Below are 142,166 nucleotides of genomic sequence, written 5' to 3'. Positions count from 1 at the left end.
GGGGTTCGTTTCTTCCCATGCTCCCTCTTGCCACTGTTCAAAGCAGTCCAGATTTCAGCCGCTCCGTCGTGTGAGGGTGTGAGCAGAGGTCCTGAGCACGGGTGGGATCTGCTCTGGGGCTTGAACTCGGGACCAGGGCACTCTCTTGGCGTTTTCATTCACGGCTGGCATTCTACCACTTAAGCCACACCTCCATTCCAGCTTTTTCCTGGTTAATTGGAGATAAGACTCTCATGGATTTAGTTCCACCCATGATCCTCAACTCTCTGCCTCCTAAGTAGCTACGGTTGAAGGCGTGAGTCACTCATGCTGAACTGGGTGCTTGTTTGTGCTGCCCGTGTCCGTCGTGTGGTGTCTGTCCCTGGGCTGGACGCTCTTCGTAGTCTTGTGCAGATCCCCGTTGTGTTCCATTAGCAGGAGGTAGGATGAGAGGCAGCGGCTGTTGATGAGAGCGTCACGCGAGCCGGCCTGTCCGGCCGTCCGTGTCGCGAGCCGGTCTGCACGTCTGCTCGGCCCAGGTCTCCTCCAGCCCCCACAGCCACCGCCGTCCAGAGCGCCACGCAGCACACCGCCAGGTGAGCGAGAACCTCCTGGATGCCACGTGTGAACCCTGGACGGGACATGTTCTTTCTGATTAGGCGAACTGAGTGCTCTAATGATGGTCAACATAAAACACGCCGCCCTGACACCGTGAGGCTCGCGCCTTCGCTTTCTTCCTCCCCGCCCCCCGTTCGTCCCCCCGGGGCTGGCCGTGAGTGTCTGTGAGCACGCCCCCCGGTTCTTTCCCCCGGGGCTGGCCGTGAGTGTCTGCCCCATACACACTGGGCAGGTGCGCAGCTGGGGGAGAGTCAGGAGCTCACAGGAAGCAGCACAGGGGCCAGCTCCTCTCCAGTTTAACAACACCATATTGGGGGGTGCAGAAATGGAGGGAGACGAAGGGTGAGCAGCAGTGGCATCACTAGACACCATGTTGAAAGTGAACTATGACCCTCGTGGTGGGGACGGCAGGGGGAAACGGAGAGAGCGAGGGAAGGGATGACATTGTCCAAAAGGAAATGAGCCCACTGCCTGCTTGTGGAACCGTGACCCCTTCCACATCACCTTTACAATAATAATACGTTTTTTAAAAAAAGAAAAGCCGTGCAGTCCGGCTCTGATGTGCAGGAGGTGAGGACTGCTCCCTCTTATTTTAAGGCTGGAACATGTTCTTTCCTGATAGCTAAAAAGCTAGAGTGTGGATGGGCCCTGGTGGCTCACGCCTGTAATCCTAGCTACTCAGGAGGCTGAGAGCTGAGGATCACGGTTCAAAGCCAGGCCGGGCAGCAAAGTCAGTGAGACTCTCACCTCCAATCAACCACCAGAAAACTGAAAGTGGCGCTGTGTCTCAAGTGGTAGAGAGCTAGCCTTGAGCTGAAGAGCTGAGGGACAGCGCCCAGGCCCAGAGTTCAAGACCTATAACTGACAAGAAAAAAAAAAGCCAGAGTTTGGATGGTGGCTCAGCTTCCACACCTGTGGCATGAGACTAAGAATGGTTATAAGGACGTAACGCTTAGAAATCGCTAGAAATAGGGCGGGCACATCACAGCCCATTCATGTAACCTGTTATCACGCCTTGGGGAATGTCTATCACAGTGACAAGACAATGACGTTATGCCATTTTGTCCTCTAGGTTCAGGCCATCAAACCAGATGCAGGTAAAAGTCACCCTCTTTCTCTTTTTCATTCTTTCTTGTTTTTTCTGTGTTTGTTCCTAGGCTTGAACTCAGGGCCTCTTGTTCTTGTGTAGAGTTTTCATTCAGGGCTAAAGCTCTACCGCTTGAGCCACACCTCCACTTTGAGCTTTTTGTTGGTTAATTAGAGATAAATGTCTGTGAGTCCCTTTCTGCCTAGGCTGACTTTGAGCCTTGATTCTCAGATCTCAGCCTCATTTGTAGCTAGGATTACAATGTGAGCCACTGGCACCTGACCACCAAGTCCTCTTGTTATTTTAGTTATTAAATACTTTGTCCTAAGAACCAACATGAAATGCCTTGGGCTAATCTAACTGTGGAGGCTGAATGAACTTGATTTTTTTTTACGAGTATTGCTACTTCAGTAAGTCCCTTCTAAAGGAATTTTCAGATCCCCAAAGAGAAAGAACTACAGCATTGGTTATAGGGTGGAAAACTGCTCACAGCCCAACCAAGTGTGCAACAGTCTAAGAATGGGTCAAGCAATATCACGACTATCATGTAACCGTTCAGAAGGGTGCTTTCGAAGAATGTTTAATGTCTAGGAACTGCTCACGAACCAAAAGTAAGCAGACAAATAGGCTTCAAAATTGTGTGGACAATGGAATCACATTTGGTAACTGTTGTAAGCACATGTTAGAGAAACAAAATTATCTAGAGAAATACACTACAATGTAGTGATGGGAGCTGGGCTCTGGTGGCGCGCTCCTGGACCCCTAACTACTTAGGAGGCTGCGACCCCAGGACGATGGTTACGAGACAGCCAGGTCAGGAAAGCCCATGAGACCCTTATTTTCAGTTAACCACCAAAAGTCCAGACGTGGAGCTGTGGCTCAAGTGGTACAGTGCCGGCCTTGAGCAGAAAAAGATGAGGGCGAACACTCAGGCCCTGAGTTCACACCCCAGTATGAACACCAAAAATAAACAAATATATACATACACACACACATATATACACATATATACAATACACACACACATACACACACACACACATACAATACACATGTGTGCTGGCAGTGCAGAGGCTCTGGGGCTGGAATGACCTCATACAGGGTTTTTGTTTCATCTCCTTTTTTGTGACTTATATCTTATAGAAACTCTTACATTGGGGAAAGATTAAATCATAAAATCAAACCACAAAGAAACAGCCTTTCGGAAGACGACTTCTCAGGCTCCTACTTTTGTTTCGAGTGGAAGAAGATCCTGTGGAGCAAAGGCAGGTGCTGCCTCGCTCGAATTTATCTCGGCTCTTGGAAGAAAAGCTCTGAGAAAGCTCTCAGCTGAAGACTGCAGACAGACAGACAGACGGGCGGGGCAGGGCCAGAGAAGAGCCTGGCAAGGTCTTCTTCAAGGTGCTAAGACACAAGTCACCAGTGACCAATCACAGCCATCCCTTTTCCCCTCACTGAGGAGAAACATCCTTGGACCACAGCAATATGGAAGAAAGCCACCTACCAGCGGTGGTTTAAAAGAAGAACAAAAGAAGAAAAAGACAGTACCAACTGGACACCAGACAAGTCTAAATAGACAAAAAAAAAAAAATCCTCAAGTTCCTACACCTCTGCACACATAACCTTGCCAACGGACTTCCTCTTCCAATTTTTACACCTAAGCAAAGATTACTAAGAATTTAAAATGAGCCAGGTGCCAGTGCTCACGCTTGTAATCCTAGCTGCTCAGGAGGCTGAGATCTGAGGATTGAGGTTACAAACCAGCCTGGTCAGGAAAGACAGTGAGACTTTTGTTGTTGTTGTTGTTGTTGGTCGTAGGGCTTGACCTCTGGGCCAGGACGCTGTTCCTGAGCACTTCAGCTCAAGGCTAGCACTTTACCACTTGAGCCACAGCACCACTTCTGGTTTTCTAGTGGTTTATTGGAGATAAGAGTCTCACAGACTTTTCCTGCCCATGCTGGCTTTGAACCGCAATCCTCAGATCTCAGCCTCCTGAGTAGCTAGGATTACAGGTGTGAGCCACCGGTGCCTGGCGACAGTGAGACTCTTATCTCCAATAAACTATGAAAAATCCAGAAGTGGAGCTGTGGCTTGAGTGATAGAGCACTAGCCTTGATCAAAAAAGCTTAGGGATAGAACCTAGGCCCTAAGTTCAAGCCCCAGGACTGGCACAAGGAAGAAAAGAGAAGAGGAGAGGAAAGGAGAAGAGAGGAGAGGAGGGGAGGGGAAGAGAGGGGAGGGGAGGGGAGGGAGAGAAGAAAGAAGGAAGGAAGGAAGGAAGAGAGGGAGGGAGGGAGGGAGAGGGAGGGAGAGAAAGAAAGAGAGAGAAAAAAAGAAAGAGAAAGAGAGAGAAACTCTAAAATGAGCAAGGGCTGCTAGCTCATGCCTGTCATCTTCGAAGGCTGAGATCTCAGACTCATGGTTCAAAGCCAGCCCAAGCAGAAAATCTGTGAGATTCTTATCTCCAATTAACAAGCAATAAAACAAAAATGGAACTGTGGCCCATGCGGTAGAATGCTGGTCTTTAATGAAGAAGCCGAAGGAGAGCTCCCTGACCCCACGTTCAAGCCTCAGAACCAGCACATGTGCATGTGCACGCACACACGCATGCACGCACACACACACGGAACAGAGAGTGTGGGAGGTAGAGGTGTCTCGGGATGGCCGTGTCCGTACACGCCCCGCCCCGTCCCCCCACCCCCGCGGGGGTCTCGGACCCGTCCGCCCTGCACCTCCACAACAGGGGGTCTTGCAGACGCTACACTTTCCCAAGAGTAATAAAATGAGGATTATTTATGACACGGGGGTGAATTAATAATATTGTTCAAGGACCCGAAGGATTTATGTAGAGGAGCTGCTGTTTTAGTAACTGACTCCTTTTGGATGACGTCCAAGATAAATCAGACTTGTCTGGCTCGCCCGAGCCCTTCCACCTCTTGCAGTTTCTCTTGGCAAATAATCTCAAATTTACTAGAAGACGACGGTCAAGGAGCTGACCTTCCTGACTGTTTCATCTAACGTGGTTCCCACCGCTAAAGCTGTCTCCTTCCTCCCTCGTGTTCCTCCAAATCACACGGGCGGAGCTGAAGAAGGCAGCTCTCCATCTCAGCCTGGGGAATGGAGACAGTTCTCACACACACACACACACACACACACACACACACAATTTGCGATCTTTCATCAGTGCTGAGACAGGATTTTACCTGCTGTCATGGCGTGAAATGGATGCAGCCACCCATGTGTCATCTGGAATAGTGACCTGACACGGTGCCATCCAAGAAATGTTTTCTAAATTGAGGAGAACTAGCCGGGCGCTGGTAGCTCTCACCTGTAATCCTAGCTACCCAAGGGGTTGAGATCTAGAGGATCAAAGTTTGAAGCTAATCCAGGCAGGATTAACCAGCAGAAAGCCAGGCTGCAAGTATGGCTCAAGGGGCAGAACACCACTTAAGCAAGCATGAAGACCTGACCTGGGTTAAATCCTGATGCTGCAAATAAAAAAGAAGGGAAACTGAGGCTCAGAGATGTTGATCTTGTTATAGTCACACAGCATCACTACAAGGGACAGAATTCGGTCAAAAATGCCTAGCGTTTGTGCCGTACACACACACTGCTCAGCTGGCATCTGTCCAGTGGTAATGACTAATACTAGTGGGTGTCTATTGAGTGCTTACTGTATACCAGGCATTATGCATGTACGTATGTTGTATGCATTAGCAAATATCCTCTTCAAGACCACAGTATGCATCTGACTCTATAAATATTTGCATTCAATCTAGTATTTATTTGTCATGCAGAGATTAAATCCATAGCCTCATGCATTATTTGCATTTTAAAATATGGCAACTGCTGTTGAGAGAAATTAAGACAGTTGCTCAAGGTCCCTCTGCTCTAAGTAGCAAAGCTAGCATTTGATGCAGAGCTCTAGCCAAGAATGGCGGCTCACCCCATAATGAAACAGAAGGAAGAGTCCAGCCCGTGAGGTATAGCACAACCCCATCTGACTGCTAAGAACTTAAAATGAGCCAGGGCCAGGGCTCACGCCTATAGTCCTAGCTGCTCAGCAGCTTGAGATCAGAGGGTCTAGGTTCAAAGCAGACGAGGCAGGAAGGTCCATGAGACTCTTATCTCCAAATAACCACCAAAAAGCTGAAAGTGGAGGTGTGACTTGGGTGGTAGAGCGCCAGCCTTGTTTGAAAACACTAAGGCCCAGAGTTCAAGCCCCCTTGGGAGTACCAAAAAGAAAAAAGAAAAACAAAAGATAAAAACCTGACTCAAGGGTTTGGATGGATGAGGTGGATGAAGAGATGAGAGATCAATGTCAGCGTGATCAAGGTGCGTTATACTGATAAAATGACACACTGAGTTAGAACCCTACAACTACTTAAAGGTAATTTTTAAAGCAAAAACACACAACAACAACAACAAAAGAAAACCACAATGGGGACCTGGTGGCTCACGCCCAGCTGCTCAGGAGGCTCTGAGAACCCAGGTTTGAAGCAGCCCAGGAAGGAAAAGTCTGTGAGACGCTTGTCTCCAATTAACCAGCAAAAAGCTGGAAGTGGAACGGTGGCTCAAGTGGAAGAGTTCTAGCAAAACATTGCTCATGGACAGCACCTGAGCCCTGAGTTCAAGACCAGCACAAAAAAATAAAAAGATGAAAAACATTCTTTGTGTCAGAGCCACATTAAAAAAGAAAAGCAAAGACAGGGTGGATGTGGCGGTCAGTCCCGGTTTGCCAGCCCTGGTTTTACGAGGCCCATCTTCCTCTTAGGTTCTTTGTGTCACTGGGGACAGGGACAGGGCTGGGGCTGTCTCCTGCACCTTACTGTCCTCTCCTCGGAAGCCACACAAGTTTGTCATCACCCTCTGCTCATGGCTGCTTCCAGAGGAACCCCCTCCAACCCTACAGCCTGTCTAACCAGTCAGAGGAAAGTCATGGTCTGCTGTCCCCGCAGGAAATGGCCCTAAGATGACAGAACCGGTCAGAACTAGATGACAGCCCCTTGACTGGCGCTTAGGCCCCAGGGCCCCGTGAAAGGAACTTTCCCTAAAACCCTAAAACCGCCACAAGGCTGGCTACCCTGATGCTTCCACCAGAGGGAACATCACAGAAGAAAACTTCTAGAAAGGTAGTGAAAGCCATTGCTAAGAGTCAGAGGCCAAGAAAGGAGTCCTGGAGCTGGAGATGGAATGCCAGTCTCAAACCGGAGGCCAAGGCCACACAGGGTAGAGAACTGGTTTGCCCTTGTGCCCCAGGCCACTGGGTGGGAACTTAGGCCCAGACCTCGACCGAAGTCTGAAAAGCCCCCAGCTAGGGAAGCCTGGAAATGATCACCGCTGCTCATCCTGACTCACCACATCCTGTGCTCCTGGCGCTCCCTTGCCCGGTTGTTTAAATAATGCAGTATCTTATTTAACTCTTTCAACACCCTGGTGTAAGAGACAAATAAAGCATCTCCGTGGCTTTGCTTTTTAATGAGTGCTTATTGAGACGGGGCTGTAGCTCAGACTGGGACACCTGCACAAAGCCCTGGGTTTCATGACCAGCAACGCACATACCTGCAGGCATTTTTTTCAATATTATTAAGCAGCTCTTCTGTGGCAGACGGTTGGGTTAGAGGCTGAGGATTTAGACAGAGTTTGTACAGGTGTTGACAACTGTTTTCTGTAAAACACTAAAGAATATATATTTCAGGTTGTGTTTGAGCCATGAAGTCTTTGCTGTCATTTCTGAACTCTGCCACTGTCCCACAAAAGGAGCCATAGAAGATATGGGGGATGGGGGGACCACAAACAACTGGGTGCAAGGTAGGTGCCAGTGTAGCCCTACTCAGAAAGCTGACATCCGAGAATCAGGGTCCCAAGCTAACTGGCCAGAGAAGTCTGTGAGACTCATCTCTAATTAACCAGCAAAAAGCTGGAAGCAGAGCTATGGCTCAAGCAGGAGAGTGCTAGCCTTGAACAAAAAAGCTACGGGACGGTACCCAGGCCTGAGCTCAAGCCCTGCCTAGACAAAAAGAAAAGAAAGGCTTAGCCACGTTCCAATAAAACTTTATTCACAAAAGCAGGTGTCAAGCCAAAGCTGGGTGTAGTGTGCCGAACGTTCTAGTACAAGGGACAAGCATGAGTACAGTTACACAAGTAACCATCATGAAGTTAAAGTTCTTGATTTCTAAAAAAGTTGTCACTGGAGAGGTTGGGGTTTTTGTTGTCGCTGTGGGTTGTTTGTTGTACTGTTACTGGGGCTTGAACTCAGGACCTTGCATTCTAACTCAGCTTCCTTGCTCACAGCTGGCATTCTGCCACTTGAGCCATGCTTCCAGCCCAGTTTTTGCTTGTTTGTTAATTGGAAATAAAGCCCCTTGGACTTGTCTTTCGGGGCTGGCTTTGAACTCTCAGCCTCCTCCCTAGCTAGACTTACAGGTGTGAACCACTAGTCCAGCATCTTCTGTCTTTATTTTGGTTTTATGTTTGCTTATTATCTTTACACAATTCCTTCTATGAAAGTCTCAGCTATTCAATTAGATGAAAAGGAAAAGGAATTTTTATCCGCCGCTGGGCTGGAAGGCTGGCAAGGGCACTGGCTCAGTGGGCAGCAGAGCAGACGTGGCGGGGAAAGCCACGGAGAAGGGTGTACAGGAGGGCCAGCCGTGTCTCCCTTCTCTTCCTCAGAGACGCCATCGTACATGGACTCTTCGTGAGTTTTTCTATTGCCTGGCATGGTGGTGCTTCCTGTAATCATTCGGGAGGCAGAGGCAGGAGAATTGTAGATCTGAGGCCTCAAATCCAACAAACAACAATAACAACTAAACAAATCAAGTAAACAAGCTGTGTGTGTGTGCGTGTGTTGCGTGAGTGTGTGCACACACACGCGAGCACATGTGCATACATGTGCCAGTACTAGGGCTTGAACTCAGATCCTGGGCCGTATCCCTGAGCTTTTGTTTGCTCAAGATTATTGCTCTGGGGCTGGGAAGGTGGCTCAGTGGTAGAGTGCTTGCCCAGCATGCATGAAGCCCTGGGTTCAATTCCTCAGTACCACAGACACAGAAAAAGCCAGAAGTGGAGCTGTGGCTCAAGTGGTAGAGTGCTAGCCTTGAGCAAAAGCAGCTCAGGGACAGTGCCCAGGCCCCGAGTTCAAGCCCCAGGACTGACCAAAAAAAAAAACAAAGATGATTGCTCTACCATTGGAGCCACAGGTCCACCCACTTCTGGCAAATAAGAGATAAGAGCCTCGTGGATTTCCCTGCCCAAGCTGCTTTCAAACTGCAATCCTTAGATCGCAACCTCTTGAGTAGCTAGGATTACACATGTGAGCGACCATAACTAGCATGTGTGCACGTGCATGCGTGCGTGTGCGCGCGCGCACACACACACACACACACACACACACGAAAGAAGGAAAACATCCAGAGTGTCTCGTAGGCCTTTCAGCTCTAGCAAGCCAGCCCAGGCCTCTTTTCCACGTCTGGAGTACTATGCTCTTCTTCAGCGCTCACAAGATTCCCCTCATCCACAGCCCACGTCCACTGTTAGTGGCCACCGGACTCTCTGCAACTGAGCTCTGGGATAAAGAGCTCCTCTGGGCATGTGTTCCGAATGGAGGTGGTTTCGCCCAAGTCCCCCCAAGTCCCCTACGTCTGTCCGCTGGTGTGTGGGCCCGCGGCTGCTCTCAGGACGGAGGCCTCTCCAGGGAACCTGCCAGCAACGCAGATTCTCCAGGACTCCTCCCAGGTCTGACTCTGAAATTCCCTGGGAGTGATCTGCCTTCTGGGCTGAACGGGTGCCCGGTGGCTCTGAGGTGTCCAAGGGAAGGTTTGAGGGATACCGCCTCCAGGAGGGAGCGTTCGTCCTCGAACCCTTGTGACGCCCATGCTGCGCACCGGCCCTGTGATCCCGGCACTTGAGGCTGAAGCAGAAGGACCCAGAGCAGGAGGACGGAGACCAGTGGGGTCCCTCAGCCTGGCCTACATAGTGAGACTCCGCCTCAGCAAATGGAAGAGCTAGCCACCGTGTGTGTTGGTTCCCTGAGGATGGCGGCGGGTTATTTTCAATCTGAACAAGAAAGAGTTGTCAGTAGCTGGGCGGGCCCAGCCGTGGACTGAATGCCTGGTGTGTGCGGTGTCCAGCCGTGGAGTGAATGCCTGGTGTGTGCGGTGTCCAGCCGTGGACTGAATGCCTGGCGTGTGCGGGGCTTGGCCGTGGACTGAATGCAGGCGTGTGCGGGGCCCAGCGTGGAGTGAATGCAGGCGTGTGCGAGGCCTGGCTGTGGAGTGAATGCAGGCGTGTGCGGGGCTTGGCTGTGGAATGAATGCCTGGCGTGTGCAGTGTCCAGCCGTGGAGTGAATGCAGGCGTGTGCGGGGCCTGGCCATGGAGTGAATGCAGGCGTGTGCGGGGCTTGGCTGTGGAGTGAATGCAGGCGTGTGCGAGGCCTGGCTGTGGAGTGAATGCAGGCGTGTGCGGGGCTTGGCTGTGGAGTGAATGCCTGGCGTGTGCAGTGTCCAGCCGTGGAGTGAATGCAGGCGTGTGCGGGGCTTGGCCGTGGACTGAATGCAGGCGTGTGCGGGGCCTGGCCATGGAGTGAATGCAGGCGTGTGCGGGGCTTGGCCGTGGACTGAATGCAGGCGTGTGCGGTGTCCAGCGTGGAGTGAATGCAGGCGTGTGCGGGGCCTGGCCGTGGAGTGAATGCAGGCGTGTGCGGGGCCTGGCCGTGGAGTGAATGCCTGGCGTGTGCGGGGCTTGGCCGTGGACTGAATGCAGGCGTGTGCGGGGCTTGGCCGTGGACTGAATGCAGGCGTGTGCGGGGCTTGGCCGTGGACTGAATGCAGGCGTGTGCGGGGCTTGGCCGTGGACTGAATGCAGGCGTGTGCGGGGCTTGGCCGTGGAGTGAATGCAGGCGTGTGCGGGGCCTGGCCGTGGAGTGAATGCAGGCGTGTGCGGTGTCCAGCCATGGACTGAATGCCTGGTGTGTGCGGTGTCCAGCGTGGAGTGAATGCAGGCGTGTGCGGGGCCCTGGGTTCGATGCCCAGTACCGCAAAGGGAGGGGTGGGGCAGGGGAGAGGCTGCTGAGGAAGGCACCGGTTCGGTGTTAATGAGCGATTGTCCAACAGGATACTTTCAGACGAGATCGGGTGTGTTCAGGGTGGTATGGCCGTAGACAACAGGATACTTTCAAATCGGCGACTGTTCCAAAACAAAATAAGGATATGCTGCGCACAGATTTACAGACGAGACTGTCTCTGTCTGGCTCAGTCCGGCGGCGTGGGAGGGAGGCCCAGCAGGGTCTCCACCTGTGGGATACAGCAGTCACATCTTAGGAAAGAAATCCCGCTTCAGGGCGGCATTGTTGTAGGAGCTGTGGCCTCCCCAGCACAAGGAAGTCCATTCCCTTCCTAAGGCAAGTCTGTGGCAATCTACACTCATAAACAGAGATGGCCAAGACCTTTCCAGAAAGGTAATTGTTTGTTTTGAGGTCATAAAAATGAATCCTTACTTTGTTTTCAAAGGAACACGCTCTTCTCTTCAGTGCAATCCACACAGACTGCATGACAACTAGGTGAGGTCCTGAGATTGGAGAGATAAAACTTCATTTGTTGACTTTGGGCCTAGAGCTGAAACAATGGGACAAAAGAGCAAATTGTTGGAATGAGCCTATAAAACACAGTCATATTAGTCATGAACACAGAGGAAAATGGGAGCGGCTTAATGAGATACATTACATCAAGTCACCACATTAGGGATTAAAATATTCTGAAGAAGAAAATACTGAAAGGATCCAAAAGAAAGGATAAAGAGAAGAATGGTAACTTCAGATGGAGGAAACAATGGGTCTCTCTCTATCTGCCTTTCAGAGCACGCCAAGCCAACGGTAACGCCCAGAACATCCCACTTTCCACCCCCCCCCCCCAAAAAAAGTCCTAGGCTCCAGTCAGGACACACAGACATGAACACGTTCTGACCCGATTCTCTCCAGTTCCTGTTCCCCTCCTGCCAATTGTGAAGCAACATATTTTGGACTAAAAGCCAATGCAACTTTTTCTTTCTTTTGTTTTCCTTTTTTTTTTTTTAAACTACATTTGCATTCAGAGAGTTGTTGGCCTAAGTTCAGGTCTAAGTGACCTGAAGGCTGCTCTCAAGCTGGGAAAAAACCACGATCAGTGTATGTCACTCATCCTAGCTACTCGAGATGGTGGCTTGAAGCTGGCCTCACAGAAAAGCCTGTGAGACTCTCGTCTGCAACTAACTACCAAAAAAGCTGGAAGTGGAGCTGTGATTCAAGGGTAGAGCGCTCACCTTGAAGAGAAAAAAATAAAAAACTAAGGGACAATGCCAGCCCAGGACAGACACACAAACGTAGAGACTGCCCAGCCTGTCTTCCTGCCAGACAAGGAAAGGCATTTCAACAGCACGTACAGCCACAGGCTGCATCATTCCAACCGACAGTGCTGCTAGTCTGGAGTCTTTAGAGAGGTTTCTCTAGTTGTACCCAGTGGACATCGAGCCTGGTACTGCTGGCTCACATCTTAGCTACTCAGGAGGCTAAGCCCTGAGGATGGAAGTTTGAGGCTAGCCCAGATAATCCTTGAGACTCTTATCTCCAATTAACCAGTAAAAGCTGGAAGCGGAGTGTAGCTCAAATGGTAAAACTCTAGCCTTGAATGAAAAAGCCAAGTGAGAACAAGAAGCCCTGAGTTCAAGGCCCAATAAAGGCACACAAAAATCAAACACCAAACACACACACACACACACACACACACACATTTAAAATGGTAAAGAAACTATATTTTTCAAAATTTAGAATGAGAAAATGCTCACTGGCCCATACTTCCAAACACTTCTTAGCAGTGGAGATGAGCACAAAAACCAGGGCTCATTTCCTTCCTTCCTTCCTTCCTTCCTTCCTTCCTTCCTTCCTTCCTTCCTTCCTTCCTTCCTTCCTTCTTTCCTTCCCTCCTTCCTTCCCTCCTTCCCCCTCCCTCCTTCCCTCCCGTCTTTTGTTTTCTAGTACTTGGACTTGAATACAGGGCTTTGAGGTCTCCCTTACCTTTTTCACTCAGGGCTGGTGCTCTATCACTTGAGCCACACCTCCACTTCTGGGTCTTGGGTGGTTAATAGTTAAGGCTAGGAGTTTTCTGGAAGTTCTGTCCAGGGATTGGCTTTGATTCAGGACCCTCAGATCTTGCCTCTTGAGTAGCTAGGATTATAAGAGTGAGCCACTGGTGCCTGGTTCAGATTGGGAGTGTCCCTACCATTTCCATTCAGCTGTTTCTGCGCCTGTTCGTGGTGCAGAACATGATGCATGAGATTGATGTAGAGACTGCTCACCTCTTTTCAGCTGAGAATCACCGGGAGAATGGGACTCAGGGCCAGTCCGTCCTCACAGACCCTTTGGCATCATTTTACTTCCACCAGCTGGCCGTCTCCTAACGTTTCCACTACCTCCTGGCACAGTACTGCCCGCTGGAGGTACTGCCTGACCTGGAAGGCCCTCCACAGCCATGCTCACAGCCCTCATGGCTGGACCAGCTACATTCTAACTTCTGAGAGAGACGTTAGTATGGCTGGTGATGCCTTCCATACCTAGAAGAAGGAAATTGCATTTTTGGTAGGGCTAAATAAACAGATGGATTGTGCCTTGAAGATTTGATTTTTATTGACCCAGACTTTGCTCTGGAAAATAGGAATGTAGAGCAGCTAAAGCGGTGTGGTTCTGCTGCCGATTTATTGTGTGGCCAGTACGAGGGCTTGAGCTCAGGTGGTTATGTGGAGATAGGAGTTGCAGTTTAGCCTGTCTGGACAGTCTCAGATCTCAGCCTCCCGAGTAGCTGGGATTAAGGCTGTGAGGTTCCAGCGTAGAGCAGCTAGAGCTGGAGTACGTGACTAGAGACTCGGACCAGTACCCCAGGAGAACACATTCTAGAAGGACAGGAGAGGCCTGTTCTTGGAGCTCTATGAACAGAGCACTAGTCTTAGACTAATTAGACTTACGGCAGGGAGGCACCAAAACTCGAAGGGGCGCTGGAGGCAGCAGGAGGCTCCTCCCCCAACGTGGACGGAGTTTGTACTGGCTGACAGTTATGAACTAAGTAACTGAGCACGGGTGGCTTACCTCTGTAATCCCAGTTACTCAGGAGGCTTTGATCTAAAGATCAAGATTTGAAGCCAGGCTAGGCAGACAAATCCTAGAGACTCTTATCTCCAGCTAACCAGCAAAAAGCCAAAAGCAGAGGTATGGCTCAAATGGTAGAGCACCAGCCTTGAACCAAAAAAAAAAAAGCTAAACAAAGACAAAAACGGTGCACATTTTCTCTCATGTGCAGAAGCTAGGTCTAATATACTAGAACCTGATACATTATCCAGGACTTGAAGCATTCACACACAGTGAGACCAAAAGAGGACACTCTTAGGAGAGGCACACACAGGCACGATGCCTATGTGCATCTGATCATATCAAATAAAGTTACCGAAATGAAAAAAATAAAAGTTAAGCAAGAGTGTGAGGCCCTGAGTTCAAAGCCCCAGCGCCGGACAAAACAAGAACAGCCGCTAAGGAGCATCAAGTCCTTGTACTTCCTTCCTTCCCCTTCACTTGCCTTCTGCCCCAGGAGCTGGACACAGCCTGTAGCATGAAGCTTGGATTTGTTTCCTCTTCCCTGAAAGGCCTGCAGTGGGGAGGAGCCAGGGAGGTAAAGCGTCTGCACGTTCCCGTGTCAATGAACTTCTAGGTCTTATTTTACCTCTTCAGTCTGTCAGGGCTAGGGGCCATCCCAGGACGAGCGCTCCGAGGTGTTCGCAGGATATCTACTTGGAGTTTAGGGCCTGGAACAAAGAACCTGGGTGGAGGCCCTGGAAGAATGAGAAAGAAGTAGAAGAGACTGAAGTGGCAGGAGGGTCCGGGCTGGGGAGCAGGCCTGTGCGGGAGAGCGCCAAGGGCCCGCGGCCCGTGCTGAGACTCCCCGGAGGCCGGCCTCCTCTCTCAGCGTGGCCTGCGTGGCGGCAGTGTTGCGTGGCAGGTGGTGGTATGATAATGTTCGCAGCTGCGCATACCCACTTTCACAATGCATTGTTATAGTGATATGAACAGTACAGCAGGACATAAACACAAGACCTTAATTAGGGGCTTACAGAAAAAGGTTATTGAAGATCAGGCAAGTGCAGTGCTGCACACATGCCTTTTTGGAGTGGTTTTTTGTTTGTTTTTTTTTTTGAGTCCTCCTTTTGGGGAGGCCTTCTCTTTCATAAGATGGGGTTTTGTGTGTGGTTTTGCTTTTTTGTGTGTGTGCTAGTCTTGAGGCTTGAACTCAGGGCCTGGGCATTGTCCCTGAGCTGTTTAGCTCAAGGCTAGCGCTCTGTTGCCTGAGACACCGCTCCACTTCCAGCTACTTTTGGTTCACTGGAGATAAGAGTCTCTTCAACTTTTCCTGCCTGGGCTGGCTTCACAGATCTCAGTCCCCAGAATAGATAGGATGATAGGGCTGAGCTCCTGTGCTTGACTCTCTAGCTGGTTTGAAAGCAAGGTCACCCTGGGGGAGGGGTCAGAGTGAATCCAGCCCTGGGTCTTGAGCAATAGGAGCAGATCCAGGCTTGGCCTCTGGAAATAGGTCTCTGCCTCTCTGTCATCTCTACCCTACTTTCCTGCACTGGAGCTGCACTCCCAGACACACATTTAATGTCTTATAAATCAGAGTGTTTCACAGGCTTAAAAAAAAAACCAAAAAACTATGATTTGAGTAGATAAGGTTAACGCTTCCTTGCAGAAAGAGCAAATCTAAAGAGAAAAAAAATCCCCTTTCTCTTTTTTCCTCTCTCGCCTCATAAGGGAAGATTTTTGTATGTCATTTCTTTTCAACTGTTCTAAAGGAAACCCAACTTCCAAGGAAAGTTGTCAAATGAAGAAAGACACAGAGAAGAAGTTCTAGAAGGCCTCTTGGTAGACAGAGAATTGTTGAATTAAAGGATAATTGAGTTTGATTTCTTTCTACATCACAGCAAACCACAGCTATTAGGATTCTTATTTAACCAAGACCCGCCAATTCTCAGGAAGTCTTATTTGGAGATCTGAGAGCCCTCAGCCACCACTAATAAAACAGGTGTGAAAGCAGAGCATCCAGAGGGAAGGAACGCTCCTGTGCAAAGTAACTGTAGTCAGGTCAGAGTTGGTAAGAGTCCAGCTGGTGTCTAGTCGACTTCCTAACTTCTGGATGTGTTTCTCAAGGGCTTCCCAAGGCACCGCTTCATATTTAGGAGGTGAGATGGCGCGACCCTCACAGAGAGCATGTTTGAGACCTCACTCCCTTAACCTCTCGCTGGCTAGCCGTGTGAGCTTTTTCCGGTGGTATTATCTAAACAGGCAACTCAGGCAACTGTAGCCACCTACAACACTTTTATAGGTCGTTCATTAGTTGTGCTCATTGCGTTCCCACTCAAAAGCCTTGAAGTTGGCCTTCCTGGTTCCACAAAGCTACATGTGCTGGTGCTGTTTTTCACAAGGATGACACAGTCCACACCTGGTGTGACCAGAGGTCACTCAAAGTCCCAGACTCCTGCCTTGCCCTGAGATGTGCAGACCCTCCCCCAGGAACGCCACACATCGGCCTTAGGCTCCGGAGCATGAGGCCATGTCTGGCCTCGAGTCCCACGGAGAGCACTTTCAAGACCTGTTCCCCAGCTTGGGCCGACATGGAGTTGGGCCTTCAAGGTACCTCAGGGACAAACTACAAATAAGAGAGGAAAAGGAAGCCCAGGGTCACAGAGCAAGCAGCGGTGCTCAGCATTTGACTGTCATCTCAGCAGCTTCACGCGAGACATACTGCTATTTATCCTCATTTCACACACGAGGAAGTCATGGAGGGCTGACCGTCATCGCTCGGGAGGGATTCCATTTCCGGAAGACTGATCATAAACTTGGTGCTTTTCTGTGTTGCTTTGCTCTGCTACACACTCAAGACCTGGGTGTGGGTGGACAGGGAGGGAAGCTGCTGCATGGGAGACCACAAGGCCCTGAGACAGAGAAGAGGTAGCAGAGGAGGAAGCAACCGAAAAGGGAGGAGGTGAGAGTTTAGGATCATATGGGTTTGGAATTGAACAATAACTTCAGGAAGGAAGGAGGGAAGGAAGGAAGGAGGGAAGGAAGGAAGGAAGTTAGGAAGGAGGGAAGGAAGGCAGGAAGAAAAAAGGGAGGGATTAGGACCTCCCCTTTGAAAACACTATAAAGAAAAGTCTGACATTTGCTCTGAAGCTAGTGACCAAAATTGAGTTGTTGCTTTGGGGTACATGGTCTTTCCATAAATGGAATGGTTAATAATCAAACTGAAGGCAGGGATGTAGCTCAGTGGTACAATTAGAATTAGCTGGAATTACTCCTCAACATCTCAAAAAAATACAAAACATACAAAATAATATTTAAAAAACTAAATTAAAAGGATTAGCCAGGAATCAGGGACACATGTCTCTATTCCAGCCTCTCAGAAAGCTCTGATCTGGAGGGTGGAAGTTTGAAGCCAGCCTGGGCAGGAAAATCCACAAGGCTCCATCTCCAATTAGCCGGCAAAATGCAAGCTGGAGGGTGGCTCGAGTGGTAGAATTCCAGGCACAATGAGCGAGCAAGCCAAGTGAATGAAACTCTGAGCTCAGGCTCTGGTACCAGGACAATAAAATACAACAGAAAAATTCTATAGCATAACCTAAAGCAAGGGCCGTGTGTGTGTGTGTGTGTGTGTGTGTGTGTGTGTGTGTGTGTGTGTGTGTGTGTGTGTGTGTGTGTGTGTGTGTGTGTAGCTTTTTCTGCTCCAGACTGGTGCCCAACCACTTGAGCACGGCTCTGTGTCCAGCCTTTCTGCTGGTTTTCTGGCAGTGAGAGTCTCATAGACTTTCCCCACTCGGCTGGTTTTGAGCCACAGTCCTCAGATCTCAGCTTCCTGAGTAGCTAGGATGATTACAACATGAGCTGCCAGTGCAAGTTACGTGGCATGTGTTAGAATTTTTTCTTTTTTAAGAATCCTATTTACTTTTTAGCTTATCATTTTTTTTTTGAATTTTCAGAAGTTTAAGCTGTGCACTGACACCCAGTATCTCCAAGCCAGGCAAATATAATCTTCAGAAATTTCCCAGGAGTTCCCATAAGACAGTATCTCCATAGAAATGCTAATTGGAGAAAACCACTTTTCTTAAGAAAGGTATTATTGCTTGAGGCAGGCTGTTTACATTAATCAACATTTCTCTAATACTTGTCAGTGTTTTGTAACACTTTTTCAAGTGCCAATTGTAGCTTGCCAGTTCTTGTGAAGTGTGGAGGCTGCAAATAGAGGAAACCAGAATGGTAACTCTCTTCCCTTGGGGCTATTTCTGTCACCGGTGCAGCGTACATTCTCTTTATCATTTTCAGTTTACATAATCATTAGTTATGTGGATGGTAGCTAGAAATATCAGATGGACTGACAAATCTGCCTATGAGAAGCCCAGGTTTGCCTGTGTACTTTTGGTGTGTGTGTGCCCATCCTGGGTTTGAACTCAGGGCCTGGGCACTGTCTCTGAGCTGCTCTTGCTCAAGGCTAGCGCTCTACCACTTGAGCCACAGCGCCTCTTCTGGCCTTTCCTGTGTATGTGGTGCTGAGGAATCAAACGCAGGGCTTCATGCACACTGGGCAAGCACTCTACCACTGAGCCACACTGAGCCACTAGAAGCTATTTACCTCAGTCCCAGACATTTTTCACTGAATTTCCCTACCAAAACCAAAAGTAAACTAAACAACTATGATTAAAGAAAAAAAAAAAAAGATAGATGGGGCATTTCAATTGTATTATCTTGGGTCACACACACAATGTCACCTTTATTTATTAACACCTTTATTATTTATTTATCATCTTTACATATTATCAACACTATTCTCTCTCTCTCTCTCTCTCTCTCTCTCTCTCTCTCTCTCTCTCTCTCTCTCTCTCTCTCTCTCTCTCTCTCTCTCTCTCTCTCTCTCTCTTTTGGTTGGTCGTGGGGCTTGAACTCTGGGCCTGGGCGCTGTCCCTCAGCTCTTCAGCTCAAGGCTAGTGCTCTACCACTTGAGCCACAGCTACACTTCTGGTTTTCTGGCGGTTGATTGGATTTTCCTGCCTAGGCTGGCTGTGAACCACGATCTTCAGATCTCAGCCTCCTGATAGCTAGGATGACAGGCTGGACCCACCGGCACCCGGCTAGTCCCACCTTTAACCTCTTTATTTATTAGCCCATCATACAGTATATGCATGCAGGTTCTGAGTCACAGATTCAAGTGCAGATCAAAAATATTCAGAAGCCAGACACGGTGGTGGCTCACCCCTGTCATCCTAGCTACTCAGGAGGCTGAGATCTGAGGATCATGGTTCAAAGCCAGCCCTGGCAAGAAAGTCCATGAGACTTTTTTTTTTTTTTGCTGGTCCTGGGGCTTAAACTCGGGGCCTGGGCACTGTCCTTGAGCTTCTCTGTGCTCAAGGCTAGCGCTCTACCACTTGAGCCACAGCACCACTTCCACCTTTTTCTGTGTATATGGAACTGAGGAATCAAACCCAGGGCTTCATGCATTCAAGGCGAGCTCTCTGCGGCTGAGCCACCTTCCCAGTGTCCCCCGCCACCCCCCTCCCCCGTGACAATCTTATCACCAATTAACCACCAGAAAACCAAAAGTGGCACCGTTGCTCAAAGTGGTAGAGCACTAGCCAAGTGTAAATAAATTTAAAAAAGCTTAGGGACAATATTCAGGCCCTGAGTACAAGCCCCATGACTATCAAAAAAATAAAATAAAATAAAATAACAAACTGGAACAAAAACCCACCCCAAACAGGCTGAGTGTCAGTTGCTCAGGCCTCTGGTCTGATAAAGACCAGCTGAGATGTGGAAAAGGGTTGCTTCCATGCCAGCTGTGATGGGAAAGCCCAGCAGACCCCATTTCTAATTCACAGGCAAAAACTGGGCTGGAGGTGTGGGTCAAGTGGTAGAATAGCAGCCCAACAAACACAAAGCCCTGAATTCACACCTTGGTTAAAACAAAACAAAAGGAACTGCATTTTTACCAAAATTTAGACTTCCAGTTGCCACTGTTGCTTAAATCACAGTTTCTTACATGGCAATCACATGGTACTAGGTATCCGAGCAAGGACTGAAGACTGGGCCCCATCTACAGGACGATTGCATGGGAAATGGGGAAATATGCCATTCTGCGTAACAGACTTGACCATCCATGGATTTTGTTACTTGTTTAGGGGAAAAGCAGGCCTCTGATTCTGGGTTAGACATTAAGATTAATGCTCTTCTTGTGTGCCGGTCCTGAGGTCTGAACTTGGCTTGGGCTCTGTCCCTGAGCATTTTTGCTGGAGGTTTGCCCTCTACCATTTGAACCACAGCTCCACTTCTGGCATTTATGGTGCCTAATTGGACTCTGAAGCTCACGGGCTTTCCTGCCTGGGCTGGCTTTGAACAGTGATCCTCAGACAGCCTCTTGGTTAGCTAAGACTACAGGTGTGAGCCACCCAGGCCCAGCCCTCGTTTCCTTTTTAAGATTAATTCTTAAATTTTGCCACACAGTGCAATAATCTCTTTCAGCATCATATTTCTAAATGGTACAACAATTTAAAAATCCATCTAATAATTTATAAGTTTCATGGGCTTAAGGGCTAAACAAACTAGCAGAACAAGTCTTCATAGGAGAAATAGAAATAAAAATTTATTTGCGACTGCCTTGCTGTTAACACACAAACATTTTGGCTGTTTATTTTATAGAGGATTTTCTAGTGATTCGGAGCTTTATGGTCCACAAAAAGATGCATTAGAGGATTGTTAATGTAATGCTTTAATCTATTTAAAGATTTCCATTTTAAGCTAATTGATAACTAATGGACATTTAGGAAAAAGCAAACTGAAATAAATGGCAAAATAAAAATACTCCAATCCAGATCTAAAGCCGCAAACATGATTAAAAAGAAATCTTTTTCCATGATCAGGAAAAGCCCCATTCTTCATCATTTGTTCATACCTTAAAACAAAAAAATAACTAGAGAAGTGGAGCTGTGACTCAAAGTGGTAGGCCGTTTTCCTTGAACAAAAAGAGCCCAGGGACAGCTTCCAGACCCTGAATTCAAGCACCACAACTGACCACAAAACCCATAACCCAATAACCCAATAACCCAATAACCCCAATAACCCAACCAAACTAGGTACATGTCAATTTGTAAACTATTTAAATGGATGCTATTTATCATATTAAAAATGTAGACAATGAACGTTGAATTGTTTCTCTAGATATCTCAATGTGAAAAGTTTTCAATAGTAGCTACTCAGGAGGTTGAGATAGGAGCATGGTGGTTTGAAGCCAGCCTTGGCAGGAAAGTCTGTGACACTCGTATTTCCAATTAAATCACAGAAAAAGCCAGAAGTGGTGTTGTGGCTAACGTGATAGAATGAGAGCCTTGAACAAAAGAAGCTCATGGTCAGCGTCAGGCTCAGAGTTCAAGCCTCAGAAGGGCAAAAACAAAACAAAACAAAAAAACAGAATAATAAAAAAGAAAAAATGAATAGCTGCAGACTCTATCCCTCAATTTGGCAAATGTCAACACTGACAACTTTGCTTTCTCTTTTTCTTCCTATACATAGCTTTTATTTGTAGTTACAGACGTCCATCCAAAGTTGCATGCCTTACTGTTCATCTTATAATAATAGCCGTCTACACAAGCACAATATTTTCACTTAACAAAGGGATTGTAATTCCCTATTACCCAATACCCAGTCCACATGAAAACTGCCTATAATAGACACCACAGCTTCTTCTTTCTTTTTTTAGATCCAGGAGCCAACAAGATTCACAAATTACATTTTCATTGTGTGTGTGTGTGTGTGTGTGTGTGTGTGTGTGTGTGTGTGTTCTGTCATCTCAGGATGATGGCTCTGTTTCTGGCGGTGTTTGGGATCAAACTCCATGACAATCCAGCTGACACTCTTTTGGGTATATGTGCCAGTCTTGGGGCTTGAATTCAGGGCGTGGGCTGATGTCCCTGAGGTCACTTATTGGAGGTAAGAATCTTCAGGAACTTTAACCTCAATACTCAAATCTCAGCCCCCTGAGTAGCTAGGATTACAGGCCTAAACCATCAGTACCTGACCCTTTCTAAACAGTCCAGGAAAATGGTCCTGTGTGATGCTCTAATGTTCTGCATTTCTGTCATATAATCTGTTCACCCAGGCCTTTTGCCTTTGGAAACATGGCAGTGTATGGAAAATATATTTGCCTGCTAGAGCTTTTCCCATTCCTAGACCACAGCGGCCTTCCACACTGGGAAGGGATGAGTCCCAGACTTACCCCTGCAAGGCCTCGCTACTTGCAGGAAGAAGCCGTATTTAAATGATAATGGCCAAGCTTTTAGAGTCCTAAGATAAGCATCTTAATGTATGTTAATTTTCTAGTAATCTATCCTACTCACTTGGGAAGAACTTTTTATCTTTTGTTTACCAAATGCTCTTCCACTTCAGTTCTTCGCTCAATTGAAGGAATTGCAAAAAACCTTTATCGGTGTTTGCAATGAATTAAATATTCAAGGATGGAACTTTGGGGAGGTGAGAGTTCAGGGCTAGGATGCTAACTTCTTTGCTACCCACAATTTGAATTACAATTTGAACTCCAGGGAGTATTTGATTAGGTCTTAAAATACTCACTTCACTTTCCCAGGGTATTTCGCTGGGTTGATGCAGTAACGGTGCAACTATTTCAGAGAATCTAATCCAGTATCGATTTGGTTGGTGTGAAAACCCCCACATTAATCAGACTACATTCACAGGTACGCACCCCAGAGTGCGTCCACACCTATCAGATGTAAGGGAATATTAATATGCAAGCGAGACATGGCGCAATGGCATTTCCCTGATTACTGATAAACACATGCTATTTTGGGCTGGTAGCTCTAGAAGTAAGACTTGTGTAAACAAAAGTTTAGCCCTGGCAGAGATGGTGTAGGGTAGGTCACAGACACAGTCAAGTTTTTTTTTTAATTAAACAAACAATTCCCCCCTTCCCCATCCCAGGAAGCTGGCTGAGCTCATTTGCCTAGTGCCTCAGACAGTTTATTTGAATACCAAGTGAAAGATTAATCTCCAACAAGTTTTGGGGGCTTTAACAGGGTAAACAAATGGACAGGCGGTGAAAGTAAACATTGTTATTTCCTCCCAAGCTCCTTTCCAGTCTCCAGATTCCTCTCCTTTGGCCTTTCTCTGCCTCCAGTCTTCTTCCCAGGCCTGGTGCCTGGTACCCTGGAAGAGTACTGAAATTGCAAAAGAGACATTTTTAATTATAAGTACCACAGTAATGAATTCAAGTACACTCGTTTATCATAAAGGGCTTTCCCATCTGTCTCTAAAGTATACTTAAAAATGCTGTGTATTTGGTAACATTAGCACCAAGCATCTTCCACATGTTAATGTTTAGCGTTGTAGATGTTTGCTCTGCACCACAGCCCCAAGACAGCTTAGCGGTCCTTCCAGAAAGCGCACATTGATCTCTGCGTTTGGGAGCACCTGTGTGGTCTCCTCCTGATTTATCTGTACTCCAGTCTTCTCGGGGATCTGTCAGTCCCCTGGCAAAGGTAGATTAGGGCCTGGGGACTGGGTGGGCATCTCACCACCCTGCCAGACAAGAGAAAACAAAGTCCCCAAGTCCCACAAGTTCTCCTGGCCACTGTACAAATGGTTCTTGAGCATGGAGAGTTTCCAAAGGCCCTAATTAGCAACGCACAGCAAACATTTCTTTGCATTAGCTAATGATCCGGCTACACTTGTAAGCAAACAGAACCAACATATCTAATCAATGCTGAAAAACCAACCAAATGCCTATTACACATCTGGATGTAATTTTCTCGTTAGAACAAAGTGGAAACATACGCAGGTTCCTCTGATCTGTGTCTTAACAAAGAAATTGTTGATAAAAAAAAGGGGGGGTGTATCGGTCAGTCAAAGTGTCATTTTGATAAAGTCTGCTAGTTTCTCTTCAAATGCTCCCAGTTTAATTTAGTTGTTTTCCTGCAATCTCTAATTTGACCAGCTTGTGTGAAACCACAAGAGATTCTTTGGAGGTGATTTTATTTGAGGTTTTTACTGCTGTCTAGGTCTGCTACTGATTTTTTTTCCTTCTGCCTTCTCCTCTCCAGCTCCGAGCCTAACCTGCCCCTTTTTGATAATGGCGTGAAGGCAGGGGAGGAAAAAGCTACACGGTAATGCTGAGAAAAAAAAATTGCTTCTGGGTCCTAAATTCTTAAGTTTATGACAATGCTCAGTTTTAAACAAAAAAAGTCAAACGGGGAAATACATGATAATAACTTCCAGAAAGAAAAATAACAGAAGTAGTTTTTTTTTAAATGGCCACAATTATGGATTTCAAATACAAAGCCATAGCTCTCAAGGATATTGTTATTCTTATGCCCAGCCTTCACAGACTTTGCTCCTGATGCCTAGCACCAACACTGTGTAACATTTAATTTTCTTTTTGTGAATGTGTGCTGGTACTGGGATTGAACTCAAGCTTCATGCTCTCCTTTTGCTCAGGGCTGACCCTCTACCCATTGAGCCACACCTCCACATCCAGCCTTTTGCTAGTTAATTGGAGATGAAAGTCTCCTGGATTTGTCTACCCTGGCTGGCTTTGAACCTAGATTCTCAGATTTAGTTTCCATAATTAGCTATGCGAGTGGCGCTGTGGCTCAAGTGGTAGAGCGCTAGCCTTGAGCTGAAGAGCTGAGGGACAGCGCCCAGGCCTAGAGTTCAAGCCCCACGACCAACAAAAAACAAAAACAAAAACAATTAGCTATGCTATGAGAATTGAGACGAGAATTGGAAATCAGCAACAAACAAACAGCTGTATATACATGTCTGCATCAACATAAAGCAAACCTCTGACATACTTGTTTCTTCTGCAGGGGATAAAAACAATATGTACTGGCCGTAATCCTAACTACTCAGGAAGCTGAGACCTGAGGATCATGGTTCAAAGGCAGCCATGGCTGAAAAGTCTCCATGAGACTCTTATCTCCAATTAACCACTCAAAAATCAGAAATGACACTGTGGTTCCAGGTGGTAGAGCACTAGCCTTCAGCCTAAGAGCTCAGGGACAGCACCCAGGCCCCAAGTTCAAGCCCCATGATAGGCAAAAAAAAAAAAAAAAAAAAAGAAAGAAAGAAAAGAGTAACTACTGTTATTTGTAAACTATTTCCTGTAGAAGCAGCACATTATTATATTATTTCATATAAACATCACTGACATATGAACACATGAAAGGTAAAGAAGATTGTCCTTAAAGTTTAGGGGAACAATATTAAGGATTTCATGAGTAAGCTAAATTTTTAAATTTTCTTTCAAATATGCTGTAGGCAAGTTACACACATATTATTTATTTAAACAGAAGATTTAAGCACCATCAAGTGTAATGCAATTTGATGAGTTTTTAGCATTATTATTATTATTATCATTATTTGCCAGTCTCAGTGATTCAACTCAGGGCCTGGGAGCTGTCCCTGAGCTGCTTTCCCCCCCCCCCCCCCCCCCCGAGCTTCTTGTTCAAGGCTAGCGCTCTGCCACTTGAGCCACAGCGCCACATCTGGCTTTTTCTGTGTATGTGGTACTGAGGAATCAAACCCAGGGTTTCATGCATGCTAGGCAAGCACTCTACCACTGAGCCACCTTCCCAGTCCCTAAAGTCTTCCAATTTTAAGGTCATTATTGTGTCTTTTCTCCACCCGTCCCTACATTAGAAGGAAATCAGAAGGTCTGGCCTGGTTTCAAATTCTACCGATAAAATATTTAAAAGCTCATTTCCAGTTTTTACTCCTACCAAATATGGAAAATGTGGCAAGCAGCCGTAGTTTCTGTAAACAGTTATTAGAAAATATTTAAAGTCAGTGTGGTGGAATTGATCGTGAAGGAAGTTAACGTAGCAGTACTTTTTTGCTCTTGTCCCAAATACACATGGTTGACTTTTTTTTTTAATATTATTTTATTTTATTTGAGAACATACTGTACAGAGGGGCTACAATTACATGGGCAGGATAATGCATACATTTCTTACCAAGCATTGCAGCCTCCTCCTTTGTTATGGTTGACTTTTTGTTTCGTGACCAGTCAGTCCAGACACACCCACTGGTAATGCTAAAGGAGAGCAGGAGAAGTCTCAGTTTGTGCGATGCATAGTTGCAGCTGCCAAGCGTTGCCTACCTTGTCTTAGAGGTGATCATGGGATGGACGGGCCACAGCCCGGCCGGTGACACAATCCCTGGAAGATCACTCACTTCAAGACCACGGATCCATAATATGACGGGTGGCTCACCCCGTAATCCTAGCAGCTCAGGAGACTGAGGTTTGAAGCCAGCTCCAGCCGAACATTCTGTGAAACATTATTTTGCATTGGTCCAGCGTTTTGAGCTCAGGCCCCTGGGCACTGTCCCTGAGCTTTCCTAGGCTACTTCTGGCTTTTTTTTTTTTTTTTTTCTTGGTAGCTCATTGGAGATAAGTTGCATGGACTTTCTTGCCTGGGCTGGCTTCCAACCATGATCTTCAGATCTCAGCATCCTGAGAAGCAAGGATTATAGGAATGAGCCACTTGGCATGTCTCTGAAACTCTTATCTCCAATTAACCACCAAGAAGGTGGTTAATTGTAGAGCGCGATCCTTCAGTAAAAAATGTAAGGGTCAGTGCTCAGACCCCGAGTTCTCCCTCACTCCTATCCAGATGTGACGCAGGCAAGCGCTAGGCTCCCCTAAGGTTAACCAAGGACTCTTCTTTATTTTAATGGGAACACCCCACACCTGCCATGCTGGACTCCAGAACTTACCATGGCCTCCAAATGGGCTAAAACCGGTTTTACTTTTCATTTATAATTGATACGGGGGGTGGATGCAATCACAGAGGAGTCAATATCATACATATTTAAAACCAAACTCCAACAGCAAAACGTATTATCTAAAATGTTTTTTTTTAATATTTCAAAGAAAAAGATCTCTGTAAAAGCAACTTTTCAGTAACACGCACGTCTGTTTACACAAGCTCTCTCCCATAAGTCTCTTGAAGGTATAACAATGAGACTGAGAGCCGTGTTACACGCCAAAAACTTGTTCATTAGGTTCCAGCATGAAAATGTGTGTTTGGGCCAGGGGCTGATGCCTGTAATCCTAGCAGCTCCTGGGCCTGAGATCTGAGGATGGCAGGAAAGTCTCTGTGACCCTTAACTTCAATGAACCACCAAAAGAGCAGGAAGCACCCTATGGCTTGAGTGGCTCACATTCTAGCCTTGGGGCGGGAGTGGGGGGGACAGGGCCCAGGCCCCGAGTTCAAGTCCCGGTAAACACACACACACGTTAGATGTGCCTTTTGAACAAAGTCATCACCATCTGTGTTAAAATGGTATGGTTCACCCACACACTTGGAGACAAAAATCAGGTATTCCTTCTGGAAGCCTGTCTCAAGTCCTATCAAACTAGGATCTTGGTCTTGTGGCCAGCCCTTTTCCAGGATTCACCCCACCCTGCCACCCCTCGCTGGCCCAGCGTGCCCCCAGAGGGGCGGACAGGTTTTTAAGTCCCATGGTTTGTGCCCTTGTTTCAATGAGTCTCTTTGTTCTTAGGCTTGAGGCAGGGCCTGGTCTTCTGTTGGTGGAGGGGGGCCTGGTCTTCTGTTGGTGGAGGGGGGCCTGGTCTTCTGTTGGTGGTCTTCTGTTGGTGGAGGGGGGCCTGGTCTTCTGTTGGTGGAGGGGGGCCTGGTCTTCTGTTGGTGGAGGGGGGCCTGGTCTTCTGTGGATGGAGGGGGGCCTGGTCTTCTGTGGACGGAGGGGGGCCTGGTCTTCTGCAGGCTGAGGCCCCCTAAGTCCTCCTGCTCTCTCCCCTGCCTGGGACGAGGACCGGGCGCTGCCCAGCCAAGGGTGGGGAGTCGGGGTTTCCTGGGTCTGGGGAGCCTTTCCCATCCGCAGCTTGGGTTCCCTGAGACCGCAGCTCAGGGCAAATGGGGGACACGAAGACCCTGACTGACTTAGGTGTACAGCCTGCCTTTCTGAGGAGCAGCCCCAGCAGGTCCCCCAGACCATGGGCCCCACCCTGAGACCACGGCCCCCACCCCCATACCATGGGCTCCCCAGACCATGGGCCCCCTCCACTCCCAGACCATGACCCCCACCCCCAGACCACGCCCCCCAGACCATGGCCCCCACCCCAGACCAAGGCCCCCCCCAGACCATGGGCTCCCCCTAGACCATGGGGTTTCCCCCCAGACCATAGGCCCCCCCAGACCATGGGTCCCCCCCAGACCATGGCCCCGACCCCCGATCATGGGGCCCCCCCAGACCAACGCCCCCCCAGACCATGGCCCCCCCAGACCATGGCCCCCCCAGACCATGCCCCTTCGAGACCATGGGCCCCCCCAGACCAAGGCCCTCCCCAGACCATGGCCCCTTCGAGACCATGGCCCCCCGAGACCATGGCCCCCCCAGACCATGACCCCCCCAGACCATGGCCCCTTCGAGACCATGGGCCCCCGAGACCATGGCCCCCCGAGACCATGGCCCCCCCAGACCAAGGCCCTCCCCAGATCATGGCCCCTTCGAGACCATGGCCCCCCAGACCATGGGCCCCCCCCCCGCCAGGCCAAGGCCCCCGCCCCGCCGCGCAGCCGGAGCCGGCCCGAGCCGGAGGACTCCTCGGTGGAAGGGAAACGCGCGGAGCGGCGAGATCCGCGCCAGCCCAGCCCGCGGCCCCGCCCGCCCGCCCGCGCACGCGCGCTCCCCGCCGCCCCACGTTACTTTGATTGACGGCGCGGCCCCGCCGCTCTCCGTCCCGCCGACCTTCCCCCTCCCCCGCCCCGCCCCCGCCCGCCCGTCCCGCGCCCCGCCGCTTCCCATTGGCCGGCCCCGCCGTCCTCCGCGCTCCTCCGGAGACCGGTGTTGGCCCGGCCCGGGAGGACGCGGCTGGCGGGGGCGGGGCGGGGGGGCGGGGGCGACGGCGGAGAGGGCGCGAGCGGGTGGGCGGGGCGCGGAGGGGGCGGGCCCTCCGGCGGCACGCCGCGATAGGCTCCGGGCGGATTCACGTCAGCGCCCCACGTTGGGCTGGGCGCACGCGATTGGTCGAGGCCGCCGCCCCCGCCCGCCCCTCCGCCCGCCCCCGCCCGCGGGCCCGCGGCCCCCACCCGCGCGGGGCTGGGCGGGGCCGGCGCGGGGAGCTCGGGAGTGTGAAACCGCGTGTTAATGTAACCGGCGCGAGAGGCGCGGGCGGCGGCGGCGGCGGCGGCGGCGGCGGGAGCGGCGGCGGCGGAGCGCGGCGGCGGGCACCCCGCACCCCGATTGCGCCTCCTCCTCCTCCGTCGCGCGGGCGCGGGACCTCGGACGCCCCGCCGCCGCGACCGCGCGGGACTCGTCCGCCGACTTCGCGGGCCGCGGACGCAGGCCGAGCGGCGGGCGCGCCCGGGGCCCCCGCGCGGACCGCGGCGCCCGGGCCGCGGGAGAACTTGGCGGCGGGGCCGGCGCTCCCGGGCCGGGAGGCCGCGCCGGCGGCGTGCGGGGCGCCGCGCGGGGCCAGGGCCCGATGCGCCCCGGGGCCGGGCGCCGGCGGCCGGCTCCCGCGGGGCCGCGCGGCGGGGAGTAGCCCGCGGCGTCCCGGAGGCGGCGCCCCCCGCGCGGCGCCCGCCCGCTCTCCGCGCCGGGCCGGGCTCGGCTGCGCCGGGCGCGGGGCTTCTGATCCCGACTCGGACCCGGCGCCCCCGCGGCCCCGACGCCGCCGTCGCGGGGCGGAAGCGGGAGCCCCGGGCGCCCGGGACGCCGCGCCCCGCGAGGCCCGGCCGGCCCCGCACACGTAGGCTGAGGCGGCGGGGCCCCGCGCGCCCCGCGATGCGGGCCTGAGGGCGGGAGCCGGAGCGCGCGCCCCCGGCCGCCCCGCGCCGCCCGCCGCCGCCGCCGCCGCCGCCCCCTCGGCGGGGGCGAAGTTGGAGATTGAGCGCAGCGTGGAGTGGGGCGGGGGCCGGGCCGCGGCGGCCGCCGGAGCGATGTTCCCGCAGAGCCGGCACCCGGTAAGCGGCGGCGGGCGGGGGTCACCGGGCGGGGTCACCGGGCCGGGCCCTTCCTGCGGGGCGGCCGGACGGGGCGGCCGCGGGCCCGCAGCCCGAGCCGAGCGGCCCCGCTTTGTCCCGCCGCCCCGGTCCCCCCGTGACGTCGCGCCCCGCGTGTCCCCCGCCCGCAGACGCCGCACCAGGCCGCGGGGCAGCCGTTCAAGTTCACCATCCCGGAGTCGCTGGACCGCATCAAGGAGGAGTTCCAGTTCCTGCAGGCGCAGTACCACAGGTGCGTGCGCGGGGCCCGGCACCCCGACACCCGCACCCCGAGCCCGGCACCCAGACACCCGCACCCCCAGCCCGGCACCCCGACACCCGCACCCCGACACCCGCACCCCGAGCCCGGCACCCCGACACCCGCACCCCGACACCCGCACCCCGAGCCCGGCACCCCGACACCCACACCCCGACACCCGCACCCCGACACCCGCACCCCGAGCCCGACACCCAGACACCCGCACCCCGACACCCGCACCCCGAGCCCGGCACCCCGACACCCGCACCCCGACACCCGCACCCCGAGCCCGGCACCCCGACACCCACACCCCGACACCCGCACCCCGACACCCGCACCCCGAGCCCGACACCCAGACACCCGCACCCCGACACCCGCACCCCCAGCCCGGCACCCCGACACCCGCACCCCGACACCCGCACCCCGAGCCCGACACCCGCACCCCGAGCCCGACACCCGCACCCCGACACCCGCACCCCGACGCCCGCACCCCGACGCCCGCACCCCGAGCCCGGCACCCCGACACCCACACCCCGACACCCGCACCCCGACACCCGCACCCCGAGCCCGACACCCAGACACCCGCACCCCGACACCCGCACCCCCAGCCCGGCACCCCGACACCCGCACCCCGACACCCGCACCCCGAGCCCGACACCCGCACCCCGAGCCCGACACCCGCACCCCGACACCCGCACCCCGACGCCCGCACCCCGACGCCCGCACCCCGACGCCCGCACCCCGACACCCGCACCCAGACATCCTGAGCCCAGCACCCTGACACCCCGATACCCCGACACCCAGAGCCGGGCACCCCTACATCCGCACCCCGGCACCCCGCACCCTGAGCTCGGCACCCTGACACTCCGGCACCGCGACACCCCGAGCACGGTACCCACACCCCGATACCCACACCCCGAGCCCGACACCCGCACCCCGACAACCCGCACCCCCAGCCCGACACCCACACCCCGACACCAGCACCCCGAGCCAGGCACCCCAACACCCCGACCCCGACCCTCCGAACCCCGACCTAGACACCCCGACATCCCGAACCCCGGACACCCCGACATCCCGAACCCCGGACACCCCGGCCCCGGACACCCCGGCCCGGCCCCCCCGGCCCGGACATCCCGGCCCGGCCCCGGCCCCGGCGCTGCACTTGGCCCGCGCGTCCAGGCGGTGGCGTGCGGAGCCGCGGCCCGCGCTCCCCGAGCCCCTCGGCGCCTCCATTGTCTCCCCTCCGGCCGCCGCCGGGGCCGCGCTCGGGAGCCGCCCGGCCCCGCATAGCGGGCATCTCTGCGGGCCCGGAAGCAGGCCGAGCCCGGTCGATGCCAGGCACCGAGCGGGGGTTCGGGAACCAAAGCCGTGTTGAAACCCGCTGTTTGCCGGCGAAGAAGCCGGGGTTGTCCGAGACAAAGTCCATCCCAGCCCCCGGCCCGGAGGGGATGGACGGGGCCGGGTGCTGCGCAGGGCGCGCTTGGGGACCCAGCCCGTGTGCGTGTGTGTGTGTGTGTGTGTGTGTGTGTGTGTGTGCGTGCGTGCGTGTGTGTGTGTGTGTGTGTGTGTGTGGTCTCAGCTGTGAGCACCCCACCTCGGAAGGCCCTCAAGTGGGAGCTGTCCCGGTGCCCCATCAGGGCTAGCCAGGGCCTCCCGCCAGCCCGCTCCCCGCCCAGCCCGCCCAGCCCGCACCTCCTGACGGGTCTCCCTGTCCCGGCTTGGTCGTTGGACCCTTTGTCTGCGTGTAGCTCGAGGCACGCCGGCACACGCCACATTCACCGAGCCGGAGAACTTCAGCCCACTTCATCGCAGCAGCTCCTTGACGTATTTTGGCAGGGATTTAGAAACCAAAGGCCTTTGAAAGGGACCAGCCAGCGCTGAAGTCACTTTATGGGTCACATTTTCAAAGCCAGACGGCTAAAGTTGGCACATATGGTCCAACCTATCCTGGAAATGAAAGACCATAGAAAGACCAGATTCTGGTGCAGTCCAGAGAATCTGATGCTGATGCCAGGAAATAGGGGGCAGACAAACCTGAGGAGCAATCTGTCTTGAAGGATGGTTTTGTTTTAGTTGTTTTAATTCTTCCAGTCTTACCAGGTGTGCACCACGGTGGACAGGAGCTGTCGCTGAGGGGAAGGAGACGCTGCACTGTGTGCTTTATTTTTATTTTTACTTTTTCCTCCTCTATTAAACACCAGAACAAAGCTTCTGGGCGTTTACCTAGGTAGTTCATGGCTTTTCCAAATTGGTCTTTGTTTTTACTTGAAGTGCAAATATGTGAGGCAGATGTTAAAACAAGTGACCACAAATGTGTACCCTAAGTTGCCTGCTTTGTTTCTTTTTTAGCCTTAAATTGGAATGTGAAAAACTGGCCAGTGAAAAGACGGAAATGCAGAGGCACTACGTGATGGTGAGCATCCCAGATCGAACTTTGTTTCCTTTCCATAAGATGTTAGCAAATATGTGCTCTGAGCAGAGACATGAGAGTTGATGAAATGCTTAGTTCTTTTTTTCTCTTTGCAGTATTATGAAATGTCATACGGATTAAACATTGAAATGCACAAACAGGTAAGCTTTAGTTAAATCTCAAGCTGCAGTGAGAAGCTAGTTCATATGATGCTACAGTTCTGACTTTGTCCTCAGTAGCCGTGGGCTTGTCTGCTATTTTCCTGCCTCCCTGGGAGTTGGTGGTAGGTTATTCTGTAGTAAAGATTGCTTCTTGACAGTTAACGTGGCGCTTAAGTGACTAGGTAAGAGGTGCTTTGAAAATGCAAACCTGCCTGTTCATAGGCAGGTAATTATCAGAGCCTCAGAGGTTTACTTTCCCACCTGGATAGATTTATTTACCTTATTCAAAGATCTGGGCTCTCTTACAGAGTTAAGTGATATTTTTGTGCAGTTTGTGGAAGGAAGTGGGGTCGGGGGTGGTGGGCAAGAAGAACAGCAGTTAGGAGTTTCTCTAATCAGATTAAACAAGGCATATGACTAAGTGTGGAATATTCTTTGTAGACTGTGCTTTGGGGCTGCGTGAAGAGACACTCAGGATTACTGGCTTATTAGCACACATCCTTTGGAAAAAATGCTTGTTTGATGCGGGTTTGGAGGTGCAGGAAAAAAGCCTTCTTTCCAGCCTCAGCATATGTTGGGAGTTGCTTCAGTCCTAGTGGTTTTAAAAGCACGAGAAGATTAGTGGCTGGAAAGCTGGAGCTATGACTATGAGTTTGCAAGTTCCCATAAAATTCACACTTATGGCCACTATAATGGTGTATAAAAAGAGTATTGAGCTGGAACAAGGCACTGAGGACCTCATAAGAGAAGAAAAGCTAAATGATTGCTCAGCCCAGAGGACCCTCGATTGAGTAGTCATTGTCTGCCAAAGAAAGCATTAATGGCAGGGTGTGAGTATTCTGGAGATATGCTGACATTCACTTTTTCATCAAGACGCTGGTACAATAAGTCTTTTAGAAATCGATTGCCTCTTAAAAAATTATCATCAGATGAAGTTGCACAGTTGGACACATTTCAAAGTGCAACAATACAATTCTTACTTGATGTATATGTGCTATTTCATCTCAAACCCTTGTTTCATTAAATTAAAGAGCATTGCTGACGGCCGGGGCACGGTGGAGAAATTGATTAGTTCAGCCTTCAGATCTTCCTTATATTCAAAGACTTTCATTAAGCAAGTGTGTTTCAGAGTTGAATTCTGCTTTTGTAACTCTGCACTCTTTGATTTTTAATTCATCATAGGTTTCATAATGTTATCGTGTACATGAGATCAGTTCTCAGATAGGTGTTTGGAGAAAGAGCTAAGATCAGGGCCTTTCACTGGTAATGTAATTAGGCCTTTTAAAAAAGTGCTGATTTTACTCTGATTTGCTGTTGGTAGCATCTTTAAATTGAGGTTGTTTTGTTTCAGTGGTTTCTACCTTACTGGGGGGGGGCGAGCAGTTATAATTTGTTGAGTAAATGGGTCAGCAGATCTATGGCTAACTGTGGTCATTTAAATTAATTATGCAAGTAGGTTTGGCTGAGAAGATTGATTCCCCTCCCCCACCCCACGAGGTGGTGGTGGTGGTGGTGGTGGTGGTGGTGGTGATGGTGATGATGATGATGGTGGTGGTGGTGGTGGTGGTGGTGATGGCGATGATGGATGGTGGTGGTGATGGTGATGGCGGCGGCGGTGGTGATTGTGGTGGTGGTGATGGCGGTGGTGGTGATGATGGTGGTGATGGTGGTGGTGATGGTGGCAGTGGTGTGGTGTGGTGGTGATGATGGTGGTGGTGATGGTGATGGTGATGGTGGTGGTGGTGGTGGTGATGGTGGCAGTGGTGTGATATGGTGGTGATGGTGGTGGTGATGGTGGTGGTGATGGTGGTGGTGATGATGGTGGTGGTGATGGTGGTGGTGATGGTGGCAGTGGTGTGGTGTGGTGGTGATGATGGTGGTGGTGATGGTGGTGGTGATGGTGGTGATGGTGTGGTGTGGTGGTGATAGTGATGGTGGTGATGGTGGTGGTGTGGTGGTGATGGTGATGGTGGTGATGATGGTGGTGGTGATGGTGATGGTGATGATGGTGGTGATGGTGGTGGTGGTGGTGGTGATGGTGATGGTGGTGATGGTGGTGGTAGTGATGGTGGTGGTAGTGATGGTGGTGGTAGTGGTGGTGATGGTGGTGGTGGTGATGATGGTGGTGATGGTGGTGGTGATGATGGTGATGGTGGTGGTGGTGTGGTGGTGGTGATGGTGGTGGTGGTGATGATGGTGGTGATGGTGGTGGTGGTGATGATGGTGGTGATGGTGGTGGTGGTGTGGTGGTGGTGGTGGTGATGGTGGTGGTGGTGATGGTGGTGGTGTGGTGGTGGTGTGGTGATGTGGTGGTGGTGGTGGTGGTGGTGGTGGTGGTGGTGGTGGTGATGATGATGGTGGTGGTGGTGGTGGTGGTGGTGGTGGTGGTGGTGGTGGTGGTGATGGTGGTGGTGATGGTGGTGGTGGTGGTAGTGATGGTGGTGCTGGTGGGTTTTTCTTTTTTAATCTTACCTTGAAGGGCCTTTTTTTTCTCTTAAATAGTAAGTATTTAGAAAGAGTAAAAGGAGACTGAGTTTTTTCGTAAGCCCATAAACTCCAAGGATTTAATAACCTCATTGAGTCTTTTTCAGGGAACACCCCTTTATGCTGTTGTGTACTGGTGCTGGCTTTATAGGGGAGGGGCGAGATAAAAGAGGTGTGTAATTCTTCTGGGTTCCTGTAGGGCACATGGTGGGCAGACCTTTTCTTTATCATGTAGGAAGAAGGGAGAAGGGGCAGGGAGGGTCAGAAGCCCCGTGGAGTGAAAATAGTTTCCTAATGAGTTCCTGTACTGTGTTGGGCATTTGTTGGTTATATACTGTCTGTCTGTGAGCCTCTGTGCTAATAATATGCTGTGTATAATTGGCCTAGTAATTTGAAAAACGTGAAAAGCTGAGAGACCCCATGTTCATGGGAGGGTATGAAGCCCCTGAAATTCAGTTTATACTGTCAGTGCTGACAGACCCTTCAGTAGAGTGGTGTGCAAAGGCGTGCTGTAATTCCATTTAAAGTGGTCTTCCATTTGAAAAACATCCTTCTGAATGTCACCCATTAATAATAAGTTCTGAGGAGGCATTTGGTGCTGCTGGTAATCATAATTCTTATTAAAACTGGTGACGTCTGGCCCCCAGGGGGTAGCCAGGCTCAAATGGATGCTTTTTGCTGCCTGATCACCAGCATGGCCTAAGTGCTCATTATATTGTAGAGAGGGCCTTTGGAGCTCTTATTAGACCTGACAGGAATGTTCTCTAGGGGGAAACTGGGCATTAGTGAGACTCCTGACAGGCTGAAATTATTCCTGCTTTACGGCTCATAACCAAATGCTAGCCAGCCATCATCAGGGGACACAAAAAATTGTCATTTCTGACAACATCTTTGTTATTGAAAAAAAATGGCAGCGATGGGGAGGTGATCCTCTGAGCGCTCTTTCATGCTCTTAAGATTTGTCTCTCCCTTCCCACCTTCAGTGGGCTTGTCAGAAGGAGAGAGTGTGAAGAGTGCAGTGTCAGATCGCACCACCGGCTCTTCCGTCTGGAAGTTTTAAAGTAGAAGTGTGTCCGAATGAAGAATGGCGTGGCTGTGGTTTCCCATGTTAGAGTTAGCATGGGGCCTGTGGTCCCAGTTCTGTTGTGTCAACACCTGATAAGACCTTCCCCTGTGCTTCCTCTGCTGGGCTGGGGCTAGTTACTGAAAAGGCAGCTGCGTGCAGCATTGCCACAGTAGTGCAAGGTAGATCCTTCCTCTCCATCTCTATCTGAGTAGCTGGTAAACCCGGCTACTCTAAGCCAGGGAGATGTGGAAATGCCTCAGGCCCCTGGAGCCCGGGCCCATGAAGAGCTAACCATCTGCTTGTTCCAGGGCCCAGCCTCCGTTGGAGGGCAGTTGCTTTTCTGTGGCTTTTGTATTTCCTTTGCGATTCCTGCGAACAGCATGTACTGCAAGCATGCATACCCAGGTCGCATGTACCCCCCTTGTGTATATTTTCTGCATGTAGAGCAGACCAGGCTATCAGCTAGGGGTAGGGCGCACGCCTCTAATCCCAACCACACAGGAGGATGGCAGATAATGAAATCAGCCTGGACAATAGAACCACCTCTCAAAAAGCCAAACCACAATTGGACCTGGGTAGTGATGGCTGCTGCCTGCAACCCAGCTGCTCAGGAGTCGGAGGATTGCTGGTAAAGCCAGCCCTGGCAGCACGGTTCCAGCTTAGTCACAGATGCAGGAGTACTTGCCCGGTGTCTCGGCTGTGTGAGAAGGCTGAGACATGAGGATGTGGTTCTAGAAAAGCCTGGATAAACGTTCAAAGGTGCCACCACACATGGAGCATGCTGCTCTTCCCTTTGAGCTATTTCAGCTATGTTGGGAAACATAAGATCTCAGTCCAGGCCTGCCCTAGCCAAAATGAGACTCTTATCTCAAAGATAGCCAGGGCAGAAAGGACTGGAGGTGTGTGCAAACCCCGATTTAAAATTAGTACCACCAGAAAAAAAATTAAAAAATGGGCTGGGAATGTGGTTTAGTGGTAGAGTACTCACCTACCATGCATGAAGCCCTGGGTTCGGTTCCTCAGTACCACATAAACAGAAAATGCTGGGAATGGGGCTACGGCTCAAGTGGTAGAGTGCTAACCTTGAGCAGAAGCTCAGGGACGGGCTGGGAAGGTGGCTCAGTGGTAGAGTGCTTGCCTTACATGCATGAGGCCCTGGGTTCTATTCCTCAGCACCACATAAGCAGAAAAAGCTGGAAGTGGCACTTGTGGCTCAAGTGATAGAGCACTAGCCTTGAGCCGAAGAGCTGAGGGACAGCGCCCAGGCCCAGAGTTTAGGCCCCAGGACTGGAAAAAAAAATACAAAGCCAATTTTCAGTGATCCTCATCATCTGTGGCACCTGTTTTTTCAGTAGTGCTGTCTCTTCACGATTTCCATCGGCAACCTGCCGTGTACTTGACGGGAGTCTTAGTCTACCCTGGCTGTGGTCAGCGTCTGATGCCTGGTCCATAATTTTGATCTGTGTTTAAAGTTTTCTCTTTGGAAAATAAGTTATTCTGTAGTGTGTAGAGTTGGTGTGTGTGTGAAGTATTTAAGTGGAACTGTGTTAGGGATTACGATGAGAGTTAATTCCTAAGATGTGACATTACTTCTTATCTGTGTGTTTAACTCTGCCTTTTTTTGTTTGGTTATTTTTGTTTTTAGTGTGTTTTGTCTCCGGGTTTCTCTGCTGGAGCTTCTAGGGTGAGGCAGGGTGGAGAGTTCAGATCACCACACATCTGCCAGGCATTTGATCTACCACTCGCTCACATCTCTAGGCTTGTATTTTTTTCTTTTTCCCCTAAGTCAAAAATCTCGGACCATAAAACGAGCTGGAGTATTGGCCAGCGTTGATCCTGTAATAATGGAGGGTGCTGACAGCAAGATTGGAGTGGCCCCCAGCTTGTTTTCACTGGACAGGCTTGTCCTTTGCAGCCGTAAATTCAGAGAGGTTAAGACCCTGGTGTATTTAAAGCCCAGACTCTGAGGTACAAGGTTGGCCTGCAGGGTTGTTTTGTTTTTTAAACCAGCAAGCAGAGCTGCTTTCCCACCACGTAACGGGCCTGGTCTCCAGCCAGCGCGCTCAGCCGCTGTGGGTTCCCGTCCAGGGCAGCCTTGGGGTCAGGAGGAGGAGGCCTCGGAGAGCTTAGACACTGTGTCCGTGATTTTCTCTTTTTCTTTTTGGTGGTATTGATACTGAGACGCGCGGCCTCAAGCTTGGGCGGCAGGTGCCCTGCCTCTAAGCCACACCTCCAGCCCAGCCCACTTTGCTTTGGCTCTTTTTGGAATGGGGTCTGATGGATTACTGGCTGCCGTGGACTCAGTCCTCCTGTTTCAGTAACTAGTGTGGCAGACCACCATAGCTGTGGGGTGCGTCCCCAGATCCTCCACATTGGTGCCCCCCAAGTAGCCGGGATTGTGGGTGTGGGCTGCTGTGCCCAGCCACAATTATTAATCACTTGTTAATATTTTTTTGTGCTGTGCTAGGCTCCTGGGTGCTGCCCTTGAGCTTTTTTAAAAGTTCAAGGCTGAGGATGTTTTCCCACTGTTTTGTCAGGAAACAGAACATTTGTTTCTTTCCATGAATGTTTAAATCATTTAGAGTGGTAGTTGAAAACTAAAGATGAATCTAGTTACTGGTTCACAGAACCAGTTTACATTTGTGATCTGAGTCTTTGCTCTTTGATTATCGAATATTTAGGGGTTTTCAGAAATGGATTAAGTAGGAGGAAACAGTTTGTTGGTGCCACTAGACGTTATCAGACTCTTTCCCTACTTTCACTAACCACAGTGCCTTCCGTTGTCCCACACATGGATTTTTCACAGCTAAAATCATTAATGTAGGATAATTAAAATTACCCCCCCCCCCCCGTGCCCCACCGCCTTTTTCTCTTTTAGGTAAGATCTCACCATGTTTCCTCTGGCCTCAGCCTCCCAGATTCTAGGATGCAAGGTGTGTACTACCATGGCTGGCTGTAGTGCTGTGTATATGTGTGTATGGGCCATTCCTGGGGCTTGAACTCAGGGCCTGTGCATTGTCCCTGAGATTCTTTTTGCTCAAGGCTTAGTGCTCTACCACTTGTGCTACAGCACTGTTGCCAGTTTATTTTGAGTAGTTTATGGAGACTCCTGCTTGGGCTGGCTTTGAACTGCGATTCTCAGATCTCACTCTTGAGTAGCTAGGATTACAGTCTTGAGCCACCAGCACCTAGCTATAGTGCTTCTTCATTACATTTTATTTAGTTAGCTGCTTTTCATAAGGTAAGGGCCTTTGCATCTTCAAACTATCCCTCACCTAGAGTTTTGGAGAATTCTGCAGTAGCAAGTGAAGCACAGGATGGTGCTGTGAGTATCATATGTAGTTGATGTGTCATAGTGCTGGGGGCATGGCATCGGCCAGGCCGGCATTCTACCTCCTGTCACCTGATGCCTTTCTTCCCCTCCAGTCCTGAGTTTGAATTCAAGATCTCACGCTGACCAGGCAGTTACTCTGCCCCTTGAGCCATGCCCTGAGCCAGTGAGAGAAGAGATAGAGAGACAGACAGGGACAGAGACACGCATGCATGCATATATGTAGGTAGATATGGTGATGAGAGGTAGAAATTTTCTATATTTTCCAAAACATGGTTTGATGTGTACCAGAGAAACAAAAAACAGCTCTTCAACATAAACTAGGAGATTGCTATATTCATTTGGCTTAAGAAAAAAAAGATTGCTAAAGTCACATTTTCAGAGTTGTGCAGTGTGTAGACAGTGCAGTCACCAGGTGTGTTTGGCAGTGTTACTCTATCATTTTATCAAATCCTCTGTGTTTTTCATTGATTAATTGAAAAAAATTGAGTTTCTTTCTTTAGACCTGCTTTGGAAGCACTGACATTACAGGTGTGAGCACTCCCCTTAGAGCAGTGTGACATTACAGGTGTGAGCACTCCCCCTAGAGCAGTGTGACATTACAGGTGTGAGCACTCCCCTTAGAGCAGTGTGACGTTACAGGTGTGAGCACTCCCTTAGTGCAGTGTGACATTACAGGTGTGAGCACTCCCCTTAGAGCAGTGTGACGTTACAGGTGTGAGCACTCCCCTTAGAGCAGTGTGACGTTACAGGTGTGAGCACTCCCCTTAGAGCAGTGTGACGTTACAGGTGTGAGCACCCCCTTAATGCAGTGTGAAATCACAGGTGTGAGCACTCCCCTTAGAGCAGTGTGACGTTACAGGTGTGAGCACTCCCCTTAGAGCAGTGTGACGTTACAGGTGTGAGCACCCCCTTAGTGCAGTGTGACATTACAGGTGTGAGCACTCCCCCTAGAGCAGCGTGACATTACAGGTGTGAGCACTCCCCTTAGAGCAGTGTGACATTACAGGTGTGAGCACCCCCTTAGTGCAGTGTGACATTACAGGTGTGAGCACTCCCCTTAGAGCAGTGTGACGTTACAGGTGTGAGCACTCCCCTTAGAGCAGTGTGACGTTACAGGTGTGAGCACTCCCCTTAGAGCAGTGTGACGTTACAGGTGTGAGCACCCCCTTAATGCAGTGTGAAATCACAGGTGTGAGCACTCCCCTTAGAGCAGTGTGACGTTACAGGTGTGAGCACTCCCCTTAGAGCAGTGTGACGTTACAGGTGTGAGCACACTCCCCTTAGAGCAGTGTGACGTTACAGGTGTGAGCACCCCCTTAATGCAGTGTGAAATCACAGGTGTGAGCACTCCCTCCCCTTAGCGCTCTCACAGCAGGTGGAAGCACAATGTGCTTGGTATTTTTGCAGTATTATATGTGTGCGCACACATTCATACATACCTACATAGAGATGTATACTGAGGTGTCACCTTTCTTACCACACAACACTGTAGCAGAACGCAGATGGGTACAGGTTCATTTTGGTCCACTGAATTCAGTAGACTTTCATTTGCAGGTAGAAAAGCTATTCTCTGTGGGGCATGGCGGGGAGGGGTGCAGGGAAGGAGACTGTGGGTGTCCAGCCTGCTGAGCATCCCTCACATCTTTCCTTGGTGTGCGGGAGGTACCAACCAAGCACTCATTATCCATTGGTGAGGCGGATGAGTCTGTGAGAACTGCTCGTCCCCGGTTAAGTTGCTGGGATACATGTGGTATTAGACGGGTCCAGAGCAGGCCCTCCCACTATCCGTCCTGCCAGGAGTCTGAGCGCAAATCACCAAGGCGCCTGCTTGCCTACTTTTCCTTGGTATGGTAGCGGGCTGTGGCTACCATTGGCCAGGTGCTCGGTGGCGTCCTTGGCTTCCGTGTCTCCCCTGGTCGTACCTCTCGGGGGAGGCTCCCTGCAGGCATTGCCGCCCTCCTGCCTGCTTGTAAGATTGTGCGCGCAGGACACACTCAGGGGCTTGGGGCTGTGGCATCTGCTCTCTCCCCCTCTCTGTCTGACCCTGAGTTATTTCTCCTCCACTCTTACTTGGCACTGCCCATTTCTCTGCCCTGCAATCCTGCCAGATGGGGTCTTCAGGCTGGAAGTACATTGCGTGTTTTCAAGTTCCACTGTAAAAGTCCAAGCCTTTCTGTCACACTTTGTGTCTCCTCAGAGTCCCTCAGGGACCAGTTTAGACACACTGCCTGCTGCTGCAAGGCTCTGAGAGTGGCTGGTAGTGCCTGGTACTGCATGTTTGCTGTCATTGTTAGAAGGTTTCTTCAGGCCTGGCCTTCCCTTCCCTCCCCTCCCCTCCCCTCCCCTCCCCTCCTTTTCCCCTCCCCTCCCCCTCCCTTCCCATCCCCTCTCCTCCCTTCCTTTTTTTTTTTTTTTTTTTAAAACTGTCACTACATTGCTTCTTTTGGAAGCTTGAGTATGAACTGTGTGTCTGGTCTACCTTTCCAGTGAGCTGTATGTAAGTAGAGGTGAATTACTTGTATGTGAACAACACACATTACAGATGTATCTATATTTTTTGTGTGTGAGTGTGTATGTATTATGTGAGTGTAGCTACTATTGCAACTATTCTGGGTCTCTCACATGTGAAAACTTTTGTATTAAAAGTGTGTGCGTGTGTGTGTGTGTGTGTGTGTGTGTGTGTGTATTTGATGGTACTTGGGCTTCCCGTTGGCTAGGCAGGTGCTCTGCTTACCACTGAGCCATGTCAGTCTTCTCTTTTTTCTTCTTTTAGTTTTTATCTGGATGGGGTCTCCTGCTTCTGGCGTGGGGCCAGCTCACGTCACCTCTTTCACTTCTTGCAATACCTGGGATTGCAGGTGTGAGCCGCTAGGCCAGCTTGTTTGTTGAGTGGAAGTCTTGTGAACTTTCTGTCCTGGGTGGCCCCAAACTGCAGTCCTTCTGATCTCTGCCTTCAGAGAAGCTGGAATTACAGGCATGCCCTACCACACTGACCCAACTGTGTACATTTTTTTATATACAAACACACAAGGTAGCCCTGCCCACTGATGTAGGTAATTGGTGTACATCTCAGGATTCTTCAGCCAGTCCATGGAGCTTAGATTAAAAACTTGAAACGAGTTCTCATACACTGCAGGTCCTTATGCTAACATTAAAAATGAAAGCTGTTTAGCCAGTTCCAATAGTCTTGCCCACCCACTTACTCTGTTGTTTCTTTTGGAACAAATGATTTACAACTAGACTACCCACTGAGGCTTGTTAATGAGGAGCATAATTAAGGTGATATATTTGGGTTTATACTCATAGAGAACAGAAGCAGCATGCTTCGGAGGCCTGGGCGCTGCTGTGAACCCAGCACAGCACACGCTGCCGTGGTGGGAATGGAGCATCGCTGGTCGCTTAGATGACCACAGCTGTCCAGAGACTGGGTACACTCTTGCGGAAGCAACCTGGACGTAGTCACGCTTTCTCTTACTAATAGTGATCATAAGCATTGATTACTTGTAAATCTTCATGTCCTCCTCCCACCATCCCCAACAGCTCATCAGGAAAATGTCAAAGACACAGAAATGGAGAGGGAAGTCCACCGAAGACTTCCATCTGTACCCACCTCACACCCCCTGCATGGTGGCTGGAGCCCGGCCTGGCCAGCTCCTATCAGGAGAGGCTCCCGTGCCTCTTAACAGCCCTGGCTCCGCCCCCTCCCCCCACCTGTGCCTCCTACAGCCTGTGCCCCTCCCCCTCCCCCACCTGTGCCCCTCCCCCTCCCCCACCTGTGCCCCTCCCCCTCCCCCACCTGTGCCCCTCCCCCTCCCCCCACCTGTGCCCCTCCCCCTCCCCCTCCCCCCACCTGTGCCTCCTACAGCCTGTGCCCCTCCCCCTCCCCCACCTGTGCCCCTCCCCCTCCCCCCACCTGTGCCCCTCCCCCTCCCCCTCCCCCCACCTGTGCCTCCTACAGCCTGTGCCCCTCCCCCTCCCCCACCTGTGCCCCTCCCCCTCCCCCACCTGTGCCCCTCCCCCTCCCCCCACCTGTGCCTCCTACAGCCCGTGACCCTCCCCCTCCCCCCACCTGTGCCTCCTACAGCCTGTGCCCCTCCCCCCGCACCTGTGCCCCTCCCCCCGCACCTGTGCCCCTCCCCCTCCTCCCCACCTGTGCCTCCTACAGCCCGTGACCCTCCCCCTCCCACTGTGCCCCTCCCCCTCCCCCCTCCTGCACCTGTGCCCCTCCCTCCTGATGGGAAGGCGGGGTCTCCATGTCTGTTTTGGGATTTCTCACGTAACAGGTCTTCACAGTATCCCTTGCTGGCCCTCGTTTTGCGTTTCTGACCTGGTGTATCAGGTGGTGGACCACTCTGTGGGGTGCTGTGAATTCCGCCTCAGTTTTGCTATCTTGACTTAGTTGTACAAAGGGTTTCAGCTCAGCAAATGACTGCATAAGTGCACTGCATCCTGGTCCATGTCCTGGTGTTGTGCCTTCTTTCCAGCTGTCACCTGAAGGCTTAGATTTGCGCTCACACAGAAACTAGACAGGTCCCACCTGTACGGGCCTCCCCTCCTTCTTCCCCGCCCCTCCACCTCGGCCCTTTAAGGAGACTTTAATGAATGGCACCTTGAAGGTGGGACCAGCGTGTTTGCTAGGGAAACAGCTTGAGAGTCGGTAGGCAGGAAACGGGACATACTGTTGCTGCTAGAGGAGCCTTCGTTCTGAGCCTGTCCAGGTTGGGGTGGGGAGAGGGTTTCAGTAGTGGGTGGTTCTGGGGGAGCGGTGTCAGCAGGGACAAGCAGGGCAGGGCTCCGGCCTTGGCTCCCCCCCGCCCCCCCCCCCCCCCAGCCCTGGGCTCTTGAAGCCTTGGCCAGGCAGCAGCGGGACCCGGGCCCTGGGGTGACCAGCCAGCGCATGACGCGTTCACGCGGGGCGGAAGAGCGCATCAGGAGGCGGCTGTGGGGGTTGTGGTAAATACATTACAGAACACAAGTGACTTGCCGATAGTGCTTGTTTAGCAGTTTGCAAGGGCAGTGGCAGTATGGATTTTTGAATTAGAAGGGAAGGGCTGTTCTTTCTCTGTGCGGGAACATCTAGTTGATGTCTAGGGAGAAAATTGATTTCGAGAACAAAATGCAGCTGCCTGTATTTGTGCCATTTGAAAGGCTTCTGGATTCGCGAGTGAAAATAAGAAGGGCTTTCCGGCTCCGGAGAGGGGTCTGAGCGCCACTCTGTCTTGGTCTGGGTGGAGGAGGAGGAGGGCGGGCGGGTTTGCACAGCGCAGCCACAGGTGCTGCTCCGCCCGCTCGCTCACGTAGTTGTGGAGCTTTGTCCCATCTTGTTGAGACGGTTCTTGCTCGTGTAGTCCAAGCTGGCTTTAAATTCAAGATCCTCTCACCTCAACCCTCCCAAGTGCGGAGATTACAGGTGTGCACCACCACACCCAGCTCAGAGAGCTGTCTGTCTGCTTCAGCCTTGTGGCAGTTATTTGTTCAACATTGTCGCATAAACTTTGCAGCGGGATAATGTGAGTTTTCCTGGCCCCGATGGTGTGTAGTTTGGGTGGAGATTTTCTTGTTCTCTTAGGAAACAGGGTTAGGGAATGAGGCGGAGGGAGGATCTGGATGGTAGACTGTTCTGGTATCCGGTCCCTAGCGGTTACCTACTCTGTTACCTAAATCTGTTCGCAGTCCCTTTAGGTCTCCACCCGCCCCTGCTGTTGGGCCTGCACTCTGACTCCATTTACACATTGCCCGCTCTCCAAGCCCTCCTCCTTTTCTGTGCACCTTTAGTGCAGTTGTGAACTCTGTGCACACGTATGCCAACACTGGGGCTTGAACTTAGGGCCTGAGCACTTTTTTTTTTTTTTTTTTTTTTTTTTGCCAAGGTTGGCACTCTAGACTTGAGCCACACAGCTCCACTTCTGGCTTTTTTACTGGTTATTTGGAGGTAAGAGTCCCATAGACTTTTCCTGCCAGGGCTGGCTTTGAACTGCAATCCTTAGATCTCAGCCTCCTGAGTGGCTAGTATTACAGGTGTGAGCCACCAGCTCCTGGTTTTTGTAAGTCTTCTATTTGTTTCCTTCTAAGATCATAAATATTTGTCTGTAGGCTCAAAAAGAAAAGTATAAATTAATAGCCATTGCTCTGGCTTTGGACTCTAAAGCATCTAAAGGAATTAAAATGCCTTAGTCAGCCAGCAAAATGTGTCCTTGGCTAGGCAAGAATTTTAAAGATGATAGCTATCAGGGAAAATGAAAGCATGGTGAGTTTTGTAAGAGGAGGGATGGACAACAAGCATTGGGTTCATTTTATTGCAGTGAGTTTTGGCAAAATTAAGGGGAAGAGGTGTGCTTCAGACTTTGCTTTGAAGGCACCTCTTTGATGTGAAGCGTCATGGCATCCTCATGTCTGTACTAGGAGGTCAAGGAAAAGTGTCTGAGTTACTCTGTAAGGTCTGTGCACACCTTTCCTCAGCTGTGGTTTTGGTGTTCATCTACTGTATGGACCCCTGTCCCAGTGTGGAGCACTGACGCTCTATTTCTGATACTTCCTCACAGGGGGAAAGAAAGAGCAGTCTTTGGGATGGGATGTATTGGAAGCTGATTTTTTGAGATCCTTGTGTTGCCCGGGTTGGTCTTGAACTCCTCCTGGTGGAGCTCAAGTGACCTCCCCACTCGCAGGCTGAGGGGGGAGGGGGAGTTTCTTCAGCACCCCGCTTTGCACGCACACTTTGGGAACTTGAGATCTGCATCTGAGAAGAATTTCCAGGGGGTCTCACAAGAAGGCAGTTTTACACCAAGAAGGGGTTTGGTGGAACAGGACACATAGGGGGCATGGAAAAAGGAGACAGGAATGGACGTGGGGCCCCTTACTTACCTGGTGGTCAGGGCCTCCAGCCACTTCCCCTCTGTAGCCAGGGTGCTGAGCGGACCAGACGGGTGCTGTTCACTAATCAAAGGCAGGGATGAGGGGTGAGATGTGATGGGCCTGCCAAAGCAGAGCCACAGGTAAGCAGGCTTCTTTCAGCAGGCTGGTCTTTCCTTTCTCTCTACCCAGTTCTGGCAGCCATGTGGCTTAGGATCATCTCAAGGGAGAAGGCCATGCGCACTGGCACCCTCTAAGTCTACAGTGCGAGGAGAGAGGGAGCATTGTGCTCGCGCTTCTTGTCCTTCGTTTCTCCTTCCAGCTCTTGGTTGAGTCTGGCACTCTACCACACTATCCACAGCTCCACTTTCAGAGTTTTGATGGTTAATTGGAGGCAAGAGTCTGGGAGAATTTTTTCTGCCCTTCGCTGGCCTTCGACCGTGATCCTCAGAGCTCAGCCTTCTGAGTAGCTGGGATTATGGTACCTGGCCTCATGTCAGTCTCCTGCGGAGCTAGGGTTATGGCTGTGTCTGGAAATTTAGGCTGCCAGCATTAGGGAAACTGCTGTGTGTCTGGTATATGCGACAAAGGCAAGTACGGCTCAGGTTGTGCTAGCAGCTGCTTACCAGCTCAGCTGCCTGCTTCTGGGTGTCTAAAAAGCTCAAGGATTCTGTCCTTTGAGAAGCCCCTGCTCTGCTGTCCAGGGGAGACGCGAGCTGTTGACTGGCCCTTTGGCTGCCGCTGGGCCTGGCTTCCCGGGCTTCTCTGTTTGTAAGCGGGCCGGCTCTGCGGAGGCTGGGCCCTGATCTAGCTCCCTCAGAGCCAGCGCCTTCGCAAAGCTCTGTGAAAACTGGAACCATCCACGGCAGTGTTTCCAAGTTCTGTGCTTCCTAGCTGATCCAGGCCAAAACCGCACCAGCAGTGCCACGGGGAGCTGTCGACTTCGGAATCCAGAGAGAAACCTGTACTTCAGTTGACCACGCTAGACGCTGTGATATTGGTGGAGTAAATGAAGCGGAAGGAGGCCTACCCCTTGTGCTGGTACTTGGGCTTGAACTCAGGGCCTTGGGCGTTCACATGGCCTTTTCTACTCAAGGCTGGCACTCTGCTGCTGGAGTACGTGTGGTCTACTTCCAGATTTTGCTTGGCTGATTAGTTGGAAGTAAGAGTCTCACAGGCTTTTCTGTCAGGTCCATGATTTTCAGGTTTCCTGAGTAGCTCGGATTGCAGGCATGAGTAACCAGCTCCAGCTCCAGACCAACCCCCCCCCCCCCCAGGTTGTTTTTAAACTTTTTTCTGATTGGCTTCTGAAGGATCACTCAGTTTCCGTCCAATTGCTGATTGGGATTGCTCACACTTAGCATGGGATAAGTAGAATGCAAGCCTTTCTGAGCAGACTTTGTGCCCGGAGAACATTGGTAGTGACACCACTGGTAATTTGGAGTGGAGTTTGAAGACCCGGTTCTCTTGTGTGTCGCATCCTAGCTAATACGGCTGTAAAAAGGAGGCGAATGTGGCCACTTTTCCAAGTCTGTTACTCAGGAGGACTGTAAATTTGATTGGCTGTTACAATTCCAGCAGAATCATTCGATTTGAGAGCAATAGAAAGATAAGATATCCAATTACCCAAATGATTTGCGGGTTAGCCTACGTTGTCATGGCAACACGAGTTGGAACAAATTAAATTTTAAGCAATAAAATAATCTTAAAGCCCGTCTGGGAACAAGAAAATTTGGCAGTGGTACTTACCTGAATTGAATCTTAGCTTGACACGATGTTGTTTGACATTGATATACTGAGAGGGCCTAAACCTGTATACGGCACAGCGCTGGTTACCTTAGGTTAGCTCAGCCACACCAGTGCTGGGAAGACTGCTGCGAAGGGCGGGATCCTGACCGTCTCCCCTGGCTTCAGTGATGATTGGGCCCTGGGCTCCCCAGGGTACTTTGTATTTAAGGATTGAAATGCCATCATAATGATCAAGTAGCTTTAATTGGACATTGAAAATGTAAAGAAGACCAATACTGGTAATCCTACTGTAGTCCTAGCTATTTGTGGGGGGGGGGGGGGGGGCGGGGCTGCCAGCCTAAAAGTCTCGGTTAACCAGCAAAAAAGCTGGATGTGGAGGTGTGGTGCAAGTGGTAGAGTGCTAGCCTGGACTGATGAAGCTGAAGGGCAGTGCGCGGCTCTTCGTTTCACACAGGCCCCAGAACAAAAACCAAAGAAAGCAGTTTTCAGAACTGCTTTTCCCTTGCCTGTGTGTTATCAGACCTGGTAGAAATCGGGTGGACGTCTGTCTTTTGGGGGGGTGCAGGTGTGAACATGCATGTATGTGCAGCGCAGATGAGGTCGCTGTATTTGTTGAAATGTCTGCGTACTGCTTGCAAATGTGCCTTCCACACTTCCGCGGGTGACCTGCAGCCTGGGTGAGCAGCGTGGCCTGAGGTTGAAGAGGTTCTTTTCCCTCATCAATAGTGTTTGGCTGGTTCCTGGCTTGCTTGTGCTTTGAGTTGAAAACAGCCAAGGAGCCAGGAGGAGGGCCGGGAGGCTTTTTAGCCACGTGTCTGTTAGACAGACGGAGATGAAAATTGGTCTGAGGTCAAGCCATTTGCTGCGTTCTCACCGCCTTCGATTTTCCTCTCATCCTCACCACAGATCATCTCCAGCGATTCCGTAATAACCCAGAGTGCAACACTGACCTCTGTTCCCTGGCGGGTTACTGGGTCTCACAGTCCACATGGCAGGAAGTCTGTTTTGTTCTTGCAGGAGGAGCGCAGCATTATTGAACCAGCTCAGCCCCACGGGAGCCACACAAGGGCAGGCCAGTGTAACAGAAGATGTGGGTTAAATTTGGTTTCTGGTGCTCTGGGAAACCAGAACTGACATGCCCTGGAACCCACATAATTAATGGAAGGGATATCTACGACGTTTTCTAAAAGCACACACAGGGGCACACACAGGGACTTGTCCGCTTGGAAAATGAACTTGTGTGGGAACTTGTGGGGGTCCCTGACGGATAAATTGTTCTTAGGTGCTTCCTCTTTTTCTTGATTGTTTCTGTAGTGTATTAAGATACAGGTTATGAAATAAGATGATGTGACTCAGCATATGAAATCTTGGGCTTTTCTTTATTGTACTTTTAATTGTGTATATTTTTGGTTAGTCCTTGTGAGCAGGAATAGTCTCTTGTACAACACACATTTTTTCTTTGCCTGTACAACACACATTTTTCCGTTTGCTTTGGGCTTCCCTGTAGAATGTATTATATTTATTGCCCTGATGGAGATTTGCTTTTTAACTGTGAAGAAGTAGTCTTAAAAAGAGGTGTGGAGCCGGGGGGGGGGGGGAGGACTGGGAAGGTGGCTCAGTGGTAGAGCGCTTGCCTTGCATGCCTGAGGCCCTGGGTTCCATTCCTCAGCACCACATAAGCAGAAAAAGTTGGAAGTGGCTCAGTGGTAGAGCACTAGCCTTGAGCTGAAGAGCTGAGGGACAGCGCCCAGGCCCAGAATTCAGGCCCCATGACCTACCAAAAAAAAAAGAAAAAAAAGAAAAAAAAAGAAGTAATTGAACTGGCATTTAACACAGCACGCCACTCCTGTCTCTACATGCATAGCTGAGCCAATACCTCCCGAATCTGCACGCTGGGGATCTGCCGCCTCTCAGCCTGTGTGTACCATCTTCCAGATCCTTACGCTTCCCCAGGGCTGTGCTTTGTAAGTTTTACCAGCATCCCTGAGTTCCTGCTCGTGTTCTAAAATGCTTTTGACTGTTGACTGCTTGCAGTTTCCTTTGTGCCTCAGTGTCTCTCGACCTCTGATCTCCCCTCTTTGCCTCCACCCCGATTAAAAAAAACAGAAACGTCCTGCTGGATAAAGCCCTGTGTTCTCCAAGGCAGACGGTGGTACTGTGGTACTAGTTTTGCTTGCTCCTCAGTCTCTTCGCAGGCTTCCTGGCACGTGCTGTGGATTGAACAGAATTCTGTCCCCCGCGGGGACAGCCTTGCCTTCCATCCTTTCCACCCACCAGCATGGAGCCTGTAGGGTCTAGTACTTCTCAGCTAGAACTGTAACCGTGAGTTTGTGCTCTGGGGCGGCTTGGCGCTGGACACTTCCGACAGTGTTCTTGTTGGCCTTGGTCTCTCCTCCTCTGCCTCTTACCCTGCCTCCCTCCTCCTTTATCTCTTTCCTCCCATGAGTTCAGGGCCCACACGTGGCTATCCCTTAGCTTTTTCTCAAGACCAGCACTCTGCCACTTGACCCACACTCTCACCTCCAGCTTTTTGGTGGCTAATTGGAGATAGAGTCTTAGGCACTTTTCTGCTCCCACTGGCTTTGAACCTAGGTCCTCCGGTCTTGGCCTCCTGAGCACCTGGGGTGTAGGCATCAGCACTGGCTGGTGCAGGCTGCTGGGTCTTGTAGGAAGGAGAGTGGCTGCTGCCATTCCTGGTGGCCTTTCAAGTGTGTCTCAGAAAACTGGGGACCCCTGGTGCATGGTCAGTTGGTCTGCCATCTTCTGGATTGGCTGTAGATGTTGATATGTTGCAGACACATTCACATCAAACTGCTTTTCTAATGAGCTACAAGTAAAATGGGGTGCGGTGATGGGTAGCACCAAGGCCAAGGGTAGATGAGCAGTTTAGAGTTGGGGTCTCTGGGTTTTTGCATTGTGGGGATGGAAGGTGTAGAAACTGTTTGCCAGCCCCCAGAGGTCTGTAGGCCTGCTCAGTGGCAGCTGTGGTTGGAAAGGGATATTTTAGATATTGCAGTGTTAAAATTTTGTGCGAAAGTCAGAAGTTTGGCTTTCTTTCCAGCCTGGAGCAGGTTTCTGCATATTCCAGTCTTTGTCCTTACACAGGCTCAGCTCAGTTTCACAATTGCAGTTTTAATCTTCGTAAGATGCTTGTGATGTGGACAGCTTTTCCTCCCACCAGGACTGCCATTATACGACGTTACTCCTTTCTCCCGAACTCCCTGATGGCTAGGATCTTTGCGAGGGTGGAAGGCAGGGCCTGCGTTGGGGTGTGTTCGAGGAGAGGCTGGCTGCTTCCAGGGAGAACCCGAGGCGGTGACTTCACCCTGTGGAGTTTGTCTCTGAAGCCTTCTGTGACGCCCAAGAGAGCCTTTTCCTTTAAGGCCACCAAAAGCTGCCCCTCTCCCCCCCCCCCCAATCCTGGGACCAGAAGCTGCCCCCTCCCCCCAATCATGGGACAAGGGTTTCTGAAAAATGGAAATGTGCTAGTTAAGAACTGAAACAGCTGCGAAGCTTTTGTCAAAGATGCATCTTTACCAAAATGACAAATAAAAGCCCAAATGCTCTGCTTGGCAACAGTCGGGTCAAAACATTTAAGTCATTAATTAGAACGAACTGGGGTGGGGCGGGGGATTTACACAAACACGTCGCATCTCAGACAGCTTCATCTTGGAAAATGCAACTGAGTTCTTTGGGAAATTAAAAAAAATAAATGAAAGCAGCCCTCAAGTGGGGCCTAGAAGGCTTGTCATTTGCAAATAAATCAAAAGACCATCCTTGCAAGAAGCAGGACCAGTGAATGGAGTTGCTTTGTCATTCTTCCGTGGGCCCCACACTTAAGCCTGCTATTAAAAATGAATGCATTCAAGAGGTTCTGCATTAAGAACATAAACAATTAAGGGCACTTGAGTTGCTCTACTGAGGGTGCCTGAAAAGATAGGAGAGCTGCGGCCGCCTGCCTTCAGAGGCAGAGAATGGGAGCAGTTAAGGTGGCTGTCTCTGTGCGGGCAGCCTTCAGCACCGGTGGGGACCCCCCCTCCCCACTTCCTTTCTTTTAACCCTTCCGGTTTCTAGAGTATGAACTACCCACTGGGAAGGCTACAGCAAGCCTAGGCCCCATTGGACAGGGCTCAGATTTAGAACCACCAAACAGAGGGCAAGATGGAATACAGAAGATGTTATCTGCCAGAAACTGGGGACTTATGTTCTGATGAGTTGAGCGACTGAAAGGTCTCTGTCAGCTGGTACTCTTGGTTTTGGCTTAATCACAGGTTTGGAGAAGGGACGGGACATTGCCATGGGTGGAATCATTTACATGAACAGGGATTCCAGGTTCTGCACAGGAGAAATGCCTTCCTAGACCCTGGCCTTGCGCTGGTGATAGGATGTGTACATGCATGCTTGCTGAACTTGGCCTGAGCCCTGGCCCTGAGTGGACTCGCTCTCAGACACACCTCTACTTTTGGCTTTTTGCTGGTGAACTGGCGATGAGCGTCTCAAGGATTTTCCTTCTCAGGCTGACTTCGAACTTGGATCCTCAGATCTCAACCTCCTGAGTGGCTAGGATTACTACCCCTGTGGGTTCCCCACTCCCCACGCCCACCTCTCCGTGGGATTGCTGAGTGTTGTGGCAGACCAACCTCTCCAGCAGCTTGTTCAGACCCTGGGAAGGTTGTTGTAACCTTTGAGTCCATTCCCACGGGGAACGCGAAGAGGTGCGAGAGCGCTTGGCAGAGCTTGTCACTGTAGCCCTCGGCCACTAGCTTCGGGATCACTTGGAACTTGCTAGAAAGACACGCAGGCTTTCAGGTCTGGGTCTCAATCAGAAGCTTCGGGGCTGGGCCTCAGCCCTTCAGGGGAACCATCAACACCCTCATTGGCTTCCTAACCCCTGTGTGAAGGTGTCGCCCTACTAGCCAGGTGCTGCCCGCTGGCAAGAGTTGGCGCTCAGTCACCGTCATGGAGAAGTAAAACAAGAAAGCCACTGACTCCCACAGGAAATCGCACAAACACCTCACTGTATTGGTCATGGGGCTAGAACTCAAGACCTGGGCGCTGCCCCTGAGCTCTGTTGCTCAAGGCAAGCACCATACCACTTTGAGCCACAGCGCCACTTCCGGTTTTCTGGTGGTCAGTTGAAGATGAGAGTCTCACAGACTTTCTTTCACCCAGCTGGCTTCAAACTGCGACCCTCAGCTCTTGGCCTCTGGAGTAGCTAGGGGTGCAGGTCATGAGCCACCCGTGCCTGGCTCGCCTCACATTATTGTTATTATTTTAAGTTTTCCCAAAATACGACTGGCCACGCTGCTGTGGGTACTGTCTTGGAGCTGGGCTCACGCCCACTCTGCCGCGGCCTGGCTGGGGTTGTTAGCGCCTCAGTCTGCGCTACCCTACCTGGTGCTAGCACTGTGGTGCTCAACCCAGGCCCACCGACGCCTTAGAATCTACGACAGACTTAGCTTTTCGTGGACATATTGGCAAAGCATGGTGCTCACGTATGAAGCCACTGAGAGCAGATCACTTTGGTGGCTGTCTTTTGGCAGAGGACCTTTCTTAGGAAAAGGAAGCCAGCGTTGGAGGAGCGTTTGCAGTGCTTTACGTCGGCCACTGTAACACAGCCTGAGTTTCCTTTAGGGTTACCAGATGCCACCTTCCGGGCTGGCTTCCCCTCCGTTGGTGGACAATAGTTGATACGTGATTGCCTGTGCCTGGGAGGGAGAGCACCGAGAGGGAATTGGGCTTGGCTTGCTCCATAAGCGGAGTCCCTCATGCAGTGCCTGTTCTGTCTTGAGAGCCTTCCGGCAGGGGGGCAGGGGGGGCAGGGGGGGCAGGAGGGGAGGGGTGCAGTGACCCTGTCTTGACTGTCACGTCGACTCCTCGTATGGAGTCTCTGCTGGCTGGCGGGTGGCCGCCCGCGGCTGCTTCCCAGGCAGGGGCCGAGTTCAGCTGCCAGCGCGCATTTCGGGTCCAGCGCGCCCCACTTCCCCTCTGTGTCCAGCCAGGACGTGTGGTGTCTGATTTCACACAGATCAGTCCTCTGTGTTGGTTTCTTTATGTGTGATTTGAAGGTGGTGAGAGGGTCAGGTGTGATTTGAAGATGGTGAGAGGGGTCAGGTGTGATTTGAAGGTGGTGAGAGGGGTCAGGTGTGATTTGCAGGTGGTGAGAGGGTCAGGTGTGATTTGAAGATGGTGAGAGGGTCAGGTGTGATTTGAAGGTGGTGAGAGGGGTCAGGTGTGATTTGAAGGTGGTAAGAGGCATCAGGTGTGGTTTGAAGATGGTGAGAGGCGTCAGGTGTGATTTGAAGGTGGTGAGAGGCGTCAGGTGTGATTTGCAGGTGGTGAGAGGGTCAGGTGTGATTTGAAGGTCGTAAGAGGGGTCAGGTGTGATTTGAAGGTGGTAAGAGGCGTCAGGTGTGGTTTGAAGATGGTGAGAGGGTCAGGTGTGGTTTGAAGGTGGTGAGAGGCGTCAGGTGTGATTTGAAGATGGTGAGAGGGGTCAGGTGTGATTTGAAGGTTGTAAGAGGGGTCAGGTGTGATTTGAAGATGGTGAGAGGGTCAGGTGTGGTTTGAAGGTGGTGAGAGGCGTCAGGTGTGATTTGAAGATGGTGAGAGGGGTCAGGTGTGATTTGAAGGTGGTGAGAGGGGTCAGGTGTGATTTGAAGGTTGTAAGAGGGGTCAGGTGTGATTTGAAGATGGTGAGAGGGTCAGGTGTGGTTTGAAGGTGGTGAGAGGCATCAGGTGAGGTTTGAAGGTGGTGAGAGGCGTCAGGTGAGGTTTGAAGGTGGTGAGAGGGGTCAGGTGAGGTTTGAAGGTCGTAAGAGGGGTCAGGTGGCCAGATGGCTTCGGGGGTTCAGTCGTGACACCCCTTTCCAATTTGTCAGTATGGACTGGGACGTTTTCACAGGTTCCTGGAGGAGGAGCCGCGGGGCCGGGCACCAGTGGCCCTGCTACCCCAGGGTAGCAGCACTTTTTATGGAGGGTATCAGCTAACAGTGCCTGGCCCACTGACCCCCCTCCCCCCCCACACGTGTGACCCTCCCACCACGCATGGATGGTAGTCCCCTCTCCATCTAGTAATGTCTGGACATTTTAGTATCATTGCTTTAAGTGTGACTTCAGGACTTGTGTGTGTCTGTGGGTTGGTAAGTGTTGGCCATGGCTCCCTTAATATGACACAGGTGACCTGCCCGGAGCTCAGCCTTTTCCAGAAACGCATAGATGGTCAGGATGTGTTCAACTGCTGCCGGTCTCCCCCACTCCCTCCCTCCCCCCCTCTTTCTCTTTCTCTCTTTCTCTCTCTCTCTCTCTCTCTCTCTCTTTCTCTCTCTCTGTCTTCTTGTCTTTTTTCTCTTTCCTTTCTTCATTCCCCCCCGCGTGCTGGTACTGGGGCTTAAGTCCAGAACTTGGATTCTGTCCCTTAGTGTCTTTGCTCAAGGCCAGCACTCTGCTATTTGGGCCACAGCTCTACCCACATCTGGCTTTTTGGTGGTTAATTGGAGGTAAGGGTTTCAAGGACTTTTCTGCCAGGGCTGGCTTCAAATTGTGATCCTTGGATCTCAGCCTCCTTTGTAGCTAGGATTGGAGGCGTGAGCCACTGCTGTCCAGCCCTGCTGTCCATCTTACACCTGGCCTTTTTTTCTTGCTTTGGAATGAGCACGGCTGTGCGGAGCCGTTTCAGGCATGGCACGCTCTTCATGTGAACGATTTCATTAGCGTAAGCTCTTGGTGGTGTGATGCCCTACCAAAAGTTGGAATAATTTCATGCTCTTGAAACACACTACCCATTTGCTTAGATGATGGTACCAATTCAGTGCCATTAGTCATTACTAATATGTACTCACATCTCCTGAGAACTTGGACCCACTGGGTTTTTATTAATTTTTTTTATTTTTAAGCAATCTTAACTGCTTACTTAGCACCAACTTGACGTTTGTTTTATTGCTCAGAGAGTTTGAACATTTTTTTCCCCCTTGTGGTTAGGGCTGTTGTTTTACAGTTCCAGCAATTTCTGGTAAGAAGTGATTTAGAAGTTATCCATTTATTTCCTTTTCTGTGCCTTGTTTTCATGTCCTTGTCCATTGTATCTGTCGCCAGACACTTCTTACGAACAGTCCAGGGCGTTTTCCTCTTGACTTTCCGATTGGGTCGGGCAAACCGCAAGATCACTTAGCCAGCCCTCAGGAGAGCACTGTTGGCGGCTCTGATCCCGGTGGAGTTCTCGCTGGGGCTGTGGGTGACGGGCAGTGTGCCCCTGGCCAGCTTCGAGCCCTGCGGGCCGCGCTCTTCATGCCGGCCTCACCCTGGCTGGAGCTGGAGATGGCTCCGTGCTGTGTGGTAGAGACGGCTCTCACGGCTCCGTGCTGTGTGGTAGAGGAGACGGCTCTCACGGCTCCGTGCTGTGTGGTAGAGACGGCTCTCACGGTACCGTGCTGCTGTGTGGTAGAGACGGCTCTCACGGCTCCGTGCTGTGTGGTAGAGACGGCTCTCACGGCACTGTGCTGTGTGGTATAGACAGCTCTCACGGCTCCGTGCTGTGTGGTAGAGACGGCTCTCACGGCTCCGTGCTGTGTGGTAGAGGAGACGGCTCTCACGGCTCCGTGCTGCTGTGTGGTAGAGACGGCTCTCACGGCTCCGTGCTGTGTGGTAGAGACGGCTCTCAAGGCTCCGTGCTGTGTGGTATAGACGGCTCTCACGGCTCCGTGCTGTGTGGTAGAGACGGCTCTCAGGGCTCCGTGCTGTGTGGTAGAGACGGCTCTCACGGCTCCGTGCTGTGTGGTAGAGACGGCTCTCACGGCTCCGTGCTGTGTGGTAGAGGAGACGGCAGGCTCTTGATCATCTCAGGGACGATCTCAAGGGACTAAATGACTCTTCAGTTCAGATGCTCAGAAAATCAAACCTGTAGTTTAAAAACCCTGCCAAAAAGCCCTCTTAAGTATACATGTCAGATAATCCTAGCAGATGAGCAGAGCCGCTCACTAGCTACGCACCTGTGACCATACGATGATGCCAGGGGCAGCGAACAAGACACGGAGGGACACAAGAGGTTTTTCTTAGTAGTTGTTTGTAATGCGCTACGGGATTTCTGTGTGTGTGTGTGTGTGTGTGTGTGTGTGTGTGTGTGTGTGTGTGTGTGTGTGTGTGTGTGTGTGTGTGTGTGTGTGTGTGTGTGTGTTTTCCACCTATGGTTCATCCCGTTGTCACTGTATTTGATTTGGGTACCCTGGGTATTGTATACATGTTTATTTGAACTAGGGAGGGGAAGGAGAGCAACAAAATGGGGTGAGACAAAGGACAAAGGCGGAACCAATGCAACGGCGATACTCACAGACAATGTGTTGGAAATGATCTGTACAATTTGGTGAGTGGAGTCAGGGGAAGGGAAAGGGAGAAAATGAGGGAAGGGTAACAAGTTAGCCGAGCAATGTACTCATCACCTTTCTTATGTGACTAACAACAACAAACCTCGTAAATACTTGCCACGCGCCACCGGCTCTTGCCTGTCATCCCAGCTACGCAGGAGGCTGAGATCTGAAGATCGCACTTTCCTCTGGGAGGAAAGTCAGTCTGTAAGATACTATCTCAAATTAAACTCCACAAAAGCCAGAAATGGGGGTATGGCTCAAATGATAGAGCCCCAGCCTTGAGTGAGAAATCTAAAGAGTCAGCACTGGGCCTAAGGCCAAGAGCCAGTACTAGCACCACAGTAAACAACACACCACACCACAAAGAGCCCCCTCCCCCAAGTTTTAATACGTTCCTTCCCTCTCTTTCCTCCTCTCCCTCCCTCCCGCCTCCCTCCCTCTTCCTGCTCTCCCTCCTACCCTCCCTCTTCTTCTCCCTCCTTCTCTCCTTCCTCTCCCTCCCTCCTTCCCCCCTTCCCTCTCTCCCTCTCTCCCTCTCCCTCCTCTTTCCCTTTCTCTCCCCCTCTCCCCCTCTGCCTCTCTCCCTCCCTCCTTCCCTCTCTCCCTCCCTCTCCCTTCTTCTCCCTCCCTTTTTCTCTCCCTCCCTCTCTCCCTGTCTTCCTCTTCCTTCTCCCTCCTTTTTTGGTTGATTGTAGGGTGCTGTCCCCCAGCTTTTGTGCTCAGCACTCTGCCACTTTGAGCCACAGCGCCACTTCTGGCTTTCTGGTGGTTAATTGGAGATAAGGGTTTCACAGACTTTCCTGCCTGGACTGACTCTGAATGTGATCCTCAGATCTCAGTCCCTTGAGAGGTTAGGATTTCACGCATGAGCCACCAGCACCTGGCTCTTGTTTCGGTTTGTTTTTTCTTCTTGGATACAGGATCTTGCCATGTAGCTCAGGCTGACTTTGAACTTGCAATCCACCTGTCTCAGCCTGCTGAGTGCTGAGACTACAGACACACACTACTGTACACAGCACAATGAAGGTTATGCCTGGGAATTTAAGGATTTGGTTCTTTACTCTAACATCAGGTAGTAATGGTTTACCTGATGTGTCATTGAGTTTAGGGGTGCAGGGAGATTCCCCTTCAAAGTTCAACGAACCCTGACTTGTGTAAGTTCTGTGGCGTATGGACCCATGGTCGGTTTGGGGGGAGGGGGTCTGGTGAAGCTGCGTCTAAGTATTGACCAGGAGTCTTGTTTGCATGCTTCCCATCTGTTGTATTGAGAAGACTTGTTGCAGGAAGGCCTTAGGGAGCTGTGGAAGCGATACAACATTTGCTTTGCCGCACATAGATGCAGTTTATGAAATGAGAGTGAGTGCTGTGGAGAATCTTAGAGAAGGTTGTGTTTATTGGTGTTACGGGTGAAGGCAACTTCTGAGTGGCATTGAGGAAGGCCTTGAAGGATTGTGGTGGGGACTCTTGGTTTGAAAAGCAGTTTGGAGAAGCATGTGGATAGTATAGCCAATTTGATTTTGTTTTTACTTATTTATTTGTTTGGTCGGGCATGGGGCTTGAATTCAGGGCCTGGGTATTGTCTCTGAGCTTTTCTTCTCAAAGCTAGCGCTCTACCACTTTGAGCCACAGCTCCACTTCCGTTTTACTGGTGGCTAATTGGTGATAAGAATCTCCTGGCCTTTCCTGCCTGGCCTGGCTTTGATCCTCGGTCTTCAGATCACACAGCCTTCAGAATAGCCAGGCTTACAGGCATGAGCCACTGGCCCCGGCTTCACCTTGATTTGCTGGAACGCTGAAGTAGATTAGTTAATTTGGGACGCCTTGTACTGGTTTTCTCAGACACAAACCTAAATTTCGTGATGAAGGCAAATTGGTCAGCATGTGTGCGTCAGAGCGGGCCACGGACATGTGCAAGGAGCATGCAGGAAGGTCAGCAGGCCATCTGGACCCCTGCGGCCTGCGGCCTGCGGCCTGCTGCCTGCTGCCTGTGGGGGAGGCGGGCCCGCGGGTCTGGGTGGGAGGCTGCATAAGTCCTGGACGCCGGTTTGCCCTGACCTCACTGTTACAGAAGTCCAGGCTGGGGGATTCATTCATAAGTGTTTGTTGTGGCCTCGCAGGCACAAAATGTGCCTTCAGCTTTGAGCAGAAACATGATTTCTAGGTGGAAGATACAGTTAGTGTGCTCAGCTTTTTCTTGGGAGTGTCTAGTCTTCCAGAGAGGGAAAATGGAGTGTGAAAAGGCTGCCGAACTCTGACAGTGACTGAAGGAAGGCCCGCTCTCCCAACTCGCCCGCTTTGAGACGCCTGGCCTTGAATGGAAGGTGGGGAGGAGCAGTCCTGCTTGTTGATTGTGCTACGTTAAGAACCTAGCAGCAGCACCCGGTGTCAAAGGCCAGGCTGACAGTACTCACGGTTGCTGGGTCTGCTGTGGTTGCCCTCACCACCTGACATCCTGCCCATGGAGCTGGAGGTGCTGATGTACCTCCCAGCCCCCAGAGCACTGCGGTGCATGCCACACCCTCCCAGAGCTGGCCGGGAGAGGTGACCCGCAGCCATCTCGGGTAGACCGAGGGCCAGGCCCAGCTCAGCATTTCTGGGTCTCCAGGGCAGCCGTCCTATACAAGAGGCGAGACTTGAACTCGGATCTCCTGGCTCAGATCAGGGGCCCTGGTCAAGGTAGATTAAGGTTTTATGGATCTAGCAGAGGAGAGAGACAGCTTAGATAAGATTCCCCCGTTCCCCACTGATCTTGTTTCCCTTAACTTCTCCAGACTTCTTAGAAATTTCACAGTTGACTTGGATTTTGATGATTCCTCATCAAGTTAAGCTTTGATCTGTGTTTGATCTATAGCCTTATTCTTCTTGCTTTAGTCATATCTAGTCTATTCCATTTTGTTATCTTTGGTCTGTGCTGCTTTTGTTTTCCTTTTGATTGCTTTAATACAAGATCCCAACACCGGTGACTCATACTTGTAATTCTCGATACTCAGGAAAAGCTGTGACCTGAGGATTGAAGTCCAGTGCCAGCCTAGGCAGGAAAGCCATATGAGACTCTTGCCCTCAAATAATAACCAAAAATCTAGAAGTAGAGCTGTGGATCAAGTACTAGAGTGTCAGACTTGAGCAAAAATACTAAGGGACAAGGCCAGGCCTTGAGATCAGGTACTGGTACTGGTCCAAAAGTGATGAATCAGCGTGGATGTTTTTCTTCTGTCTTGCTTGCATTGTGTGACATGAGATGGTCCAGGAATACCTGGAACTTGAGATCTACCTGCCTCAGCCTGTTGGTTGATGGGATTATAGGCGTGCCACCACATCTGGCCCAGAGTGGGACTTAGGTCGTCCTCCGACTGTGTCCAGTTCTGCCTTGAAGACAGTTTATGTACCAACACATGTGTTCTATTGCTAGGAAAAGATGAGGACATTGTTTTCTTCCTAAACCAAAATAAGGTCCAGTTGAATGAAGTAAAATTAAGTATAAAAAGCAGCCCTAGTGGCACCAGAAGCAAAATGAAGCATGGGTTGTATAATCTTGGTGTGTTCTAATCCAAAAAGCAGAAGTGTGAGAAGGTAATTCTTCAGTTTGTCCATCTAACAGCTGAATGCTCTGTCCAGCTGAAAGTCCACTTTCGTGGCTGAAAGACAAATGGCAAGCTGCGTTGAAGGGTCAGTAATTGTCTTATGTAAAGAACCGCTACAAAAAGACAGTGATTGAACACCAGCAAAAAAAGAGAAAGGAAAATAGTTAAACGTTTAACTTTAAGAAGAATACAAGCAATGCAAATAAGAACGAGGTCATTTTTTTTAAAATTTACTAGATGGATAAAGATTAAAAAAAGGTCAACAAAACCCAATATTGACTCTGGGTAGACGCGCAAGCACCGCTGGCAGGCAGTGGTGTGAGTTTGTCTAGCTTTTCTGCTGGCACTTTGGCCGCACTGATTACAATTTAAAATGTGCAAACGCTTCGACACAGAAGTTTCACTTGCAAGGGGTCCTTTCAGAGATCTGTAGGGAGGGTTATTTGACATACCGTTTGTAATGGTGGAAAGTTAGATGGGACATAAATACCTACTGGTACCAGGAGTGCCTGAATATCATCAGTATGTTTGTAGAGTGGAGTTGGTGGACATTTTCTCAGTCATATTTGGTCTTTTGAGTGAAAGGGACATTGATTTGAGTGGGAGATGTGATAGAGCACGCATAGCAGGAGGCCTTTCCTGGTAGGTTGTCTGGAACAGCTGCTTCTGCCCGTGCGCAGTGCTGGCCCGCCCCTCAGGGCCTGTGATTCTCCTTGGATGCGGATTTAGGGTTATTTTAACTGTCTTTTCTTCTTTTCTCCCACCCCCACCTCCTCCTTCTGTGTGTGTGTGTGTGTGTGTGTGTGTGTGTGTGTGTGTGTGTGTGTGTACGTGTGCGTGCGCGCGTGCGCGCAAGTCCTGAGGCTTGAGTGCAGCCTGGTTTTTATTTTTGCTTAAGGCCAGCACTCATCACTGAGTCACGTTTGACATTTGAGGTAGGTAATTGGAGATAAGAGCCTCACACACTATCCTGACTAGGTTGGCATTGAACCAGGATCCTCAGATCTTGGCCTCCTGAGCAGCTAGGATTATAGGTGTGAGCCACTTAGAACCTGGCTTTATTTTAATTTTATGCTTCCCTGTCAATTATACCCCCGTGTTTGCACACTGTGTGTGTGTGTGTGTGTGTGTGTGTGTTTAAAATCAGTTTTTCTGTATTTTGTGATGATAAGGATCAAACCTCGGTCCTTGTGCACACTAGCCAGGTAAGAGTGCCACCTGAGCACTGTGCTTTCTATAGTCAGGAAACCATAAGAAGGAATTCACAGAGGGAGCGCTGCCCCCTTAGGTGAACGCGTGTTACACAGGTGTGTGTCACGCTGCTCCATAGGAATGGAAAGCCTGTCTTGCTCTCGAGGGGCTGTGACCTTGGGTCACCTTGAGCAGGTGGGGTGCCCAGTGAGCCGGGTGGGGTCCACCGAGTTTTGTTTCTGCACCTGGCACAGATGCGCTTTTTTATTTTCCTAGCTCTCTGTACCTGCTGTTCTAAAGCAAGGTCATTCGTTTGCTCTCTAGACCAGTCGCTTCGCTTCCCCTTCTGGGACGTGTGTTCCATGGAAAGGTCTGTAACCCTGTCTCATCTGTGACCGGAGAATTGGGCTAAACTCAGTTCCAGAGAAACAGGCTATGTGAGGGGACAGAACGAGGCCCTTCTGTAAAGTGCGTGGGGTTCTGCTTTACCTTGCTCTCTCTCCTGTTCCTCTCGGGTGCCCAGTTGCCTTGTAATTTTCATCTCTTGATCTGTTTTATTGTCTAATTCGGAAATAGACGCAGCATTTGGTAAGCACAGAAAGTGATGGAATTGGCAAGGCCTCTCTCCAGATCCACTTCCGTGCCGTTCCTCAGGACTGGTTCCTCCCCTCAGAGGACAGCAGAGCTACCGTGCGGCAGGAGGGGTGTTGGGCAGGCTGTGGGGCTCTGTCCCCCTAGGCTGGGGGTCTGTCCCCTCACCCTGGCAGGGCGGGCCTCGAGGGCTTTGAGGTCTTCGCAGCAGCCCGTGTGACCCCTGCTCAGGACACCTCGAGCCTGTGTGGTGACACTGAACCCCAGGTACCCCGGGTATCAGGAACCAGTCATCCTGTTAGACTTGAGTTCTGATTTTAGTAATGTTTCTGTGGTTTGCTTGACATTTTGAGACAGAGTAGGATACTAACTTAGAAGTTGGGGTGAGTTGGCAGGAAGTCACTGGGCCTTCATCCTTCCTCTCACCTTAACTCACATCTTTGAAAGCCAGGCTTTATAGCTTCTGATACCAATTTAAATGAACTTGCTATAATGGCATCAATATGCCACCGTACACCATCATTACAAAAGCGTATTACTGGAGTTTCTCATCTCTCGATTGAAACGGCTAGATAGCCTTAAACCATGTAGATATTTCCACTCAATTAAGCTACTCATTATCTTTTTATTAAGTGACCAATACACTTTGCATGTGGGTTGTACTTTGCAATGGGTGCGGGCGGGGAGGTGGGGGGAGAGGGCACGGCCTTCCTCTTCTCTCAAGATAAATATCAGTAACAACCAGGAGAAACAATCTTCTGTCTTCAGGAGAGAGTAGGGGAGAGCACCAAGTGTTGCAGTGTGAAGTCAGCTGACTGAGTGTTGCTGGTGTGAAGTCAGCTGACTGAGTGTTGCTGGTGTGAAGTCAGCTGAGTGTTGCAGTGTGAAGTCAGCTGACTGAGTGTCGCTGGTGTGAAGTCAGCTGACTGAGTGTCGCTGGTGTGAAGTCAGCTGACTGAGTGTTGCTGGTGTGAAGTCAGCTGACTGAGTGTTGCAGTGTGAAGTCAGCTGACTGAGTGTTGCAGTGTGAAGTCAGCTGACTGAGTGTTGCAGTGTGAAGTCAGCTGACTGAGTGTTGCTGGTGTGGAGTCGGCTGACTGTGAGTGCTGGTGTGGAGTCAGCTGACTGAGTGTTGCTGGTGTGAAGTCAGCTGACTGAGTGTTGCTGGTGTGAAGTCAGCTGACTGAGTGTTGCTGGTGTGAAGTCAGCTGACTGAGTGTTGCTGGTGTGGAGTCAGCTGACTGAGTGTTGCTGGTGTGGAGTCAGCTGACTGAGTGTTGCTGGTGTGAAGTCAGCTGACTGTGTTGCTGGTGTGAAGTCAGCTGACTGAGTGTTGCTGGTGTGAAGTCAGCTGACTGAGTGCTGGTGTGAAGTCAGCTGACTGAGTGTTGCTGGTGTGAAGTCAGCTGACTGAGTGTTGCTGGTGTGAAGTAGCTGACTGAGTGTTGCTGGTGTGAAGTCAGCTGACTGAGTGTTGCTGGTGTGAAGTCAGCTGACTGTGAGTGTTGCTGGTGTGAAGTCAGCTGACTGTGAGTGCTGGTGTGGAGTCAGCTGACTGAGTGTTGCTGGTGTGGAGTCAGCTGACTGTGAGTGCTGGTGTGGAGTCAGCTGACTGAGGTGCTCTAAACGCTGGTGTGGCTTTCTCTTTGCAGACTGAGATCGCCAAGAGGCTGAACACGATCTGCGCACAAGTCATCCCGTTTCTGTCTCAGGAAGTAAGTAAAGCTGTTCAGCTGTTAAAGTGCAATTATGTTGCTTCTCTGTTTGCAAATTAGCTAGTTTTAAGATGTTAATTTTATCACAAGGAACAAGTGTGAAGAACATCTGTTAGAGCTGAAGTGTGTAAGCCCCCTGCCATCCCGTCTGACACATCTGAGGCTTGCTGCACAAGTGGTGACAGACGCTCAACCCCAAGCTAATTTTTTTTCCTATGGAAAAACTGCAAAATGACTACCAAACAGAAAGCTCTCTTTATCTCTTCTTTTTTTCCTTTTTTTGGAGTAATGTAAGCTTGATAGCTTAGGATCTGGATGACCTTCTGTCTTTTTTCTTGTTGGGTTTTTACTTACTTATTTTTTGGTGGAGGGGTTTGTTTAGCTTTGTGTACCAGCCGGGGCTTGAGCTCAGGGTTTAGGTGCTGTCCCTTCGCTATTTTTTATTAAGGCTGCTGCTCTCCTGCTTGAGTGCTGGCTTTTGATTTTGTGGTTACCTGGTGTCGCACAGACTTTCCTGCCTGAGTTGGCTTGGAACCAAGTTCTTCAAATCTCAGCCTCCTGAGTCGCTAAGGTTATAGACACTCCCTGGAGCCTGGCTCTCTTTGCTTTCTTTTCTTCTTTCTCTTGCTGCGTTCAGGGTGGCACCGTGGAGGCTGGCCGTGCAGGCCGACTTCCTGTTTGGTTTGTAGTGTTATGGACTGCTCATACTCCCTGTTGGTACTCATACTCCGGCTATGTCAGGCTGGAGTCACAGAGATGAGCCATTTTATTTAAGCACATTGAGGCTTATCTTAACATGGTGAGAGGGAAAGAGCTTTGTGTAAGCAGTCAGTGAAGTTGACTCAACATTGTCTTTTAGTTTTGCCTTGGATATAAGCTGCTGAATGTGTCTGAGAGTTCTCACCTTCTTAAGAAGGTGTCTTGATAGGGAGGAAAGCTCCGTGAGCAGGGAGTTGGAATACCAGGGGTGTCATCCGCCATTGATCACTGCCAGCTGTTTATTAGATTTTAATGCTGTTGATCCCAGTCCTATCAAAGTTCACTTGTGGCTGCATATTTACTTGTGAATGGAATTGGGAAGTACCCAAACTAAGGGAATCTTTCTACCACAAGTCAAAGGGCTAAAAGAAAAAGAGAAATTCCTAGAGTTGCCTAATTAATCCAGCAAAAAAACAAAAAACAAAAAACAAAAAAAAGCAGAAGTAAAAGTGTGGCTTAAGTGGTAGAACACCAGCCTTGAGAGAAAAAGTGAAACAAGAGCATGGGGCCCTAACTTGAAGCCCTAGTACCAGCACAAAAACCAAAACAATGTAATTGCTATCAACTTTATTCAGGACTTAATCTAACAAGCTCTGTTCTCAAGTTCTTTTTGAGGCTCTATACCACTGGAGGCTGAATCCCTGCCCCATAAGTAAATAGGCTTGCATTTCTGCCTGAACCAGCCTGGATTTCGGTCCTCCTATTTCTGTCTCCCTCTAGTTAGGATAACAGGTGTTATCCTAACTAACAGGTGTGCCTGCCACACCCAACTTTTTACTGGTTGAGGTGAGGATCTGCTGAGCTTTTTAAGGGGCTAGACTCCAAGGCTGATCTCAGCCTCTCCAGTAGCAGGGATTCCAGAATGAGGCAGCTTTTCCAGCTTAACCCTGTTGTCTTTTTGCCTGCAGCTCTTTTTGTTATTAGAATGAACAAGGAAGTTCTTGGCTGTTGCTAACACGCGCTCCTCTTGTTTTCAAAGCATCAACAACAGGTGGCCCAGGCTGTGGAGCGTGCCAAGCAGGTGACCATGGCAGAGCTGAACGCCATCATCGGGGTACGTGGCCTTCCAGGTCTACCTCCTACAGTGTGTATCACCAGCTTTCACTTCTTACTAGTTTGATGGCTTAGCATGTATATGAACATAATTTGATGTTGACTGACTTGAGAAGGGAAAGGTGGGTGGGGAGGGTTTGAGTGTCTACTGCGATGTACAAGGGAAGAGACCATAACATCAGGACCCATGATAGTAGAGAGATTTTAGGGGGGGGACGGAAAACGAATCTGTGTTCAAGGGGGAAAGTAGCCTCTAGTTTATCCTGGGACACTTAAACCACCTTTGGGCCAATAGTCAAGTGGAAGCTTTAAGCGTGCGTTTTGAATACTTTTTCTTGCTTTCCAGCCGCAAACATTCAGTCCCAGTGAGGTCAAGATGGGTCCTGAGCTCTCTCTGCTGTTGCCTTTTGCTTCCTAGGGTATTCAGACCTTTGTGACTGCGCCTTCCCCTTTTTTGTGTGTGCCCTTCCATGAATTTTTAAGTGGCCCACCAATGAAAAGAACGCTCCCCAGCCATGGAAGAAGTGCGGATTGTCTGCCCTGTGCTCTAGACTTGGGTGGAGCTCAGTGAGCACTCTGTGCCCGCCGCTGCCTGCCAGTCTCAGGTCACCTCCCTGTATGAAGGGACTCCGTGAGCGTGCTATGCCTGTGTGCCCTCCTTCGGCCCGGGTTTGCCCCCCACCTGCCCGCCCGCAGCAGGACCCGGGGATGGTTCTCATGTGCTCTGCTCCCTTCCAGATGAAGGGAAGGCGGTTGCTGAACAAGGGAGGGTCCTTTCTGATTTTATTCATGTGTGAGTGCCCTGAGCGGATTCAAAATCACTCATTTATCAATTTATGTTAATTGCTGTGAGAAGATGCCCTGCTGGTCTTTATAGTCCCCTCAGACACTTTGTAATGATAATTAGACATGCTGCTGTACGGATTAGGAGTGCCACAGTCCAAAGCTGGCCTCGGACAATGGAGCCAGTTAATCCATCAGGGCTTAAAATTACATCCCAACTGGAGATGGAGAAAAAACATAAGAGCCGGGGGATTAAAGAGTGAGCCTCAGCTTGAAAACTCTCCTTTCATCGGTTTCTCAATTGCAGATCTGCAGTGGGGTTGTCTGTGGTTAGCTATTGGCAGTCAATTAGGTGAAATAAACTGGGAGGGTGACCTTCATTTCCTTTTAATAGCTTTTTCCTCCCTGAAATGGGGAGCTTCAGTGGATTTTCAGCTTAAATTTTATTCAAGCTGCTTTATTACACTTGACAGCTTAGCTCTGCATAAACAGTCTCCCTCCTTGTCCCCCACATCTCCGCTCAGCCTTTCTTCCCCTTCACATTTTTTTTTTTTGACTGTTACTTAGTGGGTTCTCTAATCACATTCAACAAAAAAACACAATTACATCTGCATTTGTCTGCTGCCTTCTGTAATGAATTGCTTTATTTCAGAGATCAAATCAAATATTCACCGGTACTTTTGCATGTACTGTGTTTGATTAGCAGAGACTAATAGGGAATTGTACTTGTAGCTGGAGCACAGAACATTACTATTTTTTTTTTTTAGCCCAAATGAATGAGGATAGAAAAGCCTGTTTTGATTAAAAGAAAACATATGCAAAGAAGCCCTCAATTACCCAGCTCAACTTCATGGAACATGTTTGGTTTCTGGTGGGCTCTAAGTCGTCATGTGTAATTTTTCTTTTGTTTCCTGTTAATGTTGGGGACTGAACCCAGGGCCTCACACATGTTAGGCAAACAATCAGCTACATGTAACTTTTCAGTAGTAAAAGACTTTATTTAAATTCTGAAAGGCACAGCCTAGCCCCTGTGAATCTCTTTTGGACCTACACTTTGAAAAGGGGGAGATGGTATTAACCAGATGTTTGTAGATAATACCCATTTTGAATGGAAACAGAAGATAAAAATAGCATGTTGTTTTAGAAGGGCGGCTGAAGCGCCAAGTGTCTGAGTGGCGTCAGTCCAGGAACAACGTTGAGATTACACAGGCTGATCAGCTCTGATAGCATAGCAACAGTGACCCAAATTGGTGCATTGGGCCCAGCGCAAGGCTCATGTCCTTTGTGCGTCTTCAGACATCTTGGGCATGCGCAGTTTTTACCTTTGAAGTTTTTGGGTCAGTCTATTAATTTGTGTCAGAAGGTGCTTTTAAAGTCCACAGTTATCAATAATTATCTTGCACCGTACGATTCGTGCTCTGGCATATGTTTGCTTGCTTGTTGCTTGAAAGGAATTGTGTGCATCCTGGAAAATCGAAGTAGCATAAAATTGAGTTGACAATTCAGTGGACCTTTGCACCCCTTCATTGAACATGCAGTGTGTCAACCTGTCTCCCCAGAGGGGCGGGGCACCGGGAGACTGTCTGTTCCTACAAGCAGCAGCTGTGGCAGGGTACGTGCGGCCGGGTTTGATAGCAGCTGTCAGTACTGTTCAGGGACCAGCCTAAGGGAAAGAACCATGGGAGACCAAGCTCTTAGTCTGCCTGGACTTGGAGGCTAAGCAAAGAAGTAGTAATTTAGTGGTTTAGACACCTATTAGAGTGTGAGAGATCATGAAGGGAGTACCCTTTGAGATGCAAATGAGTCGAAACATTCTCATTCCCGTGAAGGAACTATCAAGGAGCTTCTTGCTTGACAGGGCTGATGATATTTCTCTTTAGCAAACCTGAAGGAGGTTCAGTCTTCTCAAGGACACACAACTCTCAGGTGAGCTCAGCCTGTGTCTGGGCCTGTGGTGCTAGGGAGGAGGAAGAGAGGAAGCTGTGATTTCTCTGTTCTCTCCTTATTAGTGAGTGGATGATGCCTATTTCTCCCCAGCATAGAAATGTTTCCACATTGCACAGAAATGCTGAATTTTAACCGTGTCCCCCTTGTCTTTTATATAGAATACTGATCCTTAAAGTACCATTTGTTTGGCGGTACTGAACTATTTTTGATAGACTGTCTATCTTTAATTTGTTTTGGTACCAGTTCTGGAGCTTAACTCAGAGCCTCATGCTCTCATTCGCTGTTGGGTTTGGCTTACCGGTGGAGCTCTGCTACTTGAGACACACCTCCACTTCACTTCTCTGTTTTTACAGGTTCATTGGAGATAAAAGTCTCCCAAGACTTTTCTGTCCAGGCTAGCTTAGAACTTTGATTCTCAGGCTCCTGAGCCGCTGACGAGCTCCCCCTTTTGGGTAGTACTGGGAATTGAACTCAAGTGCTCTACCATTTGAACTATGCCTTCAGTCTCTTCTGCACTGGGTGTTTCCAAGGTCGGGTCTTTCTTTATGCCGGGACTGTCCTGGCTTGGGACCTCCTTGCTTCGGCCCGTGAGTGCCGCTGCCATTGCCAGGACTGGAGTCTCGCAGCCCCCCCCCCCCCCAGGCCGGCCTGGATGCCGGACAGTCCTGCTGGGCGTGTCAGGTGCACAGATCTCCAGTGTGCAGTTTGATCACTTCCCACACCTGCCCAGTACTGGTGCTCCGCTGCTTTCTCACCTTTAAAAGAAGGTGGTGGTTCTCTGAGTGAAAAGTAAAAAATAGCACTCGCACACAGAACCCCCTCCCCCCAGTAACATTAGTAGTTGGTTGAGTGTGGTTTTCTTTTTAAAAGAAAAATGATTGCACGGTTGCTTATTGTTTCTAACCACTTGTTGCCCAGTTTCATGTGTGTCACGGTCATACTTGCATTTGTATCGGTGGTGCTCTGGATAAAGCATAGGGACAGGCGGGCCGGACGCTCACTGGCCTTACTGGCTTTGTGAGCCTTCTGAGTGCCCCATCTGTAGTGGGTCGTAATGTTGTAATGTCTGCCAGAGCTGCTTTCCTGGGTATAGGAATTGGCTAGTAGCCTTCACCCGTGTGGACCCAACTCCTTGACCTGGAAAAGGTTGGCAGTCGACTGTGGTTTCTTGTGTCCCTGGGCCCTGGTCGGTGGATTCCTGTGAGCACCCGGTGACCACGCCGCTTTCCTCTCCTGGTGGTGGTCATGGCTGTAGGTTGGAGAATACACCCAGTCAGATGCTCTGCCATTCAGTCTTATGTGCTTGCCTTTTTATTTACTTTTATTTTCATTATGTAAAGTTTTTGATCCAGGACTGGGGCTTGAACTCAGGGCGTAGGTGCTGTCTTTGTTTTTTTTTTTTTTGTTCAAGGTTGGTGCTGTACCCCTGAGCCACAGCTCCACTTCTCATTTTTTGTTTTGTTTTTACTGCTTAATTGTTGATAAGAGTCTCATGAACTTTTCTGCCTGGGCTGGCTTTGAGCTGTGATCCTCAGATCTCAGCCTCTTGAATAGCTAGGATGACAGGTGTGAGCCACTACCCAGCATAATTTTCTTTTTTTTTTTTTAAATTATTTTTAAATTTTTTGTCGGTCCTGGGGCTTGAACTCAGGGTCTGGGTGCTTGCTGTCCCTGAGCGCTTTTGCTCAAGGCTAGTAGCACTCTACCACTTTGAGCCACAGCTCTGCTTCCGTATTCTGGTGATTAATTGGAAATGAGTGTCATAGGCTTTCCTGCCGGGGCTGGCTTTGCACCGTGGTCCTCAGATCTCAGCCTCCTGAGTAGCTAGGATGACAGGCGTGAGCCACCAGTGCCCAGCATAATTTCCTCTTAATAAGTACCCAGCATTGCCGTTTGCCTTTCCATGAGCAGACAAGTACAAAATGAGAGGAAAAAGTAAAGTTTTGAGAACACAGAGAGCTCGGGGGGAAGCTGTGAGGACAAGACCTCGTTGGCTTCCTCCTCCTAGGTGAGGAGCCAGGGCACCCCTTGCGGGCAGAGCGCAGGGGCGGCTGTGGTGGCGATGGAGGGGGGCGGAAGCCGAGAGCCGGGCCAGGGCCTTGTGGGCTTGTCCTTCATCCACACGATGCCCGGCGTTTGAGCAGCTGTGAGAACGCTCGAGTACCTTCCTATGCCCCCATGCTTTGAACTTGGTGAACTCAAGGAAGCAGGCAGCCTTGTTTTCCTCCCTAATTTTACCGGGCAGAGTCTACAGCAGCTCTGGATATTGGTGAAATTTGTATTGTCTTGCTTTGCAGACACATTTATAAGTCTGTATTTTTAAAACAGCTCAGTGTGAAAATAAGGGAAGTTGAGGGTATGGTGCTACGTCAAGACTGTGTGTTTGGAACAGCTGTGGAACGAACTCCGGTGCCTGCAGGAGACTGTGTCCTGGAGATTGAGTTGTAGACTGAAGGACTGCCTGGCTCTGTGTGGGATGGTTGGTGTAAGGATTAGCCAACGGTAGGTGGTTATTCTTGTCCTTTGCCTGTAGCTGTCAGCTGTCTGGGGGATGGATTGTAGTGTGTGAATTTAAGAGGATGAGGTAGCCTCTTATTTCTTGAGCATGCAGCTAATCCCTGGAAAAGCCCACAGTAACCCCGCCGTAAGTTTCCTTATAAAACAAATTCACCCTGGGAGAATAATGCATATCCTGTTACCCAGCAGAGAAGACTAACAACATGGGTCTTCTAAGTCTACTAGCATGTTTAGTGACCTTCCTTCTACTGTAACTCTTATAACTTCCTTCTCCTGTAACTCTTATAACCCATCCCTTTATTAAATTTCCGCAAGAAAGGAGCAGTAAGTGAAAGGAAGTTGATCTTGATGCCTGCTCTTTTTCCTTTGGTCAAGTTGTTTGTTTTTCCACTGAGAGTACAAGGTGTCTGACAAGTGCAGTTTAGCCACAGTATCTAGATACTCCTGTTAAGTCTTTGCTCTTTTTAGTCATTAGTAAAGTTGCTGATGCACTATTAATGTATGGGGTGTGTGTGTGTGTGTGTGTGTGTGTTTTCTTATTTTTTGGTGCCAGTACTGGGGCTTGAACTCAAGGCCTCTTGCTCTCACTTAAGTGCTTTTCCTTGTTGGCTATGGTTGGCACTCTGTCACTTGAGCCACAATTCCACTTCTGGCTTTTTGCTGGCTAATTGTAGATAAGGGTCTCACAGAGTTGCATGGCTTTGAACTGTGATCCTCAGCTCTCAGCCTCCTGAGTACCTAGGATTATAGGTGTGAGTCACTGCCATCCGGCTTTATGTTTAACTTTTCGAGCAACAGGCATCATATTTTCCAGTGTAGTCTGTACCCTTTCACATCTCCACACTAGTGTATAAAAATTCAGTTGCTCAGACTGGAGGCATGATTTAAGTGATAGAGCACCAGCCATGAGCAAGAGAGCCAAGGACGGCCCTGGGTTCAAGCCCACTTCGTACAGGCACAAAAAGAAACAACAAAGAACCTGAGCCTGTTAGGCATGCACCCTGCTTGAGCCACATGAGCCCTTCCTCTTTACAACTAGTCTATTCTAGGGTGGTATCACCTCGTAGATTTAACTTGCATTTCCCTCCTAGCTGAGGACGGCTTTGAACCCAGTACATCATGGGTTCTTCACAAAAGTGGCTTTCTAAAACATTTAAATGCAGGCTCTTTTAGTCCTGGAGCTCTGGTCTTCATCAGAGTCCCGAGGGCCCTGGAGTGGAGGCGGACCAGCGGGACGGTGATCGTGCGGGAAAGCTAGGCCTGGTAGCTGGGCTGACATGCAGAACTGACCTCCGTTTCTTGGAGGTGTGCCTCCTTGTCCCGGAGCCTTGCCTGCTCCGGGTATCGTCCTCTCCCCCCTCTAGAGTGTAGAGGGGGGACCTGTACACGCCAGTGTACCGCTTGATGTGTTGATGGTCATTGTGAAATGATGTTCGCAGGTCTGTCACCTTGCCGTGGTCAGGGTGTGGCGAGTGTGTGTTGAGAGCACTTACGATCTACCCTCTACCGATCATCGCCATCCTATATGTGAGCTTTCTAGAACTTACTCATCCTGTATAAACCACCTGTCCCTTTTTCTGTACCAGTGGCCGTTGTGCTTTCCTCTGTACTTGTGTTTTAAGATTGACATACACAGGGGGACCATGGAGTATATTTTTCTTGAATCTGGCTTATCTTGATGTCCATGTAATCACAAAACAGCGGTGAGGTTTCCTGCCTTTTTTGTCTACGTGTGTGAATGTGCACACATGTTACACATGTTACACACTAGCAAGGTTTCACATATGTAGCCCAGGCTGGAACTTCTGTGGTCCTGCTTCAGAATCGGAGGTGTGTACTCCTGTGTCTGGCCTTTTTCCTGCTTTTTAAGAGTCGAGGCGTATTCTTGTGCGTATATACACATTTTCTTTATCCACAATCATGCTGTAGTGAACTTGGGAGTGCACATGCCCCTTTGAGACATCTCCTTTAAATATGTGACCACAAGTGAGATTGCTGGCTTACGGGGTAGTTGGATTTTTAATTTTTTGGGGAACTTGCATAGTGTTTACCAGCTCCTGGGCCGCAGCACAGGGTTTGTAGGTGCTGGCCTTCTGATACTAGCCGCCATAAGAGGTGGTGTTGATTTGTATTTCCTTGATGACTGTGATGTTGACCGTTCTCCATAGACTAGCTGGTCATTTATATGTCTTTTGAGAAATGTCTGTTTAGGCCTTTCATCCATTTATTTAGTGGAGTTATTGTAGCTTTTAACAAATACTGATTTCTTTTTTCCTCTCGCTGTTGTGTTCAGATGGATGGTTTGCAAGTGTTTTCTCCCCTCTGTCGGCGGCCTGGGCACTCGTGTATTTAGCAGAGGTCTTTCAGCACATTGTTACTTTATTTTTTATGATTGTTTTCAAGTGGCTGGAGAATTCTTGGCCCTGCCGGCAGTGTCTCCCTGTTTATCACCCGTGGCCCTCTTCTGGAGAGAGGCCATTCACATAATGGGAGGTTTCCAGATAACTCCTGGAGTGGAGTCCTTGTGTGGCTGCTGCCGGGGGCCCTTCCCACTTGTTTATGCCGCAGGCTCCCAAGATAAGAACTGAGTGCTTTACAGACCAGGCGAGCAGCACCAGCCAAGGAAGAGTGATTTGGAGAGAACTGTCAACAAGGCTGCTTTTCACATTTTTGTCCCCCTTGAAAGTGTTTACATACTGAGTGCTATAAATGGCACTTACTGTCGCTTGGCTTTGGAGATAGAGGCCCCTTGGTGGTATCGTTTTAGGTCTGGTTGGGTTCAATTTGCAATTTTGTTAACCAGATTTTTCCTGGGGGTCACAAAGTACATTCAGGTTTTGGAAAACGTTGATTTCAGGGCCTAGCGTCTGGTGTGGGAAAGGCGGGCCTGGGGTCTGCACGAGGCCTCCCCCCTGTACATAGCCTGCTCTGGTGATGAGCGGCGTGCTTCACCTGTGTTCTAGAGGGAAGAGTGTGGAATCGCCAGGGCATCCCACCCCTCGGGCCCACCCAGAGTCAGCTCCACTGTGGAGCATAATTGACCCACTCTGCGCCAAGTGGCCTGCCAAGTGCAATTCTGAGTGCGTGGCTGTTGTTTGACATGGATGAGGTTACTTCATTCCTTGTGGGTTTTCAGTATCATTAACTCAGGATTCGGTGTTTGCTTTTCTTGTCTCTGGGCCGATTCAAATTGTTTCCCTTACAGCAAGTGCATTTATCTATCCTCAAGCCTAGCATCAGAACACCATGTGAAAGTTCCCAGTGTAGCTCTTTTCTAGATTATTTAATTTTCCACTTGTGACTGGGATCAGCTTTAGAAAGCAGATGTTCATTTTTTGAGTTGTGACAAGGGACTTGGATGGCGATGAAGGGACAGTCAAAGCTCGAATGTTGAAAAGTATTTTCATTTTTTAAATAGCGATTTGGCAAGGCTCTTGGCAAACATGATGACCATGCATTCTGATGCAGCGGGGCCGGGTTCCAGCCCTGACTGACCACGCTCGCAGCCTCGCACTGCTGACCGTTTGGTTCTCTAGTGGAGAGCTTTCTGAACATGGCAGGGTGTTTAGCATTGTCCTTGGCTCCAAACCACTAGATGCCGGCGGAGTCCCCTCCCACCCCCGTTTGTGACAGCTACAAATGTCTCTAGACAGTGCCAAGTGTCCTGACACATGGCTCTATTTGAGAACCACTAGTCTAGATTGGTAGCCTGAGGAATCAGCAGTATTGCTAAAAAACATAACTGCTCATCAAAAATGGCTTTCCTTTGCCACTATTTTTTTTTTTTTGCATTTCTGAACCTAGTGCCCTGTGATCTGCTACAAACTTCTCTTGCAGTAGATTATGCACAACTTTGCTTATGCTGTATGAACTGTTAAAGATTCCTCATTTGTTTTGAACTGATGATGTAAAGGCTGAATTTCCCCCATCCTTGCTCATTGTGAGATTTTAGTCTGTGGAAAACAGATGCCTGTAGATTCCAAGTGTCCCCTTTGTCCTAGAATAAATTGTAAATAAATCATTACTTTTTTGTGCCAATACTGGCTTGAACTCAAGGCCTCAAGTTCTTGCCTAGCTCTTTTGCGCAAGGCCAGCACTTGAGCCACAGCTCCAATTTCAGCTTTTTGCTGGTTCATTGGAGATAAGAGTCTCATGGCCTTTTCTGCCCAGGCTGGCTTTGAACTGTGATCCTCAGATCTCAGCCTCCTGAGTAGCTAGGGTTACAGATGTAAGCCACTGGTGCCTGGCAAGATTTCTGCAAAAGAAAAGGGGGAGGGGGGAGGAGGAGCCTTCAAGATCCCCACCCAAATCCCAGTTTACTGCTAATAATGAGACAGTGGGCTCTTTTTCAGAGGGCCTGGAGAGCCCGCAGAAGGGGGGGGTTCCCTGGGACCAGTTAGGCTGTTGAACGTCCCCACTGGTGGTTGTTAGCCTAACTATTGGTTTTAACACACTTCACAGCTGTGATGGAACCCCGTGGTTATAAAACACAGCCCCTCTTCCAGTTCATCTTACGGAGAGGTAACCTGGGATTATTTGGGGGAATCTCTGCTTCCTCTGTGTGTCCAGATAGCACTGAGGACACGCTTGCCCCCACCGAGTCACACCTCTGGTAGCTCCATGCTGGGGATTTGGGGAGTGGAGACGCTGGGGGCGGTGGGCGGGTGGCCCTCACTGTCCTCAGCCCCTCCCCCTGCTTGGCCTCTCTGGTCTTCCTTTAATCAGTGCGTGCTTAATTACCACTGCCCTTGCTGTGCGTGCCTCAGTGCGCCCCTCCCGAGGCCGGACGTAGCCCTGCTCCCCCAGTGATGATGGCAATGGCTGGTTGGGCAGACCTGCTCCTCACCCTCCTCCACGCGCGTGTCTTACGGCAGGTGTCTAGTCCCTAATTACGTGCTAATGAGCGTGCCCGGTGGACCGTGATGCTGCTGCCAGCTTCTTCGGTTTTATGCCTCACTATTGCCGAGCTCTTAAAAGGTGACAGAGCAAGAATTAGTGTCTTTGGGATGACAGGAAGGTGCTTTTACAGGTGAAGAAATCGTTAGTGTGATCTCAGATGGTGAGTGAGTGGTTTATTCCGGGGATACCGTTAATACCCTCTGCCCCGGCCTTCCATCCCTCCTTTCCCATTATCTGCTCTAATTACAGCAGGTTCTCGTGGGAAGGAAAAGATGGTGATCTCCCCAGTTTTTTAACAGTGCTAGGAATGGTGGAAATTTTACTGCAGTATTAGAGCAGGTTCTGATTTCTGTGTGTATGTGTATAGGAATGTACATGTCTACATGCCTTTCCTGGGGCTGGAACTCAAGATCTGAGTGCTGTCCCTAAGGTTTTTGTTCGTTTGTTTGTTTTGCTCAAGGCTAGTGCTCTACCACTTGACCCACCCACAGCTCCACTTTTGGCTTTTTGATGGTAATAGGAGATAAGAGCTGCATGGAACTGCAGTCCTCAGATATCAGCCCTTGGAGTAGCCAGGATGACAGCTGTGAGCCGCCAGCCCTGAGCTCTGTGGTTTTTTTTTTTTTTTTTTTTTTTTTATGACTGTTCTGGGATTTGAACTCTGGCCTGGATGCTGTTCCTGAGCTTTTTCGCTCAAGGCTGGACCCCTCTACCACTTGAGCCCCAGCTCCCTTCTAACTTTTGTTTTTACTGGTTAATTGGAGATGAGTGTCAAGAACTTTGGCTTTGAACTATGACCCTCAGATCTCAACCTCCCGAGTAGCTGGGATTATAGGTGTGGGCTACCGGTGCCCATTTTGGCTCTGATTTTCAGCATGGTGTTTTTTTCATACTATTGAGGTTGCTTTGAGCATGTTTGGGATTCAATTAAAAACAGTGGTCTGAGTGGAAATTACTAAAGGTCTTGTGTAAAGATTTAATATATTCAGGACCACACAAGGAGGTAATAAAAAAAAAAAAAAGAGTAATTATCCCAGGGAGGTAAACAGATCAGCTGAAAAGTTTTCTCACATCAAACCTAAGGACTGAACTTTGTGTTTCTGGATCTGCAGTGTATCCAGTACGGTGGCGAGGGGCACTTCCAGGACGCTCTCTGGTTCTGTACAGCGTGCTTTTGGCTACAGTGTATGAGGACAGGGTGCTGTTGGTGTGAGCAGTGCGTTGAGTGTGTCAGAGCTGCACTCTGGACACTTGGGCCGGGACTTCTCACACACCGAGTGGAAAGTACTTTCCTTGTTAGGGTGTTTGTTTTTTTGGTGTTGGTTTTATGGCTTGAACTCAATGACTGGGTGCTGCCCCTTAGCTTTTTGGCTCAAAACTGGTACTTTAGCACTCAGCCAAAGCTCTCCTTCTGGCTCTGGTGGCTACTTGGACTTTCCTGCACAGGTTGGCGTTGAATCGTGATCTGCAGATCTCAGTCTCCAACATAGCTAGGATTATAGGTGGAATCCCCAGGTACCACCCGGCTCCATCCTGTCACCGTGGTACAATAAAGCCAGGAGGTCGGGGAGGGAGGGAGCCGCCTGGTAATCAGACGGAGCCAAGGAGTGGTTACCAAACGGTGGCGTGTGCGCCACTGCCCCCAGCCCACCTCCCAAGCAGAGCGAGTTAAAATCTGTGATGTCTTCAGTTTAACGGCTTTACTGGATTTCATCACTGGGAGACACGTTAGAGAGATACATCTCACCTGCAGGTCTGACGTACTTCCCAAGACTTGCGTAATAAGAAGCAGTGTACTGGGGGCGGAAATCAGAGACTAGCTTTGGGGTGGGGGGTGGGGGGTCAGTAGCCTGAGAGCTTTTGATGAACCAGAGGAACTAATCTCATTTTCCCCTTTTCTCTCCTCCTGTGCCTGTTTTCTCCCTTGTTACCCATGTTCCATCTCCTGTTCCTTTCCTTCTCTCTCATTGTGTGTTTCCCCCCCCCCCCCCCCCATGCTGTCTTGGCCACCACCACCTCCTCCCCTTGTCCCTCCCCACCTCCTCCTCTCCCCCTCCTCCCCTCCCCCTCCTCCCTGTCACCACCACCAACAGCAGCAGCAGCTGCAAGCTCAGCATCTGTCCCACGGCCACGGGCCCCCGGTGCCCCTCACGCCCCACCCTTCAGGACTCCAGCCCGCTGGCATCCCGCCCCTGGGGGGCAGCGCCAGCCTTCTCGCGCTGTCTAGTGCCCTGAGCGGGCAGTCTCACTTGGCAATAAAAGACGACAAGAAGCACCACGACGCAGAGCACCACAGAGGTGAGAGGCCGGGCAAGCCAGATTAGGACCTTGCCCTCATACCCAGACAGTACCGCAGGCTTGCGTGCCTCGCTACCCAGACAGACAGCAGACAGTGAGATGAGGAGCGGTCGCCAAGCGTCCCACTGACTCGGCTGCGCCCTGGGCTGGCAGGCCGGCGGGCCGGGGCTCCCCGCCGTTAGATGGCAGGCACCCTTGACATCCTGGCAACGGCCTTGTAAATGCCACGGCCCGCACCGTGTTACGGAAAACTGTTCACCGCTTCATTGGGTGATGTCAAAGAAAGTGATGTGAAATGGGGCGAGATAAGAAGTTAAAATTTGAAAGCGAATGTGTTCAAATGAAAGGTTTGATAATTGCATCTGTTACTACTTAGTTTCATAGGCTTTAATTCTAGTATGCATTAAATATTGGGCAAAATTGCACTTGACTAATTTTTTTGGAGAAAAGTAATTTATTCTGTCAAGAAATAAAAAAAATAGGCTTTGTGTATGGTTAAACTGTAAATCTTATGTTTACAAAATACTGTAATTTTCAGGAAATCACTGTATTAGGAATGTGCAATGACTTATATAAATAAAAGCCATTTTAAAACTGTTGGGGCCTGTGTTCTAATTACTCCCCCCTTTTTTTTATTTCTGTTCTTGCCTCTGTGTCTGAACGGGCATGTCTGTGCGTTTCTTGGTAACCTCGGGAGCAGACAGAGAGCCGGGCACAGTAAGTACTCAAGCACCTGCTGCACACAGACACCAGCCCCCAGTGCACCCCTCCACACACCACACTGCCCAGCCTGCCCTGCCCACACATGCACACTTCCTGCACACCGCAGGGACCTGGGTTTTTCCTTTTGTCTTCTTCTAAAAACTTTTTTTTGGTGCTGGTCCTAGGGCTTGAATCAGTGCCTGGGCCTAGTCCCTATGCTTTTTTTTTTGTCTGCTCAAGGCTAGTACTCTTTTATCACTGAACCACACCTTCACTTCTGGCTTTTTGGTGGTTAGTTAATTGGAAAGAGTCTCATGGATTTTTCCTGCCCAGGCTAGCTTTTGAACCCTGATCCTCAGCTTTCAGTCTCCTGACTATCTAGGATTACAGGTGTAAGCCACGAGCTTCTGGTAAACCTTTTTTTTTTTTTTTTTTTTGCCAGTCCTTGGGCTTAAGCTATGGACCTAGGGCCTCGGCACTGTCCCAGAATTTCTTTTGCTCAAGGTTGTCTACCACTTGAGCCACAGCCCCACTTCTGACCTTTTCTGAATAGTTTATTGGAGAGAAGAGTCTCTCAGACTCTCTTACCTGGGCTGGCTTTGAACCGTGATCCTCGGATCTCAGCCTTCTGTGTAGCTAGGATTACAGGTGTGAGCCACTTGTGCCAAGATAAAACTTTTTTTCTTTTGTGACTGTTTTCCCTCTGTTTACAAAACAGAGGTGCATGATTGGAAGTGCATGATTCAAAGTGACTCAAAGATAAAGCTGTTTACTGTAATGACTTAGTTGGAAATAACACACTTATCTATGTGCATTTCCGGGGGTCTACTGGCCTACTTTAAAAAACGTGTTTGTCATTACTCGTCAGTCTGATCTTAATTCAGCTTTCCTGGCTAGAGTGACCATCAGTATGAGAAGAAGGTGGTAGCATTTCAGTTCTGCCTGGACCCCTCATCACCTTCTGAGTTGCTGGGTACTCACTTCTGTGTTACTTATATGATTGTTTTCTGAGTGTGAACTTGAACTTAAATTTGTCTTAGACCTAAGACTGAGCATATGAACAAACAAAAGTGAGGAGATTCATAGTATGGCTTGAGAGCCTGTCATTTTCTCTGATGCTCTGATACATTGGAGTAGCCTGTGGACTCTCCATGATTCTACCAGGTATCTCTTGTGGGAGGTTTACAGCCAGAGTGCATCTCAAATGTTGTGGAGAGAAAGGGAGATCGATCCTGCCTCAGCAAGGATAGCATCCATCCATCCATCCATCTATGCTTTTTTTTTTGGGGGGGGGGGTCAGTCCTGGAGCTTAAACTCAGGGCCTCTGCACGCTGTCCCTGAGCCCTTTTGCACAAGGCTAGCATTCTACTGGTTGAGCTGCAGTTCCACTTCTTTTTGATGGTTAATTGGAGATAAGTCTCACAGACTTTCCTGCCTAGACTGGCTTTGAACCCTGATCCTCAGATCTCAACCTCCTGATTAGCTAGGACTACAGGAGTGAGCCTTTGACACAATTGCTGAGCTAGCACACATGCAGCCGCATGGCAGAAAATGGGACACTGAATAGTTATTTTTTTTTTTTTTGCCAGTCCTAGGACTTGAACTCAGGGCCTGGGCGCTGTCCCTGAGCTGCTTTCTGCTCAAGGCTAGCGCTCTACCACTTGAGCCACAGCGCCACTTCTGGCCTTTTCTGTGTATGTGGTACTCAGAAATGGAACCCAGGGCTTCATGCACGCTAGGCGAGCACTCTACCACACTGAGCCACCTCCCAGCCTGAGACACTGAACTTTTAAAATCATTACAGTGATGTCTTGTTTTTTGGTAGTGGTGGGGATAGCGCCCTAGCCTGGAACTGCTGCGTCAGCCCTCATACTTGTGTGTGAGGAGTTTGGGGGACCGAGACAGATCTTAGCAGTTGGGAACATTTTGGGGGTGCTTCTACTCTTCCTTCCGTGTAAACTAGCAGCTAGATTTTGTTTTTAAATGGTCTTTGCAGCAGATGCCGGTGTGTATGGAGTGTGTGGAGTGTGCTCATGCTAGAAGTGGATGTGAAAGGAGGGAGTAGCTCATTTTCAAGCTCACCTGAGTTTTCTCTGAAGTGGGTTGTGCGGGAGAAGGAGAAGTAAGTTACCGTTAACCCTTCCCTGCTAGAAAAACATAAGTAAACTGGCTTTGATTGATAGGTCTGACCTTTTCTGTTTTGCTCTTTCAAGGTCCTGTTGAATTATCATGTGTTCTGCCCCGTTCATTCAGTAGAACTAAAATCTAACCCCGCACACAGAACACTGCAGGGGGCAAGGTGCGCAAAGCCTGCGCTGCGTGTTCATCTTTTACATGGATTATTAGTTTAATTTTTACTTGTTCCAGGGCTGAAGGCCAAGTCCTACTGTTCATTCAGCTTGATTGCCCAGGCCAGAACTCCAGGCCTGGGTGCTGTCCTTGAGATCTTAGGATCAAGGCTAGTGCTCTACCACTTTGTTTAATTCGAGATGACTCTCACAGACTTTGCTGTCCAGGCTGGCTTTGAATCGTGATCCTCAGATCTCAGCCTCCTGAGTAGCTAGAATTTCAGGAGTGAGCCATTGCTGTCAGATTTATTTTTATTTTGCTACTGTTGCTTCCCTCCTCCTCTTTCTCCCCTCCCTCCCTCCCTCCCTCCCTCCCTCCCTCCCTCCCTCCCTTCCTTCCTCCTTCCTCTTCCTTTTCTCCTCAGCATATGAGTGTGTGTGTTGTGTGTGTTTGTGTGTGTGTGTGTGTGTGTGTGTGTGTGTGTGTGTGTGTGTGTGTGTGTGTGTGTAGGGATGCAGAGGTTTGAATCACAGTCTCATGCGTGCGGGGTAAGCTCTTCCCCTGAATTCTATCTCCTTGCTTGTTTTTTGAGATGAGGGGGTGAGACAGTGTCTCACTTTGTGGCCTAGGTTGGCTTTGATCTTCCTTTCTTAGCCTCCCAAGTGCTGGGACTGCACCAGGTGGAACTTAATTTCTATCTCTTCCCATGCACTTGTTTTTCTTTTTTGTTTGTTTTCACTGTAAGTGATTGCGTCTGGTCTCTATATGCAAAGCAATACTGGACAGCTCTACAATTAGAGGTTTGAGGACATGCAGGTAAAACCTTTCTCTCAGATCCAATGAAGATGGTTGAAGACACAAATGGAAGGTGTGACTTGAGAGTTTCAGCCCAGATGTGTGAGGTATTCTCGTCCAGGTGTGGCGGTGGTCACCGTGGGGGGAGGAGGGGACAGAGGTGTGTGTGTGTGTGTGTGTGTGTGTGTGTGTGTGTGTGTGTGTGTGTGTGTGTGTGTGTGTGTGTGCACGCACACCGTCACAGGAGTTATCCATAACGCGGTGCGTGTCGTCTTCCTGAAGGTTTCCAGTGACCTGATTTGTATCGGTGGCTGGAGACTGTGCAGGCACTGAATTCATTGGGAAAGTAAGAGGATGGAGGGAAGGTGAGTAGTTGTCACCTTGAAGAAAATAAACACCAGTGATTGCATTTCAGACATTTTGGGATTGCTTCTTAGTCCATTAGAATTGGCAGCTAGTGAAGCTGACAGTAAGATAGGGTTGGATACACTGTGTAACTCAGTTCAGGAAACAAAAGAAACCGTGGTGTGTGTATGACTGGCTTGTATTCCTCTCCGTGTCAGAGTTGTCAAGCTTTAGTGATCAGTTCATATTTGCAGAAGTTAAGTATGCATATTATATTTCCTGTCTAATTACTGCAGAAAACTCTTGGGTGGTGATGATACAAATTGGGAAAGCCATAATTATAACCTAAACATTAATTTGGTCTGTAATGAGGAGTTAAATCGTTGACTTCATGTAAATAGGATACTGCAACAGTGACATGGAATTAAGCCCCTCTTCAGACTTGATGTGACATTGAATAGGAGACGCGATGGGCGTTTGTGTGACCTCTACTTTCAGCATCTAAAATACTGTAGGCCTCCTAGTTACCAAGTGGCTTGAATTGTGAATATTCATTTAACTTGGGAGATTAATCCGTTTCTTTCTTTTCTGCCCGGGGAGGGTTACCTGTGGTGGGTGTAGATGGTCCTCATGCCTTCAGATGTTGGACTGTGGGGTCTTTTCCTTTTGGAAGGCAGGCATGGACTTTCAGGACTGCCCCGGGGCCTGGCGCTGGTGGCTCACGCCTGTAATCCCCGCCACTCAGGAGGCTGAGATCTGAGGATCGCACTTCAAAGCCAGCCTGGGCAGGAAACTCTGTGAGATTCTCATCTCTAATAATCCACTCAGAAAACTGCGAGTGGTGTTGTGGTTAAGTGCCTTGAGCTGAAGAGCTGAGGGATAGCGCCCAGGCCCAGAATTTAAGCCCCACAACCAACAACCCCCCCCCCCCCCAAAAAAAAAAAAAGTACTGAGGATTCCTAAGAACTAGTATGTCTTTCTTGGTTATTTATTTGGATATTTATTGACATAAATAAAATATTTTAAGTCATTTAGAGATCTCTTTATTGTGTTAACATTGTTACTTAAAAAAACAACAGTGTTTTCTGAAACTTTTAATGGGATGAATTGGCAGCCTTTTCTGTATTTGCAGATGTCTTTCATGCTGCTTAGAAGGGGATCGCTGATTTCTGACAAGCTTCTATACGCACTCTGTTGTGCTACATGTGCTTTGTTTGATACTTGAAAGAAAATCTGCCTTCCTAGAGATGCATTGCAGTCTCTGGCCCCTGAGGGGTCTTCAGACTAAACTGAGGAAGAACCCTTGCACTTCTTCTCTGGGAGAAGTACCGTGATACCTCAGCCATGCTCTGAAACAGAGGGCTGGAGGTTTGAACTCAGGGCCTTGTGCTTCCTTCCTGGAGGTGTACCTGGACCACAATCATTCGCCTTTTTCTAAGCAAGGGTGAGAGGCATCTGTTACCATGTCCAACCCGTGATTGAAGAGGCCACATAAACATTTGCCTGAGCTGACCTTGAACTGCTAGCCTCCCTACTTCAGCTGTGATTATAGGCATGAGCTGCTGGTGCCTGGCTCCTTGTTCCTTTAGACTGTTGTTAAGTCTTTGTATATTAAACATATTGTTTAAATCAAAGCACAAAATATGTTGACCCAGAGGGACTGTGGATGTGTGAATTTTTAGCACTCTACAACTTGTTGGTAGGGAGGTAGTATGTATTTTATTTTTTGTCAGTTGTAGGGCTTGGACTCAGGGCCTGAGTTTTTTCGTTCAAGGTTAGTGCTCTTACCACTTGGAGCCACTGCTCTACTCCCATTTTTCTGGTGGTTAATTGGAGTTAAGAGTCTCACAAACTTTCCTACCCAGGCTGGCTTTGAACCGTGATTCTCAGATATCAGTTTCCTTAATAGCTAGGATTTACAGGCATGAGCCACCAGCGCCCTGCTATAGTGTTTATTTTATAGTGACAGAATCATTCCATCTGCAAGTTTAAGCTTTTATGATAGGAAAACATGAGATTTAATGTAAGCTATCTATTTTAAGGTAAAAGCTAGAAAATGAAAGCACTAGGGGCAAAAATGAAAGAACACTTAAGTTCTTGTCCAAAAGACACGGACAATACGATGAGCAACCCTTTTTCCTCACGTTTGAACTTGGGCCTCTCCAGGCTGATACTGCTTAAGTCCGCTCATCAACCCCTTTGACTTGGGTTATTTCTGAGATTCCACCCTTCCCCATTATGCTTCCTGGTAGGTGGGATGTCAGGCTTGTGTCATCAGACCCAGTGTGCTGTGGGTTGAGAGGGGGTCTCGATTGTCTTTGCACATGCTGTCCAAGAACCATATCCTCCTGGTTTCAAGTTCTCGTGAGCTGAGGTGATGACAGGTGTTGGGATGGAAGGCCTGGGCTGCTGTCCCTCGCTGGCGTCAGTTTAACACAGAGTCTTGAACAGTGTTTGCCTGAGCTGTCTGTCCTCGAAGAGGAATTCTTTCTCCTAGAATTATAGCCCCAAGCAGCCGTGTTTTACCTGACAACTTGGTAGGGATTCATTTTGTCTTTTTTTTTTTTTTTGCTGTAAATTTTACCGTTTTCGAGTTCTCAGTCTGCTTTGGCTTTTCTTTGGCTTTTTTGTGAATAAGCACAAGTGTGTCCAGCTGTTGCACAACAAAAACAAAAACAACATATGATGTGTGAAGGACAGTCAGTGTCCATCTTTACATTATTAAGAAAAATGTTATCCTGGGTATTTCAGTTAATTCAGAGGTAAATCACATCGCATTTTGGTTTCAGCAACTTTTATTTATATCATTTTGAAAGATTTGAAGGAGTTGTATGGCTGTTTAGAAAATGTGCTACAGCCAAGGTGGATGACAGTCCAGGCCTGTAATCCCAGCACTTACGGGGTTAATACAGGAGAAATTCAGGTGTGAGACACACGTGGTCTCTATCTTGAGACCCTGTCCCAAGAAAAGTAGAAAAGACAGAACACGTGTGTGTATAACAATTCATTTCATAAACACTTACCGAGCTCTTAGCGGAGTCGAGCATAGAAAAGTAGAAAAGACAGAACACATGTGTATGTAACGATTCATTTCATAAACCCTCGCCGAGCTCATGACGGAGTCGAGCGCTGGTTGACGCTCTGCGTGTTCTCATCATCACTGGTTGACGCTCTGCGTGTTCTCATCATCACTGGTTGACGCTCTGCGTGTTCTCATCGTCACTGGTTGACGCTCTGCGTGTTCTCATCGTCACTGGTTGACGCTCTGCGTGTTCTCATCGTCACTGGTTGACGCTCTGCGTGTTCTCATCATCACTGGTTAACGCTCTGCGTGTTCTCATTGTCACTGGTTGACGCTCTGCGTGTTCTCATCGTCACTGGTTGACACTCTGCGTGTTCTCATCGTCACTGGTTGACGCTCTGCGTGTTCTCATCATCACTGGTTGACGCTCTGCGTGTTCTTGTCACTCGTTGACGCTCTGCGTGTTCTCTTCGTCACTGGTTGACACTCTGCGTGTTCTCATCGTCACTGGTTGACACTCTGCGTGTTCTCATCATCACTGGTTGACGCTCTGCGTGTTCTCATCGTCACTGGTTGATGCTCTGTGTGTTCTCGTCACTGGTTGACGCTCTGCGTGTTCTCATCATCACTGGTTGACGCTCTGCGTGTTCTCATCATCACTGGTTGACACTCTGCGTGTTCTCATCATCACTGGTTGACGCTCTGCGTGTTCTCATCGTCACTGGCTGACGCTCTGCGTGTTCTCATCATCACTGGTTGACGCTCTGCGTGTTCTCCTTGTCACTGGTTGACACTCTGCGTGTTCTCATCGTCACTGGTTGACGCTGTGCGTGTTCTCATCGTCACTGGTTGACGCTCTGTGTGTTCTCATCATCACTGGTTGACGCTCTGCGTGTTCTCATCATCACTGGTTGACGCTCTGAGTGTTCTCATCATCACTGGTTGACACTCTGCGTGTTCTCATCACTGGTTGACACTCTGCGTGTTCTCATCATCACTGGTTGGCGCTCTGCGTGTTCTCATCACTGGTTGATGCTCTGCGTGTTCTCATCGTCACTGGTTGACGCTCTGCGTGTTCTCATCATCACTGGTTGACGCTCTGCGTGTTCTTGTCACTGGTTGACGCTCTGCGTGTTCTCATCGTCACTGGTTGACACTCTGCGTGTTCTCATCGTCACTGGTTGACACTCTGCGTGTTCTCATCATCACTGGTTGACGCTCTGCGTGTTCTCATCATCACTGGTTGACGCTCTGCGTGTTCTCATCGTCACTGGTTGACGCTCTGCGTGTTCTCATCGTCACTGGTTGACGCTCTGTGTGTTCTCGTCACTGGTTGACGCTCTGCGTGTTCTCATTGTCACTGGTTGACACTCTGCGTGTTCTCATCATCACTGGTTGACACTCTGCGTGTTCTCATCGTCACTGGTTGACGCTCTGCGTGTTCTCATCACTGGTTGATGCTCTGCATGTTCTCCTTGTCACTGGTTGACACTCTGCATGTTCTCATCGTCACTGGTTGATGCTCTGCGTGTTCTCATCGTCACTGGTTGACACTCTGCGTGTTCTCATCGTCACTGGTTGACGCTCTGCGTGTTCTCATCGTTACTGGTTGACACTACATGTTTTGTCATCCTCTCGCTGTGTTTCCTTTGCGTGTTGCTTGTATTTGTGGGATGTAGTGACAGTGAAGGACCTCATTTTGTATGATCACTGTTTGGATCCCAGAGGGAGCAGAGATGTATGGACTCTGAGCTCATGAAATGGGCTCTAACTTTGTATATAGGTGTCCTGGGTCATTGTTGCGTTGCAAAATTCTGGGGTGGTATTGTAACTCAGCAAATTCTCAAAAATCCAGAAAAGTCTTCTAGCACAGCACCATGGTTTTATCAAAGGGACAGGCAGGTCTCGGAGAGCGGGTGCCTATGAGCCCAGAGCTACTTTTATAACAGATTTAGATCACATCAGGACAGCTGTGTTGTTATTACCCTCTAATAGGTTCACCAGGGGTTTATATTTATAGGTAGTTATAGGTCGTTATGGTAACCATCACTTCATTTAATAAAGATACTTGCTTTGGTTCTCTTCCTTCTCCTCTCCGCTTCCCTCCTCCCTCTCCTCCCTCTCCTCCCCTGTGCTCCCCTCTCCCCTTTCCCCTTGCCAGCTAGTTCCTTCAGAAGTCAGTCCAGGTCCTACTTCAGGACTACCCATCCCTTTTTTTTCCCCTCTATGAACAACCCTAAACGGCTATTGAGAGTAGTGAGACTTGCTTCGTTTAGAGAAAATTATTGGTCTTGTTCTGAAATCAGAGGCTATAGCATCGTCTGGAAGACACAGCAGATAAGAATGGGATTATAGATAAGGAACTCTAAATGGTGTCCTCAAGGAGAAGGTATTGGGCAAGTGCTTCTGGAATGTTCTGGAGTCCTACTTGAGTAGAATAGTAAGACTGTGAATGTATTATTATGTATTTTGCTCACACCCTTACCTAGAATTTCTTGACTTTTCAAAGGCAGGTTGGGGAACTACCTAGTACCAGGGTGGCAGGGAGTTAGGGAGAAGGCTCGGCATTGTGGTACAAGGAATGGATCCCAGGCTCCTGGCGACTGGAGCACGTTCGTTATGCTCAACGTGATTGAAAGTTAACAGGAACCAGAAAGAATCATTTCACCTAATTCACGCGTACACGTGTGTGCGCGTGTGCACGCACATGTGTGTATGTGTGCACGCACGTATGTGTGCACGCACGTGTGTGTGTGTGCGCACGCATGCGCGTGCACGTGCCAGTGCCATTCTTGGGGCTGAACTCAGCCTGGGTGTTGCCTAAGCTTTTTTGTTCAAGGCTTAGTGCTCTACTACTTTGGTGGTTAATGGGAGGGAAGAGTCTCAGGACTTTCAAACTGTGACCCTTGCTCTCAGCCCCCTGAGTAGCCGGGACCGCAGGCACGAGCCGCCTGTGCCCAGCTTCACCCAAGTACTTTTCTTTTTATGAACTGTGTTGACCCAGCATGTCGAGAGGGCCTGGAATTAAGGCTAAAACTGAAATGTCTCACTTAAAATGTGAAATTAATTCTAGGCACACAGACAAACTTAAGTATATTTATTGAGTTACCTTTCAGCAGTTTTATGTTTTGGCACAACTTAAAACTGCTTAAAAAGACAGCTTGCCACTTATAAGATAGATCGCTGTCTTAAAAGATCCGTGTAGTGGCCCTGTGCCTGTAATCCTAGCTACTCAGGAGTCTGAGATCTGAGGATCCCGGTTCGAATCCTTGTAGAGTGCCACCCTGCAGCGGTGCACTCTTTAGATCCACTACACAGCCAGAGGTGTGAGATGTGGTGTGCTCGCCATGCGGACACATCGCCACCTTCCCCATGCTGTTGGGGGGGGAATCCTGTCAGTTTCCCGAGTTACCTGTGCGTCTGTCACTGTGAATGGCCAAGTGGGCTGCAACAAGAATACAGCCTGGGGCCAGGGCTTAATTGGTACCAGGTGTAGACAGGGAGACACAGGTGTGATAGCATGCGTCGCTCCCTAATTGTTTTAATGTTCACAGAGAAGTTAATTGTCAGTGTAGAGCGAGCTAGCAAATTAGGTTCCCAGGGCCTTGGTGTAACGGAGGATAAATGAGGTGTCACGAGTTTCCGATGTGTGCCTCTGACACAGACACTTCTCCTGCGGGGACCAACACGGCTCCCGGGGGACTCGGCGATGTGAAGGATGGGCCTTATTCTCACATTAGGGAGCCTGCCTTGCTTTTGCTGCTACGTATCCACGAGTGACTTCTCCTTTTAGACGTCTGTTGGGTGGTTTTAGGGTTGTAACTTGTTGGCAGAAGAGTTGCTCAGAGATGTTGAGATGCGGGAAGATTTCTGTTGCTGGTGTTGAGTGCATTGTACCCCCACTGTGGAACCTCTCACTAATCTTGCTTTTACTAATAGATTCTGGAGCTATCTTCTAGAATCATTATATTGCTAAGGGAAGTACAATTTTTGAACAAGACTGTAAAGACAAAGTGTGTGTGTGTGTGCGTATTGTCTGCCTGTCTGTCCGAGTCTGTGTGTCTGTTCTGGGGCTTAAACGAATGGATTGGCACTGTCCTTCAGCGTTTGTTTGTTCAAGGCTAGTGCTCTACCACTTGAGCCACACCTCCACTTCCTTTTTGTGTTTGTCTTGATGGTTCCTTGGAGATAAGCGTTTCAAAGTCATTCTTAGCTGGGCTGTCTTTAAACGTAGATCTTGACTTCCTGCGTATCAAGGATTACATACATCAGGGGCCACCATCACCGGGCCCGCTTTTGGCTTTTTGTTAGTTAACTAGAAATAAGCGTCTCAGGGATTTTCTAGCCTGGCTTGGAACCGTGACCCTCAGATTTCAGCCTCCTGAGTAGCTGGGAGTAGCTGGGAGTAGCTGGGAGTAGCTGGGAGTAGCTGGGATGAGTGGTGTGTGCCACCGGTGACTGGCAAGAATAGCTCCTGTCCTGACTGCTGCTCTTGACCCATTGCTGTCTCAGTCTGCGGTAGCTGCCAGAGGGCACAGCATGGCTGCTCTCTCATACAGAATAGGTTCATGGTAGTCAAAGTCTAGATCCTGGCATTTTCCAGAGCTTCTGTGGGATACTCAGTGGCCTTCTATAGACCCTGTAGCTTACCCTATAAGCTTGTCTGTGAACGCATGGCTTTATAATTAGGCCGCGATCTTTGGTGTTTGCTTGCTTTTCAGAGGCTTGAATTGACCTCGTCTGCCCGTGAGGTCCACGACCCTCTTGTGGAACAGTGGGAAAAGGGCCTCTTGGTTGTGCGTGTGAGAAGGGCCTGCCTAGCGAGGACGGTGGTGCTGTTCGTGGAGGGTCAGGCCCAGCTCCGCTTAGGGACCCTTCCTCCTGTCTCCCTCCTGTCTCCCGTACTGACTGAGCGTTTCTCCTTTAGGAGACGTGTCAGATATGCTTCTCCCTTTAGTGTTTTGTTTGTTTGTTTTTAACTTGGTTCTATATCCTGAAGCGTATGTAACACATAAGGTGTAGAAAAATCATTATGGTTTCAGAGCTTCAGTTTGTTTTGAAAACACTGTGCTTTCTGATCTTGATTTGCTCAGGTTTGTCAGATCTCCCCTGAGCCGACTAACTCCTTGAGTCCTTGTAGAAAAACATAAGGTAAAGAAGACAATTCTGTTTATTTCTTCACAGAATTTTAAGACAATGGAAAACTTATACACAGTCTGGGAATCCCAGTCCTCAGGACATTTGTAACAGAAGTCTGCCCAGTATTTACCGTGTTGGAGGAAATGCTGGCAGATACTTGCGTGTTACCAGATGCAAGGTGACATCAGCACTGCGTTTCTTGGCTGGGACGAGCCTATCAGTCAATGTGGAAACACTGCTCCTCGTGTTGATCAGAAAAAATGGATTCGCGATTAAATATTTATCTGGCAGATGAATATTTGACAAATGACTTCTAGGTGGCGAATGCTGTCTGGAGGCCTGGGTGCTGAGTGGCAGGCTGTGGCTTGTGGCCGGGCAGAAGGCCCGTCGCGCAGGATGGGTGAGTAGAGGGGCGGGGCGCTCACAGCCCTCGGCCAGGGGCTCTTGTCTATTGCTGTGTTGCTGTTCCTAGCGCCGAGCTCTTGCGCTGCCAGGTGGGTCCATTGTTTCATTCTGGGCGGCAAAGCATGTTCTTTCTTGGTCGTGGGGCCTGGACGCAGGGCCTGTGCGTGCTTTCTCACCGAAGCTTGGGGCCTCATCCGCTGAGTCGCACCTCCACTTTTTGATTTTTAGTGATTACATGGAGATAAGAGTCTCAGGGACTGTCCTGCCGGGGCTGGCCTGAAACCAAGATCCTCAGATCTCAGCCTCCTGAGTAGCTAGGATGACCGATGTGAGCTACTGGTACCTGGCTTTGTGAAAAATGTGTTTTTTTTTTTTTTTTTGGGGGGGGGTCCGGTCGTGGGACCTGAACTCTGGGCCTGGGCGCTGTCCCTCAGCTCTTCAGCTCAAGGCTAGCGCTCTACCACTTGAGCCACAGCGCCACTTCCGGCTTTTTTCTTTTTGCTTATGTGGTGCTGAGGAATTGAACCCAGGGCCTCATGCATGCAAGGCATGCGCTCTACCACTGAGCCACCTTCCCAGCCCGAAAAGTGTGTTATTTATTTATTTACTTACTTACGTATTTATGTATTTAGTTGTTTAGTGCAGATCCTGGGCTTGAAAGCGGCCTGGGTGCTGTCCCTGAGCTTCTTTTGCTCAACACTAGTACTCTACTAGTACTTGAGCCACAGCTCCACTTGCGGTTTTTGTTTTGCTTTGTTTTTGAGTAGTTTATTGTAGATGGGAGTCTCACGGACTTTTCCTGCCTAGCCTGGCTTTGAACTGTGATCCTCAGATCTCAGCCTCCTTAGTAGCTAGAGTTACAGGCATGAGCCACTGGTGCCTGGCAAAAAATATGGTTTGTTTTTTTAAAGGTTGCTTTGGCCTCCTCCCAGATTTGAGAGCATTGTGTCTTCTGGGTTTGGAATGCGTGAGTGTTTATCACACACGCTCTTTTGGCAAGGGTTCTTCTTACGTATGTGTTAGATAACAGAACCTACATAGATGCTCTGTGGTAGGGAATCGGAGGAGCAGAAGGACAGTCAGTCAGTACTCGGGCCTGCCATCACTAGGATGTGCGTGAGTGGCTCGGGCGACCGTCCCAGTGCCGTCTTGCCAGCGCGGCCAGTGGGGGAGGCCCGAGGCGGAAGCAGGGACAGCCCCACATCAGGGTTTCCTGGCCGGTGGCACAAAGCAAAACACGCACTGTTGCCGCCAGGGTAGCTCATTAGGCTGGGGCTATTTGCCGACAGCAAGCGCAATCGCCAAATCCGCGTCAGGGCTAGAAAGCCGGGCGGTCTCTCCCAGAAAACTGTTCATGGGAACAAAGGTGCCAGGCTGGGGTTCCTCTTGGGTGGAGGGGCCTGCCAGGGGTCCCCCTGCAGCCAGGGCCTCCCACTCGGCTCCGAACGACTTGCCGGGAATTGATTGTGGAATACCAGAGGCATGAAGAGACATCTCGTCTCCTAAACCCGTGGAAATCTGCCGGCTGCACGGGACCAATTTTGAGATCTAAGCAGGGGTGCTAATGCTAATGACGAGGCCAGCCGAAATACAGAGAAACTTCTCAGAGCTTCTCAAGACTCCTTCAGCTTCCAGGCCTCATGCAAGCTGCTCACGCGGAAATAACAGTAGTAACTTCTAACTCGTCGTGGAAGCATAGGTCCAGCTGCAGAAGCGTTTCAGACAGAAATCACATTGTTCCTTACACAGAGGTGTAGTTTATTTTGCATCTACAATTCCACTCGACATCATTTTAAATCTACGTCATTCAAAAGCTGTCTTGGAACGGTCGAGCGGTCCAGAGCCCCAGTGCCGGCTGGGTGGGACGGCCTGTGGAGAGAGGCTTGGGCATGGCCGGCGTTGGCTGAGTCGTTGTACACACGTAAGGTTGAGAAAGACACAGTTCTGCTCCTGGTGCGTCTGCTTAGAGTCTGGAGCACTCTGGCGGATTCATGTATATACGTGTATTTAATGAATTAACTCATTTATTTAATGCTGGTATTTAACTTTTCTACTCAGTGCTGGTGCTCTACCACTTGGGCCTTCCCTCCACTTCTAGCCTTTCTCTGGTTAATTGGAGAGGAGTGTGGTGGACTGTCCTCCCCTGGCTGAGGAGCTAGGATTGCAAGTGTGAGAGTGCTCTTCTGTTTGTCCTTGTCCAGTGGTGACGTTGGAGTGGAGCGGTTAGGAAGGGCATGTTTCTAGCAGACATTGATCGAGGTGATTAGTTCAGGGTCCAGGCAGCTCGCCTCTTGGCCCTAGCCACTGCGGTAAAGACATTCCTTTGGGCTTTTCTCTGTTTGGTTGCTGGGCTCCTCTGCCTGAGCAGTCATGAGTCGCAGGGCTCAGGGGGCTCAGCGACTGCCCCCAACCCCTGAAGTGGATGGCCAGGCTTCAGATCGCCTTTGGGTCCCCAGTGTTGAGCGAGCTGGGAGCCCTCGAGGGGAGAACCAGCCCCCTGGCAGGGGAAGATACTGCCATAAAATACTTGCTCCAGGTGCTCTGGGTTGTTTTGATGGGTTCCTACTGAAAGGCTTCCCCCAACTTTTTCTGTTTTAAATTACAGCAGAGAAAAGTAAAATAATTGTCTGTTGACTCTGGCATGCACGCACGCACGCATGCACGCACGCATGTGCACACGCACATGCGCCCCTCTGGATTCTCAAACATCCCGCTGAAAGCGGGGTTATCTAGGCCTTGTGAAAGGCGGTTTTTGCGCAGCTCATTCAGCATTGTTCAAGGCTGTGACACATCACTGAACAAATTTCCCCCTTGCATATGCTAATCCTGTGCTTAAAAGAACTCATTGTAACTCTCTGCTCTGTGCTGTGGCTTGAGGGGAGATGGGGATTGAAGGGCTGTCAGATCATGTCATGCGACCCGCACCCCCAAACATCTAAAATGCCTGTTTTCTTTGGGTCAGCAGTTCCCACTCAGCATATGCCCATGAAAGTATCCCTGGGTGGTTTGTGGAAAGATTAGCCTTGTTCCTGCTTGTGTGGGGGAGCTGGTCTTGACGTTGAAGATATTCCCCGGCTCAAGTTTCAGTGCTGTTGGTGAGCACCAGCAAATCTTATTTTCAACAATGAATTAAAAAGAATTCAAAAGTTCCTTTATTGTAGCAGTGGAGAATGTGATTTGCCTTTTAGGAAACCACACAGTTAACCCCACCTGCCTTCTTTGTGTCTCCTTGGAGTGGTACACAGTGACTCTTGACTGTGAGGGCGATGCCTAATGGCGTAACCTCAGGACTGGCTTGTAGCCTTGTTCCTGGCCTGACAGGACCGTGCAGTGTGAGAGAGTAGAACCATGCCCACTCTCCCACAGCAAGCTCCCTTTCCCCGCACTAATAGAGCCAAAGCAGATTCTGAGTGAGTAGTGTCTGGAAGACCCACGGGGATAATGGTTTGATTGCCTGAGGCAGGGTCCTTTTAAGTGCAGAAAGCTCTATAAATGTTTGCCTTCAGAGTCTTTAGACAGATGACTTGCAGGGAATGAAGGGCTGTATAACCATCACCTTTCTAAAACCGCTGTCACGTCCAGGCTGAGATTTCGTGTGTACACAGAGGTCTGGGAAGGAACCTTTGATTAATTGCTTTCTTTTTTTTCTTTCTTCCTTTTTTTTTTTTTTTTTTTTTTTGGTCTTGTAGAGTAATTCCCTCTTGGTTCCAGACAGCTTAAGAGCCACCGATAAACGCAGAAATGGGCCTGAATTTTCCAGTGACATCAAGAAAAGAAAAGTGGATGATAAGGATTCCAGCCACTATGTAAGTAAATAAAAGACTTCAAATAATGTTTGTTTGCTTACTGCTCACCTTCAAGTGAGAATCTCCTTGTACTCCAAGATCTCCATGATCATTTCACATCTGTTAAAATAATTCTATCTAAAGAGAGCAAGTTCTACATGGTGTAGCATATTATTTCCCTCAGGGCTATAAGTTATACTCATTTTGGGGCTTTGTTTTATATCTAGACTCTTCTTTCTTACTACTCATTTAGATGGGCCATGGAAATGTCAGGCGGGTGGCACACACCAATAATCCCAGCACTTAGGAGTGAAGCAAGAGGATTGTCAGTTCAAGGCCAGGCTGGGCTACATTGTAATACCTATCCTCCCAAAGAACAAAAAAAATGAAGGCTTCCAGTAGAGCTTGGGGGTAGTGCATGCCCTGCCTGTCTAAGGCCCTGGGTTGCACTGTGCCAGGCACTGCTTCTAGAAGGGCCCCATCCCCTCGTCTATGAAACCTCAATTTTTAGTTTATTTTTTTTCTTCTTTTGGTACTGGAGATCAAGTCAAGCATCTCATGCATGCTAAGTAAGTGTCTACCCCCGAGTTCCATTCCCAGCGTCAAATGTTACTTTTGAATGAAGAGTCTGCATTTCTTTTTTCTTTTTTTCAGTCCCAGGGCTTGAACTCAGGGTCTAGGTGCTGTGCCTGAGCCTCTTGGTGCTCAAGGCTAGCGCTCTACCACTTGAGCCACAGCACCACTTCTGGCTTTTTTGAGTAGTTTATTGGAGATATGGGTCTCATGGACTCTTCCTGCTTGGGCTGGTTTTGAACTGTGATCCTCAGGTCTCAGCCTCCTGAGCAGCTAGGATGACAGGTGTGCAGCGCGGGCGCCCGGCTGCATTTCACTTTGTCCTGGCTGGCTCTGTCCGGTTAGTTGCTACTCCTGCTCAGCGAGAGCAGACAGTTTTGGCGTCACGAGCGATCTTGCTGGTGGCTATTCTGGTGGCAGAGGTGTGTCCCGAAGCAGGTGAGCACGGTAACTCTCCTGCAGTGGAACAGTGTCAGGAGCAAAATCACGGAGATAGTCAGTGAGCCGCACATGACTGGAGACTCATGACCCCACGCTCGGGGGCGCCAGGCCCGACGGCCACTGGCTGTGGACTGGGGGGGGGGGGGGCGGTGAGGAAATCATAAGCACTATAGCCAGCGCGTGAGTTGGAGTTGCTCCGTGCGTCTCTGCAGTGCCTGTCCCTGCTCAGGAGGCGAGTGCAGGGCTGAACTGGCCCCTGGAGCAGGGCCCTCGGCTGTGTGGCTGTGTAGGTCTCTGTCTCCTGTGGGCTTGAGTACCAACTCAGGTTAAGGCCACAGCTCTTCGTTCTTAGATGGATTGTTTATTTGTTTTCATATGTTCATTCTTTGAACAATGTTACTATTCTTCAGTAGTTCTACAAAGGGATTTCAGTTCAGCACGTCCATTCAAAGGTCAGTGTATGAGCACAGTGGGGTTGTTTTGTTGGATTCTTGTGACTACATCTCAATGAGCTGTATGTCGCCATCTCCATTTTATAGGTAAGAAACTATACCTAGTGGCTTTGAAGTGATTTGCCAGAGGCCACAGGGCAGTGTGACGTGAAAATCACTGCTTTCTGAGTTACCCTCTCAGATCCCTACATCCAGTCCTAGGGTGCACTTCCCAGAGGTCCTTGGGTTAATCTGCAGTTTACACTTACGTTTGATAACACCCTAAGAACCAAACCATCGGTTCCTCTCAGCCTTGTACATGCTGTTTTTTAAAAAAAATCTTCCAGTACTGGGCCTGAACTCAGGGCCTATGCTTTCTCCACTTAATTCTGGTACTCTACCACTTGAACCATACCTCCACTTCTGGCTTTTTAGTGGTTAATTGAAGCTCACAGATTTGTAGGTAAGCTTCGAAACTTGATCCTTAGATCTCAGCCTCCTGAGTAGCTAGGATGACAGGTGTGAGCCACCAGCGCCTGGCTTTGCCCTCCGCCTGCGTCATTAGCATATGCCCTCCGCTGTATCTCTGCCCACAGCTGGTGTCCCCTTTGGAACATTAGTAAGGATTCGTAAGCAAGCAGGTGGTCTAGGCCATACAGAAATGGAGAGGTTTTGTTGCTTTTCGTGGGGCTCACGCGTGCCCTGTGGCTGGTTGTGACAGGCCCAGCAGCCACATCTTAGCACGGCCCTTTGTCGCCTGCTCGTGTTCAGCGCATCAGGTTGTGAGGCTGGTGGCGAGAGCACAGCGCAGATCTGGGTCACAAGGCCTTGCGTCTTCTATGGCAGACGCTTACTTTACCTGAAGTCTTCCATTGGCAGAAGAACCTAATACAAAGCTAGGATTTAAATTCAAGAGGACTCAGTGACATGCTTCAGAGATGAGAGAGAGAGAGGGAGGGAGGGAGGGAGGGAGAGGAAGAGAGGGAGGGAGGGAGGAAGGAAGGAGAGAGGGAGTCTGGATAGCCGGTAATAGAGTAGAATGGCTAAGCTGTAGTTTTCTGTGTCACAGTAATGTGGCCGAATAGTTTGCAACAACATGTTACATGTTTTCTGAGGAATCGGAAGAGGATTTGCATTCCCCAAACATGAAGAAAGGATAGGGAAAGCTAGGTGTTTGTGTGTAGATTCCTAAGTACTCAGGAGGCTGAGATCTGAGGATCAAGGTCCAAGTCAGCCTGCTGGGCAGGGAAGTGTGAGGTTCTTACCTTACCAGTTAACTAGCACAAAGCCAGACGTGGGGGTGTGGTTCAAGTGATCGAGAGCCAGCCTTGCGTGGGAAATCTGCTTGGTAGCACCTGGCCCTGAGTTCAAGCCCATGTACTGGCACCAAAAATAAAAATAAAAAATGGAAAGAAGGAAGAGAGAAGTGAAAATGTTAATTATCCCATTTTGATCATTACACACTATGTGCACATAGACAGTTATATATCCTATAAATATACAGTTACATCCATTAAAAAGAAAAAGAATTTTTAAAATCACGAAGAAGACCCATTCCAATAAAGTAACGCTGCTGATTTTAGCCAGCTCAGCCCATGTCACGTGTGGTCATTTTTATAACTTCTTGTTTCTCTCTCTCTCTGTTTGCCACCACCTACTTTACCAACTGAGACAGGTTGTGTTCTAGGGGCTTTTCTAAGAGAAAACAAAATTTTCTTTACTAGTGGGTTTTCCTCTTGAAAACATTGCTCTCAGTCGACTGTTGTGTTGGATTGTGCTGGCTTCCTCGTTGCTCATCATTTTATGTTGGCTCGGCGCCCTTGCAGCAATGAGCGCTCCCATCACTGAAAGAAATCAGGCCACCCTCAGTCTGGGAGCACGTAAGGGTGCGACTGACAAGCAGCGTTGAAGACGGGAGTTTGTCGAGTCGAGGGCAAATGTACTCTGGACTGTGGGCTGCAGCAGGTGGCTGTGGTGTCCACACTTGTGCATGCTAATATTTCTCAAACGTTGTCTGTATCAACCTAATTGGCAAGGGCATCGGTAAAAGGGCTTTTCGATAAGCAGCTACAGACCTGCCCTTTTCAGTGTATCCTATTCATTTCACATGCATTATATTTATTTTTCGCTAGTTAAGACCGTGAGGCCTTTTGGCTAAGAAAATAGTTTTTGTTGGGAGGGTGGCTTGAGTAGAGCACATGGCCGGTGAGTGCGAAGCCTGAGTTCAAGCCCCACCATTGGAGCCACCAAACATTTAAAAAAAGAAAAGGAGTAGACCTTTTCAGCTTTCCAAACTTTGATGTAGGAGTAGCCACCTTTTTAGCTGAGCAGCTTCTCTGAATCTGTCCCAAGCTCAGTCCAAGCTTGGCATTTCCATTGATAAGCAAATTTCCTAGCTCTATGACAAGAAAATAAAAGCTGAGTTGTAGGATGGCAGTGCCTTCCAAATACTGCCATCTGTCTTCCTCTCATCTTTCCAAAGAGATGCCAGGCCTCCTCAGAGGAGACTGCTGGGGCTTGTGTACAGGGCCTTGTACTTGCTCGGCAGGGCCTACCACTTGAGCCATACCGCCAGCCCACTTTGTTTTTTTTTTCTTTTCCTTTTTTTGCTAGTTATGTTGGAGATGCAAACTTTTCTATCTAAGCTGGTTTTGAACCTTGATCCTCTGGATCCCAGCTTCCTGAGCAGCTAGAATTCAGGGGTGAGCCACCAGTGCCCAGCTTTTGGGTTTCTTCTTAACAGGAGTTTAGATCGTCTGTTTGTGGCAAGCGGCAACTCCATGGGGAAATGGTTTAAGCAAATTTATCTCTATAATTGTGAGTTGTCGATCATGGCAAGGTTTGTTGACTGTCCTCAAGGGCATGCGGTGGGGATAGCCGTGCGTCTCACTGGACGTCCGATGGGAAAGGCTGTGGCATTCGGCATGCAGACCACTTGCCAAGATTCAGCTAGACTTCCTAAGCCCTTGGGCTGTGCCGAGTATTTGTACCTTGCTGTCTTCACCACAAGCAGATGGTGATTGGGTAGCTGGTTTGCTACAGCAGCAGAATTTGATGTGTGGAACTTTCCAGAGCCCCAGGTCAGATGGGATGAGGGGGAAGGTGGTGTTGATTGTAAGAGCTGGCAATCTGGACGCGGGTGACACACCCCAAAGTAGGGTTTTTGTTTTTAGTTTGTCTGCTACTGGAACAATGCTTAAAACTCAGTCTTGGTACTTTTTTTCAGGACAGCGATGGTGACAGAAGTGATGACAACTTAGTGGTGGACGTGTCCAATGAGGTAACGTTTCCTATCAATCATCAAAAGGCCTCTTCAGTGAGGTGTGATTCAAGTGGTAGAAGCCCAGCCTTGAATGAAGGAGCTGGAGGAGAGCACCTTTGACCTGAGCTTAAGCCCTGTACTGACACAAAACAAAAAATTCCAACTGACACAACCAGTTTTCTTTCAAAAAAATATTGTGGCCTGGGAAATGTAGCTCAGTTTTAGTGTTTGCTTAGCATTCCTGAGGCCAAAAGATAAAGCACGTTCCCTTGGTCATTTGGGTTCCTAAGTTGGATGTCTGACTCCATTTTTTCTCAACCTCCTCTAGGGAGGGTACTTGGACAGAAGGCAAATAGGATTGTTTTCTTTGTACATGTTTGCAAGTCATTGGTGAACATCATCTTGCCCCTGACAGCTGCACCCCACCCCCTCGACATAAAGCACTTCCAGTGTGCTTTGCGTCTGTAACTATCGCTTGTGTTCCCTAAGGACCCTTCCTCTCCACGAGCCAGCCCTGCGCATTCACCCCGGGAGAACGGAATCGACAAAAACCGCCTGCTGAAGAAAGATGCTTCCAGCAGCCCTGCGTCCACAGCCTCCTCGGGAAGTTCTGCTTCTTTGAAGTCCAAAGAAATGAGCCTGGTAGGTAGCGTGCCCTCTGCCTGCATGGACCTGAAGTGTACAAAACAAGAAGGCTTGTTGCTTAAGGGATGTGTTTAAATCCTTAAACAGGGAAACTCCTTCTGTTGTTTGTCTCTCTTAAGTGCTTGCTTTTTCTGTTTTGGTTCATGAAGAGAGCATCATGTTTTGCAATTACCCATGACCCAGAGCTTGTGACGCTTGTGCAGTCAGCAAACAGTCCCCTTGCTTTTACGAAGCTGTCCGTGTACCCTGTGTCCTGCGCTGTCTTGTCAGGCTGCATCATGGGGCATGAGCCTCAAACGTACACAAGGGGCCTGGGACTGTGGCTGTGAGGTTCATCAGGACCTGTGTGTTTAAAACACTTGGTGGAGCGTATGGTGGTATACGACTCCAATCCCAGCTTTTGGGAAGCTGAGGTAGGAAGATCTCAAGTTGTAGCCCAGTTACATAGTAAGTTCTGGGTCAGGGAGCCTGGGGTGCACTTGTAATCCTAGCTGAGAGCTGGAGGATGGCTGTTTGAAGCCAGACCAAACAGAAGTTGGTTGGACTCCATCTCCAGCGTCACCGACAAACTGTAGGGCCTGAGTTGCGTGCGACTCAGATGGTAGAGCGGCAGCGGTGAGCTGGCGGGCGGGGGGCTTCGCGTTCAGCCCCCCTCCCAACTGACCGGAAGGAAAAACACAGAAGACGTGGTCATGTCCTTGCTCCCGTGGTGCTGGTCACTAGCTGGTCGCCTGTCGCTCTCACACGGTGCCCCAGGTTTGGTCCCGTTTCTCGGAAGGGGAGAAGGACCCTCGTCATTGGCCACGACTACCCAGCCCTTGGGTCCAAGGCTCTCGGGAGCTGGTGTGTGACTCGCACTCGGCCCACCAAGCCCAAGGCCAGGCGGAGCTGTGGTCTCGGACTCACACTCGCTGCTCTTCTGCGGAGAGGATGGCCTTGCCAACCCCGTCCCTGCTCAGTCTGCAGAGTCCCTGGCTGGGTCGAGTCTCCCATACATAGGAGGCTCTGTGCTGACCGGGCAGCCATGCAGGAGGGGACATAGAACTCCAGAGGTGTTCTTTCATTTTTGTCCATCATGGGGCTGAACTTGGGCCTGAGCGCTGTCCCTGAGCTCTTCAGCTCAAGGCGAGCGCTCTACCACTTGAGCTACAGCGCCACTTCCGGTTTTCTGGTGGTTTATTGGAGATAGGAGTCTCACTGTCTCTCCTGCCCGGGCTGGCTTTGAACCGCGATCCTCAGATCTCAGCCTCCTGAGTAGCTAGGATGACAGGTGTGAGCCGCCGGTGCCCAGCTGGGCATTCTTTCCAGATGTATTTCTCACATCCAGTGGCATGTGTTAGTGTCTTGTTAGTGTCTCCTGTAACTGCTGGTCCATCAGCCTCCATCCCAGAGCCACCTAAAGGCAGAAAACCAGGGCGCGTTCTCCCGCAGCCGTCCCTGGCGACCTCGGCATGCGTCTCCAAGCGGCTGGGGACTCTTCTCTGGCTGGTCACCATTCTGACTTGGCACCTAGCCAACGTCCACGAGGCTGACGGGAAATTCTTCTTGTGTTGTTGTTGAAGTACAACCGACGGAGGAAGAAGTGTGGTCGTGCTCCGTGGCTCAGCTCTGGTTTTAATTCTGGCAGGAAGAGGAAAGGTCAACGTTTCTCGCTCACGAGTTAATGCTGTCAACATTGTGTGGATTTATGAAAATTGGCTGAGGGAGTAGCTAGAAGGTGCCCAGTGTCCCAGCTGCTGTTGTGATAAATTGTGTAATATGGCTTGGATTAAAAATAATACTCATTTAATTTGTTTAATGATACCAGCATGAAAAAGCCAGCACGCCCGTTCTGAAATCCAGTACGCCCACGCCTCGGAGCGACCTGCCAGCGCCGGGCACCAGCGCCACCCCGGGCCTCCGCCCGGGCCTCGGCAAGCCTCCAGCCATGGAGCCCCTCGTCAACCAAGCCGGTACAGCACCCCCTCTTGTTGTGCTGGGTTTCGTGGCTGGGTCTACGTGGTGCTGCGTTTGTGATGCGATTTCCCCACGAATACGAAACACGTTTGCAGTCACCCTCTTCCCTGTGTCTGGGAAGAAAAAGCAAAAAAAGGCACAGTAAGAAACAGATGTTTGTCCTTGGGTTTCAGCAGCTGTTTGCTCTCCAACTGTCTGTGATCCGTTTGTCTTTCCCTTTCACACACATAATCTAAAATCCTAGGGACTTTAGATAAAGCTTCTGGTAATCAGTCCCAACCTATGCCCTTTAGCAAACCGCGTCTGGGCCGCAGTGTACCTGCAGTTGGCACATCTTTGGGCGTCGGTGACCCCTCCTTCTGTGGAAGAGGGGAAGGCCTCCCCGAGACACCAGGCTGTGAGGACTTTGGGATGTGTAAACTCAGTCTTCCTCACTGGGCAAGGAGAAAGCCAGTGGCCACCGGGTCCCAGGAAGGCCGGCCCCACCTCAGTCCCAGGAAGGCCCGGCCCACCATAGTCCAAGGAAGGCCCGGCCCACCATAGTCCAAGGAAGGCCGGCCCACCATAGTCCAAGGAAGGCCGGCCCACCATAGTCCAAGGAAGGCTGGCCCCACCTCAGTCCTCCTAAACGCATGCTTTGGTTTACGTAAATCTAGGATTTGGTTTTCATTTGGAGTTGGTACCAGGGAATGGAAAGTTCGGACTGAAGGAGAAATCTTGGATTTTATCAAGAAAATCTTCTTTTGAGATTAAGTCAGGTAAACGCGGAGCGTCCGTGCCTTGGTTTGCCCTGTCTCAATCGGGTGCACTGGTGCTGATTCACCCTGCTTGCCCCGGCTTCCCAGGCTGCCTGTGCCGTGAGGAAATGTGCGGGTTGTGCTTGTGGCCGGGGTCCTGGCACCCAGCTGTGGGGACAGGTAGAGCCAGTGTCTAAATTGGAGTTGACATGAACCGATGACGCGGGATTGCTGGCTGGTGCTGACAGAGCCGGCCCTGGGAGTCACCTGCGCCTTGCGTGTCTTCCAGCAGCCGGTCTGAGGACCCCCCTGGCGGTGCCCGGCCCGTACCCCGCTCCTTTTGGGATGGTTGCCCATGCCAGCATGAACGGCGAGCTGAACAGCCCTGGCGCGGCCTACGCCAGTCTGCACAACATGTCACCCCAGATGAGCGTCGCCGCCGCCGCCGCCGCCGCGGTGGCCTATGGGCGCTCCCCCATGGTAGGGCTGCTGGGGCGGGCAGGCCGGGACGGGGCTGAGGCCGGGGCTGGGGGGTGGGCAGACCGGGACAGGGTTGGGGCCAGGGCTGGGGCTGGGGGGGGGCAGGCGGGGCCAGGGCTGGGGCCGGGGCTGGGGGGTGGGCAGACCGGGACAGGGTTGGGGCCAGGGCTGGGGCTGGTGGGGTGCAGGCTATGCCGGGGCTGGGGCTGGGGCTGGGGCTGGGGGGGGCAGGCGGGGCCGGGGCTGGGGCTGGGGCTGGGGCTGGGGGGGGGGGCAGGCGGGGCCGGGGCTTCGTAGGTGATAGGTGTGGGGCTGCCCGCCGTGGACTGAGGACAGTGGTTTTTCACCCACCAGAGCACATTAAAAATGCTCCCCCAAACCCCTTCTGGGGTGTAATAGGGAATTACGTACCGGGATCATTCCATTAAAATAGGGCCAAGAGGAAGGAGTCAGGGGGGCATTACAGTCAGTCATTACATTACAGCCAGTCATTACATTTCAATACAGCCAAGAGGAAGGAGTCAGGGGGACATTACAGTCATTACATTACAGTCATTACATTTCAGGACAGTCAAGAGAAAGGAGTCAGTCATTACATTTCAGGACAGTCAAGAGGACATTACAGTCAGTCATTACAATCAGCCATTACATTACACTCAGTCATTACATTTCAATAAAGTCAAGAGGAAGGAGTCAGTCATTACATTACAGTCAGTCATTACATTTCAATAAAGTCAAGAGGAAGGAGTCAGGGGACATTACACTCAGTCATTACATTTCAATAAAGTCAAGAGGAAGGAGTCAGGGGACATTACAGTCATTACATTACAGTCAGACATTACATTTCAATACAGCCAAGAGGAAGGGGTCAGGGGACATTACAGTCAGTCATTACATTACAGTCAGTCATTACATTACAGTCAGTCATTACATTTCAATACAGCCAAGAGGAAGGGGTCAGGGGACATTACAGTCAGTCATTACATTACAGTCAGTCATTACATGTCAAAGCACTTTTTTTTTATTTGAAAGCAATGAGATGATTCTAGAAGCTCACAGAACCCTTTACTTTTTTTCATTTTCTTAAGCTCTTTTCTCCCTCTCTACATGTAAGGGAAATACATTGGAAAGGACATAGCTTTGGGGACTTGGGGGTTTGTTTTTTTTTGGTGCTGGTACTGGGGCTTGAATTTAGTGATTTGGCCCTCTCCACTTTTTTTTTTTACTGATGCTTTACCACTTGAGCCACCTCTCTGGTCTGGCATTTTGCTGGTTTGCTGAGATGGAATCTCAGTCGACTTTTCTGTTTGGGCTGGCTTTGTGCCACCATTCTCCAGGTCTCAGTGTCGTGAGTAGCTGGTGACATAGGGGTGACCTGCAGGCATGTGCCCACGCCTGCCCTCTGAAGGCAGTAGCAAGGTGTGGGTAGAGGAGTTACACGGGGTTACACTCGGACAGGCTGAAGGCGTGCGGCCATTGCGCACAGCCCAGCTTTGACCAAGAAGATACACAACTGCATTTGAAGAGTGAATTGCATTGCACCAGAGAAGGAATGGAGTGTCACTTCCAGCAGCAAACTGAACCCTGTTGACAACTTGAAATGTGTCGTGTACTGTTCCTTCCCTGCCCTCTTCAGCTACCATTTCTCCCATTGACGGCCATGTCAAGTAAAGCTCAGAGTTCTCTCCCCGCATGGAGGAACCACTGAGGGAGTAATTGCTGTCACGCAGGAGCAAGAGGGACTCCACAGAACACTCTGTGGAGTGAATTGGAAGGAGGATGCTTCTGATCCTCACCGTTGGAGAGATGCCCTTGGCACCTGACCGCCCAGCACAGCTCCTACGGTAGCCCAGAGTGTCCACACTGCTGGCTTTTCCAGTACCCGGCTCTGGCTTGCTGTGCCCATGATCTCCCCTGGAAGCCCGTGCTCTGCACAGAGAGGCTAAGCCTTTCTCCGTCTCTCAGCAAGGAAGCGTGTCCTGGGCGGTTCAGAGGTGGTCCTGGCGTCCAGTCTACCTTTCCTTGTGAAAAATCCTATTCCTGTTGATACGGCGTTGGGGGACATATGCGTTTCTAGTGCAAAGTGGATGTTCACAGAGTTTCTGTGTTGCATAAACTGGATCTTCCTTGCTTTATTCTTTATTTCAGGTTGGGTTTGATCCTCCTCCGCACATGAGAGTACCTACCATCCCTCCCAGCCTGGCGGGGATCCCCGGGGGAAAGCCGTAAGTACCTCTGTGCTGGTTCGGTTGTTTCAAAGGCAGTGTGGTGTCAGCAGGGTGGAATGCCAAAGGGAGGACAGGCATGGGCGTTTCCAAGGAGACTTCTGGTGTCTTTTCCTGAGGAGTGTTAACACTTGCTATAAATAGGCAGCCTGGAGGTGTCATGCCTCTGGCTTCTCCCTGTGGGTGAGCTCATGCGTTCTAGTTATTTCTGGAGAGAAGCTGTTGGAGATGAGGACGTGGTGGGAGGGAAGAGCTGGAGGTGGTTGGCCTTCCTTACTTGACCTTCTTCAGAAAGCTGCTGTGCCTGGGCGTGTGCTCGCAGGGTAACTGGCAGAGATGCGTTACCCTGTGTGCAGTTCTGTGGGTGGGGGGCTGTCAGGAGCTCTTTGCAGTCTCAGAGACTTGAAAGGTGTCATTGCCAACTTCTCCTTATTCGGAGAAAAGAAATTATCTGATGGATCAGACCTATGGGAACCAGCATCCTACACTGACTCTCCTGTATAGTGTCTTTCCTTTCTTTCTTTTTTTATTTTTTTGTGCCACTACTGGGTAGGCCTTGAACCAGGGCCATGGCTCTCTCCCTTAGCTTTTTGTTTCAAGCTGGTGCTTTACCACTTGAGCCACAGCTCTACTTCTGGGTTATTTTTTTTTTTTATCGTTGTATATTCATGTAGATTTTATTTTAAAAAATCCACCTGAGAATTTCCTTTTCTGAAGTGTTGTATAGAGTTTTCATAGACAACATGCACTTGTATTGTAGGTGTTATAGCAGTCTTTCCTCAGTAGTCTACAACCCACTGAAGTGTCAGGACCTCTATCTCTCACACACACACACATACACACAACTCTGTCTATTTCTCACACACACACACACACACACTGAACACACAGTCAAGTCATTTCTCATCTGAGTATGTTTACTTCTGGATTTTCTTGGTGGTTACTTGGAGTTAAGAGTTTCACAGACTTCCCTGCCCTGGTTGGCTTCAAACCCTGATCCTCAGATCTCAGCTTCCAGAGTAGCTAGGATGACAGGCGTGAGCCACCGGCCCTCAGCCCCAGTACAGTTTTGATGGGTGCGTCAGCCTGTGAGGTAACAGTCAGACGCAGAGTGGTTTATGGGGAGCTACAGACCCAGGAACCCTCAGAACTTAGACCTCAGTTTGATCACAAGCAAAACCACTCGCTTTCTGTGATGTTAGTTTATCAGTAGCATGACTTCAAAGCATCAGTGAGCTTCTCGGCTTTCATGAAGAGCAATGTTAAAGTACGTCTGTCTGAAATGCTGCAGGTACTCTTCTTGCCTTTTGCCATAGTAAAATTAGTAGCAGGCCTTTGGACATGTTGACTTTCCAAATAAGAAATCCTAATGGGACTTGCCTTGTCCCCGCCCCTCCCTCCCCCCGCCTTGTTTGTTTGCTTTTTGGAGACTACAAGGTGTTATTGTGTAGCCCTGGACAGCCTGATACTAGCCTTGAACTTGAGGCTCCCCTGCCGCCCGCTGCCGGGCATTTCCGGTGGTAATCTCCGGGTCTGGCACGCGTCTGTGGTTGTCTGTGGTCATGCCAAGCCGCCTTGATGCGGCTGCCTCAGCTGATACCTCTGTGCCACCTGCGCATCACATCCCCCCACGATTTGGGGGGTCTGTTCCCCCGCGAGGTGAGGTGCGAGGTGAGGCGCTGGCCTCTCGGCCTCTCGCCAGCCCAGCGCAGCACCCCCCGCCCCCCCGGCTGCCCTTCTCACCTCCCATCCCAGGGCTCATGTCGAAATGAGACTTGCTCTCCACCAGGAATCTGCAGAGGTGTCGAGAATTTCAGGTGACATGTTGGCCCAGTGACAAATGGATGGAAGAGGGGTGGTGCCCCGAAATACCTACGTCGCTGGTAACCGTCAGAGTGCGGGTGAGCTGCTGTGTGTGTGTGTGTGTGTGTGTGTGTGTGTGTGTGTGCGCGCTAGTGTGACTTGAAGCAGAAGAGAGTAATATGCTAATTAGAGCCAAATGGTTTTAGCTTCTGAGCAACTTCCCTATTTCTGTTCAGAGCTGTGTGAAGTCTGGTGGAGGAAGTTCTGCTGAGAGTCCCTTTCCAGGCCAGCCTGACGTCTCAGAGAACAAGCCCACCATGGTGGCAGTGGCCTGCCATCCTGGTGGAGGAAGTTCTGCTGAGAGTCCCTTTCCAGGCCAGCCTGACGTCTCAGAGAACAAGCCCACCATGGTGGCAGTGGCCTGCCATCCGGCCCCATGGATGGCTTACAGAGGAACATGGTGGTATGAGACCCCATCAAAACAGCTAAAGGGAGTAAAGGACTGGAGCCCAGGCTTATGTGGTAGAGTGTCTGACTCACACACGCAAAGGCCTCTGGTAGCAATTCAAACTAGGATTACAATGTAGGGACACAGACACAAAACAATAGCAGCGAGCTAAGATTCACCTGTGCCAAGATTCACCTGTGCCAAGATTCACCTGTGCCAAGATTCACCTAAGATTCACCTGTGCCAAGATACACCTGTGCTAAGATTCACCTGTGCTAAGATTCACCTGTGCCAAGATTCACCTGTGCCAAGATTCACCTGTGCTAAGATTAGCCTGTGCTAAGATTCACCTGTGCCAAGATTCACCTGTGCTAAGATTCACCTGTGCTGATTCACCTGTGCCAAGATTCACCTAAGATTCACCTGTGCCAAGATTCACCTGTGCCAAGATTCACCTGTGCTAAGATTAGCCTGTGCTAAGACTCACCTGTGCCAAGATTCACCTGTGCTAAGGTTCACCTGTGCCAAGATTTACCTGTGCTAAGATTCACCAGTGCCAAGATTCACCTAAGATTCACCTGTGCCAGGATTCACCTGTGCCAAGATTCACCTGTGCTGATTCACCTGTGCCAAGATTCACCTGTGCCGATTCACCTGTGCTAAGATTCACCTGTGCCAAGATTCACCTGTGCCAAGATTCACCTGTGCCAAGATTCACCTGTGCCAAGGTTCACCTGTGCCAAGATTCACCTGTGCCAAGATTCACCTGTGCTAAGATTTACCTGTGCCAAGATTTACCTGTGCTAAGATTCACCTGTGCCAAGATTCACCTAAGATTCACCTGTGCCAAGATTCACCTGTGACGGTGTTTCTCTAGGCTTGATAAAAATTGCCATTTGATCTCTGGGTCTGAGTTGTCACTGTTTTCTCTCAAACAGAGATATGTGGCTTGCAGGTTTTGTTTTGTTGTTTTTTGCCTGTCCTAGTGCTCACACTGAAGGCCCAGGTGCTGTCCCTGAGCTTTTTGCTCCAGGCTGCTGCTCTACCATTGTCCCAAAGTTGTGCTTTTGGCTCTTCAGTGATTAGAGATAAGAATCTCATGGACTTTCCTGCCTTGATTGGCTTTGAACTAGGCTCCTCAGATCTCAGCCTCCTGAGTAGCTGGGATGACCGGTGTGAGCCATCGGTGCTCAGCAAGAATATATTTTTAAACATCACTTTTCCTGTTTGGAGGGAGTCACATTATATGAGAAAAGTGGGATTAATAGCCGAGAGATGAATGATCCAGCTTTGCCGAGATCCCGGATCTGCTGTCTTATTTGTCAGTATTAATCTATTAGCCAGTGTAAGATTGCTGCTTCTGCCTTTTAATAAAGGAACAGGATGCAGCGCATTCTCCAAGCACGCTTGGTGACTGACTGCGGTTTTCCCCGTGTGTTGAAGGCTGCTGTCTTTGAAGCGGGTGTCCCGTAGGCGGTGCGGGGCTGTGAGGCGCACTGGCCCCTGGGAAGGACTGGGTCTGCCTGGAAGCGGTCAGGACGAAGCCTGCGGGGGGGCCGGAGGTGTTACCGCCGAGCCCCTGGTGTAGTCACATCCAGCAGACACGGACCCACAGTGCTGGGCCCGTCCACCCCCAAGACCACCCAGGGCCCGGCTGCTCCATCATCCACCGACAGCTTACCCACCGCCGCGCACCGCAAGGCCTTTCCTCGGGGCCCTGGCATTCTGGGAGGCGCGCCAGGCCCCACGCCGCCTGCCAGCAGGCTTTGGACGCTGCCACCTCCCTGAGTCCCGCTGTGGGCTGGGACCTCCCGGACCCGTGTGCGAGGAATCACCTGCTCTGCCCCATCGGAGCAGAAACAAAGCTGACATCAGTGCTCAGAGGGGGAAATAAGGCACATGTGTTGTGTGTGCTTCCTGACACGGAGAGGAAGCTGTGAGGGAGATGCCAGAGCAGGGGCTCCTGGGCCATTCAGAGAAAGGAGGACAGGCTGGTGACGAGAGGGCTGAGGACACGAGCGGCTTGTTTTATTAGCTCCGCTTACCTCTGTGCCGGGGAGCGGTCCCAGACTCTGGTGCCCAAGGTTAGTGGTCGACTACTTGAACGACACCTCCAGGTTTTTTGCTAGTTAGGGGAGATAGGGGTCTCCTGGACTTGCCTGGCGGGGCGAGTGTCAAACCATGATCCTCTGATCTCAGCCTTCTGAGTAGCTCATGAGAGCCACGGGCACGTGGGTGTGGAGAAAGCTCGGACGGGCGCATCCGCTTCTGCGTTCTTCCTCTCTTGCCAGCGCGTAGAGCTGCAAGTCCAAAGCAACGGGCAAGGGCTGTGTTGGCGGCGGTTGCGGAGCGCCCGGCGCACAGTCCGTTCCTGCTGTGGGAGGAAAGAGGCTCGGGGCTGGAGCGGCCGAGGCCTGCGCCCCCGGAGGCCCGGCCATCGTGGAGGCTCAGGGCCGGAGCGGCCGAGGCCTGCGCCCCCGGAGGCCCGTCCATCGTGGGGGCTCAGGGCTGGAGCGGCCGAGGCCTGCGCCCCCGGAGGCCCGGCCATCGTGGAGGCTCAGGGCCGGAGCGGCCGAGGCCTGCGCCCCCGGAGGCCCGTCCATCGTGGGGGCTCAGGGCCGGAGCGGCCGAGGCCTGCGCCCCCGGAGGCCCGTCCATCGTGGGGGCTCAGGGCTGGAGCGGCCGAGGCCTGCGCCCCCGGAGGCCCGGCCATCGTGGAGGCTCAGGGCCGGAGCGGCCGAGGCCTGCGCCCCCGGAGGCCCGTCCATCGTGGGGGCTCAGGGCTGGAGTGGCCGAGGCCTGCGCCCCCGGAGGCCCGTCCATCGTGGGGGCTCAGGGCTGGAGTGGCCGAGGCCTGTGCCCCCCGAGGCCCGGCCATTGTGGGGGCTCGGCTCCCTCCAGGAGCGCCACCGGCTGGCGTCGGGCACCCTGGGCCGAAGCAGAGACCACGGCCCTGTGGCCTCCCTGGGTGGGCGAGAACTCATGAAATGGCAGCTGCGTGGACGAGGTCGGCCCTGGGCGCGGCCTTTTTGAAAGCAGACTCCTCCATTTTCCTCTGTCACTTCAGGACTCAGGCGTCGGTTCAGAAGCAGCCATCTTAACCTTATTTTCAAACCCCGGAGGCTGGGTTGAATTGGTATTGTCCAGTCCACTTCACGAGAATGCATTTTTAGTTGGAGGCAATGTCCCCCCTCCGCTGAGAAGATGGTTGGGAGAGAAATTGGAGACTTGCGACAAACCCGGGACTCCCCAGAGACAGTGCTCCCCAGAGACGGTGCTCCCCAGAGACGGTGCTCCCCGGAGACGGTGCTCCCCGGAGACGGTGCTCCCCGGAGACGGTGCTCCCCGGAGACGGTGCTCCCCGGAGACGGTGCTCCCCGCAGGCGGTGCTCCCCGGAGACGGTGCTCCCCGGAGACGGTGCTCCCCGGAGACGGTGCTCCCCGGAGACGGTGCTCCCCGGAGACGGTGCTCCCCGGAGACGGTGCTCCCCGCAGGCGGTGCTCCCCGGAGACGGTGCTCCCCGGAGACGGTGCTCCCCGGAGACGGTGCTCCCCGGAGACGGTGCTCCCCGGAGACGGTGCTCCCCGGAGATGGTGCTCCCCGCAGGCGGTGCTCCCCCCGCTGTGCTCCCCCTGGGCTGTGCTCCCCCCGCTGTGCTCCCCCTGGGCTGTGCTCCCCCCCGCTGTGCTCCCCCTGCTGTGCTCCCCCTGGGCTGTGCTCCCCCTGGGCTGTGCTCCCCCTGGGCTGTGCTCCCCCTGGGCTGTGCTCCCCCCTGGGCTGTGCCCCCCCTGGGCTGTGCTCCCCCTGGGCTGTGCCCCCCCTGGGCTGTGCTCCCCCTGGGCTGTGCTCCCGTCTTCTAGAGGACCCTCTGGAGGTCGGCAGTAACTCACACCGATAACGGGTTTGTTGGAGATTCTAGGTCAGTTCCAGGTCCCTCCACCCTGTGTTTTCAGACCAGACGTGTCATTCAGAGATCTGCTACCCACTTGTTTAGTGTGTAAATACGCCGTTCAAAGCACCTGTTTGGGTGTAGACCCTAAAGGGAAGGAATGTGTTTTTACTGCCTTTGGGGTAAGATTACCTCTGAGGAAAACATGTTTTGTAGCAGTGGCCAGAGAACATCCTCCCCTCACTGCTTCCCGTTCTGTGTTGTCTGTGTTCAGGATTTAAACATTTAGTCCTCTGCATGCTTGGTATGACTGTATCAGGGTTCTTCGGAGAAACAGTAGGTGGGTATTGGAGAGGTAGGTAGGCAGGGAGGGAGACAGGAGGGAAGGAATGTGTCTAATAGATAAGTGATAGGCCGGTGCTTAGGCAGATTGCAGGTAAGCAGTGGGTAGATAACGGGTGGGTGGGTGGATAGACAGCCGAATGCATACACGAGCTGGGCGCTGGCGGATCCTGCCTGTGATGCCAGCTGCTCAGGAAGCTGGGGTCTGAGGACTGGAGGCCAGCTTGGGCAGGAACGTCTGTGAGAATCCTTTCTCCAGTTAACCACCAGAAGATCTGAGAAATATGGGAGCAGAAGGTGTATAACATCCGCCCTCAGCCTGGTGTCCTGAGCCTAAGCAGGGAGCACTCTCCCCCCTTCCCCGTCCCCCTGGCTGATCCCAGTGACGCCCCTTGCAGTGGTGGGCAGCCCACTGAATCGCTCCCCTTAGGCATGTTTCACTAGCCAGGTTGGCATTTCTGGGCGAGATCAAGTAGACACCTAAAATTAACCATCATGGTAACTTGGCGTTCTTATGATCGGTTATTTAGGAAAAGTCTGCAGCATGCTTTTGCAGACTGTAAAAGGAGGTCTGTTCTGTGCTTTGTTATTACCATGTGAGGTGTAGTTGGGCTTCTGCTTTTCCACCCCGGAGGGCTGCTTCTTCATTCCAAGAGGTTAAACAGGCTGTTGGTCTTGAGCAGGGAGGGTGAGCCGCTGGCTCCTTGCCTAGGGTTTGATGACGTCTTAGAATGGCTGTCCTTTTCTTCTCCACAGCCCCAGCTTGCCTTTGGTCTCGCGTTGCACCCGTGTTCCATTCTCTGCCCATTTAGGAACTTGGGAAGGCTTGCTCGCTGGAAGGAGGCCTTAGGACCTGGCTTGTCTGCTGGAGAACTGCTTTTGATCAGCTAGGCTCCACCCTCCTCTCGCTCCCTCCCTCCCTCCTCCCTCTCTCTTTCACACTCTCTCCCTCCCCCCCCCTTTGGTACCAAGGTTTGAACTCAGGACCTTGTCCTTGCTTAGCTTGCTTTCTTGAAAGGCATTCTACCATTTGGGCCACATGCCCAGCCCGTGTTGTGCTGGTTATGTTGGAGATGGTGTCTGGCAGAGCTGGGCTGGTGTCTAGCTGAAAACCTTGGGGTCTCAGCCTCAGGCATATGCCCTGGCATGTGGTAAGAGTGCCACTTCTTATTTTCTCTGCTAGAAGATCTTTGTCTAGAGCGTGTGGATCTTAGAGGTGTTAGGTCCTAGAGAGAAAGAGAAAAGGAAAGTAGACCCGGACTCCCTTCCATAGCGTGCTGCTCCTTGGGAGGGAGGATCCTGTCAGAAATGAGAACCTAAAGCTGCTGGGCTTTAGACCAAGTAAATCCTGTCCTATTGACAAGAAGAATTTGCTTATAAGCAAGTAAATTGTATCCCAGAGGCCTCTTCTCTGCGGGTGTTAGGTCAGAAAGATTTGATTTCTCTCATGCCATTCCCCCCCACCCCCAATCATGAGTTTTCAGGTCGAGCATCCTCCAGAATCAGAGACTGCACAGCCCCCCCATTTCAGAGGCCGTCAGCCGTTCCGTCCCCAGACCCCGCGTCCAGGTCTCTGGTCTGAGCTGTGTGTTGGGGGATTGGAGGAGGGGCAGGGTCTCCATCCATGGAGGGGTGCGTCACGCGTGGTCCTGCCGCCCGGTCCAGCCCTGGTGCCTCGGGACCGTCCGCTGAAGTCTCCATCCGTCAGAGGAGCTTCCTCCCAGGAGAGGCCAGGCTGGAGCGCACACTCTTGGTCTCCCCTTTCCTGCAGTGTCTTCCACATGGCCTCATCGTGCACACCTCAGCTTGCGGTTCCTTGGATGGGTGCTCTGGGGACGTCCAGAGAGAGGGAAACGAAGCCCGAGTGTACAGACCCCATGCCACATCTTTAGTGTTGACTAAACTGAAACTACAGACCGCCCTTCCACCTCCCGCCCCGGCGTGGCCCTGCTCTCCAGGGCGGGGTCCCCGGGGCGCCGTCGGTTCCGCTGGCTGTGCGAGGGCCCAGGAGCCGCGGGATTTGGTTCTTTTAGCAGAAACCTTCGGATTTTCCCAGTTCCCACAGCTGCTGTCCGCCTCCCGGGGGTCTAAATGAGTTCTCCAGGGACGGCCTTTGCCACGGGCGTGGCTGCCTGCGCCTTTAGAAGTTGGATGCGACCGGCCCAGGCCTCGCGGCCTCTCCCCGCCAGGCCTCTCCCTGCCAGTCTCTCCCCGCCAGGCCTCTCCCCGCCAGGCCTCACGGCCTCTCCCCGCCAGGCCTCTCCCTGCCAGGCCTCTCCCCGCCAGGTCTCTCCCCGCCAGGTCTCTCCCCTCGCGGCCTCTCCCCGCCAGGTCTCTCCCCACCAGGTCTCTCCCCGCCAGGCCTCTCCCCACCAGGTCTCTCCCCGCCAGGCCTCTCCCCACCAGGTCTCTCCCCTCGCGGCCTCTCCCCGCCAGGCCTCTCCCTGCCAGGCCCCGCGGCCTCTCCCCGCCAGGCCCCTCCCCGCCAGGCCCCGCGGCCTCTCCCCGCCAGGCCCCGCGGCCTCTCCCCGCCAGGCCTCTCCCCGCCAGGCCCCGCGGCCTCTCCCCTCGCGGCCTCTCCCCGCCAGGTCTCTCCCCGCCAGGTGTCTCCCCACCAGGCCTCTCCCCGCCAGGCCTCTCCCCACCAGGCCTCTCCCCGCCAGGCCCCGCGGCCTCTCCCCGCCAGGCCCCGCGGCCTCTCCCCGCCAGGCCTCTCCCCGCCAGGCCTCTCCCCGCCAGGCCTCTCCCTGCCAGGCCCCGCGGCCTCTCCCCACCAGGCCTCTCCCTGCCAGACCTCTCCCCTTCCCGGCCTCTCCCCGCCAGGCCTTGCCAGGCCTCACGGCCTCTCCCCTCGCGGCCTCTCCCCTCGCGGCCTCTCCCCTCGCGGCCTCTCCCCTCGCGGCCTCTCCCCTCGCGGCCTCTCCCCTCGCGGCCTCTCCCCTCGCGGTCTCTCCCCGCCAGGCCTCTCCCCTCGCGGCCTCTCCCCGCCAGGCCTCTCCCCGCCAGGCCTCTCCCCGCCAGGCCTCTCCCCGCCAGGCCTCAGCGTGCAGCCGAGGGGAACCGCAGATGCCGGTGAGGTTCTGCCCCCTGGCTGCGGCTCCGCGGCTGCGGGTCATTCCCTTCCCCGGAAGGACGGTGTGCCGAGTGCTGTGGCGCGGCGGGTCTGGAGGGTCGCGGTCCTGCCAGAAGGCGGTGATGGGGGCCGCGACCTGGACCTGGGCGCGAGTGGTGCGGGCTCCGACGGGAGGGACGGAAGGGCGTGGCGGGGTGCGCGCCCCGAGCCTGGCCCGCGAAGGCCGCATTGCCCGGGCGGTGCCGGAGGGGCCGGAGCGCCGCCGCGGCCCGGAGCGTCTGGCCGCCTTTCCCGCCCGGGCCGGCGTCGCCCTGAGGCTCAGGTCTCGGCCCGAGGCGCCGGGGTGGCGGGCGTGAGCCCCGCGCCCGGCTCGGGAACAGAGCGAAGATCTCGCCTCAGCCCTGCGCAGCCCGTGGCCGCCGCCACCGCGGCCCACGCCCCATTACCGAGGCCTCCGCCGCCGCGGCCCACGCCCCATTACCGAGGCCTCCGCCGCCACCGCGGCCCACGCCCCATTACCGAGGCCTCCACAGCTGCCGCGGCCCACGCCCCATTACCCAGGCCTCCACAGCCGCCACCGCGGCCCACGCCCCATTACCGAGGCCTCCACAGCCGCGGCCCACGCCCCATTACCGAGGCCTCCACAGCCGCGGCCCACGCCCCATTACCGAGGCCTCCACAGCCGCGGCCCACGCCCCATTACCGAGGCCTCCGCCGCGGCCCACGCGAGCAGCCCGAGGGCCAAGCGCAACCCCCCCCCCCCCCCCCCCCCCCCGTCCCTCCACACGGCGCGCCTGCGCGTTCTCCCGGCCTTTGCTTGGAAGCGGCGCGGGCTGAGCGGCGCTGCGGTCGAGGGCTGGCGGGGCTGCACCTGCCGGAGCGCCTGCGGCGGCCCGGGCCGTCATCCCACCCGAGCCCGGCCCAGCTGCCCGCGGGCACGTGTCATCGCCTCCTGCTCACTCGCTGGCGAACTTTGGATTTTTTCCTCCCCTTCGCTTTCTTGATCCCCATACCCCGCATCTTCCTCCCTTCCTGCGTCTGGTCATGTTGGCCTTTTCTGATCATGGCTGGCCTTCTACCCCTTGAGCTACGCCTTCACCCAGCGGCTTGGCTGGGTGATTGAAGGTGGTGTGTGTGTGTGCGTGTGCGTGCGTGCTGTGTGTGTGTGTGTGTGCGTGTGCGTGCGTGAACTCAGGACTGGGTGCTGTGTGTGTGTGTGTGTGTGTGTGTGTGTACATATGTTTGGATGCTGGTATTTGGGACTTGAACTCAGGACCTGGGTGCTACCCCTTAGCTTTCTTGATCAAGGCCAGCACTTCATGAAGGAGGAGTCTTAAGAACTTTCCTTCCTGGTCTGGTTTCAAACCACCATCTTCTGACCTGGGCACCAGTGGCACTCACCTATAATCCTAGATACTCAGGAAGGAGGCTAGAGATCTGAGAATTTCCGCTCAAAACCAGCCAGGGCAGACAAATCTGTGAGTGAGTCTCTCTCCAGTTAACCAGCAAAAAGCCAGCTAGAGATGTGGCCCAAGTTACTAGAGCGCCAGCTATAAGTGAAATAGGTGAGTGGGAGAGGTTCTGAGTTCAAGACCCATGTAGGTGAACACAGACAACAATATAAGCAGAAAAGAGAGCAGCCCTCCAACCACAGTTCTCCCATCTGAGTAGCCCCTGCCGCCAACCACAGGTCCGAGGACCTGCCGTGGGCCGCCAAAGCTCATGGCAGTTACCTCTTCCATCAGCCTGACCCCTTACCGTCAGGCAGCTCTTCGGCACGAGCCGAGGCCCGCCCGTCTAGTGAGCCCTGCTGAGCAGCCTGCCAGCCAGGTCCTGGCCTCTGAGGTCCATGGAAACAAATCCCTACCGTCCTGAACTGGCTGTGGCCCTAATCTAATGGGGGATCCCTTCAACCTGTTAAAAATAAAGAAAGAAATGAAGCTGGGCCCGGGGTGCAGCCAGAGCTCACGCCTGTTATCCTAGCTACTCAGGAGGCTGAGATCTGAGGGTACGGTTTGAAGCCAGCCTGGCCAGGAAAGTCTGTGAGACTTTTTATCTAAACTACCAACCCCCCCCCCAAAGCCAGAAGTGGGGAACTATTGGTAGAGCACTATCACTATCTTTGAGCCAAAGAAGTTGAGGGACAGAGCCGAGGCCCTGAGTTCAAGCCCCAGGACTGGCACTAAATAGATACATAAATCACAGTGTTAGAACTTGTGTCGGGATAAATGTACAGCGCAGTGAACGCACTGTGTGCACCGCTCAGCGGCCGTCCATCCAGGCCGCCACCTCCGCCCCAACGCCCAGAGCTGGGCCACACCAGCAGCAACTCCTGTGCCCTGCAGCTGCAAGCATGACCACAGCCTGCCCCTCGGGTCAGGGTGAGCCTGCTGGTGCGTGACGTCCTACACGCACGGTCATGCCTGGCCACGCACAGCCACGCCTGGTCACGCCTCCTGAGTTCAGGTTTGAGCCACACCTAGAATATTCAGCTTCTTTTGTATGTGTGTGTGCTTTCAGGTACCTGTGGTAGCTGCAATCTGAAAATGTTAAATGGAAAAGCCCAGAAGTGATTCCTAAGTTTTAAATCACGCGTCATTTTTTTCTTGGTCCTGGGGCTTGAACTCAGGGCCTGGGCGCTGTCCCTCTGCTTTTTCTCTCAAGGCAAGCGCTCTACCACTTCGAGCCACAGCGCTGCTTCTGGTTTTCTGGTGGTTCATTGGAGATAAGAATTTGACAGACTTTCCTGTCCAGGCTGGCTTTGAACTGCGATCCTCAGATCTCGGCCTCCTGAGTAGCTGGGATGACAGCGGGAGCCACGGGCGCCCGGCCGTCCCGCCCTCGCGGATGGGAGCCTTGAGCCCAGCCGTGTCGGCCCACCCATGAGTCCTCCCCCGCCCTCACTTTGCGCCTGGTTTTGTCTGATGCCCGCTGCGGTGCTGATGCTGGCAGCGCGTTCTGTGCTTTAGCCCGGGACCTCCTCCTCTTACTTGCGTCTTCCCTCAAGGCTGGCATTCTGCCGCTTGAGCCACTTGAACCCATTCTGGCTATTTGCTGGTTAATTGGATTTTCATGCCCCAGCGGCTCCAAACTGCGATCCTCAGATCGCAGCCTCCTCAATGCTGGTGCTACAGGCATAAGCCAGTACTGTCCAGCAAAGGTGGAACTTCACTCATGCTCCCCCCCACTCCCCGACCACACACACAGCCGGGCAGAGAACCTCAGCGTCTGTCTCACGCTCCCCCACTGGGGTCTAGCGGTGGATTTTCCCTGGAGTCGCCTCTTTTCTTGGGTTGGACGGGGTGGTGCTGTGCCGCCGTCGGCCAGCTCTCTCCCTGCTGCTGTGGTGCCCCGCGTGTGTCCTTCCGGAAGCTCCCCGGTGGCCGCCCCTGGCTCAGCCTGGGGCCAGCACGGGCTGCCCACTGGAGTTTCACATCCACCGGGCTTCTCCCGGGAGGGGCCGGTGCTCACAGAGCCGACCGCCGCTCCCGCAGTGCGAATCAACTTAAAATCACCTCACTGTGCTACTCAAAAGGTCTCCTGTGCGGTTGAGAGAGGAGGACCCCTGGGGGGAGGGAGAGGGGGCTGCCTTCCAAAGACCAGCAGACCTCCCTCCTCTCTGTACTTTGTGCATCTAGTTCAATCTGGAACATTTAACTCTATAAGTAGCCGCGTTCCTGCGGAGAACTGCTGTGGAGTTGGAAGCAAGATAAAATAGCTTTCCCCAGAAAACCCTGGCTAGCCGCAAGGGTGGCGGTGAGGACTTGGCTTCACCTGGAGACGCCGCCTGGGCCTCTGCTCGCAGAGAGGATGCTGCTGCAGCCTGGCCTGGCCCCCCCACACGCCCTCACCGCGGCCTGGCCCCCCCCTGCCCTCACCACGGCCTGGTACCCCCCCCTCTCACCGCAGCCTGGCCTGGCTCCCCACCCCGCCCTCACCGCGGCCTGGCCCCCCCCTGCCCCCCCCCACAGCCTGGCCTGGCCCCCCCCCCCCCCCGCCCTCACCGCGGCCTGGTACCACCCCCTCCTCCCCCTCCCCTGACTGAGGTCCTTGCCAAATACACGTGTGACTTGGGTGTTTCATTTCATGGAAACCTGTGACAGGTCATGGTGCTCTTCCAGTTCATTTGATCAGCTACATGATCTTTTCCTGTGAGAATTTATTTGAAGTCCAGAATTCTTGTTGTCCTGGGGTTTGAACTCAGAACTAAGGTACTGTCCTTCAGCGGTGTCATTCAAGGCTGAGCAGTCTCATGGACTTTGCTGCCTGGACCAACCGGCTTTAAACCATGATCCTAGCTAGGATTACGTACATGAACACTGGTGCTCAGCTCTAAAATTCTTAGAGAATAGGAGTAGACTTAAACACCATGTAGTTGGTAGGATTCTCATACTTCTTACAGCTTTGGATATCTACGGGGGAGTCTGGAAATGCATACCCTAGGATTTTGAGACATACTATTTTATATCCTTTTTTTTTGTTGGTCAGTCATGGGGCTTTAACTCAGAGCCTGGGCACTGTCCTTGAGCACTTTTTTGCTCAAGGCTAGTGCTCTACCACTTTGAGCCAAAATGCAACTTCTGGTATTGTGGTAATTAATTGTAGATTAAGAGTCACAGACTTTCCTGTCTGGGCTAGCTTCAAACCATGACGCTTAGATCTCAGCCTCTTGACTAGCCAGGATTACAGGTGTGAGCCACCAGTGCCCAGCTATGTCCATTTTTATTACCTAGAACATTCTACCTAGTTTGTATTCTCTGCTCTGTTATTCAAATTGATTAATATTTGATCTTGTAATAGTAATGAAGATATGCTAAAGATTTGGGTCAAAAGCCATTTACCATTAGTTATTGGAACCAATTTTTGAGGAAATAACAGATGTTTAAGGTATTTTAGTCATTTCATCAAGAGGAGGGAATTTTTTTTTTTTTTGGGTCCAGTCGTGGGGCCTGAACTCTGGGCCAGGGCGCTGTCCCTCAGCTCTTCAGCTCAAGGCTAGCACTCTACCACTTGAGCCACAGCGCCACTTCTGGCTTTTTTCTTTTTGCTTATGTGGTGCTGAGGAATCGAACCCAGGGCCTTGAGCATGCAAGGCAAGCGCTCTACCACTGAGCCACCTTCCCAGCCCCAAGGAGGGAATTTTTTTGTCTTTATGTATTTCCCATTTGGCTCTTACGAGGGAAAAGTAGTAGCCTGTGTTTATTTTAAGTGCAGGCTAGTAGACCTGACACTTTGCCTGTTCTCAGTTTGTGCTCACTGATTTGGTGTTGGAGTGGAAAGGAGTTCTAGGCTGTTACTCCTGGCGTTCACGTGAGCCCAAGAGCCGTTCCAAGGCCCAGAAGGGGCCTAGGTCTGCCCAAGATGGCTGGGAGAAAGGAGGGGTTGTGTGTATTACTGACAGTTTCTGGTTTACACTTCTAGATCTCCTCTCGTGATGCTTCGGGTAAGACGAGGAAAGCAGTGGGCTTTAGCTTGCCTGTGTGTAATTCTGTCATTTGGATGTGGAGTGAAAAAGATGAGCATTTCTTTTAACTTCTTCCAGTTGTACCTGTTTTTATAATGCCCGCTCTATATACTGGCTCTTAAAGGCTATTTGTGTGTATCAGTACTGGTGCTTAAACTCCGGGCCTGGGGGCTGTCCCCTAGCTTTTTTCACTCCAGGCTGGTTGCTCTGCCACTTGAGCCATGCTTCTACTTCTGGCTTTGTGCTGATTAATTGGAGATAAGAATCTCACAGACTTTCCTGCCTGGTCTGGCTTTGAACCTTGATCCTCAGATCTCGGCCTCCTGAGTAGCTAGGAGTATAGTCTTGAGCCACCAGTGCTTTATAATATAATAGCTCTTCAAAGTTAAATAACAGTTTGATTCGTTGGGGGGGAGAAGTACTGGGTTTCAGTGAGGAGATAGAAATGTAGAAATAGGATAGGTTTGTTTGTATTTCAGGGGGAAGAGAACAGTAGTTTGAATAACATGAGCACTTCTTTTTCTGGTAAAAGACACCTGGGCAGCCTGGGCATCAGAGACTCTGTCTCCAGGGTGCCGCAGCCCCTTTCCAACTGTTTCCTTCCCTCAGTACTTGATGTCCATCTCGGAGCCACCTGAGGCTGGACGGGGTGGACCTGGCTTGTTGTTCCCATGTACCCTCTTTCTTTTTCCTTGATTTCTTAAAAAGACTTAGTGAACTCTTTCGGATGCGCTTAGGTTTCATCGCAGAATTGAGCAGAATAGAACTGCCACGTGCCTCTCTCTCTCCTGTGGAGAACGTAGGGCTACCCAGCGGCTGCCACAGTCCATTGGTCAGAACCTGGGCGAGGCTGGGAAACGACCTTCCAGCTGGGTGCTACCACCTCCACTTACCCTGGGTGGGCACCGAGCAGGCGAGGGAAACGGGCAGGAGACTGAGTGTGCCTCGCACCTCTCCTCTTACACCTTTTTTTTCTGTCACAAAACCATTTGGTATTTAACATTTTTTCTTAGTTATGCAAAAAGCAAGTCTGAATTATAAGCCTTAAACTGGTCTGTTTTAAGAGCTGATCTGTTTTAAAAGCTGTTGTTTGTTGGTATTGAGATAAACGATGTATGGTATGCGCTTATTCGGAATTATTAAGGGCTTTCTCTTAAGCACTGAAAAATCATTGTATATTATACTAAGAAATCATACAGCTATATTCAGAAGCAGGTATTTTATGTTAATTGGGAAGCAGCCTGTTTTATCATGGGATTTGAGAGAATGCTTTATTTATGGAGAAGATCATGCAGCTTTTAAATCTTTTAATTTGTGGCAGTTCTACTACTGCTTAAATTCAGGGCTTCCTGGCTTGCAAGGCAGGTGCTCTACTGCTTGAGTCATGCCTCTTGCCCAGTTTTTTGCCAGCCCTGGGATTGAACTCAGGGCTTAGGCACTGTCTCTGAGCTCTTTTGTGCTCAAGGCTAATATGCTACCAGTTGAGCAACAGTACCACTTCTGGCTTTTTCTAAGTAGTTTATTGGAGGTAAGAGTTTAATGGGCTTTCCTGCCTGGGATGGCTTTGAACCATGATCCCCAGAGCTCAGCCTCCTGAGTAGTTAGGATTATAGGCATGAGCCACTGGTTCCTGGCTCCAATTTTTAAGTCTTATTTTTTTTAAAGTTAAATAGCCAAGTGCCAGTGCCTCAGGCCTGTCATCCTAGATACTCAGGAGGCTGAGATCTGAGAATCAGTTTAAAGCCATCCTGAGCAGAAAGTCCCAAGACTCATTTCCAGTCAGCAACCAAAACCCCAGAGCAGAGTGGTGCATAGCAAGAAAAGCTCAGGGACAGCACTCAGGCCCTGAGTTCAAGCCCCAGCTCTGGCACCAAAACAAAACGTTAGTCCAGTATTGTTTGGTTTTTGGTTCTTTCTAGAGTTCAGCTGTTAACTCGTTTAAACTGGTTTGTCTTTAGAGAGGAGCCAGCGTGGTAGCCGATCCCCTCACAATGAATGCGGTTTCTCTCCTCTCTCCCCAAGTGCCTACTCCTTCCACGTCAGTGCAGAGGGCCAGATGCAGCCTGTCCCCTTCCCCCCCGACGCCCTCATCGGACCCGGAATCCCACGGCACGCCCGGCAGATCAACACGCTCAACCACGGGGAGGTGGTGTGCGCCGTGACCATCAGTAACCCCACGAGGCACGTGTACACGGGCGGCAAGGGCTGCGTCAAGGTCTGGGACATCAGCCACCCTGGCAACAAGAGCCCCGTGTCCCAGCTGGACTGTCTGGTGAGCGAGCGCGAACCGGGGCAGGAGGGTAATCGCCCCTGGAGACCCCGCGAGGAAATGGCCGTCCAGGCCTGGGTTGTGTTCTCATTAGGAGGAAATGGAGGCCCTTCCTGTTTCCTGTGTTAACTGCTTAGCGCCCTCCACCCGCCCAAACCCTCTCTCCTCTAAGTAGGCCTCATTTGTTGTCATGGCCAGTGGTTAGATTCCCAGGGCTGAAGGATTTTCCCCAGTGTAGTACAGTGGTTTGTAATGATCTTACTATGTAGACTTACACTATGGAAGGGTTCTCCTGGGGCATGAAGAGTAGTGCGGCCAGGCTGGTCTCCGATCCTATGATCCATTCCGTGCTTCATTTCTCTACAGCCTGCAGGTGATAGTGAACTGAGTACAGTGGGTGCAGGGTCTGTGATAGTCAGGGAGGCCATTGGGCTTCACTGCCACAGCCTAACCAGGGGAGAATCACACTGCGGTCACACTGTGTGCACACTGCGATCATTGTGGGCACACTGCAGATACACTGCGGACACACTGCAGTCACACTGGGCACTGCGGACCCTGCGATCACACTGATCACACTGCAGGCACACTGCGATACACTGCAGACACTGATCACACTGTGGGCACACTGAGATCACTGCGGGCACACTGGTCACACTGTGGACACTGATCACACTGCGGGCACACTGATCACACTGCGGGCACACTGCGATCACACTGCGGGTACACTGATCACACTACGGGCACACTGCGATCACTGCGGGCACACTGGTCACACTGTGGACACTGATCACATTGCGGGCACACTGATCACACTGCGGGCACACTGCGGGCACACTGATCACACTGCAGGCACACTGCGATCACTGCGGGCACACTGCGGTCACACTGTGGACACTGATCACACTGCGGGCACACTGATCACACTGCGGGCACACTGCGATCACACTGCGATCACACTGTGGTCACACTGCGGGCACACTGCGGTCACACTGTGGTCACACTGCAGGCACACTGGACACACTGCAATCACACTGCGGGCACACTGCGATCACACTGTGGTCACACTGCAATCACACTGTGGTCACACTGCGATCACACTGTGGTCACACTGCAGGCACACTGTGGAGACACTGCGATCACACTGCGGGCACACTGCGGGCACACTGCAGGCACACTGCAGGCACACTGGAGACACTGCGGGCACACTGCAGGCACACTGTGGAGACACTGCAATCACACTGCAGGCACACTGGTCACACTGCAATCACACTGTGGTCACACTGCGATCACACTGCGGGCACACTGCGATCACACTGTGGTCACACTGCAGGCACACTGCGATCACACTGCGGGCACACTGCGATCACACTGTGGTCACACTGCAGGCACACTGTGGACACACTGCAATCACACTGCGGGCACACTGCAATCACTGCGGGCACACTGCGATCACACTGTGGTCACACTGCGATCACACTGTGGTCACACTGCGAGCACACTGCGGGCACACTGCGATCACACTGCGGTCACACTGCCATCACACTGCGATCACACGGCACACTGTGGACACACTGCAATCACACTACGGGCACACTGCGATCACACAGATCACACTGCAGTCACACTGCAGGCACACTGTGGACACACTGCAATCACACTGCGGGCACACTGCGATCACACTGGTCACACTGCAGGCACACTGTGGACACACTGCAATCACACTGCGGGCACACTGGTCACACTGCGGACACTGCGGAGAAACTGGACACACTGATCACACTGCGGGAACACTGCAGACACTGGGCACACTGCGGTTACTCTGTGATCACACTGTGTACACACTGTGATCACCCTACGGGCACACTGCGGTCACTGCAGGCACACTGCTGTTACTCTGATCACACTGATCACACTGTGATCACACGGCAGTTACTCTGTGATCACACTGCGGACACACTGTGATCACACTATGGGCACACCAGGCACACTGCGGTCACTGCAGGCACACTGCGGTTACTCTGTGATCACACTGCGGACACATTGTGATCACACGGCGGTTACTCTGATCACACTGTGATCACACTGCGGACACACCAGGCACACTGTGGTCACTGCAGGCACACTGCGGTTACTCTGTGATCACACTGCGGGCACACTACGAGCACACTACGGGCACACTGCGGTCACTGCAGGCACACTGCGGTTACTCTGATCACACTGGCCACACTGTGATCACACGGCGGTTACTCTGTGATCACACTGTGATCACACTGCGGACACACTGTGATCACACTATGGGCACACCAGGCACACTGCGGTCACTGCGGGCACACTGCAGTTACTCTGATCACACTGTGATCACACGGCGGTTACTCTGTGATCACACTGCGGACACACTGTGATCACCCTACGGGCACACTGCGGTCACTGCAGGCACACTGCGGTTACTCTGATCACACTGATCACACTGCGGGCACACTGCGGTCACTGCAGGCACACTGCGGTTACTCTGATCACACTGATCACACTGTGATCACATGGCGGTTACTCTGTGATCACACTGCGGGCACACTGATCACACTACGGGCACACTGCGGGCACACTGTGGTCACTGCAGGCACACTGCGGTTATTCTGATCACACTGATCACACTGTGATCACACGGCGGTTACTCTGATCACACTGTGATCACACTACAGGCACACCAGGCACACTGTGGTCACTGCAGGCACACTGCGGACACACTGGGCACACTGTGATCACACTGCGAACACATTGTGATCTGTAGCAGAGCTGTGGAATAGAACATGAGTGTGCTTCCATAGCCTTAAAGTTGATTGACCTCAGGGTTTGCAGTGCTCACACTGTGGACCATCAGCGCTTCAAGTCAGAGTCTGTCTGGAAGGGTAAAAGTAGTTCAGAGGCAAGCTGGGCCATGAGGGCCTCATGCTTATATTTCTAACCACTGAGATCTGAGGATAATGGTTCAAAGCCAGCCTGGGCAGGAAAAGCTGTGAGACTGGTGACTCTAATTCGACCACTCAGAAGGTGGAAGTAGAGCTCTGGTTCTAGTAGAGCACCAGCCAAGCACGACAAAGCTAAGGACAATGCTTGGAGCTGAGTTCCAGCCCCAGGGACGGTTTCTCTAAGAGCTGCATTGCTGTCCTTTTGAGACTCAAAGAGAAAGTTTTTAGGGCAGTGACTGGTGTCCTGTTGGGCTTTGTCTTTAGTACTGTGACCTCTGACGCTGTCACTCACCTGAGCCACACTTCTAGCTCCAGCCCAGCTTTTTGCAGGCTGTTTTGGAGATGGAGTCTCAAAGACTCTGCTGGCGGATTCAAACCATGATTCTCCAGATTTCAGCCTCTGACTGTTGTCATTTAGTCAGACAGCTTAAGGTCACCTGTGGTGATAAAGTCTTTCAGGACCATCACTTGGGTGGCTGAGGATTGCCAGTTCAAATCTAGGCGGGGTAACGCAGTGAGACCCTGCCTCAAAATGGAAAACAAAAATCGAATAAATGACGTTTGACGATAGCTTAATATTCTGCAGTAGCAGGCGCTGCGGGCTTCCGTGTGCCCCGGCCTTTGAGAGATGGACGCTGTTGAAGCAATCCCGTCTTTGGATTGGCTGAAACGGGGTCACGGGAGGCCACCCTGCCCCTTTCCTCACAGGTGGCGGCGTTGATGGCAGGCACTTTCTTTTACCTGGTATTTGGTGTTTGAGAAGACTTAGGACACAGCTGTCCTCTTTTGAAAGCAACACCACTAACTGATTAGACAAGAATCTTCCTGACTCATGAACACCTAGGCATTTGGTGTTAAGAACAATGGAAACCAGAAGGTCAAGGGGGAGAGGGAGTGAGCGGGTGAGGGACCCGGTGGTGGGGGAGATGTAAGAAAGGGTAAACATTGCTCAAGATGCATTGTTTGTGTAAACCGATAGGTTAGATGGAAACCCATTTGAACAAGCCCTTGAAGACAATAAACAGCTATAAAATAACAAGAATAATGAAAACTAAAATGTATTCCGGGGGTCTGCAGCTTCCAAATTGTGAATAATGGAGAATGCAGAGGTTTCTGGTTAGAAAATGCATCCCTGCGTTTCTTACACTGACGCCCCTTCTCTGGATGCTGGGAAACCAGGAGCAGGTGCTTGGCTTCCCACTTTGTGAACAGTCCCGCAAATGTGTTTCATTCACCTCCGCGTTGCTGTTGTCAGCGCTAGGCCTCGGCCTCGGCCGGCATGCTTCTTCTGTCTGAGGCTGGCGCTCCACCTGCTTGAGCCACACCTCCACTTCCAGCCTTTTTATTTGTTGTGGTTAATTGAAGATAAGACTCACTGATTTCCCTCCCTGGGCTAGCTTTGAACTTTGGTCCTAGATCTCAGCCTCATGCGTAGCTAGGATGACAGGTGTGGGTCTTCATTCACTCAGGAGGACACAGCTGCACCTGGACTCTGGTAGTTCCGACCGTGTCTGGGAAACACCTCTCCCGAGTCAAAACCCAAGCCGCAGTCAGAGGCCCGCCCCGCTTACTGCTCGGTGATGCATTATAGCAACCGAATTCTGTTTATTTCACAGAACAGGGATAACTACATCCGGTCCTGTAAGTTGCTCCCGGATGGCTGCACGCTCATTGTGGGCGGGGAAGCCAGCACCCTGTCCATCTGGGACTTGGCGGCTCCAACCCCACGCATCAAGGCAGAGCTGACGTCTTCGGCCCCCGCCTGCTACGCCCTGGCCATCAGCCCCGACTCCAAGGTCTGCTTCTCCTGCTGCAGCGACGGCAACATCGCCGTGTGGGACCTGCACAACCAGACGCTGGTGAGGTGAGTCCAGTGGCTGCTGGGGAGGGTCCCTCCTTCAGGGGTGGCCCTAAGAGGCCTGTCGCACACGCGCACACACACGCGCACAAGCATGCACACGCGCACACACGCACACTTCTGCTGGGTGCCCTGGGGCACATGGCTTCAGGAGCCTATTGTTTGCCAGGCATGAGGCGTAGGTGCTTGGAAGTTGTGGGCAAAGACCAAAGCCATAGCAGCTCCGCAGCCCGCAGGACCCAGCGTCCCTGAGACTCGCCTACGCAGAGGGGCTGTGAGGGCTGAGGTCCTCGGAGGGCGCGGCCGGGCGGTCGGGGTGAGTGTGGCGGAGCCTGGCTCTGGCTGGATCCTTGTTTGTGGAAACCAAAGCCTGCAGATACAGTATAACAGAAAACCAACGAAGGGCTTTAGAAGAGGAGATTCCGTGAAGGGGACACAAAGCGTTTTAAAGCACGGCGGTTTGTCCGTGGCCAGCCAGGACGTGTGCCCAGGAGAGGCCCTGCTGACCCCTGAACAAGCCGGAGCCCTAGCGGCCAGAGGCTCTGGGGAGACAGCAGAGGAGTTCCAGGAGTGTTGCCAGCAGTGCACCAGTCCAAGGGAGAACTTGCCTGTGTTTGGCTCTTTTCCCTTTGCTTGGAGACCGTCGCTGGAGATGTACAGTTAGAGGCCCATGGTTTATTGGGCGGGTGCAGCAGTGCTTTCAAGCTGGTGTGCTCGTGGAGAGACCGCCTCGCTCACGCTCTCCAGACCTCCTCGTAGAAATCCCCTCAGGTCGTGCAGCCGGGTATTTGTGTCTGTGTGTGGGGTGGCGCCTGTGATGGAGGTGGGGTGAGCAGAGTGGACCAAGAGACACAGCCCCTCACACCCATACCGCTCTCCAGTCGTGGGCCTGAACTCTGGGCCTGGGCGCTGTCCCTCAGCGCTTCGGGTGGTTAGTGAGAGTCGCAGATTCTCCTGCCCGGGCTGGCGTGGAGTCCCGATGTTCGCGCCTCAGCCTCCTGAAGGGCAAGGGCCACAGCCGGAGCCACGTGACGGGAAGTCTCAACATGCACGGGGCTGAGCTGGGGGGGGAAGGGTCACAGGGTCCTGGAGGCGTTGGAAGGGGCGGCAGGCAGAGGGGGCGCGGGTGATGGCAGGAAAGTCTGTCCAGGCCTGGCTGGTGGCGGCAGAGCCAGGGGGAGGCCGGGATGGGGCCTGGTGCTGAACGCATGCAGGGCACGCATAGGAAGTTGTTCTGTGGCTCAGAGGAGGGCTGCTGACAAATGTGAAGCCCTTCAAAGCTGGGCTCTGTGGGGGGATGCGGCGGATGCCTCCCTCTCGCCTGCGTTTCCCAAGTGGCTCCTCGATGAGACTCGCTCACGTCTCCCCGCGCTGTCCCCAGCCCACTGCGTACCAAACCCACGGCACCCACTGCACCAGAGCACCTACAGCACCCACTGCACCTACAGCACCCACTGCATCTACAGCACCTACACCACCCACTGCACCTACAGCACCTATAGCACCTACAGCACCTACAGCACCCACTGCACCTACAGCACCTACAGCACCCACTGCACCTACAGCACCCACAGCACTCACTGCACCTACAGCACCCACTGCACCTACAGCACCTACAGCACCCACAGCACCCACTGCACCTACAGCACCCACTGCACCTACAGCACCTACAGCACCCACTGCATCTACAGCACCTACAGCACCAACAGCACCTACAGCACCAACAGCACCTACAGTACCTACAGCACCCACTGCACCTACAGCACCCACTGCACCTACAGCACCTACAGCACCCACTGCACCTACAGCACCTACAGCACCTACAGCACCCACTGCACCTACAGCACCTACAGCACCCACAGCACCTACAGCACCTACAGCAACTACAGCACCTACAGCACCCACTGCACCTACAGCACCTACAGCACCCACAGCACCTACAGCACCTACAGCACCTACAGCACCTACAGCACCCACTGCACGCACTGCACCTACAGCACCTACAGCACCCACTGCACCTACAGCACCTACAGCACCCACTGCACCTACAGCACCTACAGCACCCACTGCACCCACTGCACCTACAGCACCTACAGCACCCACTGCACCCACTGCACCTACAGCACCTACAGCACCTACAGCACCCACTGCACCTACAGTACCCACAGCACCCACTGCACCTACAGCACCCACTGCACCTACAGCACCTACAGCACCAACAGCACCTACAGTACCTACAGCACCCACAGCACCTACAGCACCTACAGCACCCACTGCACCTACAGCACCTACAGCACCCACAGCACCTACAGCACCTACAGCACCTACAGCACCTACAGCACCCACAGCACCCACAGCACCTACAGCACCTACAGCACCTACAGCACCTACAGCACCCACAGCACCTACAGCACCTACAGCACCTACAGCACCCACAGCACCTACAGCACCTACAGCACCCACTGCACGCACTGCACCTACAGCACCCACTGCACCTACAGCACCTACAGCACCTACAGCACCCACTGCACCTACAGCACCCACTGCACCTACAGCACCCACTGCACCTATAGCACCTACAGCACCCACTGCACCTACAGCACCTACAGCACCCACTGCACCTACAGCACCTACAGCACCTACAGCACCTACAGCACCCACTGCACCTACAGCACCCACTGCACCTACAGCACCTACAGCACCTACAGCACCTACAGCACCCACTGCACCTACAGCACCCACTGCACCTACAGCACCTACAGCACCCACTGCACCTACAGCACCTACAGCACCCACTGCACCTACAGCACCTACAGCACCCACTGCACCTACAGCACCTACAGCACCCACTGCACCTACAGCACCTACAGCACCTACAGCACCCACTGCACCTACAGCACCCACTGCACCTACAGCACCTACAGCACCTACAGCACCCACTGCACCTACAGCACCTACAGCACCTACAGCACCTACAGCACCTACAGCATCCACTGCACCTACAGCACCTACAGCACCTACAGCACCTACAGCACCCACTGCACCTACAGCACCCACTGCACCTACAGCACCTACAGCACCTACAGCACCTACAGCACCCACTGCACCTACAGCACCCACTGCACCTACAGCACCTACAGCACCTACAGCACCCACTGCACCTACAGCACCTACAGCACCTACAGCACCTACAGCACCTACAGCATCCACTGCACCTACAGCACCTACAGCACCTACAGCACCCACTGCACCTACAGCACCCACTGCACCTACAGCACCTACAGCACCTACAGCACCTACAGCACCCACTGCACCTACAGCACCTACAGCACCTACAGCACCTACAGCACCCACTGCACCTACAGCACCTACAGCACCTACAGCACCTACAGCATCCACTGCACCTACAGCACCTACAGCACCTATAGCACCTACAGCACCCACTGCACCTACAGCACCCACTGCACCTACAGCACCTACAGCACCTACAGCACCTACAGCACCCACTGCACCTACAGCACCCACTGCACCTACAGCACCTACAGCACCTACAGCACCCACTGCACCTACAGCACCTACAGCACCTACAGCACCTACAGCACCCACTGCACCTACAGCACCTACAGCACCCACTGCACCTACAGCACCTACAGCACCTACAGCACCTACAGCACCCACTACACCTACAGCACCTACAGCACCCACTGCACCTACTGCACCTACAGCACCTACAGCACCTACAGCACCTACAGCACCCACAGCACCCACTGCACCTACAGCACCTACAGCACCTACAGCACCCACTGCACCTACAGCACCTACAGCACCTACAGCACCCACTGCACCTACAGCACCCACTGCACCTACAGCACCCACTGCACCTACAGCACCCACTGCACCCACTGCACTGACCGCGGGTGCTTGGGGAGTGCCACTGCCCTCCTGGGGGGTCGGTCCAGGGCTCAGGGCCCGGCTGGGGCTGTGAGTCAGCCCCAGCTGTGGCATTTGCCTCTGCCAGCGGCCTTGGGGCCAGGGTACTGGCGTGACCTTGGCCTCTGGGGGCCCCATTTCCCAGTGCAGGGATCTTTCTTACTCAGAAAGCAGGGGTGAACAAACAGGTGAGCTCATGGTGGGTGGGCACGGATGGCTTCACCCTGTGATTCCCTTCTGGAATGAGAATGCTTCTGTCCCTCCTCCCTGCAGTGTGTCCTTCTGGCTGAACAGACCTTTATCTTTCCCTTAAAGAATATACTGACGGTTTTGTGAGGTTTTTGTCACTTTGGGGCTTGAACTCGGGCCTGGGCACTACCTCTGAGTTATTTTGCTCACGGCAGTGCTCTACCACTTTGAGCCAAAGCTCCACTTTCCGTTTTCTGGTGGTTATCTAAGAGTCTCGTGGACTTTTCTCCTTGAGCTGGCTTTGACCATGATCCCCAGGTCTCAGCCTCCTGAGTACTAGGATTACAGAGGTGAGCCACATGCACCCAGCCATTGTTTTTAGTTTTTTTTTTTAGTTGCTTTTAACTCTTTTAAACATTTTCCAGATCTGGGAGGAGATGGATACATTTATCAAGCAGTTATAGTACCATATTTGACTTCTGGCTAGTGACTTCCAATGGGATTTTTTTTTTTAGCCTTTGGATGACAAAAAGAAAAAAAAAAAAAGAAAGACACGGAGTCTGCAGGTGTGGCTTCCTGTCCGCTGTGGGGAAGGTTAGCTTGATCTGTAACGTCAGCACATGGAGGAGACAGCGCACCGTGAGCCCAAAGCGCACAACACAACGGTATTGACCTCGAGCTCTGGCAGGAAATCATTACTCAATCTGGTTTGTTTTATCAGGCAATTTCAGGGCCACACAGATGGCGCCAGCTGCATTGACATTTCCAACGATGGCACCAAGCTCTGGACGGGGGGTTTGGACAACACGGTCCGGTCCTGGGACCTGCGCGAGGGCCGGCAGCTGCAGCAGCACGACTTCACCTCCCAGGTGACCGCCTGCTCCCACCCGTCCTGGAGCCCGCATGGGGGTCTGCGTGGGCGTGGGCGTGTGCACGTACACACGCGTGCACCATCCTTCCCAGCTCAGCATTGTGCTGCGTGGACAGACATGACAGGATTCAGTTTGAGATCATTTAAACACATACTCCATATTCCCTACTCCCCCCAAACTTTTCGAGTAGTTTCTGAAACCATTTAGGCTAAAGTACCTTGGAATTCATTCAGTGAAAAACAGACAAGTTTTTCTTCAGTTTTTCTTTGGTCTGTTGTACCAGTTCTGATATGGAGTCAGAAATGATCATTTGATTCCTGTTTAAATGGAGCTGGAAGGATGTGCCAGGTAGAGAAAAATCACCACAACTCTAAAACTCATTTCCTCTGCATCACAGAGCTTTAAAAAAATTCATCTGTATCTCAGTGGATGCCCATTTTATTACCCATCTCTTAAAAAATGGACTCATGGCTAACTAGATCTACAGAGGTTTGAAATAATCCAAACTTGTGGAGTGTGAAGGCTTGGATGTCCTATGTCTGGATCAGGACTTGTGGAGTGTGAAGGCTTGGATGTCCTATGTCTGGATCAGGACTTGTGGAGTGTGAAGTGTTGGATGTCCTATGTCTGGATCAGGACTTGTGGAGTGTGAAGTGTTGGATGTCCTGTGTCTGGATTAGGATTTATGGAGTGTGAAGTGTTGGATGTCCTGTGTCTGGATCAGGACTTGTGGAGTGTGAAGTGTTGGATGTCCTATGTCTAGATTAGGACTTGTGGAGTGTGAAGGCTTGGATGTCCTATGTCTGGATCAGGACTTGTGGAGTGTGAAGTGTTGGATGTCCTGTGTCTGGATCAGGACTTGTGGAGTGTGAAGACTTGGATGTCCTATGTCTGGATCAGGACTTGTGGAGTGTGAAGTGTTGGATGTCCTATGTCTGGATCAGGACTTGTGGAGTGTGAAGACTTGGATGTCCTGTGTCTGGATCAGGACTTGTGGAGTGTGAAGTGTTGGATGTCCTATGTCTGGATCAGGACTTGTTTGGGGAATGGCAATACTTTTTTAAATATGTCAGGTCAAAAATAGGACACAGACAAAACAAATTACTGGCTAATAAGTTCTATGTCCCCAGTGTTATTTATAGGCTTTCTTGTTCTGCCCTTTCCTAATATGTAGGATATTAGTTTTGATCCTCTCCTTAAAAAAAAATAACAACCACAGCAAAAAAACAAAACACCAAAAAACCAAAAAAGAATGGAAGCTGTCCTGTTTGTATTTCGCTTGCTCACCAGCACAGGGTTCAGCCTCAGCTGTTCTTGCTCATGGCTGGTACTCTGCCTCCTAAGCCACAGCTGTGGTCTAGCCTTTTGCTAGTTGGAGAGATAAAGTCTCTGGCTAGCTTTAAGACACAATCCTACAGGTCTCAGCCTTCTGAGAAACTGGTGTGGGCCACCAGCGCCCGGCTTGGAGCGGAAGCTCTCAAGTCTGGGGTGCAGAAGACATGGCTGTCGTTCAGCCCTCGTGGTTACTGTCCCACCACTGCATTATCGCCCACAGGGAGGCAGGCACTGGGGATTGAACAGGGCCTCGTTCTTGCTGCGCAAGCGCTCCGCCCCTTGAGCCGTGTCCCCGGTGTTGGTTGCAGTGCTGTCCTCAAGCCAGGGCCTCCCTTCCTGTCCAGGTCAGCCTAGGCGGTGGTGCTGGCGTGACGGGCCTGTGCCACCGCACCGGGCCGCTGGGCTGCCCGCGGCTGAGGGCGCCGGGTATGCACCACACGCCTATCCATCTGTTAAGGTGGCGTCACGCTGGCCGGATGCCTGGGCTGTCCTTGAACCCCGAGCCCTGGATCTCTGCCTGATGACAGACGTGAGCCATGGCACCCAGCAGTGTAGTTGGTGCTTTCATTTCCATTATCTCCACCCAGAAACCAAATCACTTTAAAGTAAGTCCTGGATGCGATGCCATTTCATCTACCATGTTTCAGATAAGCCCTCCTTTGAAACACAGGAGCTCGCATCTTTTGCTTTTACTTCCTTTTTTGTTTTGTTCTGTTTTGCTTGCCCTTGGGTTTGACGTGGAGCCTCCCCTGCCGGCCGGCCCTCTGCCGCTCCAGCCACCCTCCAGCCAGCGTTTTGCTGGTTATTTTTGGAAATGGAGTCCTTTGGGTCTCAGTCTCCGCGTAGCTGGGATGACGGGCGTCAGCCTCTTGCCCAGCCTGCAGAGATCAGTATCATTCAGAGCACTGCCTTGAGCCGGCCACACAGGAGGGCCGCATCCGCAGGCTGCCGGGGGCTTTTTCTCTTTGACTCGTGCCTCCTCTGTTTGGACTCTTGGTCTGGACTGGATGATTGCTGCCCCTCCTCTTTGTCATCCGCCTCCCCCCACCTTCTTGTTGCCCTTTGGTCCCTAATTTCTTGAGCAAAACGCTGAGTGTTGCGGTTCTGTTCTTACAGATCTTCTCTCTGGGGTACTGCCCGACCGGAGAGTGGCTGGCGGTGGGCATGGAGAGCAGCAACGTGGAGGTTCTGCACGTGAACAAACCGGACAAGTACCAGCTGCATCTCCACGAGAGCTGCGTGCTCTCCCTGAAATTTGCTTATTGTGGTGAGTTCAACCGAAGGGAGACGGAGGCCACCGCAGGCCTGGTGGGAAATACTTCTGACACAAAATATGGTTAGAGATCCTATCTGGGGGATGTTCCCTGAGCAGCTGGCTGCCACGTTTCTCTTGTTTTAGCACGTCCCCCAGAGACCTTTAGTAAAGCCTGATTCAGTCTGCTTTGCTAATTTGAGAAAAGCCAGCCGGCAATGACACTGCCTGACGTGAGGTTTGGACACACACACGTTTGTTTGTGGGGTGTGAGGCCATGGCCCCACCCTGAAGAGGGGTGGTGGGTGTTTTCAGAAGACAGGGCAGACAGGAGGGGGCTGTAATGGGTTCGATGCCGGGTTACGCACAGGCTCGCTCCCTTCGCAGGCGGCCAGGGGAGCTGTGCAGGCGGATGCATCCGTGTGTATGTGTGTGTGTGTGCGTGTGCGTGTGTGCGTGCGTGCGTGCGTGTGCGTGTGTGTGTGCACGTGTGTGCACGTGTGTGTGCGTGCGTGCGCGTGTGTGTGTGCGTGCACGTGTGTGTGCGCGTGTGTGCGTGTGTGTGTGCGTGCACGTGTGTGTGCGTGTGTGTGTGCGTGCACGTGTGTGTGCGTGCACGTGTGTGTGCGTGTGTGTGTGCGTGCACGTGTGTGTGCATGTGTGTGCGTGTGTGTGGTGTGTGCACGTGTGTGCGTGCGTGCGCGTGTGTGTGTGTGTGTGCGTGTGTGTGTGCGTGCACGTGTGTGCGTGCGCTGTAGGCGGCTTACATTTGTTCCCTGGGTGTGTGAGTAGGTGGCTGGAAGGGCAGCGCACACTCGCAGAGCACATGCTCCGTGCCACCTGACACAGGTGGCATTTTATAGAAGCTCGAACCTTCTTGCTCTCTAAGCTGATCCTCTTAGGCAGAGACTGGCGGCCGTGGAGCAATTTAATGGATTAGGTCTTGCAGGCCCCAGTGTGTTAAGAAATGCTGTCCTAAGCCAAGGATCCTTTGGGTGTGGTAGTTCATGCAGTAAAAACATTTGTGTATGGCTGGGTATCTGGCTCAAACCTGTATTCCCAGCTACTCAAGAGTCTGAAGATTGGGGTTCAGATCTAGCCTGGGCAGGAAAGTCAGTTACTAAGACTCTTATCTCCAATTAACCACTAAAAATCAGAAGTATCAAGGAATAGAGTGTTAGCCTTGAGCAATAATTCTTAGGAACAGAACCCAGGCCTTGAATTCAGGCCCAGGACCAGCACATACACACACACACACACACACACACACACACACACACACACACACACACACACACACACACACACACACACACACACACACACACACTACAAGCAAAAACATGCTATATTTGAAGTTGAGCACTGGTGACTTGTACCTCCCATCCTAGGTACTCAGGAAGCTAGGATTTGAGAACTGTGGGTCAAAGCCATTCTAGGAAGAAGGGTTTTAATCTCTAGTTAACCACTACCAAAAGGAGAAGTAGAGGTGTGGCTCAGTGATGAAAAAGCCAAGTGAGAGCATGAGGCTGTGAGTTCAAGCCCCGGTACTGGCATTCTCCGCTGAGCGCCAGTGGCTCACACCTGTCGTCCTAGCTACTCGAGAGGCTGAGAGCTGAGGATTGTGGTTTCGAAGCCAGCCTGGGCAGGAAAGTCCATGAGAATCTATCTCCAATTAACCACCAGAAAGCCAAAAGTGGAAGATTAGCTCAAAGTGGTAGAGCACTAGCCTTGACCAAAAAGCTCTGCTACGGTCCCCAGGCCCTGAGTTCAAGCCCATGACCAGGCACACACACACACACACACACACACACGCACGCACACACACACACACACACACACACACACACACACACACACACACAGAGCTGCATTTGATGAGTGCGCAGAGGGCCTCCCCCTTGGTAACACGCCCCTCCGTGGTTCCTTGCAGGGAAGTGGTTTGTGAGCACCGGGAAAGACAACCTCCTCAACGCGTGGCGGACCCCGTACGGGGCCAGCATCTTCCAGGTGGGTAGGCGCCGGGGACGGCCGGGAAGCCCCTTGCAGAGCTGCCCCAGACCCCCGAGCGCCCCTGTTCCACGTGAAACACGAGTCCGCTGGTTTCTCTTCCAGTCCAAAGAGTCCTCGTCGGTGCTTAGCTGCGACATCTCTGTGGATGACAAATACATCGTCACCGGCTCCGGGGACAAGAAGGCCACGGTCTATGAGGTCATCTACTGACTACCCGGTGTGATTTAACAGTTAGAGTTGAATTGGGCCAAAACGTTTGCATCTGTAGAAATAGAGACATTGTAACTTTAAAGAAAAAGAAAAACCGAGGAAAAACAACAACAACAAAGAAAAACCCAACAAACCTGTTCCAAACCTTGACACAAAACGACTTGGAGCGTACAAAGAGAAGGCAGTAGTAGGCCTACCAGCAGACGCTGCGCATCTGCCCGCCTAGACCAGTGCAGCGGAGGCCACATGGACAGAGCCCGAGGGTGGTTTCCAGCTCTGGCTGCCAGCACCGCCGGCCCCTCTCTCTCGGGGATCTGTCGCCCATCCTGGCCCAGTGTGAATCCAACGCCCCCCCGCCTGACGTCCTTTGTAGAGCCCTGGTGTCTCCAGTGAACTCGCTTCCTGGTTTTGCATCTTGTGAAATGTTTTTTGTTTTGTTTTGTATTTTTGTTGAAGGTTAAACATTTGTATAAATTGTAAATATATTTGGTTTATTACAGTAAAGGCTTTAGTACCAATAAGTGGCTCTCCTTTTCCTCTTTTAAGGTCTGTCTGTTTTGTTCCTCAAAGCTCTGGGTCATGAATGGATCGTATGAGCTAAACGTGTGCTGGAGGAGGGTTATAAACCCATTCCTTACTCGGATATTTGATCGAGTCCACGAAGCACCTCAGGGTTAATAGAAGCTCAACACTGGATAAGCGAATGCATATTAATAATGATTTAATTTTGTAAGCTAAGCCTTCTTCATCAAGACTCATTCTTTGTTAGGAGGTTCTTGTGATTCAGGGTTACAGTTAAACCTCTACCTATTCCTGGTGACTTTTGGCAGGTTGATTATGTCTTTTCTTTAGCACTGCCCTAGATTTTCAAGTCTCGCTCCTTTCTCTTCACTGCTTTGGTATTTGCTTGTTGGTGTTTGCCCATCCTGGGGCTTGAACTCCGCCCGGGGCTCAAGTGCTGAAGACTAGTGTTCTACTTGAAACGCAGCTCCACTTAAGGCTTTTTGTGGTTAATTGGAGATAAGAGTCTACGGACTTGACTGTTTTGGCTGGCACCAAACTGTGATCCTCAGATCTCAGCTTCCCGAGTAGCTAAGATTACAGGCATGAGCCACCAGTGCCCAGCTTTGTGTTTTAAGAAAAGTAGGTATGCGGGCACTGGTGGCTCAGACCTGAAATCCTAGCTACTCAGAAGGCTGAGATCGGAGGATCGCCATTCAAAGCCAGCCCGGAGGACAAATCTGAGACTCTTACTGCTAATTAACCACCAAAAAGCCCAATTTGGAAGTGAGGCTCAAGTGGTAGCATACCAGCCTTGGGCAAAAAAGCCCTGAATTGAAGCCCCAGTACAAACACACACACACACACACAGAAATGTAGGCAATTTGAGTTTTGTGTTATGATTTATAATGCCCAGAAAGCTATAGAGTTCATTGCCCTATAAAAGCAAGGTGAAACATTAGCTGGATTTGTCTTTATTAATACCTGGTTGATCTATTATTTACTTCTCCAGCCAGGCCCAGCGCTCAGCCCCTCGTCTTGGTGAGGCAGTGTCCCTGCAGCCCCGGCGATTGCCAGCCAGCATTAGTCTTAGCTCTTTACCTTTGTGAGCAAGCTTTTACTAATTTGATTAGATGAAATCTGTAACCCCGGGCTTTTAATAAGTTACCGAGCGTGTTTTCTTCCTGGAAAAAAGGTTACATGACTCATTCTTTATATGCCAGTTATTTATGGTTATATTTTGGGAAAGAATGGCTTACAGTGTTAAGCCTGTTTTCCTAGCTGTTTTAAAAATAGCATTCAGGGATCTTTTTTCTGTTCTTATGTCTTATGTTTTCTTAGGATGTAGTGAGTAGTTGGCAGTTTGTCTTAATAGTTTGTCATCAGGACCTTCTTGTTTTTATGTGTTTAATACACATCGTTTTGTTTGCTTTTTTTTGCCAAGAAGATACTTGTTTGTGGACAGAGTGTGTTAAATATTTTTCCTTCTCATTAAGCAAATGGCAAACCCCTAATTATTAGAGCTGATTTCTCTATCATTCCCTCCCTTGTATAATGAAGTAGGTTTCTGTACTGCAGATTCTGATAGCTTATTAGTGTGGTGTTTACCTTTTCTGTTCACCTTCCCAGCTTTTCTAATATCAGGGTAAAGGTTCAGTTGCTTGACAGAGACTCAGCTGCCCGGTGTTCTGTGTCGGCCCAGCCAACAGTGCAGCTTTATGCTTACCTTCACTTCCACTTCCCTTCAGAGGGAACAAGGGAATTTTTACCTCTCCAGTCTAGCATTCTACCTCGTGAGCCACAACTCCACTTCTGTATTCTTGGTGGTCCATTGGAGGTAGGAGTACCGCTTCTCACCTTGATCCTCACATCTCAGATTCCCAAGTAGCTAGGAGAGCCGCCGGTGGGTGCCCCAGGTGTTTGTTTTTAAGCGGTAAATGGACTTTATTCCACCCCTTCCAGTTGCCTGTTCAATGGCAGAGCTGGTCACCTGGCACATCTGGCTGAAAGGGGACCAGGAAATGGCCTTGCCTGGTGCAGCCATGGCCCAGTGATGGGAAGAAACATCGAAAGGATTCTGAACTAAAGAGATACTTGTGTTTTCTGTTGGTGGAATTTACTCCACTTCCCTTCGTGCCTAAGTGTTTTCTGGCTCCTGCATTTTTCTTACGAGGAGAGAGTAGACCTCAGCCACGCACAGGTCATCTTGACTTTGATCTGACTTGGAAGGAGAGACCAGTTTGGTGATGAGTCCTGTAAGAAGAGCCTAGTGCTGGGGCCCTCTGCTAGGAACTGGGGAGAGCGTGGGATCATGGGAAACGGTCCACACAATTGATCAGCTTCCCATTTGTAGAATAGGACTTAGAAAAATCCTTGAACCTGACTTGCAAGGTTGGGAGGACCAGACGGATGGGTACAGGATTCAGCACAAGGAGGACATCGGGAGGATCTTAACCTACACTGGTGTTCGATGCCACTCCACCTACCATCTAGGAGATTGGAGTCTGCGCTCATGGATCCAGTAAGCTGTGTGTTATCATGCCCCTTGCCTTGATCATCGATGACAAAATAGGGTTCCATGTTCAAATCCAACTAAAACTGTGTGCGCCAAGAGCCATGCTAGCCTAACCGGGCTCAGGGTCATAAAGGATGTGAACCATGGTCAAATTGACGGTGTAGCTCTGTATGCTTTCAGAATGGGCTGTGCTCTTTTTATTTTCTACTTCTCCTTTCATGTAAGCATGTTACTATGCACAATTCCTATAGCACTTCTGTACACTATCATAAATATAGACGCAGGTTTGGATCCGTTGAATAACACAGTCAGGTATGAAATACGTGTTTTTCATCTCTTTTTTTCTTGTGAAAATACTGTACAGAGGGGTTACAATTACATGGACAAGATAATGGGTACATTTCTTATCAAGCATTGTAGCCTCCTCCTTTGTTTCCCCTTCCCATCCCATCCATCCCCCACTCCCCCACCCAACCCTCCTCTCCCCCATACCAAAGTTGTAAAGTTTTCGACATAACGACTTGTACATCTCATTGTTGCAATGGGTCCACCTGTATCCCTAGTTAAACGATTTGTTTTTTCCCTTCCCCTCCACAAATTATACCAACATCAAATACAGTGAAAGCAGGGGTTATACTGTGGGGGAGGGACATACATAGCAACAAAGAAATAATCGTATAAATATGTTAGAAACAATTGCAAGAAAGGAAAAAACATTTGAATACATATCTTAGGGTTCATTTCCCTAACATCAACTTATCTGATGCTTTCTGCTTGACTCAGACATATACTAGTTATTGCAAATAAGGGAAACCATGGAACCTATGTTTCTTTGGGCCTGGCTTATTTCACTTCATATAATTTTTTCCAAGTCTTTCCATTTCCTAACAAATGGGGCAATGTCATTCTTTCTGATGGAGGCATAGAATTCCATTGTGTATATATACCACATTTTCTTGATCCACTGAGGGGCATCTGGGTTGGTTCCATATCTCTTCATCTCTTATGTGGTTCCATATCTCTTCATCTCTTATGTTTAACCTTTTTTGATATATTTAATCTTTTTCTTTGGCCACTCTCCTTTGTGTCCTATCTTGTACATAGCTCTTGTATTGAACTGTGTTTTTTTTAAAAAATCCCAGTGAGATTGGTGGAGTGTTTAAATTTTTATTAGCTAAATGTTTCTAGTATTTGCTTTGTAAGAACAAAATATTGGTATGATTAAGCAGTTTTTAAATTT

At 51.1% G+C, this 142,166-nt stretch overlaps 1 protein-coding gene across 12 annotated transcripts; it reads left to right on the top strand.

The window, feature by feature from the left end:
* Positions 1–29,617: 29,617 nt before the first annotated feature.
* Positions 29,618–138,431, top strand: Tle1 (TLE family member 1, transcriptional corepressor). Of its 12 annotated transcripts, none has more exons than XM_070035809.1 (21): positions 29,618–29,735; positions 29,906–30,006; positions 32,362–32,425; positions 32,539–32,583; positions 64,443–64,505; positions 66,244–66,318; positions 78,560–78,761; positions 79,462–79,478; positions 95,148–95,264; positions 99,915–99,968; positions 100,440–100,592; positions 102,403–102,547; positions 103,208–103,309; positions 103,578–103,768; positions 105,917–105,993; positions 123,036–123,285; positions 127,868–128,115; positions 132,950–133,097; positions 135,552–135,702; positions 137,621–137,697; positions 137,803–138,431. In XM_070035809.1, exons 1-21 carry the CDS (start codon positions 29,712–29,714, stop codon positions 137,908–137,910), a joined length of 2,412 nt encoding a protein of 803 aa, XP_069891910.1. In that variant the 5' UTR covers positions 29,618–29,711; the 3' UTR covers positions 137,911–138,431. The 12 variants fall into 12 exon arrangements, with proteins under 12 accessions (XP_069891910.1, XP_069891908.1, XP_069891907.1 ...); XM_070035807.1 differs by having other exon boundaries at positions 66,244–66,348; positions 78,557–78,761; positions 103,581–103,768; XM_070035806.1 differs by having other exon boundaries at positions 66,244–66,348; positions 78,557–78,761.
* Positions 138,432–142,166: the final 3,735 nt, after the last annotated feature.

This window comes from Dipodomys merriami, unplaced genomic scaffold, assembly GCF_024711535.1.
Source record: "Dipodomys merriami isolate MVZ:Mamm:240054 unplaced genomic scaffold, mDipMer1.0.p SCAF_26, whole genome shotgun sequence".
Taxonomy (NCBI): domain Eukaryota; kingdom Metazoa; phylum Chordata; class Mammalia; order Rodentia; family Heteromyidae; genus Dipodomys; species Dipodomys merriami.
Note: the sequence above shows the minus strand (reverse complement) of the source record. Positions and strands in the feature narration are given on the sequence as shown.

Bases quoted from the DNA above. Each gene is read 5' to 3' on its own strand.
- Tle1 (XM_070035806.1), top strand. From the start codon at position 29,712: ATGTTCCCGCAGAGCCGGCACCCG. The intron at 32,426-32,538 runs GTGAGCATCCCA...TTCTCTTTGCAG, and splicing joins TGCAGAGGCACTACGTGATG to TATTATGAAATGTCATACGG. The intron at 128,116-132,949 runs GTGAGTCCAGTG...TTGTTTTATCAG, and splicing joins CACAACCAGACGCTGGTGAG to GCAATTTCAGGGCCACACAG.